The sequence below is a fragment of the Marmota monax genome, unplaced genomic scaffold, assembly GCF_021218885.2.
Source record: "Marmota monax isolate L192 unplaced genomic scaffold, Marmota_monax_Labrador192_F-V1.1 WCK01_AAM20220418_F8-fsc00005, whole genome shotgun sequence".
NCBI classification, from domain to species: domain Eukaryota; kingdom Metazoa; phylum Chordata; class Mammalia; order Rodentia; family Sciuridae; genus Marmota; species Marmota monax.
Genome location: NW_026692254.1, coordinates 9,439,182 through 9,583,360, shown reverse-complemented (window position 1 = coordinate 9,583,360; position 144,179 = coordinate 9,439,182). Strand labels below are relative to the sequence as shown.

The window sequence follows — 144,179 nt, the reverse complement described above, 5'->3', positions numbered from 1 at the left end:
GTAGAAACAAGACAGGTAGAAAACAACTATGCAGGCAGACTAATCTCAAACTCCCAAACTTCCAGAACTATGAGCATCAGGTGTCTGCTGATTAAGCTATCCAGCTATGGCATCTTGTTATAGCAGCTCAAGCTAACTAATAGCTTTCTTGAAGAACTTCACATTTCAGTGAAAAGAGGAAACATTATATTGTAAATATCTACTTGATGATATGGTTTATACAGCATTCAAATTCAACAGGGGTGTTGTAAAGACTTTAAGAAACAGATAATGAGAGTAAAGCCCTTAGCCTGAATCAGAGTTTTGTTGTTGTTTTTGCTGTTATTGTTGATTTGGTTCTGGTCGCTGGCCATTTTTGCAGTAAGTTTCCAACAAACATTACTAGTGGCAGTAGCTGTAGTTGGATGGTTCAATTGTCATATCAGCAGCAGCTCACCCTCCTCACCAACAGCACATTCCTCAGATATTCTGCCTTTAAGGCCTTTGTGGAAGGTCTTATCAATCGTAATAGTCTGCTTAGGAATGTCAATCTCCAGTGAATGTCTTTCTTAGGCTTAGTCAAATATTTGAAAGTTTCTGGATTTCACCAAGAATACAGAGTATGTATATTTGTATGTCATGATGAAATTTTTACTAATAATGACTTTTTAAAAGAAAAATAAATGTTAGAACTACTCTGCTATTTGTGTTGATGAAAATGACATTATGACATTCAAGATAGTCACAGATTCTCTGTCACTTCTATTGAAATGTGGGATCAAGTTCTCATATCCCTAAATATTAGCTAGTTTTAGCAACTTACTTGGCCATTTAAATGCTCGCATGTACCAAAAGAGATGTTCTGGAATTCTTTGGTTGGGTTGTGTGAAGTCTTGAAGCTTCCAATTGAGCCTCTGAGGATGCCTGTTCTTGGATGGCTGAGGAAGAAGCCTGAACCCTCTGTTGGAGAGACCAGGAGAAGAGACCTTGAGATGACCTGGAAGAACAGAGGGACTCAGCTAAGCTTGGCCTCTCAGACATGTGTACCAAGGAGGTGGGCATGTAAATAAACCCTTCGACCCTTCAGACCAGCCAGTTGACCAGCTGAATTCCATCAAGTCCCCCAGGCATTTCACATGCAGCAGAAGAATCTCTCCTCTGAGCTCTGCCTGATCCGCTGACTCACAAAATTGTGAGGTATAACAATATGGTTCTTATAAACTATATTTTGGGTATAGTTTGCTATATAGTGAGATATAACTGACTAGGGACACAAATAGTTTCATTTAAATTAAATTAAAACCATGAAATCATGTCTTAGCCCAGACTTTCGGCCATTTGTCTGGGAACTATGGCACATAAAGATGTTTCCACAATTCATAAAAGTTCTATTTTAAACTCCATGCATGAGAGCATTGGGATTTATACCTATTCAATATTCTATATTACCAGGCCTTGTTGTTCAAGACTACTTTGTTTTGAGAGCAATGATCTGATGGGAGGCTTATTAAATATGGTATCCAGGAGTGACCTTTTACTTAAAATCAGATGCTGGGCTTATATTAGGACAACATGGAGATATTTCTCTCACATTAGCCCTACAGGAATAAAAGTTATGATACTCTTGATTTTGATTATTTTATTTTATTTTATCTTGAAGGAGCATGAAGCAAGGAAAATTGTTATGATTTAGTTTTACTTTCATCTTTCCCTTGGAGCCAGGAACTTACTCATTTGAGCTGTTATAATGCCTGTTGCCTTTTGGGTTTTACCATAACATTTTACCCAGGAAGATGGGCAAAATTTTGTAATTGCAATGCCTCAAACTATTTTATAGTGTCCTCAAATTATATTTTCCAGTGGAGGAAGGTTTTCTTTTAAAATTTATGTGATCTTTATGGAAAAGAATCTATAAATTAAGGATTTGTTTCTCCTTACTGTCCTTCAAATAGAAAATTTTTAACTTAGAGTCAATTTTATTTGGCTCCCAAAAGATCTGTGCTAGGTCAGAGTGGGTTCTTAATTTAGCTAAATACCCTATTTCCCATTTTTCATCCAGGGCCTTCACAGGTTGGGGGAGAAATATGAGGCCCTATCTCTGTTTTGTAGGGAAACCCAGCACTTTTTCTAAAGGTAAATAACAAATCATTTTCTCAGCCAAATGAAATAAAGTGTTTAAATTTTATGAAGTGTTTAAAGTCAGCAAAATTTATGACTCTTAAGTACTCTAAGAGACTCTTGAAAGAATTTATCCCCTAGTTATTTTGAAAACCACAGTCCATTAAAATATTTGTGTCATTGGTTTCAAATTGGACAGACATGAAGGACTAAGAGACACTCACAGTTAGTTTTAGCAAATGAAATGAACATTTGTAAATAGTGGAAGGAGACAGATGCTTGAGTTATAATCCTTTTATAAACAAATCTCTCTCCTTCCAGAACTCCCCAAACCTGTATATACTTTACATGAAAAAGAAAGAAAATCTTGTTAGATTTACCAGTGAGTCAGATTTTTTTAAGAATATTTGAAACATCAAAATTTTCAAATAGTAGAGTGTGCTCATTATAAACTAACCTAAAAATCAATTGTACAACACTTCTACTTCTGGGATATAGAGCAGATGTATTTAGCTATATTTCTTTAAATAGGCACAATTAAAACCATGAAATCATGTGTAAAAGAAATACAATTTTTTTGAAAAGTAAAGAGTAGACACACTGGCTAGAGACTTCAGGACCCAAAAAATAACCAGAGAGTGAGGAGTTGACTTGGTTTTCTTTTTGCCTTATATTCCAGACTTGGAACTGAAGTTAGCAACCTGGAAATGCCAATTAGTGCAGAAAATAAAATAATAGCAAAAATAAAGCCTTCTTCCTGTCCATTGATGGATGGGTGGATAGATAAACACAATGCGACATATAAATACAGTAGAAAATTATTATTGAACAACACAAATGAATATTGAGGACTTATGCTAAGTAAAATTAAAAAGTCACAAAAAGACAAATAATATGTAATTCCATTTATACAAAGTAGTTAGAATAGCCAAATTCATACAGAGAGAAAGTAGAATGGTTTTTGTCAAGGACCGGATGGCTAGAACAATGGAATTCTTGTTTAAGTGAGAATAAAGTTTGAGTTTCTCAAGGTATTTGGAAGTTCTGGACACTGGTTGCACATCAATATATTTGACATTACCAAACTATTCACTTAAAATGGTTAAGATGGTACATTTTATGTGTATTTTACCACAATTAAAATTTAAAAAAAGAACTTGCTCTTTGTAGACAAAAGAGAAGGCAAGAAGTAATTTTTAAATGTTTTTATTAGTGTATTATAATTACACATGAATAGTGGGGTTCATTTTGACATAATTTGACCTATTTCAGCACCCAGTTCTTCCTCTTTCTCTCTCCTTCTCTTTTCCCTTGTTTCTCTTCTTCTATTCTATTGGTCTTCCTTCTAATTATTTTGGGTATATTATGGTTTGGATGTGAGGTGTCCCCCAAAAGCTCATGTGTTAGACAATGCAAGAAGGTTTAGAGGTGAGACAATGGGTTATGAAAGTCTTAATCAGTGAATTAATCCCCTGGTGGGATTAGCTGAGTGGTGGCTGAAGGCAGGTAGGGTGTGGCTGGAGGAGGTGGGCATTTGGGGACATGCCTTTGGGCAATTTATCTGGTGAGTGGAGTGAGTCAGTTTCTCTCTCTCTCTCTGTCTCTCTCTCTCTCTCTCTCTCTCTGCTGCTGCTGATCATCATGTACACTGCTTCCTTCCACCACAGTCCTCCACCATGATGTTCTGCCTCACCTCAAGCCCTAAGGAATGGAGCCTGCTGTCGTGGATTGAGACCCCTAAAATTGTGAGCCCCTAAATAAACTTTTCCTCTTTGAAGTTGTTCTTGTGAGGTCTTTTAGTTACAGCAGTAAAAAAGCCAACTAAAACATGGTGCTTTATAGATATACATGAACATGGAAACTTACTGTGGTGTGTACTAAACATAGAACTTACTATGGTATATTCATATATTTATATCATCTAATTTGGTAAATTTCATTTCACAGTTCCTCCCTCTTCTCACTCCCCATCCCTTCCTCTATTCCACTAATCTCTCTCTATTTATGTGAGATTCACTCCCTCTTATCCCCATTATTTTGCTCTAGTTTCTACATATGAGAGAAAGCATCTAACTCTTGATTTTCTAAGTCTGGTTTATTTTACTTAGCATGATGTTCTCTAATTCCATCCATTTAACGGCAAATGCCATAACTTCTTTATGGCTGAGTAAAACTCCATTGTGTACATACACCACATTTTTGTTTTCTGTTCATCTGTTGACAGACATCCAGGCATTTTCCATCACTTGGCTACTGTGAATTGCACTGCTATAAACATTGATGTTTGCTGATTTTAGTATTTTTGGATAAACACTGTGAGAAATAGAAAGTTCAATGGTCCATTTTCAGAATATAGTATTTATCCTTAATTGGGATGTAAGATCAATTATTGCCATTTGATTACAGCTCTTCCCTTTGCCCACCCCAATTTTAAAATTAGCTAATTGCCTAGATTGTAACCTGGAGCTCCTCCTATCAGGGCAAGGGGGAGCACTGCATCAGGGATAAAAGCAGGCGGACTGCCTGCCAGATGCACTTGATAGCCAATTTGGTAGCTTTCCATTCTGGCAGAAGAAAAGTTTGCTGTCCCACCCAATTCTGAGCACGTGTTTAATTTCTCGTGGCACCTTGGTATTTCTAATAATTTTGGTACCCGATGTGAGGCTCCACATGTCATCTAGGGGGTCATGTGTACCTTCTTCTTAGAGGAGATCCATCCTGCTGCCTTTTTGTGGTGGCCTCAGAGTTGGGGAGGAACTGCAATCCCTGAAGCCAAATATAAACCAAAAATGAAAAATGGATTGGCAAGGGCTGGGGGTTGTGGCTCAGCACTAGACCACTTGCCTAACACGTGCAAGGCCCTGGGTTCGATCCTCAGCACCACATATAAATAAATAAATAAAATAAAGGTATTATCTCAACTACAACTAAAAAATATTTTTTTTTTAAAAAGTGGATTGTCAATTCAGAAAAGTGCCCAGCAAACACTTCAGTGATCAGGTAACTCTAAGAATAGAATATGGTAAGAAAATCTATTCTTGAGCTCAAGAGAGAAGTACTTCCTTTGTACTTTCCTTTTGTGGTCAGGACATTTGCAGAGGTTGTGTGATAGTAACTGAGATTCTATTGAGAAACATAAGATCACACCTAGGAAATTAGGATGGCAGGGCCTGGGTGTATGAGAAATCTCCATTAAGTGGAGGCAGGGGTCAAGTACACAGGTGGAAACTTAATTACAGGAACCTATGAAAATGGCGAATAAAAACTCTGGGCCTAGGGACAGAGAAGAACAATAGAAAGATCCTGTATGTACCTGTCTCCTTTTCCTTTGGAGAGTCTTAAGCAGGGAAAATAAATAGCAGTTATGGTGGGAGTAAATATGTTACCACAGAGGGTGAGTGGCCACAGGCACCTTTGATTTTGATGTCCACCAGGGCATCCAGGCCCCACACTTAATGTTTCTAGCAGTACAGACCTGCCCTATGTTTAAGTGATAATGTAAAAATCCGTGATAGGTCCTATTTTAATTTCTAAAGGGTCAAATCTAAAAGAGAATATAATAAACATCTGTTGCTGTTGTCTCCTACCTATGGATAATCTAATACCTGCTAAAAAACTACAGTATCTTTGTTTCCTGTCTGTTTTCTATATATGTGTGCCCATCTGTATATTTGATTGTTGTTTATCTCTACGTACTTGTGTCCATATATTATGAACACGATATCAAAATTGGCTCATAGACAAATGAGTACTCATAAATTTAATAAATGGATCCAAATGTCTTGGTTCATATGACTTAAATAAAACTTTAACAGAAAGTATCAATCTTAATTGGTAAGAGTAAAGACTCTTTTGAAACTACTAACCCACACATTTTGTCTAGGCTACCAGCCAATCAGAGTGTTGGTTTCTATAAAATGTTTAAAGTGCAATGTCTATTGCTTCTAAGGATTTTTCTTTGGCAGGAATAGTTGACTTAAAGTATTAACTAGACTTGTTTGATACCTTGGTTTTCATGGGTAGCCTAATTTAGAAATAGGCAAACTAATTTTAACATAAATGGGATTAATCTTCATAAATGCATTAGAGGAGACATCTGATTAATTTGCAAAGTTAATATATTAAAACATCAACTAAGTATAAATTCAAGTACTCTTGGCTTCTTGAATTCCATAAGGTAGCATATATTTGGGTCTATTAAATGTGTTTTTATAAATTGGTAAATGAAAAAAAAAGTTGAAGATTGCTTGCTTCTGGATCTTAAAAGCAAGGTTACTAGGAGTTAAAATTATAACAGTTATAATTTTACATGTACACAAAAAGTTTCAGCTGTGTTTTGATTAAACTTCTGCAAAAAATGTTTTTCATCTTATTAAAAAGGAGTAAGATTTGTTTAAAGGTTGACATTATAAAACATTGAAGCATTTTGCTGCTTTTTCCACAAAAAGAAGTGTTTCTAAATGAGAAATTATTTTGTATTGTAAAATACACAATTGTAAAATGCCTACTTAGGTTGCAAAAAATTATGGAAGGTAAATCTTATTAAAGATTTTTTTTAGTTGTAGAGGTGCATAATACCTTTATTTTATTTATTTATTATGTAATGTTGAGGATGGAACTCAGTGTCTCATACTTTCCAGGCAAGCACTCTACCACTGAGCTAACCCCAGTTCCCTAAAGGTTAACTTTTAATATGCTAATTCTCTATATTTAGAAACAAACATTAATCTGCTCTCACCAAGATAATATCTTATGTCTGTTACGTTTTATTACTTAGGGAAACTAAGTCTTAAGAGGGTTTAGGTTTTGTAGGTGTTATAGTCTTTTAAATGATTTCTTTACAACTGGCTAAATAAACAACTGTCATATACACATCAGAACTGCCTTATCTAAGTTTTAATGTAAAATTTAAACTTAGTTAATAAGGATATCTGTGTAATTGTGACCCTAATCATTACTGGCTTCTAAGTATATTAGATGTATTCATGTTCTTCTAGTATACTTGTCTTTTAAAGTGTAAAGCTTAGGAGAGCATTTTACCAAGTTCTCCAAATTAAAATTGACTGTAGCAATAATTTTCTTCAGATTTATATAGAAATAACTAATTTGGTTGGTATTTATGTCATTTAATATTTTGTAACTGCATAAAGTTACCCTGTTACATATATATAAATACATAAAATATATATACATGTGTGTGTGTATATATATATATATGAATATATCTTTGTATTACTCTGTATACAGGGGTTGGAATTTAAAAGTAGTTTTGGAAGGTAATAAGGATAGTCTAATTTGGTTAAATTAGGTGACATCTTAGTTTTTGTTTGAGTCATGTTTCAGATGTAATGTTGTATTATATCATTTGTGAAGAGTCCTGCCTTACCTGAGATAAGGCTCTGCCTCTCACCCTACTCCATGACATAATGGCTCCAAAATCAGTTAGACTTAAAGTTTTGTTCAAAAGATAGATTTTTGTTGTAAAGATTATTGTGATCTCAAAATAAACAGGGGATATAATGCCTAACTAAGTAAAGTTTTAGGATTATAAAAATCATGTTTCTTGGTTTATAGCTATTATACAAACTGAATAATTTTGCTCTTATAAATTTTTATTTTTATTTCCCTTATAAAAAATATAATTGTTGCCTGTTACTGTTTTGCTAAACCACTCCTTCTCGTAGAACAACTTGAGTTGATTTGAGACAATAAGACATCACCTATAGGAAAGGAGGATATAAAGTTAACTTCTAGTACTGAAAATGAGTCCCACAATAAGACAGGTGAAAATGACCTGCTAGATGTTTAGAACCAAAGCTCTGAGACCAAAGTCAAGAAGTAAAAGGACTAAGGAAAAAATAGCCAGTATTTTGGCTCTTGCACTCTTGGGTTTGCTAACCCTCAGGGAAAAATGGAACTTCTTTAAGGGCACTTTGACTCCAGTGAGTCATCTGACTTCCCAATCAGAGGGTCAAGAGGACCCTAGAGAACAGGAAGCAAACCAGGGCATATTTGAGAGGAAAACATTTCTGATTCCAAGGGAAGCCACATGTGGTCAGGAAGATGCTGACCTATCCTAATAGATGGCACAACTGCTAGAGGAAAAGCTACTGGAGCCAAGAGGCTTCTCACAATTTTCCAAGAATGATTTTTGACAGATCTCAACTTATAAGTAGATAAGAACAGTCAATTTTGATCAACTTGGTCTTAAACACCTGGCAGAAGAGTAGAACCAAAACCCAGTCATACATGAACAATTAACAAATAACATACTGGTTCTTCTACTTGAGATGTACATTCGTGTCAGTTCTCCTAAAAGTAGTAAACTGAGAGATTATAAAGAAAGGGTTTTTTTGTTTTGTTTTGTTTTATTGGTTTTTTTTTTCTTTAATAGGACTGCCTGATACTGCCTGATATCACAAAATCTCTGCCAAAGTCACAAGTTTGTTCTGAGTGAATTTGAGACCAATCTGTGTTCCTTTTATTGGCTGGTATATTATTTATGAACTTATTCTCAGACTCCCCTTTTGGGGTTTGCAATTCATCACTTCCACACTGGCAACTTGATTTTAACCAAGAACTGGGAATTTCCAATACAAGCTTCAGCTGAGCTTAACAGCTGGGTGCTCCTGATCACTGGGATGACGATCTGAAATGCTAAAAAGGGGAGAACTCATTGTCATGGGAGATTTCCACCTCAAAAAGTTAATATATCTAGGACAGATAGTAATACTAAAGGGTCCAAAGGACACAGAAACAAAAATTAAAATGAGATGAAAAGGTGTTAAAAAAATGGGGAAGACTTGTGGGAAACAGAAATTCTATGGTCTAATTTTAGAATATAGTAGTTAACCTTAATTGGAATGTAAGGTTTAATTGCAACCATTTTAATTTTAGCCCTTCCCTTTGCCCACCCCAATTTTAAAATTAGCCAATTGCCTAGACTGTAACTCTACCCTATCAGGGTAAGGGGAAGTGCTGCCTTAGGGATAAATGCAGGAAGGGCTGCCCACCCATATGCATTTGCTAGCTAGATTCAGTAGCGTGCCCTCTGGCAGAAGTAAAGTTTGCCTTGCCCACATGCCTTCTGAGCACGTGATTGATTTCTTGCAGCACCTTGGTGTATCTAACAATACCAAGGAGTAAGTTAGCTGGGTCATATGGTAATTCTACTCCTAGTCTTTTGAGGAATCTCCATACTGTTAGGAAAGGAGTAATCTTACAACATAACACTCTACTCCAGCCAAACATCACATACAAACCTTTAGCTGCCAGTGTCACCCATACCAAAGAAGACTGGGTGTAGTGTTTAGACTTCACTCTTTTCAGGTTTAATGACCCCTACCTCCCACCACATATACTAGGACAGTGTCAGAAAAGTTTATGTAAGGAGCAATCCTTGCTAGGTGGTAACCAAGCCCACCCTCTATATTGTTGGTGTGGAACCTAGATTTTTGAACATATAGGCACACCATTTATTATAGGAATGGTATCATGGAAAGCCAGCTAAACCAATATTTATATAGGATGTAGAATCTCATAATAAAGAAACAAAATATCCAGGTTTCAAAATAATATCTTAGGATGAAGTAGGGTGATCTTAACCTAAATGAAAACACAACCAATTGGTCCTGGGACACCAGGATGATAGTGATACTGGTGATGAGAATCAATCAGGGCTGAGTCCCATTTCCCCAGATGTTGAAGATCGAACACCAGAGAAATGCCAAGGCATGCATAGAAAGCAAGTTTTATTTAAAGGATAATCAGATAATGCAGAGAAGGAGCCTCAGAGTTTGGTGTCTAAGGAAGTAAGTGTGTCCTGCCCCTTTTATACATTTTTAGAATTACTTTGTCCTCATGCTCTCTCCTCTCTCCCATCATGCCTCTCCCTTCTCCCCATCCTGTCTAGGTGACTAGTGACCAAAAGGTGGGCCAAAGGTGGAATAATCCTGAGTGGTAAAGGAACAGAGGGGCCCGAGGAGGCATTATTAACAGCCCCTGCAACTCCCTGCACTTGAGGAAGAATTCCCTGGAGGCAGGTATCTGTGGCAACAGGTAGAGGAGGGGGAAGGGCTCTGGAGGTATTAGCATTTTATTTCCTCATGTATTAGCCCCCATCTTTCTGATACATGTATGATATATGAGGTCAGAGATAATCAGGTGCTGGTGAAGAGGTGGAGTGGGGGCAGGGTTTAAGGTTAGGAGGCATGTGAGTTGAAAAGACTTGGGGATCAGCTGAATGTGAAGAAGGTGAAAAGTGAAATGTCTAAGGTCACTCTGAGGTCTCTTTCTGAACTCTTTGAGCTGATTTCATCCCCATTTCTGAGGAGAAGCAGCCTAGTACTGATGAAGAACAGTGGAAAAAGGTTAGGCTCCTGGGTGTTCAGTGTGTGCAGCTGAAAAGCTAAGACACAGCAAAGAGGTGAGAACAGATGATACAGATATGTACATTTCCTGCCCAGGAGCCATGGGTGCTGCCCTGGGCTGTCTGACATCATCTCAAAGAAGATACAGTAAAGAGTGGAAATAGGGGTGAAGTAAAAACCATCTGGTGTTTCGTGACTGCTCATTGGTAGGCTGACTGCCTGGAATGGAGTCTCTATTACTCCCCTCGTGGGGTGGACTCTATCATTCCCATTTTATAGACCAGAACAATGAGGCAAAAAGCTCCAGTGTCTTGCCTGAGGAAGAAGTGAAGTCAGAATTCTGACTCTGGAGCCCACGTTGTGTCCATCTGGCTGCCCCATGACAGGATGGCAGAAGAGAAAAGCAGGAGAGCCAAGTCAGGGAGACGAGGGAAAGCAAGAGGAGTATCGGCAAAGCCTCAGGGAAGCAGGTGGAGGAGAAGGCATCAGGGGAGGAGCCAGAGCAATCACAGTGCAGATTAACAAGCCGGTGAGTGAGGCAAGGCAATTCCATTTAGGAACCGAGAGGGCAGAGGGACTCAGAGGACTTCTTGGCCATAGATTCAGGGAATAAACTTTGTATCCCTGCTTCCTTCAAAGCCCCCTTGAACCCTGAAGGCTTGCTTCCCTCTAGTATTGTGTGCTCTGGGCTTGGACAGGGCCCCATTTATTTCCCTTTCAATCTGAAATGTAAGGTGTAGCCTCCCACCAGGGACTGGAGACTGCTACTCTCTGTCTAGGATGGAAAAAGTTGGAGCACTTCAGGTGGTTTCTGTAGTCACACACCTGACTCAGGGTCCTTGTCCCCAGACTCTGCCTCCAGGAAAGTTTCTCCTAAAGACCTTGGGGGAAAGGATGGCGTTTATGAGGCACAGTCCTGGAAGGCCCAGGCAGGATAGAGCATTCCAGGACAGGTGTGATGGGAATAGTGATGAGGCAGTGGGGGACAAAAAGATTTGTGACAATCCCAAAGACAAACACTTTACATTTCTGCTTATGTCAACACTGAAAGGCTTATGACTTCTATAGACAAAAGCTTTCATACTGAAGTAGTATTCTGTCTTTTTTTTTTCATTTGTAATATGTTGGCAGAAAGGACTGGCAGTGGAAAATCCTATTTGTTCAACCAATAGGTTGGTTAATAAATTTGTGCATGCCTGCCAATGCTGGAATGTATTGTCTACAGTGGTCCTGACAGGCATACAGACACCTGCCTCCTGGGTCTTCCACTCTAATCTCTTCATCGTACTTTGAGGCACTGGGTTAAGCCCTGGTTGGAGGTAATACTCTAATACCCTGCTGACTCCAAAAGTCTCTGAGCTATGGGACCAGATTCCTAGACTACACACAACCAACCAGGTGTTAAAATAATATTTAATGATATTTGCTCAACTATAGTAGGGAAGACATTATTTAGGATCATCATTGATAAATATTGGGACCAATGCAATGGGGGTCCTGCAACAAAGGAAAGAATGAGGCTTAATTCTGAACACGGCATGGACTATCAGTGGAAACTGATAGCCAAGGAGCTGGGTCAATGGATGGAAATTACTAGGAGGAAACATCAGGATAAGGAAGATGGCTAAATGGATCTAATATGAGATTTCCTGCAAGCAGGCCAGACATCACTTAGGACATGGTGAAGGATGAAGAACCTGATTAGATATTGAGGATGATCAGGCATCAAGAGTGTATGTGGCAGGGAACCATGATGCCTCCCTCTAATCCCAGTGGTTCATGAAGCTGAGCCAGGAGGATCATGAGCCCAAAGCCAGCCTCAGCAATTAGCAAGGCCCTATCTTAAGAAATGCACAGATAGGCCTAGGAGAAGTTTTTGGAACCTGTCTAAACTTTTGTCAAGCAGACAAACCCTATCATAGATGATTCTCCAGAACAAAGCCCTAAATCACTTTGATGCTGCACCTCTAGATTGTATCACACTCCAATGTGTCCAATGTGTGTGTATTTGCTGTTTAATTAATTATGGCCTGAAAGTACTGAACCTGCTTACTTACTTACTCACATACCTTATAAAGTATGCAACAACACACTATAATATTTAACAGGTTGAGATAAAAACATAAATAGATGTTGTATTATTTTGGAGTACCTTAATGGGTCTACAATAGTATATATTACAGGAGACTATTCTAAGCACCCAGGCCAGCTGGCTAGACCTCCAGGCCCTGCCTCATCCAGGGGAGAATCAGGATGGCAGTGACAGGTCATAGCACAGGCCTAGTGGAGATCTTATCTCTAGCCCCTGAATTTATTTGCTTTTCTTCTTTGCTTTTCCCTCCTGCCCTTTGCCCTCTTCTTCTCTTCTTTTTCTTCCTCCTTCTCCTTCTTCTGTCATTTCTTTTGTTTGTTTTCTGTTTTGGCAAGCTCTGAAATAAAACAATACAGGCCAGAATTATATCCTGGAGAAATGTCAATATAAAAAAATGTTCTTTCAATCTTGCTTTTTGCAGGCAAAATCAGCTCCCTCATATTGAACTATGTCTCTCCTTTTCCACTCTGTAACTTTTCGACTCTGCTCAGTGTCCAGTTTCTCATCAATGATGCTTCTTGTAGGAGATTCATCAACTATCACCTGGATTTGCTTTGAACCTAGATTGTGAGGAGAGAAAAATGACCAAGTTTATAAGTCACACATTGCTTCTTTGCTTTCCTAAGAAAGCTATGGTGTGCTACAGCCTCCCGTGCTGTCCACCCCTCATGCCTGTGCCTTTGACCAACTGGAGATGAAGTTGACAAAGTTATAAGTATCATTTCTTGCCTGCACAGCAGCTGCTCATCCATTTTCTAGACCCCAGGGTCCCAGAGTAAAACAAGCTTTGTGCAAAAGTGCATTCTCTGACTTTACCAACAGTGGGTATACCTTTATACACATTTCTATCACAGTTGTTTTCCTGAAATTCAAGGAAAGTATCAGAAATCAAAACACTCATATAATTGCAGAGTCTGCAGTTTTCTGCTTGGGGCAGAGTGAACCCTGAGCACTCAAACCCAAACTGGGCAAGTCTTGATGAGTAACCATGCAGAGCTGGTTCTAGAGATATCCAGCCTTGAGTTGGTCTCTAAGGACAGCTTTGTGAAAAATCCTTTCAATATGTGAGAAAAGCTATTTCACGTACACATACGACATTGAAAATAACTTCTATCTTGACTCTGTCTTGCATTTATTTGTGAAATACTGAAAAACATGCAACAGTAAAATGATCATAATTTCAGCCTACCCCCAGCGGGAAGCAGACTTATGAAGCTGTGCCAATGATCAGGAGCACCTTGGCTTGGCTTTTCCTGAAGACTCCAATACCCTGGAGAGAAGATTGAAATCCTAAACCTCACTGGAGAAGAAAACTGCCCTAATAACATTCCAACAGCAGGGGGCACCAGAGTCATGGTCGTGATGTTAAGGAGTCCTGTGAGAATGGGCTTTGGTGTGGTCCCAAAACTCTGGGGGTGTTTAATGATAGGACTGACTACCCTATCTCCTGCAGTTGAAAGCCTACTTTGCTGGGTTGGAACAGGTGACCTTATAGTGTCCTTTCCAAGTTGTAGTGTCTGTACAGTCACCTAAGCACAGGTGGTGTTAAAACACACTGGTAATTCAGGAAACCCACTGCCTTGCAGTTGGGAACCCATTCCTTGCCAACATCACTGCAGTGTTTGTTTTAGAGTCGAGTAGGAATGCACAGAATCTCTCTCATATGGCTCAGACCTTTCCATTTGTTAGGGTCAGACATTCTAATATGACTTGCTATATCCAGCTATTTATTTCCCTTCTGTAGGATTCAATTGCCTTGTAATAACATTGAAATAAAGTCGTGGAACTTCAATTTTTCATTTTGAGCAACAGAAACCCTTTCTTAGCACAATGTTCCCCACCAGAATGCCCAGTATTTAAAAGCCGATACAGATGGGGTGGCGTTGCTTGCAGATAAACTTGGCTCCCACCTTCTGCCTATATTCTGTGCTTCCTGATCTTTGTCTCTTCCCTGAATGCAGCTCTTTGGAGGAAGGTTTGAACACCACTGAACTGAATTATTTCAAATGCCTTTCCACTGTCTTCTGGCCAACAAAGCCATCCCTAATGTGGTCTCTCCATCCAAGCAGTGCTGGGAAATTGCACAGGAGAAAAGCAGCACTGATATCCACCCAGATACATGTATAGACATCTGTATCTCCCAGACTACCTATAGGCTGTTTATTTTCTGACAAGGGATCTCAGATGACCACAGCAGCCACAGCTCAGTAGCTTTTGCATGCTATGTTTGATTCTTTCCATCCTATCACCATTCCTCTCACGTATATCCTTACTCTAGGACTTGGAGCACAATCTGAGTGTTGGGAGCCTTGCTACATTACCCTCCCTGGTTAATGGTCCTGTGATGGCATTTCCCAGCAACATTGTCAAGGTTTTTGCTGACATGTATGATAGACTTCAATGAAGCAAAAACACTGATTCTGAAGAACCCGGTGTGAAAATAAAAATGTTTTACTTAAGGATTAGCTTAACAGGTTTAAATATTAATTAGTAGACTGCATTAACATGAAATATTGATGGGCAGGCCTTCAATATTATAGTGCAGCACGATCAGAACTCTACATGTTAGTCCTGTATTGAAATAAGCATTCCCCTTCCCAAACATCCAGGGACACATGGAGTAGAGCCACATGCCCACAGGCTTTCCGCAGGGCAGCAGTTGGGTAGTAAGTTCTCAATATGAAACACATGTTTTGGAAACAGTTCTCAGACTGAGATGCTGACCATATGATTCTAGAGAAAATTCACTGACTCAGTGGTTCATCTCCAAGTCCTTTATTTACAGAGTATCAGACATCCCCCCCCAATTGTTTTTGTTTAAACCAGTTTATTTAGATAGCTATTACCAGTCTTATGTGTGGATGGAGAACAGAACCACAAACATGCCAGGCAAGAAAGAAACCTTGACACTGTATAATCCAATGCTTTCATTTTACAAGTGTAAACTGGACACCAGAGAAAGTGACTTGCTGTGCTGACATAGTCAGAGGAAGTACGACTACATTGACTAGGATTCCAGGGGCCCTACTCTGGGTTCCAGGATGGCTGTTCCAACCAAAATGTTATGAGGTTCACATCTAAACAATATGCCAGGCTGGAGTCTAAACCTATATTACAAGTACCCAGAACCCCAGAATTGCCTGCCCAATAGCCATATCCACTATTGTGTATACCCTGAATTGGAGGTATGTTCAGGCTATGGTGGCTTTTGGAAGATGTGGATGTTTAGACTGTTGTACGCATGTGGAGCCAGGGTGGGCAAGGACCAGAGGTTAAAGGCACACCATCCCTTCTGTCTTAGAACTCCATAGAGTCTGAGAATTTTAAATTAAATCTCTTTTTATAAAGGCATATTTAACCAGATAAGAGGATAGGATCCATTTTATTTAGCAATGTGTTGGGTTTGCTTATAATTTTGAATATTTGGACATAAGGCACATGGGCTTCCATTTGTACTCTTGCATTTTGGTGTGTGTGTGTGTGTGTGTATGTGTTTTCTGTGTTGGAAATGGAACCCAGGGCTTGGAGCTTGCTAGGTAAGTGTTCTGTCAATAAATTATATGGGTATAGTTCCCATTTCATACACTTGGTCATGCGTTAGGAGATGACCTGATCAGAACCTAACTGCTTGGATTGAAGCCCAGTACTGACAGCTGGTTGCATGGAGCCATCCATGTGATGAGTTATGAAAGGAAGTCTTGCTAAAGATTGAAAACAGAACTTGACTTGTAAGTATTGAACCTGAGATTGAATCCTTGCTCCACCATTATCAACTTATATGACTGTGGGCAAGCTGTTTACCTAAATGGTAGTCTATTTTTGGATAAACAGAAAGGACAGGTTTCCCCCCAGCATAGATGGAAGTCTTCAGGCAATCATTCACTGAGACAAGGCTCTCACAGGAAACCTGCTCCATAGTAAGAGAAACAGGATAAAGAAGGGGAAGAAAGAACGAAGACATGATGTCTACTGGAGACTAAGTTTAGTCTGGCCCTCTGGGGAGCTCTAGAACTCCAACTATACCAGTGAGCTTGTTCTACCTTACAGACACAGAGATGGGCCTCATAGACTATCAGCCTGACCTAAAGAGTATTTGCTTTTGTAATGGTGCACCAGGTAAAATAACCATAGGGGAAATAACTGGGGGCTTGATCAATACCACTCTATATCCACTCCCTATCCACATTGGAAAAATACAATCTACTTTTCAAAGAGCAACTCTATGAATAAAATTTGGGACATCTGGCAGAAATTTCTGAAATTTATAAAGTGCAAAATAACCCTAGATAAAGCTGGAAGAATGGCATGAGACAGGCCCTATGTTGCTAAATGAAAGTTGCTACTAATACAAAAGAGAATGCAGAATGTCCATACAGAATCCTGTGTCTTAGTCCATTTAGTGTTACCATAACAGAATAACCCAGACTGGGTAATTTATAGAGACATTGATTTCCTCACATTTCTAGAGGGTAGAAGTTCAGAAGTATGGGCAGTGGTACCCTAAGATTATCTCATATGGAGTTCTGAATATTTGGCCCCATCTGGGAAGGACCTTTCTACTGCAATGGGGCATTACACAGCCAGCAAGCGTGCCAGCTTGACTCTCCCTCTCTCTTCTTATGAATCTACTAATGCCATTGCAAGGATCCCACCATAATGAATCCATCTAATCTTAATTACTTCCCAAAGGCCCCACCTCCAAATACCATACTCTATGAATTTGGAGATCAAATTTTCAAGGAGTGAACTTTGGGGGGCCACATTAAAACCATAGCACACTGTTTACTTTGATCTTATTTGTGTTTCATTAGTGTTCTGCAGGTCTTTCTCTAGTTGCATCTCACCCTGCTTTACTTTCAACATCTCACTATAAAAAAAGAGCAGAATATATTTCTCAGCTCTGGGTTTTGTGTTCAACCACATGTCTCATTGCATCCAATGGAATGTGCATGGAGTGACAGTTACACCTGTTAGCCACATGACTCGCTTCTGCCAATGGAAGGTGAGTGAAATTTCTTATTTTATGATCATGTTCATTTTTTCACTAACTTTTATGACTCTTCCATGGGGGAACCCAAGAAGAATGAGACATTTGAGGTGGAGTCATGACACATGACTTAGAGTGCAATGAAAAGAACTCTAGGTATCCTAACTGCTATAACCTGAAGCAAAGTACTCAGCCAAGACCAGCCTAGACCAGTCAAACCCCAGCTGCCCCACGAACACATGAGCAATAACCAGTAATCACTGTTATAGGCTGCTAAATCTTAAAGTTGTTTATTGCATTGTTTAATTATGGCAACAGCAAACTAATACAGTCAGCTGTAGGGCCACTTCAGAATTGACAGTTGAATGTATTCTTTTGCACATGACTTGCCAAATATCATTTGGGATGAGATGGTGTGTTCACAAAACATGTTGGCAACTGAAACTTCTTTCCAGTACTATAATTGGAAGTATTCTCTGACTTAACCCGAACTTTGCAAGAAAATCAAATGATCTGTTGAGTATTCTTAAATTATTTGGAGAGCTTAGCTGGCTAGATTTTTAACTAGCTACATTTTTCCCTCCCTCCATTCCTTCCCTTCTCTATCATCCTTCCTCCCTTTGCCCCACCACCTTCCTTCCATCCTTTCTTCCTCCCTCTCCCTCACTCTTTCCTCCTTCCTTCTTTTCTTTTTCTTAATTTCTTTCTTCCTTTCTTTCTTTCTTTTCTCCTTCTTTTCTTCCTTTCCCTCTCCTCTCTTTTTTCCCACAGTAGTTTTGATGCCAGTAGAGCCCTAAGATTCTCTCATATGGAGTCCTGAATATTTGTCCTCAAATATTCACGATCATTCATCACTGTTTTGAAAGGCTATTAGAAAATAGTCCTAATTTTTAACTCTGGCTTACAGCCAGTCACTTTAAGTACGCACCATAAGTTTTAATCTGTTTAGTAACTAAAATCCATTTGAAATCCTGCCCTTGGTACACTATCCCTAATGATTCCATTAGGAACCAAGATTGTTTCCACTGACAGAAACAGATGATACAAACTTGGTGGGAAATGCATCAGAAACATTTAGAATTGGTGAATATATTCAAGAGTTCAAGTTATGTTAAAAAAAAGATAAATTTCAAAGAGGTTTGGTCCCCCTTCTGAGGCCAGAATTTAGTATAGAGCTTGATACTCTGGCTCTAACTCTCATTATCTTTTCTAAGAAGGGAGAACTCAGGCTTATGTGCAGTTACATCCATGTCCTTGTGCCCATGTGGTTTGTTGCTAATCAACTATTATGCTCTTTTCTGTGAGGCTATTCCAATATTCCATTTTCATCCTTTCACATTCCCAAAATTTGAAGAAACATAGTCTATGTCAGAGGCAATAGTCTCCTTGCCAAATAGCATCTTTATGCATAAGAATATTGCATCCTTGGGCTAAGAAAAGTGTAAGATTCTAAAGAAAGGAAACATACAGGCCAAGGCTTTAAGTCTTATAGAAATAATAGATGTTAAATGCACAGCATTTCTGTAGCTAATCTTAGTATTTTTTCAATGCATCCTTTAGAAATGGTATGGATGGCTATGAATACACCTTTAAGGTATACCTGATATCCTAAAGACTTGCTCTGGGACATGATGATATGCCTTTCCCCTCCCTAATTTTAATTGCTCAGCATGAAGACTTGGATGTGTGGGCACTTTGAAAATCCTGCACCAACACCCACCTCCTAACCTTGATCTCCTTCATACATAGTAAATACCCAAATCAGGAAGGCCACAAGGGTCTTGAGTATACCTCTCTGGTTTCTCAATATCAGAGAGCTGTGGGAGCTGGAAATAGAAAGCTCAAGACCAGCTTTTGTGACATTTGACCCATTTTCTTGCCATTTCAGTTCTCTCTAAATTCACTGCCCATAACAAGTCACATTTCATAATAAGAAAACTCTTAACTAGGACAATTAGGACATGTCTGCAAAGAGACCCAGGCCTACAACAGAAGTGTGTCTATGGGATGATCTAATGATCCAAGGTGAGCACTGGTCATTCAATAGAATGCTTCTCAGGGTCCTTAAAGTTCTCAGCACTAGGGAGACTACATATAGTCAGAGAGGCCAATGATTAAAAAATACAACAAACAACTCATAACAAACACCTTGTCTTAATCCCATTTTGTGTTTCTATAACAAAATAAGTGGAGACTGCATAATTTGTAAAAAAAAAAAAAAAAACAGAAACTTATTTTCTCATAGTTCTAGAGGCTGGAAAGTCCAAGGTCAAGGATCTGGCATCCAATGAGGCCCTTCTTGCATGGTCCTTCCATGGCAGAAGGTGAAGAGGCAAGAGAAGAAGAACACTATGCCCTCACACGGCAGAACAGAAGAGAATGAAGCCTTTTTATAACAGCATTAACCATTTGTGAGGCTGGAGCTCTTTGGACCTAAACATCTCCCAAGGCCCCCCTTCCCGATACCACTACACTAAGGATCAAGTTTCCAGCAGATGAGTTTTGGGGGGAAATCCACATCATAGCACATTTAGAACATTAGCAATGCCAGATCCAACCCATCCCCAAATGCCAGGAAGACCAAAACATTCTTAGATAAAAATGAATGCAGGCTGTCTCTAGGAATTCATGAATGAGCAATGCAAAAGAGGCAGTCTTAACATGTCTAGTAAGTACAACCGCTGCCAGTTGCACTGTGTCCCTGTCCCAGCTTACCTCTTTCTACATAAGAGTGGCGCTATTTTCAGTATCTGCAAACTTTCCACCTTCACTGGAACTTCTCCTGAGGACATAAAACTGTTCCAACCTCTACCTCAAGACACACATGCAATAACATGGACAGTGCATGCAGAGATGGAAACATCCACAAAGTCTCCAATCACCAACCACCACCCCACCTCTATCAGGACTTGATGTCTAGTTAGCCCTGCCTTGACAGGTGCCATCTGCTATCTTGAAGACTCCAAGGATCTACCCCACTTCCCAATATTTTGAAAGCCCTTTAAGTAAGAGTAACAATGTGGCACTCCTCTCTGCAGACTTTGGATAATTGGTCATCCTCATTGCTTGCCTGAATGATACCTTCAACTTAATACTCCTGCTACAGTTTTAAGTGAAACCATCAAAAATCAATGGAATACATAACTCTCATTCTGGATGCATGGATGGATGGATGGATGGACAGACAGATGGATGAAGAGAGAGAGAGAAGAGGAAGAGAAGTTTGTTGCTTATACTTTGGACACATGAGGCTCATGAATATCATTTGTGCAATTGCTGCATATTAACAATGGGAAAAGGAAGAAGACCTTTGGGATCCAGGTGGGTCCTATGCAACATTGAGCCTCACCTTCTACCCATTTCCTAGGCTTGCATTGCTTTTAAATGCTTAATGGCATGAACACGGGCATTCTGCTTTGCTTCCTTCCAAGACATGTTGTGCTCAGAACAACTGCATGAGACCTATCTCAATGTCCTTTTATTTTCCCTTTATCAGGTCAAACCATTCTTATTTTTATATTTGCACAAAACAGAGTGGGAACCCAATGACTGCATTTTGTGTTACTATTGCCCCAACATTATGAATTTGGACTACAAAGAACTGGTGACATTAACAGCAAGGATTAAAGTGTGTTGTGTTTTTCGGAAGATTTGAAGTTTTCTCAGAAGAATTTTGGTTATTATTTTTACAATTTAGCCTTAAGTGTCCTTTACACGAAAAATATGTTTGGGGAATAAGGGTTTTGGGTTATTATTTTTGAAGGGGCTCTTGAAGAGCTGCACACTGTGCACCCATCCAAGGGTGAAGCGAGAATACTCATTTCAGAATTTTTTTTTTACAAAAGACTATTGCAGAAATTAAGGTCAAAGCTCTTGGCTGAAATCTCTGAAAACATTATAGAGAATGGTCACCAGTGACTCATAGAGAAATAACGTGTAATGGCACGAAGTGTGATTTTTGGAGATCAGGTCTCTACTCAGGTTTCAATTCATAGACAGTTTCACTTATCACCTCTGTGAGCATCCAGCACTGGAGTGGGAATTGTGGGGTCTAACAGCCAGCACCATGCACCTTGCCCATGAGAGCTTGAGTCTTCTGAGGAAGATCACTTGGTCCTGAGCCATGGGAACAATCTCATATTTGGCAAAATGAAATTACAGCCAAGTAATGACAAATCCCAAAGTGCTCTCTGAGAAGTAGGGAATGGGAGCTTGTCCATGGCCCAGATGTATACTCAGAAGATGCATAAGACAGCTGGGAGGAAACCCATGAGCCATGGAAAAACTGTACCTGTTACTGGAAAGCAGATTACAGCATTAAAGTCCCTGAGAACTGCAGGGCTCCCCTTAGCAAGAGAACTCAACACATTTAGAGAGCCCCCACAAAGGCTTTTTGAGGCTGTTGCAGAAAAGAGCATGTGGGAGCAGGCAGGAGAGAGGGGGATAAGGCGTGCCAAGAGGTAATTTGCTGTGAAAAATAAAATCATGTTAATTTGAAAATTATCTCTAAGCAGCTTGAGAAAGAGAGGGCTTTAGGAGGAAGTGGAAGAGGGCTTAGGAGAAAGGAGAGGGCCTAGCATGGGAGAAGGACACCTCTGTTCCTTGAAGGCAATTCTGAGAGATTCCCCACACCTTAGAGGTTTTGTGAAATTTAAATAATTTTGGTGGTAGTGTACCTATTATAGCATTTTCCTATTCTGGTTTATTGTCACCTGCTGCTGTTACCCCAAAATGTTTGTCTCATATTTCTGTTTGTTTGTTTGTTTGTTTTTTGCTTTTAAAAATAAAAGAAGGGGGAGGAGGAGTTGCAGAATGTTACAAGGAGGGAAAAGGATGAAAGAGGTGGAGTGCAGAACTGCCAGCAGGTTTGGGGTCCACATGTTGGTTAGGCAGGTGAGCACAGTTGACATAGGGGCCAGTAGGAAATTGGCCTCCTGTCACAGGCAAATACACTTCAGTGAGGAGAACCAGGCAAGGGAAGATGAGTCCTTGCCATTACTGAATAGGGAACATCCTGCCATTCTGCCAAGAGAATTTTTTTTTATGTAAGGATTGAATCCAGGGCCTTGTAAATGGTAGGCAAGCACTCTACCACTGAGCTACACCCAGCCTCTGCCAAGAGATTCTTGAATTAGATGTGTTCATAACAAAAAGGTAAATGCCCAAATAGAGGTAAAGACAAAAGGCTGTGGAGTTTTGGAGAAAGGGTTTATCAGCAGCATGAATGGGAATATTCTTGGGATATATGTCATCCAACCAAAGCACCTGTATTGATGGGATGGGGTGAGGAACTGTAGGTCCATCCATCTTTCTCTGTGACTAAGTCCACTGTGGCTTTTCATCTAAGAAATGGGTTTAGTAACGTCCACTCTACTTGTTCTGGCTTCTGTGAGAATCTAGTTCATTCAAAGGCATGGCATTGTTGTAAAACCTATGGTATATTAGTATTCAAAGAGGGTCATTATTTCATGTTCATAAGGCAAACTAAAATTATAGTGCTTATTTTTTTCTCATTTGAAAGAATCCTGAATAACCACAATGCGGTTATTTCTTTTTCCTTTCAGACTCTGTCTTTTTAAATTTTTATTGGTGCATTGTAATTATACATAATGATGAGTTTTAACTGTACATTATATATACATCTACACACTCTTATCTTTTTCCTATGCTTTAACTATCTTGAAAGAAATGCCAACATTAATGCAATCATTTGTCTCAAATATACTGGCCATGGTTGGACTCCCTAGAAGCAGAATCTTAGACAAGAAGCTAGAGTTTCCTTTGGGAAGTGCCCCCAGAACACATATGAACAGAGTCTGGAAGTGAACTGGGGGGAGGGAATGAAAGAGGAAAAGTGGCCTAGAGAATGTATGCTCACAGGATATCATTTGGTGGCTGGGCTCTATCTCATTGGGATCCCAGGAGGTGGTATGGAATGTGCACCTGAGTTAACCTAACCTCCCCCACAACAATTACTGCATGAGGGCTGTTTCTAGGGTGGTTAATTCCTCTGGAACCTCTACACTGTTCTAGACCCCACCCAAGAGAAAGACCTCAGACAGAGAGCCACATGAGTTGCCATCTCCTGTCCAATGGAAAGGAGGAGGGATCTTCATAGACCCCACCTCACCTGCCACATGCAGCCCTTTGCTGTGGGACTGAAGGAAGAGAGGCAGAGAGATAAAAGGGCAAAGGAGATGGATGGCAGATGTAGACAGATGACTCCATCAGGCCCTCTCAGCACTGTCTGCTCTGAGAATGGGCTCCAGATCCTACTTAAGGTCTATGGAATTTCCAGAGCTCTCTGGAGCTCCATCTGAGGCTATGTCTTCCAGAGCAGTCACATCACAGATACAGGAAAGGTTCTGGGAAAGAGATACTCCAGCTCCCAACAGGCACTCCAGCACATCACCAAAACATTTAAGGGCTTTTAACATTTATTTTCCTTCAACAGTTTTTGACAGAGGAATAAAAGTAAAAAGAGAAAAATGTGTATATATGTGTGTGTGTGTGTGTGTGTGTGTGTGTTGCAGATGCATGCCTATGTGTGCTTCTAAAGAGGTCTGGCAAGTGGGAGTTGGGAACACTCCCTCTCTCGGCCGCATTGCACAGTATAGCCACATTACACCTTCATGGTCTGCTGCAGCTGGTGGGTTTCTTGACCTCTCACTTGTGGTTTTCTAAATGAGTTATAACAATGAAAAAAATTAGTAAGAAGTAATTACCATTTTCTGGGCATCAGAGTGGATCACAGGCACATTTACATGTCAGGCTAGTCTATTCAAGAAGCTCAAGGACAGCTAGAAGTTCAAGGACACCAGAGGGCAAAATTGCTATGGACTATTCACTGAATTCGGGGTCACAGTCTGCTGTCTGTATGTCCTTGAGAACTTCCTGAGAATCACAGAGGTTCTGGATGCCACTTGGATGCCCTTCAGGACAGAACTCAATGGTGGGGATGTTGGCTACACAGAGTATCATGGAGGCCTTTGGGAACTGACCCCAGACTAGGAGAGCTGTCTTGCTCAGAAGCATGCCCTTCTCTGAGGGTGCCCTGCATCCAGTGCCTCCTTGATGAAGACTTATAAGGCAGGTCCTTTTCTTCCATGGACACCAAGTTAGCTCTGAGCTCCCCACAGGATCAGCCAAGGCCTCTGTTCCAACTGTACCACAGCATTTCCTTCTGCAAAATTCTGCTTCCTTACTCCTTGATTCCAGAATTGTTCTTGAGGACAGACCCTATCAAACCTCCTGCTCCCATCTGTACCTCAGGAACATGACCTAAAAACCTCTGGAGCAAAGCTCAGGTTTCTTGCACAGATATTAGGCCAAGGTCCACCCTAGGACCCTGCCCCAGGACCTGGGCTGCTCCTCATGACAGCTCCATGGGACACCTTCTCTAACCACACTCCACTCAACCTTACCCCTTCCCATCAGGATCTGTTGTATGTCCAGGAAGCCCAAATTAATTCCTCTGAATGGGTCCCTTTTCAGCTCTGCCAGTACTCAGAACAGGAAATTCAGTTTATACATGAGTTAAATTGACACCTGGCGCCATCCTCAGAATCATCCTATGACTGTAGCTGGGCAGCTGTGTAAATATGTACCACTCTTTGACCAATCACTGTATAGAGGAAGATGGAAACAAGGCTTCTGAAACTCAGAGCAGAGGACACATGAGGTCTGGTTGCCAAGCACTGAGGAAGAAGACATGGCAAGGAGACAAGTTCTTGCTTCTCAGGGAAATCTGCATGATACTCAGCACCCACAGCAGAAACCATCTGTGGAAGGCCACTTGGCCTGGCAGAAATATGTCCTGGCAGGCCCCTTTCTGAGGCAAAGTTCTGAGAGACTCTGCTGCCCCTGGATGCACATGTCAGATGAGCACAAGCTACAGAATCCAAAGGGGGATCCAGTTTTGGTTTGTGAGCCCTATGTGAAGCTTCTTAGCCATGTGACCTCAGGCAAGGTCTTTCAGCTTTCCTGCACTCTTTGATCCTGGAATGATAACAGTGACTTCAGAGCTGGGCTCACAGTTGTGAGTCAAGACAGTTCAATTTCCTGGTCTAATACCTGATAGGTAATGAACACCCAATCTATTTTGGTTAGTATTAACTTATAACCTGTTTTCCACTTAATGCTAAACTTTAAACATCCTCCCAGTGTGTGGCTTAACTTCTGATATACCATTTTGGACCAGAGTTAGAGCTTATGGGTAATATTAAGGTTTTGATTTCACCTTTCTTACCATTATGACTTTATCATCACAGGACAGAGGAACAATCACAGCTTCTGCCAGCTAATGATTGTCCCTATACCCAGCAGTACCCGTGTGAGATGAGCTCAAATCAGCTGTCCACTTGTCACTTGACCTCTATAAGCCCACCTTCGCAGGGGAGCAGGACATTTCAAGACCTCCACATACAAAAGCCTTTGAAATTTCCAGAGCTTCCCCTTTCCAGATACATGTGGGAACTGACTGCAGGAACATGTGTCATCTGTGCTTAGGATGGCACTGCGAGTCCTTGCTCACCTTTCCTTCTCTTTAGTGCTGGGCCCTGGGCCAGTGAATTGATCCATGGAACAACTGGCAAATAACATACCCTCCCATCCCCTGAATCTCCACTTGTGGCCTTTGTAAGTCAAATCCCTGATAGTTTTGCTGGCCTTTCCACTCTTTATGGTAAATTATTTTCTCCATGCCTCTGACAGTCATTTCCTTCTTGCTTCTGAACCTTGGCTACACCACATTTCTGTTCATCTGGCCCATGGCAGCATCTTTCCCTGTGGATACCAGTCTCTGAGGATAATCACCACCACTACAAGTTAGTGTCTGCTCTCCAGCTTTGCTATTACTCATTGGAAATCATTTTATGTGGGCCTTCCTGGGCTGTCTTAGGCTTTCTTCACTTCTTGACAGTATAGCTTCTACATTTCTACTTCATATCTGTGCTCATCCTGGCACCTGAGATTCAAGGAACTGTCTGAGCATATTGCTAGAACTGACTTCAGGGCCCTGACTGTCAGTGCTGACCCATGTGTGAGGACATGTCGATAAATCCCCATTTTCCACTGCAAAATAAGGAAGGCTGTTTTCATCTGACAGAGCCGCAGGGACTGCATCTGTCAGTGTGAAAGATTCAGGCACTTCTCAAGCCTTAGATTTCAAGAATCACTTGCACAAAAGTCCTTTGTGCAAATTTGCACATTTCAAGTTTCTGTCCTTCCCTATGAGGGTTCCTAACACAGAAGGAACATGGGATTTATACCCTGAAATACAAGGGATAAAACCTCAGGTCCTCAAACATGCCTGGAGTTGACATTTGGGATATCTAAGCATATTGTTTTCCAAGTTTACCAACCCAGTTTCAAGAAGCTAAAGGACTACACAAATTTTATCATTACTCTATCCCAAAATGGCTTACCTGTCCCAGACAATAAGCCCATTACTCACCCTCCATTTGCACCTTATGTCAATCAACCACAGGGGATAGCTTTCCTAATTGATGCCACTTTGTGCCAAAGTTATCACAACCCTATAACCATGAACAGGATCCTTAGGCACATCTGCGTGAAAACATATCCAGCCTCAGAAAGTAATCCTGACACTGTTTTCAAGGTCCACTTCTGGTACTAATTGCCTTAGTTGTGCTTCTCAGAAAGCAAAGGCTTATATGTGACCAGTTATTTTATCCGAGATGGGTGTTTACAGTGCAGAATCAAGTGGCAGAAGTCTTGGGTTTGGAATGTCATGACTCAGTATGCAATTGGCAACTATTTATATGAGTGTGTCACTCAAGTTATTCACAGCATGATTCCTCCAGAAGAAGAAAGACAAAAATGATTTCACATTATTTTTGCTCCCCATTGATCCAGGGTTATTTCACAATGTGTTAATGTCCCCGTGGCAGATTGTATTTTCTAAAAGTGACCTCAACAAAATTTCTGGGCTCTTCCAGAACCTTATCTCACCCCTATCAAGAGGTGGAGTCTATGCTTCCACTTCAAAATTAGATGGATGGGTTCAATTCCCAGCACTAACACAAAACAAAGCAAAGCAAAACAAAACAAAAAATAGCTGGGATTTTATGGCTGCTTTGACCAATAAAATGCAGCAGAACTGATGCCAGGTGACTATTGAAGCTAGGTTATAAAAGGTGACATAGACTTCCCTCCCACCTCTCTCTTTCCACCATTGGAACCCAGTCTCCTTGTTAGAAGGAAGCCAAAACATGGAGAGGCCATGTGTAGATCTTCTGAAAGACATCCCAGCAGACATTGCAACCAACAGCCAACATCAGTTACTAGGCATGTGATGGAGGACCCCAGTTTTTAAGCTGCACCAGCTAAGGTGATATGAACAGAAATGAGCTGTGTTCACCCAGCCCTGCCCAAACTTCAAACAGAGGTCTTTGAGCAGCTGTGTTTGCTTCTTCTGCAAAGGACCAACAATGAGATTCTAAAGATATGATACATGCGAGTGGCCTAGAACATTTGGAAATTTTCTTAACATCCTAGATCTGGTAAATATCTATTTCCTCCTAGTCTTTTCCCAGTCATCACTAACAAGTAAAACAGTTGAGTTCTCACTTTCAATAAGCATCAAAGCAACATGGTTCTCATGATAGCTCTGAAGAGGATTTTTACATCAGGATGGCTGGATTCACTAGAGCTTAAAGCTGGGTTCAAGAAATAAGACCCAGCTTCGCGCCTCGCCCCGGGCAGCGGTCCCACACTTGCTGGAGGCTGGTAGCAGAACATGGCGGCGGGTGCGGAGAGATCAAGTCTCTGACCTCTTCAGCTGCGCGGGCATTGGGAGTGGTAAACTGTCTAAATGCTGTTTGCTCAGGATCACTAGGCAATGCTGAGCTGACGTGGATCTGGGGCGAACAGTCTGGGCCCCTCAGAACACACACTGAGCCCGGATTGGCTGCATTCAAGCTCCGGTTGGCCTGCTTCTCGTGACTCAGCACTAACGATCCCGCTGAAATAACTGGTCAGCCCTTCTGAACTTACAGAGGTAAAAGCCAACCGAGCCTTCATAGGCAGTGGCCACAGGATTGAAACGGGGCTTGGGAGAGACAGTCAGGACCCACCCGTTGCATTGGTCACCCGGCAAAGGGAACGAACGGTCACCATTTGCATGGGATACCACCAAGGCAGAGAACTGATGTCACAGGCGGAGGAGATAACTTCATTGAAACCAGCGCAACAGGTGTGTAATCCCCTAGCCATCTCTCTCCACACAGCGGGGAAAACTTAAGGGACCCTCCCAGCTCTCCCGTGAGTGCGATAGCCAGACCGAGGGAATCAGGAGTGGCGAGGGACTCACGGCTACCGCTCCCACCAGTGCTGACAACTGAGGTCTCTTGCACCAGCTACCGGGGGCGTGGCTACCGGAGGGCAAGCAAATTCGCTGGGGGTTCTCAGCCCCAAGCTCTACAAATGTAGGGTCTGAGGGAGGCAAACAGGGAGAGTGTGCCCAGGCATTCATGAAAACAGGGCTCCCAGGAGCAGCAGACCTGGCGTGTAGCCAGTATTGTGGTGAGTGTCGCAGGTGAGCGGGGCCTGGCTTGAGGAAACACAAGAGAAGGCCCTAGGCACTCAGGATTGGAGACCCGCAGAGGCTGGGAGGAAGAGCTGCTGCACAGTGATTGGTTCCAACCTATTGAGAGGAGAAGCTTGGCCCAGTGGGCACAGCTCCACCTACTGGAAGAGAAGTTAATCAAACTCTATGACTGCATTTATTATTATTATTATTTTTCTTTCATTTTCATTTTTTTTGTTGTTGTTGTTCTTTAACTTTTTTTAATGTTTTTAATTTTTTATTTTATTATTATTATTTTTTTTAATTTTAATTTTCATTTTTTATTATCATTATTATTTTTTTTAATTTTTTTCTTTCTTTATTTTCTATTTTTTTTCTTTTGTCTTTTCATTTCTTTTCAATTTTCTTATTCCCCCTTCCTTGAATTCTACCTGCCTACTCTCATTCTCTTTAGTGACTTCTTCCCTTCCCTTCTAATATCTTTCCTCCCAAGCATCAAATAAATCTATAAGAGTAAACAGTAACTCAGCAGTCAAACAGAACAAGAAGTAACATGAGCAGCATAAAAAAGCAAGGAAGAAAAGGAGTACAAACAATGAAGGACAGCCTAAATATTCAGGAGGACCTAGAGTCATCAGAAAAATGGTCATATAAACAACTCAAGGAATACCTTAGACAGATGGAATGGAACCTTAAAGAGGATACGAGACAGCAAATCCAAACAGCGAAAGAACACATTGAAAATGAATTACATAAACAGATAAAAGAAGAAGTTAAGCATCTTTATCAGGAGATAGAGATGGTAAAAAAAAAAATCAAACAATAATTCTAGAAATGAAGGAAATGATGAACCAAATTAAAAACTCAATTGAGAGTATCACTAACAGAGTGGAGCAAGTAGAAGCCAGAACGTCAGATAATGAAGACAAAATATATCATCTTGAAAAGAGTCTAGCCAACTCAGAAAGGCTGGTAAAAAAATCACGAGAAAAACATCCAAGACATATGGGATAACATAAAAAAACCAAACTTACGAGTCATTGGGATAGAGGAAGGTACAGAGATTCAAACCAAGGGAATGAGTAACCTGCTGAATGAAATAATTACAGAAAACTTTCCAGAAATAAAAAAGGAAACGGATATACAAATTGTAGATGCATACAGGACACCGAGCACACAAAATCACAGTAGACCAACGCCAAGACACATTGTTATGAAGATATCCAATATACAGAACAAAGAGAAAATATTAAAAGCTACAAGAGAAAGGAGGCACATTATACTCAGGGGTAAACCAATAAGGTTAACAATGGATTTTTCATCACAGACTCTGAAAGCGAGAAGATCCTGGAACAACGTATTTCAAACACTGAAAGACAATGGATGCCAACCAAGAATGCTGTATCCAGCAAAATTAAGCTTCAGGTACGACAACGAAATAAAAATCTTTCATGATAAACAAAAGCTAAAAGAATTTGCAGCCAGAAAACCAGCATTGCAAAGCATCTTGAGCAAAACACTACACGAGGAAGAAATTAAAAACAATAACCAAAACCATCAGTGGGAAGTGCCTCTACAAAAACAGAGGGCGGGGGGAAAGCTAACCATGGAGAAACAAACTAAATTAAATAAAAAATAAAAAAAAAAGAAGATAAATAATCAAACATGGCTGGAAGTACAAACCATATATCAACAGTAACTCTAAACGTTAATGGCTTAAACTCTCCAAGAAAGGGACATAGGCTGGTAACATGGATTAAAAAAACAAATCCAACAATATGCTGCCTCCAGGAGACACATCTGATTGGAAAAGACATACACAGGCTGAAGGTGAAAGGTTGGGAAAAAATATACCACGCACACGGTCCTCGTAAGCAAGCAGGGGTGGCCATCCTCATATCGAATAAAATCGACTTCAATACTAAGTTAATCAAAAGGGATAAGGAAGGACATTATATACTGTTAAAAGGAACCATTCACCAACAAGACATAACAATTATCAATATTTATGAACCAAATAATGGTGCTGCGACGTTCATAAAACAAATTCTCCTCAAGTTCAAGAATCAAATAGACCACAACACAATAATTATGGGTGACTTCAACACACCTCTCTCACCATTGGACAGATCCTCCAAACAAAAGTTCAATAAAGAAATTATAGAACTCAATATCACAATCAATAACCTAGATTTAACGGACATATGTAGAATATATCAACCATCATCAAGTGGATATACTTTTTTCTCAGTAGCACATGGATCCTTCTCAAAAATAGACCATATATTATGCCATAGGGCAACCCTCAGTAAATATAAAGGGGTGGAGATAATACCATGCATTTTATCTGATCATAATGGAATGAAACTGGAAATCAATGATAAAAGAAGGAAGGAAAAAATCCTATATCACATGGAAAATGAACAATATGTTACTGAATGATCAATGGGTTACAGAAGACATAAAGGAGGAAATCAAAAAATTCTTAGAGATAAATGAAAATACAGACACAACATATCGGAATCTATGGGACACAATGAAAGCAGTTTTAAGAAGGAAATTGATCGCCTGGAGGTTATTCCTCAAAAAAAGGAAAAACCAACAAATAAATGAGCTCACACTTCATCTCAAAGCCCTAGAAAAGGAAGAGCAAAACAACAGCAAAAGAAGTAGAAGGCAAGAAATAATTAAAATCAGAGTGGAAATCAACGAAATTGAAACAAAAGAAACTACTGAAAAAATTAACAAAACTAAAAGTTGGTTCTTCGAAAAAATAAATAAGATCGACAGACCCTTAGCCATGCTAATGAAGAGAAGAAGAGAGAGAACTCAAATTACTAACATACGGGATGAAAAAGGCAATATCACAACAGATGCTACAGAAATACAGAAGACAATTAGAAATTATTTTGAAAACCTATATTCCAATAAAATAGAAGATAGTGAAGACATCGATAAATTTCTTAAGTCATATGATTTGCCCAGACTGAGTCAGGAGGATACTTACAACTTAAACAGACCAATATCAATGGATGAAATAGAAGAAGCAATCAAAAGACTACCAACCAAGAAAAGTCCAGGACCGGATGGGTATACAGTGGAGTTTTACAAAACCTTTAAAGAAGAATTAATACCAATACTTTTCAAGTTATTTCAGGAAATAGAAAAAGAGGGAGCTCTGCCGAATTCTTTCTATGAGGCCAACATCACCCTGATTCGGAAACCAGACAAAGACACATCAAAGAAAGAAAACTACAGACCAATATCTCTGATGAACCTAGATGCAAAAATCCTCAATAAAATTCTGGCGAATCGGATACAAAGGCACATCAAAAAAATTGTGCTCCATGATCAAGTAGGATTCATCCCTGGGATGCAAGGATGGTTCAATATATGGAAATCAATAAATGTTATTCACCACATCAATAGACTTAAAGATAAGAACCATATGATCATCTCGATAGATGCAGAAAAAGAATTCGACAAAGTACAGCATCCCTTTATTTTTCAAAACATTAGAAAAACTAGGGATAACAGGAACTTACCTCAACATTGTAAAAGCAATCTATGCTAAGCCTCAGGCTAGCATCATTCTGAATGGAGAAAAACTGAAGGCATTCCCCCTAAAATCTGGAACAAGACAGGGATGCCCTCTATCACCACTTCTATTCAATATAGTTCTCGAAACACTGGCCAGAGCAATTAGACAGACGAAAGAAATTAAAGGCATCAAAATAGGAAAAGAAGAACTTAAATTATCACTATTTGTGGACAACATGATTCTATACCTAGAAGACCCAAAAGAGTCTACAAAAAAACTACTAGAACTAATAAATGAATTCAGCAAAGTGGCAGGATATAAAATCAAGATGCATAAATCAAAGGCATTTCTGTATATCAGCGACAAAACTTCTGAAACGGAAATGAGGAAAAACACTCCATTCACAATATCCTCAAAAAAAAAATAAAATACTTGGGAATCAACCTAACAAAAGAGGTGAAAGATTTATACAATGAAAACTACAGAACCCTAAAGAGAGAAATAGAAGAAGATCTTAGAAGATGGAAAAATATACCCTGTTCATGGATAGGCAGAACTAACATCACCAAAATGGCGATATTACCAAAAGTTCTTTATAGGTTTAATGCAATGCCAATCAAAATCCCAACGGCATTTCTTGTAGAAATAGAGAAAGCAATCATGAAATTCATATGGAAAAATAAAAGACCCAGAATAGCAAAAACAATGCTAAGCAAGAAGTGTGAATCAGGCGGTATAGCGATACCAGACTTCAAACTATACTACAGAGCAATAGTAACAAAAACAGCATGGTACTGGTACCAAAACAGGCGGGTGGACCAATGGTACAGAATAGAGGACACAGAGACTAATCCACAAAGCTACAACTATCTTATATTTGATAAAGGGGCTAAAAGCATGCAATGGAGGAAGGATAGCATCTTCAACAAATGGTGTTGGGAAAACTGGAAATCCATATGCAACAAAATGAAACTGAATCCCTCCTCTCGTCATGCACAAAAGTTAACTCAAAGTGGATCAAGGAGCTAGATATCAAATCAGAGACTCTGTGTCTGATAGAAGAAAAAGTTGGTTCCGATCTACATATTGTGGGGTTGGGCTCCAAATTCCTTAATAGGACACCTATAGCACAAGAGTTAATAACAAGAATAAACAAATGGGACTTACTTAAACTGAAAAGTTTTTTCTCAGCAAGAGAAACAATAAGAGAGGTAAATAGGGAACCTACATCATGGGAACAAATTTTTACTCCTCACACTTCAGATAGAGCCCTAATATCCAGAGTATACAAAGAACTCAAAAAATTAGACAATAAGATAACAAATAACCCAATCAACAAATGGGCCAAGGACCTGAACAGACACTTCTCAGAGCAGGACATACAATCAATCAACAAGTACATGAAAAAATGCTCACCATCTCTAGCAGTCAGAGAAATGCAAATCAAAACCACCCTAAGATACCATCTCACTCCAGTTAGATTGGCAGCCATTATGAAGTCAAACAACAACAAGTGCTGGCGAGGATGTGGGGAAAAGGGTACACTTGTACATTGCTGGTGGGACTGCAAATTGGTGCAGCCAATTTGGAAAGCAGTATGGAGATTTCTTGGAAAGCTGGGAATGGAGCCACCATTTGACCCAGCTATTCCCCTTCTCGGTCTATTCCCTAAAGACCTAAAAAGAGCATGCTACAGGGACACTGCTACATCGATGTTCATAGCAGCACAATTCACAATAGCAAGACTGTGGAACCAACCTAGATGCCCTTCAATAGACGAATGGATAAAAAAAATGTGGCATTTATACACAATGGAGTATTACTCTGCATTAAAAAATGACAAAATCATAGAATTTGCAGGGAAATGGATGGCATTAGAGCAGATTATGCTAAGTGAAGCTAGCCAATCCCTAAAAAGAGTAACTAAGAACAGAGTAGGGTTGAAGAGGAGGAGAAGAAGATTAACATTAAACAGGGATGAGAGGTGGGAGGGAAAGGGAGAGAGAAGGGAAATTGCATGGAAATGGAAGGAGACCCTCAGGGTTATACAAAAGTACATACAAGAGGAAGTGAGGGGAAAGGGAAAAATAATACAAGGGGGGCAAATGAATGTCAGTAGAGGGGGCAGAGAGAGAAGAGGGGAGGGGAGGGGAGGGTAGGGGGGATAGTAGAGGATAGGAAAGGCAGCAGAACACAACAGACACTAGTATGGCAATATGTAAATCAATGGATGTGTAACTGATGTGATTCTGCAATCTGTATATGGGGTAAAAATGGGAGCTCATAACCCACTTGAATCAAAGGGTGAAATATGATATATCAAGAACTATGTAATGTTTTGAATAACCAACAATAAAAAATTAAAAAAAAAAGAACAACAAGTGCTGGCAAGGATGTGGGGAAAAGGGTACTCTTGCACATTGCTGGTGGGACTGCAAACTGGTGCAGCCAATTTGGAAAGCAGTATGGAGATTCCTGGGAAAGCTGGGAATGGAATCACCATTTGACCCAGCTATTGCCCTTCTCGGACTATTCCCTGAAGACCTTAAAAGAGCGTACTACAGGGATACTGCCACATCGATGTTCATAGCAGCACAATTCACAATTGCTAGACTGTGGAACCAACCCAGATGCCCTTCAATAGATGAATGGATAAAAAAAATGTGGCATTTATACACCATGGAGCACTAAAAAATGACAAAATCATGGAATTTGCAGGGAAATGGATGGCACTAAAGCAGATTATGCTTAGTGAAGCTAGCCAATCCCTAATAAACAAATACCAAATGTCTTCTTTGATATAATGAGAGCAACTAAGAACAGAGCAGGGAGGAAGAGCAGGAAGAAAAGATTAACATTAAACAGAGACATGAGGTGGGAGGGAAAGGGAGAGAAAAGGGAAATTGCATGGTAATGGAGGGAGACCCTCATTGTTATACAAAATTACATATAAGAGGTTGTGAGGGGAATGGGAAAATAAACAAGGAGAGAAATGAATTACAGGAGATGGGGTAGAGAGAGAAGATGGGAGGGGAGGGGAGGGGGGATAGTAGAGGATAGGAAAGGTAGCAGAATACAACAGTTACTAATAGGGCATTATGTAAAAATGTGGATGTGTAACTGATGTGATTCTGCAATCTGTATTTGGGGTAAAATTGGGAGTTCATAACCAACTGGAATCTAATGTATGAAATATGATATGTCAAGAGCTTTGTAATGTTTTGAACAACCAATTAAAAAAAAAGAAATAAGACCCATTCAAACAGTTTTTCAGAAAAAGAACTGTGTCTAGCCAGGATTATGCTTGTATGGCAGATGAATTTACCCTCAGGAGAAAAGCACCCCTTGCAGCAGTCTAGATTTGACTTTCAAGGATGGCTGCAATTTGATAAGAAAGACAGATTTTTCCATAAGAGCTGGATTTAACTTAGATTGTTCAGTATTAGGCTCCAGAAAAATATATGTAAGTTCTCAAGAACAGTCAAACAACAGCAGGATTTAGAAAAGTCTGAGAACATTCAGGGAATCTGCACTGTTGTAGACCAGTAACAGAGCAATGCTTGATAGGGGCTTCTTCCCCATAGCGACCATGGAGCCCTGTCAGGGTAACTTTAGGTACAATCTACAAGTCAGATCCAGAGAAGGGCCAGCAGAAGGGAAGGGCCATTTTTTGGCACACACTCAACCTCACTGGATAGATGGGAAGAGGACACTGCAGGAAGATGTGGGTTTCACTTTAGTGTTTTGACTTTTGTGCTTGTTCTTGATGAATATGAAGCAAAGAATCTTTTCCTAGTCTTTATTTAATTGCTATTGGGTTGCCCCTGCTGTTCCAAGTGTGAGGTGACAGCAGTCATATCATATGTCTCTATTTTCCCTTGTTCAGCAGGAAGTGACTGCTTCAAAATTCCATTCAGTATGAGGAGTGACTTTACCCAGACATTAGTATTGTTTTTACGGTGACAATTTTCTACATATTTGATCTCTAACATTTGGATGTTACTATTTTCCAAATAGATATCAAACAATGTAAGGAAGACAATTTTTAGAAGGCAAAACAAATAAAGTCTAAAAAAAATAGGAATGTCATTCCTTTGAGAAAAGAGGACAAATATATTTTCACTGAGCAACATAAATAAAAACATGACATATTCTCACTCAGTGTGACTCCACTTAAGAAATCATAAAACCAATGCACGCTGTTTGAAGAATCATTTATCTTTCTGGCTTTTTTTCTTCCCCAACATCTTGTTCTGTGATTGCATTTGGTTATTCAACATCTTGGGATTTCTCTTCTTCAGTAGCTCCAGGACTTTCTTCTCTTACCTAGACTATACTGCATGGTTGATCACTTAAATTAATATTCAAAAGTACCTTTTTCTCCATGGTATCATTTTTCCTTCCATCCTAAGAAAATACATGCTCTGAGCTATGGTTAATAATTTTGGAAGAAATCTCACAACTGTGCATATTAGAAAACAAAATTCACCTTGTTATGGTTTGGATGTGAGGTGTTTCCCAAAAGCTCACATGTGAGACAATGCAAGAAGGTTCAGAGGAGAAATGATTGGGTTGTGAGAGTCTTAACCCAATTAATGAGTTAATCCCCTGATAGGGATTAACTGAATGGTAATTGAAGTAGTAGGGTGTGGCTGAAGGAGGTAGGAGGGGGTGTGGCTTTGGGGAATATCCTTGTATCTGGCAAATGGAGTCTCTGCTTCCTGATGATGTGAGCTGCTTCCCTCTGCCATACTCTTCCACCATGATATTCAGCCTCACCTGGAGCCCCGAAGAATGGTGCTGGACTTCTATGCACTGAGACCTCTGAAACTGTGATCTCTTAAATAAACCTTTCCTCTTCTACAGTTGTGCTGGTTAGGTCCTTAAGTCACAGCAGTGAAAAGCTGACTAAAACATACCCCAACTCCAGGTGGATCCCTAAAGCTATCTCTATTTACTCCTTTTTCTTTCCTTATTCAGACATCTGATTTATTTCAAAATATTCATTTCTTCCTTCAGCCTGCTATTAACCAGATTTTATGATTTAGAGTGTCCCTCTGAAATCTCCTGTGTTCAACAAATGCAGCAACGCACAGAAGTTACAAGATTGTGAGTTGTAACCCCATCTGTGAATAATCCCTTTGTTAGATTAACAACTTGAATGGACTGCTGCGTGGTAACTGTAAGCAGGTAGGTGTGGCGAGAAGAAGTAGGTAACCAGGGATAAGGCCTTGGAGACTATATCTGTCCTCAGCCCCTCTCCCACCCCTCTCTCTCCCCACTCCCCGCCTCCCCTTCCTGAGCACCATGAGCTAAGCATCTTTCCTCCACCATGCCCTTTCATCATGATATTCTGCCTCCCATCAGGTCCAGAGCAATGGAGTTGAGCAATCATGGACTGAGACTTCTGTTAGTCCAAAGTAAACTTTTCCTACTCGAAATTGTTCTTATCAGGTATTTTGGTCACAGAGACAAAAAGCTGACTGATATACCAAGCTTGATTGATTCCCAGAGGTCAACTGTGACTCTGAAGTCTCTCTCAAGTTTTTAAACCCTTTGCCTAAAGTCTTACAATTTTCCCATCCCTGTCTCCTTCCCTCTGGTCTTGGAGGATTGGAGTGTCCCCTCTGTGTTATCATAAAATACTTGAGACTATGACTTTACAAAGAGGTTTATTTGGTCCAGGTTTTGAGGTTCAAAGGCATGGTACATCATTGGTTTGGATCTAGTGAGGTCCTTCTGGCCACATCAAAACATGGCAGATGGCATCAGGGTAGGAATGCATGTAGAAGAGATCATATAATGAGGTAGGAAGTAAAATACAGAGGAGCCAGGCTTGCTGTTTTCATAGAAACTTGCTTTTTAATTGAGAACTAACTTGCTTCATGAATTAGCCATTAATCCTTTCTAAGAATGGTACCCCCATGACCTAATTACCTTTCAGTAGGTCCTACCTCTTAAAGATCCAACCATCTCAACATTAGTCACTAAACTGGGGATGAAAGTTTCCAACCTTTGGGGGACACACATATAAATCCAAACCCTAGCATCCTCTTTTTATGATTATCAGTCTACTTCACAGTCCTGAGTGGAAATTTGTTATGTGCCAATGTGATTCCAACACATTGAAGGTCAAAGGTCACCTGGAAGGGTTCAAACATTACCTGAGTGACCTGTCACCTGGCAGATGAATTCTAGAGAGGCTGCAAGAATCCAGGGGACAGCGAGACTCTAATGTCTTTTCTGATTGTAAGACTCCATGGTGGACCAAAGTTCTAGTCATTGGGCAAGGCAAGGTACAGCAATCTGTGTCATATAAGAGATTATCACCTGTGCAAACATTGATTCTATTCCTGAGGTTCTTTCTTCTTTCATGCTCCCACTCCCCTCACCTTTAGAAAGCATTTCCCACTCCTGATGTGACTTTTCTATGGAAATTAATTCAATGTGAGTCATTGCCAGTGGTATGAGCATTCTCATCTGCCATGTTGGGTTGCTTGTGGAACACACAATCATCACCTGTTATGCCTTTCAAGGGAAAACAAATCTTAACACACATCAGCTGAAAACAAAGATTGAGCAAAAACAAGAAACATGAACAACAATGACATCAGGAGAGAAGTAATGTAATTAGTGATTGATTTTAAGAAACCTTTGTTTTAGAAAAGTTCATGTCCTGACTTGGATGCTTAGAGGGTGAATACATTTAGAGAAAAAAATATTTCAGAAACAGTTAAAAAATTTTAAAAGTCAGCTTCCTTAAAATCTTAATCTAAGCCCTCACCATTGCAAGGAAACACCATCCTGAAAATTCTGGACAGGTGCCAGGAAATTGGGTTATAAATAACAGAGACTGGCTCATTTTGAAATTAAAAAGATGGCCCCAGAAAAGCAGAAAATGTGGAGGACAGTTGGAAGGTAGAAAGAAAAATACCCTAAAAATACATTTGAATAGAACTAAGAGCTGGATAATTGAGCAAGGCTTTGGTACAGAACAGGCCCTGTCAGACTAACCAGGAGGATGCAGCTCACTGTGGGTGGCACTGTAATAATAAGATAATGAAGCCCTTCAGTTGAATTGCAGAGATATAACATGCTGCTCAGGAGTGGCAAATGAATGCTGAATGGGGAAACCAGGCAGAGAACTTATTTTTCTTCATGATCAATAAATGTAATAAACTCACATTGAAGATGATAATACGGCCTTCAGTTTGTGCTGTTCATTTATCTTGAGAATACAGCTGATAGGGTATGGTGTGGGAAGATGATTAGAGTGATAGTCAGGAAACTTCCTGGCAGCACACTGACTGAGTTGTATGGACAGATTCCTCTCCAACCTGGGCCTCAGTTTACTCACCTGCATAAGAGAAATTGTACTGCAGTCAGGGAAACTGAACAAACGCAATCTGTGGGCTGTAGATAAGGATTCCAAGAATACTGTGTCTGTAGGCAATATTGTATGTGCATGCCATTTTTAGGAGTATTGGTTTGTAGCTTTCCTCATACTCCACAGGGACATAAGGCTCAAATAAGATTAAGTTGCACTAAATCAGATTATATTTATGCAACATTCTAGCTCATTGACACCAAATTTAATGAAAGACCATGGAAATAGAGATGTTTAATGTCCTCATATTCATCAGAACCTACAATAATTGATCATTTAAATGTAAAATATCTGTAGGGTCAATAGTCATACATACACAATTCTAATGTATCCAGATTATGTTTTACATTGGTAAATGTCTTAGTTTGCTTTCTGTTACTATAACAGAATACCTGAAACTGGGAAATCTGTTTTAGAGGTCCAAGAACATGGTTCCAGCATCTGCTTGGCTTCTGGCAATGTACTCCTAGTGGGATAAGAGCACAGGTCTGGAATGTGTGTGAATGGTGAGCAAGTGTACTGGGAGAAGCACAATACCAGAGGTAATCTTGCTTATAGCTATGATGGTAACTAATCCAGTCCCAAGATCTCCAACTCACCTATGCAGTCTTGAGAAAGAAGAAAGCAAGTCACCTTATTTAGAAGACACCTGACTTTTTCCTAACACCATAGTGGGCTGGATGGTATTTATAACTGATTTAGGGAGGAAAAGGGGTGGGGCCAGAGGACAACAGTCACAGTGCTGTGCCATGGGGGGCAATGCTGGTCCAATAATTGATCATTTAAATGTAAAATATCTGTAGGGTCAATAGTCATACATACACAATTCTAATGTACCCAGATTATGTTTTACATTGGTAAATGTCTTAGTTTGCTGGGAGAGCCTAGAATGATTAGACCTTGAGACATTGCTCAGGAGAGTGGAGGTGACACTGTAGAATGACAGGTGTGGCTATCTCAGCCATGCACCTTTGTCTCATAAATTGCTAATCTCAGATTGAGTCCTTGGCTCTTTGAGTCTGTTTTATTCTCCTGCATCTCCCTTTCTTTCACAAAAATGTCTTCTTTCTTGACTATTTCCAGAAATACTTTCTAAGGAGGCTATCACTTCCACTGCCCTGGTGAGGGAGGAGCCCAGCAAACAGCAGCTGGTTGCAAATCTGTGCCTCTGGGGCCTGATGCAAAGATTAATTAATGTGAGAATCAAACAACAGTGTTGTGTATTCATTTATATCAAAGCAACTTTGCTGGGGGGGAAAGATCTTGTTCTTCTTGCAAGAGAAAAGAAGTCCTTTTCCCTTGAAGGAACCCAGCATGTGTCTGTCCTGGGAAAGGGGGATCAGGCTGCCAGAGGGGCCTGATGGCTGTGTGCAGAGACCTCCTGCAGGAGGACTTGGGGCCAGCCAGACCCTAGGAAACAGCTCTGCCCTCATGGATTCTTAAGTGAGGTAGGAAAGAGCTCTGGGGCTGGGGGACACAGAAAGCATTAGTCTCAAATGAAGAGTGGGTAATGAGCCAAATGGGAGGGAGGTTTGTGGCATCCTAAGGTGTGCTGTTCTGATACTTAGATGCAGGATGTAAAAGATGGAATATTTGTTTACTTGAAATATCCTGCTTCCTTTGTCAGGTAGAAACTGTTATTAATCCATTGAAAAGCTGAGGAAATTGAGGAAGAGAAAAAAATGAAGCTACTTATTTGAGGTCCCAGCCCTAGCAGACTTGCTGGAGAGCAATGACATGCACAAATACCAGATGTGCCAGCCCACACTCCTTACTGACTTCAGCATCTCCTGGTGTGCCCTTTTCCAGGGGGGCTGGGCAATTACTGGGGTTTCTCCAAAGTTCATGAAAGTTATGAAAAGTTTCTAACTGTACTGAGATAGCAGTAAACTGCAGGCTGGGATATTGATTGATATTGGCTCTGCTTGGCCAAGGACTTTGTTTGGATAAGAATTTGCACTCCTTATTATGGTTTGGATCAGAAAAAATCCCCCAAAGGCCAAGTACTACAGGAGGATTGCCAGCCTGTGGTGCTATTGAGAAGTGGTGCAAACTCTATGGGTGGGGTCTGGATAGAGGAAGGTCACTGGGTGTGTGCCCTTGAAGGGTATCTTTTGTTCTTGGCCCTTTGCTTTAATTCTCTTTCTTATCATAATATGAGTAGTTCTCTTCTACTACGGTATACCCTGCCATGATATTCTGTCTCTTGTAAGGCCCAAAGTGATGGAGCCATGTGATATAACCATGGACTAAAACCTTTGAAGCCATAAGCCAAAATAAACCTTTCCTCTTTCATGTTGTTTATCTGAGGTATTTATTATAGTGACAAAAAGCTGTCTAACACACTCCCTAGTCTCCTACTACAACACATATGAAAGTGTAAATGAATAAGCATGATGCCATCTACTTTTCTATCCAGCTATTATAGGTGACATTTATTGAAACATATCTAATTCCAGGCACTGCTGGAATTCCTGCTATGTAGGACATTATTCAGCCCTCAGAACACGTTAGATGTGACGTGTATCCCCAGATGAAGGGGTTGTGGATGATTTGCTCAAGGTCATGGTCAGCCAGTGGTAGGGATGATGCCAGAGATGGGAACTTCTGGCTCAGTAACAACAGAAATGAAAGCAAGTCAAGGAATATGAACAGAGACAAAGCTTTAATTGGGGACTTTACCTTAATGACAGGGGAGATAGCACTGATAGATCAGGATGCTTCCTGTACAAAGAAAGGGGCAAGCTTTTACTCATGTGTAGAAGTTGCACAGGTGACTAGAGTTTGGAATTTGTGTGTAGGTGTGTGTGTGTGTGTGTGTGTGTGTGTGTGTATGTGGTCCAACATCCTATCCTGGAGGAATAGCTGGTCATTTTTCCCTCAGCAACTGTTGTATTTCTGCTATTGGTGCAGCCAGTCTGTGTGAACAACCTGGCCTCATAAAATGGTAGAGCTGTTGTAGCTGCTAAGAGAGCACTCGGGTGGGGTGGAAGAAAAAACACACCCCAGCTTTAATAAGTTAACAGTTAAAGGTCCCAGGGTTTGCCTTTTGTCTTTAGTGGTAATCCCCAAGGGTCACATTTTCACATTCAGTTTATTTTGGAGGTGTTATAGAAAAGCCATCCTGTTCTTTTTATGATGCATCTGTTTTAAAATTTTGGGGGGAGTGAGATACCATACATCTATTGGGTAATAGTGTTACCCTACCCTGGTCTTATACTGATGCGGTAGACTAGCTGAAATTTTACCCCACCCTAATCTTGCTTATCTTTGAGGACAGGCTGCCTGAAGGCCAGAAGTTTTCCTTTGGGTGGATTAGGAAAACCAGTTTGGTCTAAGATATCTGCTATAGTGAACCCAGACACCCTCTAACTTTATTATAATAAAATACATGAATACCCCTCCCCCTTATTAAACCATTCCTCCCCCTTATTTCTTTTGCCTTATACCTATAAACTCCAGGCCTCCCAGAGAACGGAAATTGACTGAAAGTTTGTCTCCCACTTCTCTAGTTCTTGACCAAGAATAAAAGTCTCCCTTACTGCTTCATCAGCGCAGGGTCTTGGTTCCACGGGTCTGGGATGGAAAAAGGACCCAGCCTTTGGAGTCAAAAATTGGTAACAACAGGCCATTGAGTTAAGGCCTTGGGAATGCATTTGAACTTCATCTGTGTAGTGGTCTCTGACTTTCTCAGGGACAGGTTTCCCCACAGGATGGTGTCAGACTGCAGGTCAGTGGTATCCTGAGTCTTATCTGAGTCTTGGCCAAACACAGGATGGTGTCAGACCCCAGGTTAGGGGTATCCTGAGTCTGTTATCTGAGTTTTAGCCAAAGGCCTGGACTTGAGAGAATCCCAACAGATTAGGCCTGGTCACTCACCCCACAGGAAAAATCTGGTAGAAAAAGTAATGGTGAAGTAGAAAAGGAGTCTTTATGCAGTGTGACTGCAGCAAAAAGACAGATCAAAAGCCCTCTTCAGAGTTTAACCATAGCTTTGGGGTTTTATAGAGAAAGAATCAAGGCCAGAATTGAGAAAGTTTGCATGGTTAGCAACCTTGTTCACGTCTCCTCTTGGCTGATTGTTATCCTGAAGCTAATCATGCAGAGTCTGATCAGCACCAAGGAAATAACCAGCTTTGATTTCTTTCTCAGGATGTTTGTCTATCAGACCTGTGATTCTGGAATTTAAGACAAACTAAGGGAAAGAATAATTCAGAAAGGAACAGATTAGAGAGAGACAACGTGGAATTAGATCAGTATCAGTGATTGGGCCCTGCTTTAACCACACCATCTGGCTTCTCTGATCAAGGATTGGTGGGTCTTAGCTGCACATGTCTTTGTTGTTCTCGAGGATTAAAAACAATAAGTGCAAATTCAGGAATTGTGAAATAAGGAAAATATAGGAGAAAGGGATTGAATTTAGAAGAATGCCAGCTCCCCTGTATGTATCGCAGAGGATACTTCCTTAAGGAAACCAGCAGAAGAAGGGGTGTCCCTGCTGAGCATTTCCTCCAAGGAGTAGGAGGGAGAGAGGAGCTGGCATAAGTAAAAATATTTCCCTTGAGACTTAGAACCTGAGTAACCTTTAAAAATATGAGAATTTCATAACTAAAATGAGGAAGGAAAAAATAGGAATTCAGATTGATCTTTGTGGAAACTTTTTCTGTCCTAGGGAAGGCAGGGACAGGGCAACTATTTCTTCTGCCAGTACCTCTGTCCCCTTGCGGGAGGCCCCTTCAGACATTAATGGACAGGGAGATAGGCCTTGAGCAGAGCCTAAGGTCATGCAGAGTTTACATGGAACTGGGTCAGCTAATCTTCCTCCTCACCAAGGGAGGACATGACAGCAAAGAGAAACATGGTGGCTTCCTGGTGAGTGAGGAAGAGACATTTCCTTCCAGGCTGCTACATGTCCTGGGGGCTGCTGACAGCACCCAGGCAGAATGCTTGCTCTTTCCCCTGGGACACAGCCCTCACAGGCCAGCCACCATCCACTCCTACAGGCTCCCTGAGCTATGCACTTCATGACCCTTCAGAGTCCCTGCAATTCACAGACTGATTCCAGGTGTTTGTCCTCCTAACAAAACAAGTACAAGTGAGCTCCAACCCTGTGGAAGCACAAAGAGGAAATGGGGGATTATGTGCTCCCAAATAATCCCTTCAAAAGGGAGGTTGTTTTGAACACAGATGGCTGCAATGCAATGGTGTATGCAGCTGGGAGCAAAGAGGTTAAGGAGCAAACACAGGACAGTGGAATGCTTCAGATAAGTGTGCGGGGTTCGGGAGGGGGAGTGCTGTGTGTGAACTCCATCATTAACATAGGCCAAACCTGTGTGTGTCTTTCCACAATGTCAGAATGTATTGAGTAACAGTAAATTCACACATTACATTACTTGCAGTGGTGGCAATACTCACAGGTCACCTGATCGGCTTGCCTGATAGTTCTTTATTCTCCATTAATAGTAATGTTTACTTCATAAATATGTACACACTTGTGCCCGCTTTTTCTTTTCTTCATTCTTTTATCGGAGCATTACAGTAACCCATGATAGTTGGGTTCATTTTGACATAATCATACTTTGCTAGGAATACAATTGTCTCCATTTCAGTTCCTGGTGCCTTCCCTTTCCCTCCCCTCCTACTTCCCCCTATTCCTCTTCCTCTACTCTACTGGTCTCCCTTTTATTTTTTATCTTTTATTTTTAATTGGTGTGCTTTCTATATATACATAAAGATGGAATTAACTGTAGTATATTTTATACTTGCACATAAGATAATTTTGTAAGATATATTCTTCATTTCCTCCATTTTCCTGTCCCTCCTCCCTCCCCTCAATCTCCTTCTTTTACTTCACTGATCTTCCCTATATCCTTATGATATCTGATCTCCTCACTTTTCCCACCTTGCTTTGCTCTCGCTTCTGCATATGAAAGGAAAACATTGAACCCTTGAGTTTCTGAGTCTGATATATTTCACCCAGCATAATGTTCTACATTTCCATCTACTGATTGGCAAATGCCATAATTTAATTCTTCCTTATGGCTGAGTAAAACTATTGTGTGTGTGTGTGTGTGTGTGTGTGTGTGTGTGTGTGTGTATATATATATATATATATATATATATATAAAATAATTTTCTTAATCTATTTTTCTATTGATGGGAACTTAGGCTGGTTCCTTAACTTGGATATTATAAGATGTGCTGTTATAAGCTCTGATGTTTCAGAAAACATATATACATATATGTACAACATATACATAAGGTATAGAGACTTTCCACCTCCGCACTTAAACTCAAAATGGAATAGCTTATGGCAAACTATTGCTCTACTGTCATTCGATGAGAACCTACCCTAATGACTTCATCTGGACTTAATTACACTTACACATGCTCTATTCCAGAATAAGGTTGCATTCAGAGGTACCAGATGTAAAATTTCAACATATCTTTGTGGAAACATGATTTAATCCATAACTCTAGCAGTGGGTGACTTCTGGGGCACAGTAGAATCTATACTTTTCCTATATTTCTCTCCATCATGAGGCTCCAAGCTCTTAGGTGGTGACTGCTGACCACCACATCCCCACTCCTCTGGACTTAATTCTTTCACCTTCAAAATAACCTTGATTTTGAACCCAACTTAACCAGGCTTTAAGTTTTGGCCTTTGGAGAAGGGGAAAGAGGATGACAAACCACAGGAACTGGGCAGAAGCAGCCTTCAGGGTCCTCCAAGGGCCCCTGTGAGTGGGCCATCTCCATGTCTAGCACCAGGGAGTTGTATGGGAGCCGGGATATGTCCTCCTGGAAGTGAGCATACTTGGCTTGTGCAGGGAGCTGGTTGACTAATGGTCTCTCAGTGATATCCGGCACAGTGTCCCTAGAGTAACCCTGCAAAACTGGTTGGGTCTGTAACGTAGATCTGTGCCCAACCCCATTCTTCCCTCCCAACATGGACATTCTCTTTGCATATATAGCTCAAGACACTTGGAAGCCCTCACTGTGGGCAATTAGACAAGACACTTGAGGGCCAGCTTCATACATGGTCCTAAATGATGATGGTGTGGCTGGAACCCACTCCTCCTTGAAATAGCCAACTGACTGAGCCTCCCATCACCCCACAACATCTGAGGCAGCTTTTGCAGGATGAAGGCATATTTTCTAAGTGGGGAGAAATGGGGATACCCCCAAGCCAAAGGAATGCTGTGTGGATAGCAGGCCAGATGAATAGTGAAGGAGGACCATGACCAAGGCAGGGGTAGCTTGCTGTTCTATCATAGAACCACTGCCATCATAGGACATGCACAGGACCTGAGGTATTGTCAAGGGCAGACCAGACAGGGAATCTAGGTTTTCTGAAAGCCATCATGTTGGACAGGCAGGATGGGAGGGAGCGATAGAAAATGGGCTGAGATGCAAATAGAAGGTTCTGACCAATCCAGAAAAAAAAAAAAAAGCATGGAAATGAGACCTGGGGTAAGATGGAAACAGTGACAAGGGCTGACTTTGGGAAGAATGTTTGCCATCAGATGCAAATGTTGGATTCCCTGAATGCAGGGCTGAGGGGAGGCTGGTGTTCCTAATTGACAGGAAGATGGTGATGAAGCCACAGCAGAGGCAGGGACACAGGCTGTGGGGAATGGTTTGGTGCTTGGGGACTGGAACTCCATTTTTCCCACTCTCTGTACTGGTGGGTTGATCTTCAAGCAGGCACATGGGAACCTTCATGGGTTCTACTTATGCATGTGTTGTCCAAGAGCAACACACTGGCCAAGAGCAACTGGTCTCCAACTGTGGCAGGTCGGCAGCATGAACATCACTAGAAAGAGTGACAGAGATGCAAATTCTTGTGCCCCACTCCTGACTTACTGAGTGTGCTGACAGCACTCCAGGTCCCAGTGTGAGAACTACCGTGCAAGGAAAGGCTGTCTCAGGCAGCCTTGCTGGATACTGGAGCAGAGTGAAGGTCCTGGATCTCTCTCCTCCCATTGTCCCCTGGACTAGTTCACAGCCTTTTCTGCCCAGGCACCAGTATTGTTTACTCTTCCGGAGAAACAACCCTTTTCAGTGGGCACTGTTTCCTCTAGTATACACCTGCCAAATCTTGAGGACATTCCTGATTATAAATTAAAGGAAATGAAATTCAACCTGAGGCATAAGAGCCCCAACTTTATCTGGCCCTGGTAAGGTATTGAGATCACAGGAAGCCCTGTTCAGAAGCCTCAGGCAGCAACCCATTGGCTTCTGGGGGTAGAAACTGAACCAGAGGAATGAATACGTTTGCCTTTTCAACATTGCAACCCTAAGGGATGGTGGTGTATCATCTGGGTGGAAACCCTGAGATGGTGCTGGCTGGGACATGCACAGAGGGCCTGAAGTCTTTTCACCCTGGTAGTCCATAGCCCATGGAGCCACATAAAGAAAATGATGGCTCAGGGAGAGATGTGATCCAAAGCCACCAAAAAGGCCATTTTACTCACATAAAAATAAGCCACAGTGTCAGGCTATTCCAGGTCCCCATTCTTGGCATATAAACAGGAGGAATTCAGAATGGCCCTGAATATGCAAAGTGCATAATTTTCTTCTCACTAATATTAGGATAATGACTGCTAAGCTTTTGAGTTGATATTTGAACTTAATAAATTGTAACTTGTAAAGAGTTCCAACCAATACACTGAAAAATGACAGCCCAGAAATCTTCCACTTTAAAGAGATTTTTAAAAAGTTGTATGCCTAGCAGCTTTTAACCTCATTCAAGCTTTTAAACTCATATAATTTCTTAAGCATTTAGAATGTGAGGATCACAGAGCACCAGACTCATACCCCTGCTTTATAAAATTAAAGATATAATATATTTGATCTTTGGAAAATAGAAGAAGAAAGTCATTCAAGGATTTTTTTTTAACTGGGGATTTAATCTAGGGGCTCTTTGCTACTCAGCCACATTCCCAATTTTTCTTCTTCTTCTTCTTCTTCTGCTTCTTTTAGGTACCAGGGATTGAACCTAGGAGTACTGGACCACTGAGCTACATCCCCAGATCATTTTTATTTTTAATTTTAATTTTGAGACAGGGTCTCACTAAGTTGTTTAGAGCTTGCAAAATTGCTGAGGCTGGCTTTGAACTTGGGATTCTCCTGCCTCGGCACCCCAACCTGCTGGGATTATAGGCATGAACTACCACACCCGATGCTTTCCAGTTCTTTTTATTTTTTATTTTCAGAGGGAGTCTCACAAAGTTGATTAGGACCTCACTAAGTTACTGAGGCTGGCCTCGAACTTGCCATCCTCCTGCCTCATCCTCCTGAGTCACTGGGATTGCAGGCATGCTCCACTCCACCCAGCATTCAAAGAATATTTAAAAAGAAAAAAAAAAAAACAGAAACCCTGGCACAAACTGTCCTAATATGGAGCTGACAAAACAGGAGGATGGACAAGGAGATATTGGGACCCATATCCCCCATCCAGCTGTTGTAGGCTGCTGGGGTTGGAGATCTGGCTCTTCTAAGATCTGTGCCAATCACTGTGGGTCCTGAGCCATGTCCTCACTTCTCAGCCTGTTTTTACTTCTGTAACTTGGAGATAGGCCCCACCAAAGGGATGTGAAAATAACATAAAATACAAACAGGGGAAAGCAGGAAAGTAGGTCAGCATGATAATTCTATTCATCATAGTAACTAATATCTCCCCAACACTTTATACTTTTCATGAATTTTTCACACCTTCCCTCCTTTGATCAGGACACAAGTAAGGATAACATGTGCGGGTACGCCCACGGCGGCTCAGCACATTCCCTCCCTCCTTTGTCAGTGCACATGTTCTGGGAGCAGATGGCTAGGGCCTGGTTAGCTCTGCTGCCACCTGTGGAACCAATATGATGCTGGGTTTTTAAGAATGGGACCCATAACACAAAGATAGCATCCTAGAAAGAATCAAACCAAAAACTTACAGGTGCCCCTTCATTGATATGCTAGAACTGCACAGCACAAAACTGGTAGCCACTACACAAGTTTTTCAAATTTAAATGTGAAATAGCCGAAATTAAATTGAAGTCAAGCCCTGGATCCAGGCATGGTAGTATATGTCTGTATTCTCAGAGACTCAGGAGGCTGAGGCAGAAGGATCACAAGTTCAAGGCCAGCCCCAGCAACTTAGTGAGGCCCTGTCTCAGTTGTACTGGCTGTATTTCAAGGGCTTTATAGCCACATGGGACCGACCCATGGCTAGTTTTCTGGACAGGGCCAGACCCTGCATGTTGCCCTTCAATGATCAGGGATCTTCTGGGCTGGTTCTAAGGTCTACAGAGAAAAGCACACCTGGGAGTGCCCGATTCTTTATAACTCTTCGCTATTTCACCTTGAGGTTTAGAAAACAGCAAGAAACCATTCTTGGCACATGTCCCCAATGATAGTAAGCAAATTACTGGCAGTGCCTATGAATCCCTCAATGTCTTCAGAACAAGGTGCTACGGCCTCCTTTATAGTTTTGAAAAGTGATGCCTTCATAGACTACTTAACTGGACTGTGTACCAGCTCTGCCCCCTCTCTGAGCCCTGTGAAATATATAATTAAGACTCTCATCACTGACTATTTGTTCTGTCCCCAATAATTATCCAGGAAACTGGGCTAATGCACTCTGGCCAAAAGGGTGCACATTAGTTCCTTAGGACAGAGACAGAGGGCTGCTGGTCTTCCACAGAACAGCTCACAGACAGCCAGGTACACAGGGAGAGTCATGCTGTCCACCTTCTACATAATCCAGCTTAGTTTGCTCCCTGGCTGGCTGTTTAATTCTGGGTAAGATACTTTATATTTTTATAGTTTAATTTCCCCAGTGATACCAGGCATCTGTTTGTTCCCAATTTCCCGAAATAAAGGACCCAAAATGTTTAAATCAGTTCTTTCAGGTTCTGAGCAAAGATGTTTATGTTACATAGACTGCCCAAGTCATGATTCTCTGAAAGAAGAGGAAGTGAAAACCAGATAAAAGGCAGGGAGTACCAAAGAGAAACACTGTTCCACCTGCTGCAGGCTGTACGAGGGCTTCATCCAATGTCGCAGTGTGATCTGCAGCTCTCGGCCAGACCTGTAGTGCCCAGGCAGAAATTGGCTCTGTCCAGTGCTACTAGGTGAGGCTCTGAGTTTCGTGGACCCCCTGGAGGCCACTGGGGACAGCTGTAGGGTCAGAGTTCCTTATTTATCTTTGAGCATGCTCTTTCATTCTCTAACCAGAGTTTTCTTATATGTGCAGTGAGGACAAAAATCCTTTAGGACAGAATGAAGAGATAGATGCAGGGCTTGACCCACAAAACTGCCCAAGCAGAGCTGATTTCTTTTGCCAGTGAGGGGCAGAGACCCGCAAAGCATGTGACTAGTCTTTCAACTTTACACAGACTCCTTCTCTGATTCAGTTGGCCCCAGCTCTCATAAGCGTACAGACTCCACCCACAGTGCCCCTCAATGTATCTGCTTTGATCTAGTACTTGACTCCAGCTGAATCGTGTCTGTTTCATGGCCTCTGCTGGAGGATTCTGCCCACCCATGCTCCTCAGGCTCACCTCTCCCTTCTCTAGGGGTCTGTGTTGTTGCCTCTGACTCAACAGGGACTTATCAATACAGCCTTGGATGAGACTAGACAGAGAGAAAGGCATAAGAGATAGAGGTTATAAATCAATTAAACAAACTGAGATAAAATGTACTCTGTCCTCATGCATCTTCAAATGCCCTCAAATACATCTTCAAGTGTCCTAGAATTCTTATAACCCTGGAAATGATCATACTAGAATGTGGCATTCAGTGGTGAGCATAGATGTCTTTTCTTCTCACCACCAGCTCCACCTGTACTGTGGGCTACGGCGCCGACATGGAAGTGGTCACCCTGGTCCAGTTTTGTCGTACCCAGTGGCTACCCTCCTTTTGGGAGGTACACATGACATAATAGCAGGTTGGAGGTGTGTTCTACCATCAGGAGGGATATTCTGGGGGAGGATCCTGAAGAAGCCCTGGGGGAACTTGGAAAGTTTGAACAGCTCTCTCCAGGATATCACACACTTCCTCAAACTCCTGTCCACAGAGACAATTCGCACCCTGAATTTCTTTTTGGTGAGGATCCACAATTAATTTTGTAGTTTTATTACTACTTCTTGATTCTCTGCTCTAGACATCACCTTTTGGCTTCCCACCAAAGCAGACAGGATGGGGCTCCTTCTCTCACCCACTTTCACCCCCCCACATGCATAATTTCCATCTCTCATACCCCCATATGGTTAGACTAAAAGTTGGGATAGATGAGTATTCAATGTTTATACAAATGTGATTATATAAAGATCATTCACCGGGGAGCCATGCGATATGCACAATTATCTTGCAATTTATTTTTCCAGTGAATTTTGAAAAATCTGTTTTCCATGAAGTTAAAAATTGTGCTGGCTTTTTGTGTGCTCAGTTTCCTATGAAATCCCCAATAATTCATATCCTGACTCTCCTCCCGTTGTTCAAAACAGGACTCAGCAAACAATGGCCTGTAGGTAAAACCTGTTCCCTTTCAGTAAACAGTTTTACTAGAAGATTGACAGTTTGTGGATTGTCTCCAGATGCTTTTTTTTTCCCAGAAGGACAGATGTGAGTGGGTTCAAATGGAAACCACATAGCCTGTGAAAACTACCTGAATCCTTAAGAAAATATAAAATTGCCACCCCTGGAATAAATTCTGAAAAGTAACAAGTATTCCATCAATTACGTTTTCTTTTGCTTTTTAATTTTATTAATACATATTGATTATACATTTTAATGGAATTCAATGAGATATTCTATGCATGCATATAATGTGGTCTAATCAAATTCAGGGACTTTCTAACTTGCCCTCTCAGGACTGCTCATCTTCTGGGATTGGAGCAGAGCCCTCCTCTTTGGATCACTCTATAATTCTGGGGATCCCCTTCACCTCTCTCTCAAGTTGTACCCTTTTCAGTGGATCTCTTATCTCCAAATTTCTTGGTTTAGCCCTTTGTTTTGTAGGAGCCTGTCCTTTAGCAGCCTTCTACAAAAGATTATATGACAGATAATTTTTGAGATTTGCTATTACAAAGTATTTATTCTTGTATTTATCACCTCTTTGGCAAAAAATAAAATTATTGGTAGGAAATAATTTTTCTTCAGAATTTTCAATCCTCCAATATTTTTGCTGGTATATCCAAAGCCACTTCTTTGCAGTGCATTTTTTTTCCTTCCTTGCTCTCTTGGAAATAATTTTGGTTCTGATTTCAGAACTCCAATATTTATAACCTCTTTCACATCCTTTTTCCTGTTTTCCCTACCCTTTGGATGGTTTCCCCAATTTTTATTTTAGCTATTCCATTAATGCTGCAGTTGTGCTACAAGATTTTTTATTTTGCATGAGCTTCTCTGTGCTGTCTGATCTTTGTATGGATGTTTCCTCTAGGACATGTTTTAAAAATTCTCCTCCTAGATACTGTATTGGGCATTTCCTGAATTTCGCCTCATATCCTCTCATCCCACTCTTGCTCAGCCATTGTTGCATCAATCAACTCTGCAAAAAAAAAAAAAAAAATGCACTCCCCCCTTTAGGGCCCCCTTTCCTGGAGCCCTAAAAGTCCTGTTCTTTGCATGAGGGCAAGTGCCACCTGTAGAATTCACCTGGCATTCAAAGATGTGCTTCTTGACAGTGCCAGGAAGTGGTATCCCAGGGGTACCCTTAATGATTTGGAGTACAGCAGCTCTGAGGAGTTCTCCCCTGTTCCATCCTTCCTGTGAACAATTCTGAGTGATATTTCTCAGAAATTCCCAGAGAAAGCTGAGCAAGAATGAGCCCCAGTTGTTCACCGTGGTAACTGGCTCAAATTTTTTTTTCTTTCTTTCTTTGCTTGTGTGGTTTTCTCCTTCATTTTACTCTTATTCCCTAAGCATCACTTTCCCCGAATAAATTATCCTTTGTCAGACTATTAGCTCAGTGTCTGAGCTTTCCTGCCTGGAACTCCAGCTAAGTCGACAGTTGTCCTGTGGTGCCTGGTGATCCCAAGGTATCTGTACAATGCTGAGTGATGCATTAAACAAAAGTGGTTGGAGGGATAGCTCCCAACACATGTGAGGCCCTGGGCTCCATCTCAGCACTGGGGGAAAAAAAAAGAGAGCGAGAGAGAGAGACTGAGAAAGACTGAGAAAATAAGATGACAGGGATATAGTTAGAAGTGATGTTGTGGCCAGGCCTTGGCCTCACCTCCCTGGAGGACATAAAGGTAAGCCCAAGTTCATTTCTCCACTGGTTGAGCAAGTTACTGTCACAGGGAAATATACCCTCAGCAGCTTGCTGGAAAAGAGCTGCACCAATGGTGGCACTGAATTTGAATCATTTTTAATACTGACTTTGAACCCTATTAAAATCCATTTGCACAGGATGAGTAAAGAGCAGAATTAAGTGGAGAATGATGAATCAGTTTGAAACAAAACTTTGTTCTTCCATGTTTTGAAAATGACATCTAGGTTCTAACACGTCTGTGGAAATGACAATCAGTGATTTTTCAATAGAGGGGAAAAAAAGTTCTCAAATGACAAAGGAAAGTGGAGCAGACTGATTTCTCTATTGCATTATGCCAACTTTAAATAGAGATTCAAGAGAAAAATGTCCCCAAAATGAGGCCAATATTTCAAATTGCTTCATTAATGTCATCTTGCAAAGCTACCTCTCTTCTGTAGGTAACAATTTGAACTGTAGAAAAGTAGTCTCCCTTATTCTTCCTTTTTTTTTTTTTAATTTGGGTGGTTTATCCTCCTTTAATGATCAATTTAAGTTTCATGTGATTATCTATCATATAACTCTAAACAAAAAGTTCATTTCTCCTCTCTTCACATAAAAAGTTGGAGGTAGGTGATTTTTGCTGTTGGTTCAGTATTTTAGTAAAGTCAAAGCTAAAAGTTCTTGAATTCCCTTGAGTCCACCTTCACATTTGCAAAATGGCTCCTGTAGCTCCAACTCTTACAACCATATTCAGGGTGAAATAAAGAAGCAAGGAAAAGGAAATGTCAGCTGGATCTGCTCCATTTTATTGAGAAGGCAACACTTTGGGAGAAGTCCCACAGCAGAATTCCTTTACTTTTTATTAGCCAGAACCAGGTCATATGACCCACACCTCCTTACAAGAGAAACTGGAAAAGTCAGAAACAAGATGACCTGTTGCTTGAGGTTACATCAATAAGTCACAATAAAAGTGTGGTTCTGATAGCAAGAAGGATGACAGACAGATGTTAGATTGATGATTTTAGTGCCTAGAAACAGGATCTGAGATGGTGTTCTTAAGAAGTAATTTATTGAAGGAAGGCTTTCAGGAGAAAACCAGTAAGGAGTGAAAGGATCAGGGTAGGGCAGACCTTGAGAAGAGGGAGAGGGGCCTTGCTGGGGTCTCCGTTCTGACTGTTCCCACTAAGTTTCCAGGCATATGATGGAAACTGTCTGGGACACTCTAGGCCTGTCCAGCTGCCAGCCAAACCCTGAAATCACAGTCAATAAATACCACATGGAACAGAGGAATTGCCTAACTGAGCCCTGCCAGATACCAGCAAGATCATGGTATGCAATAAAGTATTTCTTGTGTTAAGCCATTTTAGTTGGGGGTGGCTGTTACTCCATATAGAAAACTAGAGTCCTTGAGAACTCTGGAGCTCAACTGGCCTTGGAGAGATGTTCTACCTGCTGCAGCACACTAGGCCCTTCTGCACCAGGGTGAGTTTTTGTAATAGGAAGATTGTGGGGGTGGGCATCGAGCTTCTCCAGGTGAGGCATCATCCCTCAGCCAAGGGTGACACCAGGGAAGGTAAAGCTGAGGACTTACTAGTAGCCAAGTAATAGCCACCTGGGCAAGAGGCACCCATAAATACTCCACAGTGGACAAGTTAGTGTCAGCTGGGGGCAAGGGGACATGGACGCACAGACACATACACAAATACAAGCATGCATCCATATGAACACACATAAATGCACATAGAGACATGCACACACACATTTGTACACACAAATATTCTATTTAGTGAACACATCAGTGTATATCAAATATCACTAGAAATACTTCATTACATTTTGTTTTGGTTCTAAAAATCAAGCAACCTATTCTCTGTCCTTGTTGGTTTTATCCTTCCCTCTCTCTGTCTCTCTTTCTTCCTCTTCCTATCACTCCTTTGAGTCCAGTATTGGACTCTGCAAAAGTGTGGATCTCATCACAGAGCCTGGACTCAGAAAGGAGAACTTCCCCTGCAACTCTGACATGTGGTCAAAATGTGTCATTAACCATATGAAAGCAATCCAAATACTAAAATGTGGGAAATAGCTAGATGGACTTCACACACAAAGACTCAACCACTTATACACTCATTTTTTTTAAATCCATAGGTTATTGCTGAACATTTCAGTAACTAAAGATCCCACAGAAGCCTAGGATCATATCCAGTCTCAGACACAGAGGAGACCATGTCAAGGTGGAATTTACTTAATGAGACTGACTCAGAGAGATTGAAGCAACATACTTTCTGTCCTTGCTGGATCTCCACTGCTCTCATGTCTTGTGACCTGACTTCTTTCATCCTTACAGTTTTGTGCAGACTTAACACAAGGTACATTTTTATCCATTACAGTGCCTGAGATGGGAGAGGGACCTGAGTGGTTCCCCTGCTCCTTCTTGTTAATATTATCATTTGCTGTGATTCTAGTTCATAGGGGGAAGAAAAAAAGATGATTGAAGATCCTTCCTGAAATTTTGTTTCCATTTCCATGATTGGCAATAAGTCATTTCTTTATGAAACCAAGAGATCAGCATTGTTTCTGCATTTTATACAAGACGAATGATGCTGCACAAAAGGAGATCGAAACAGGGGGTGAAAGATAGGGAAGATCAATAAATATGTAAAATTTATTATATAGAAAATGGCATCCACGTATAGATTTAATTTCTTGGGATATTTAAATATTAGTTTGCAAGCATGGCTTGTGGCTGCTCTTTGCTTATCCTCAGAGAAAACTTTGAATTGAAATGAAAGAGATTTGATTGACAAGAAGAAAATGACGAGTGCTGAGTCATGGCTTGGGCAATGCAAACACCAAATCTTCCTCCATGTCACACCTCTGCCACTAGCAGGAACCCTTTGATGGGTCAGAATGTCCCTCCCACAGAGGCAGGGCACTGCTGAGGAGTATTGTCTGGGGTTCTTCTCTCAGATGCTCATTGTGAAAATCCCTCCTTTCTTCTCAGGCAACTCCCAGCAGAGCAAAGGCCAGCGAGCGAGGAGTAGCTCTGTACAACTGATCTTTCTCCTCATGCCTACATCTGTTCTGCCGTGTTCTTACCTCACAGCACCTCTGTAGGAAGTCTTGCATCAATCACCATGGTAACACAGACTTGGTCAGCGCTTTGTACCAACTAAACCAGCTAGGAGGGCATTCAACACCTGGGTAGCAGAACACATGCAGCTTCAGCGCCAAAGACAAAAAACAAAAACAAAAAAAACCCAACTAGCCCAAGTCCCGGGGTTTCACATTTCCTGACCACACATGACACCAACAGTCCCTCAAACATCAAAAGTTGATGGTGGCCATCCTTATATAGACAGATCTGATTTGAACTGGGTTCCACGCACATCTTAGCAGGTGATTAGTAATTTAGATAACAACAAAAAAAATGAGACTTGATATACCAATGGGGGCTGAGAAAGAAGCCTACCTGGTCACTTTATTTATTTATTTATTTTGTGATACTGGAGATAAAACCCAGGGCCTTGCACATGCTAGGCAAGTGCTCTACCACTGAGCTACACCACTAACTAGCTGTGTATCTCATTGATCTCTCCCCAAGTTTTCAGACTTTCTATACACCCTTTCAGCTCTCCTCCTCTCACCTCCCATCCCTCCTAGGTGAGCTGTCAAACCTTCAAATGATCAGCACCTGTTTCAATTACCCTCAATCCAGCCACAGTTACAGCAGGTCTTTTTTGCTCATTTAAATGGGTGGTTAGGTTGTCACTATACTGTGTCTTCTACACAGTAAGTCAACTTTTATAAACAGGATGGTTGGTCCTGATTTCTAACTCAAATGAATGTCAGGATGTTGTCTCAGTGGAAAATTAAATCAAGATCCCCTCCTTTCTGTCCCCTCTGTTACACCTACCACATCCCATTTAGAGAACCTGTGAATGAGCATAGCAGCCGCAGAATCCTAGAATCCCTCTTGTCATATCCAGTTTCATCATCCCCTCCGCACATCCTGCAAATTAGCAATTGCAATTGTCACACAGGCTGGGGTGCCAGCAGAGTAACCTCATCAGAAAACGGATCTTGCCCATCCTCCAGCAGTGATGAGAGGGAGACATGACCTAGTCATCTCAAGACACAGTCTTTCATTAATGACTGTGTCACTGCCCTGGTACTTTAAAAAAATGTGCTTATTTATTCCAAGTAATCCATTCCCTCTTAAGTGATGAACTTTTTGATATTATCTTTACTCTGGAAAATTCTAAAAAGAAGAAAATTCAACCCACATGCCTTAAAAAGGGAGAAGAAAGCCAAATTCTAAGGTCAGACTCCATGGCTTACCTGAAGACAAAAGTTAGAACAGCTGGGTGTGGTGTCAGGTACATGTCATCCCAGCAACACAGGAGACTGAGGCAGGAGGACTACAAGTCTGAGGATAGCCTCAGTAATATAGTGAAGTCCTAACAAAGCAACTTAGCAAGACTCTGTCTCAAAATAAAAAGGCCTAGAGATGTGGCTTAGTGAGTAAGTGCCCCTAAGTTCAATGCTCAGAGACAAAAAAAAAAAAAAGTTAGAACAGGAACTTCAGAATTTAAAAGAGATACCTCTACCTTTTTAGATCAAACAGATTGTAGATCAACTTCAGGTTAAGAAGTTAACAGGAAGGAGAGTTAGCCTCTATTTGGCACCTTGCAGCAGCATGCTCAGCTTACCTCATGCATTTCCTATTGATGTGTTCTTTCTTTATGTATGTCTCCACAGCCCTTGCAATTTATGCTACCATATCTGCCATCTCTTCCTTCCCTCCTGTCCTAAAGAAAGTGAGGCAACAGCAAAAGGAACTATCATTTATGAAGTTCCTGTTCTGCATGCTGGAGACTGAGCTGACCTCTTCCATTTCTGAATAATGGAGGCTGGCTTGTATCATAAGGCCCCCGACATCTTCTTCGGTGCTGGGAATCAAACCCAGGGCCTCATAGACATGCTAGGTAAGCCCTGAACCACTAAGCAATACACTCAACCCCATAAGAGGTCTCTTCAAGACAATTATAGTTTATGCAAAACATATGTGTATGATATATTGAATAATTAAGTAAAATCTACAACAGGTTGATTTGGGCTTATGTTAAAATTTAGTTTTCTTTATAACCATGATCTACTTCATAAGATGAACAAATAGTGAATCAAGAGTGGATGGGGATGTGAAGATATTTTTTTTCAAAAAAAATAAATAAATAACATCATGCCCAGGAAGGACAATACCTTATGCATTCTCATAGCCCTATGCAAAGGACAGAAATTAGGAGATGAGATATAATATTTCAGAGCTTCACCTATTTTCCCAGGAGCTGCTCTTACTCCACCCATGTTCAAAATGTTCTCTCCTGAAGACTGTTATGCAGTCAGTCTTAGCAAGATTCCCTTCTAGCCCTGCCAGGCCTAGCTCTGACAGAGCCATTGGTGAGCTGCCTGCTCTCTGGCCACGGTCTCTTACATCAGCTTCCTGAAATCCTGCTCTTCTTCAAAACAGATGGTTTCACTTATGCAGGTGATTTTCACTTTCCTTGAATCATCCCAAGATCACACTGTTTTATAAGATTTCTAGTTGTAGTGACTGAAAGACCTGACGAGCACAACCTTTTCTAAAGAAATAAACAAATGAAACCAACTAACCCTCGCCACGTGGCTCATGACTAACCAGCTTTCAGCCATCATGATTAATACTGATCACTTACATGGCACTTACGGTGTGCAGTGTGGTCCTCTGAGGATTTACACCTATTCACTCAGTGAATTTTTTGAACAGCTCTTCTGGGAAGGTGCTATTATGACCACCTATTTTACATAAGAGGAAACTGAGGCAAAGAAAGGCTCCATAAATTTCCCATGCTCACACAGCCAGTGGGTCACAATATCAGAATAGGAAAATAGCCATTCTGGCTGCAGTGAGCCCCAACTATCCCACATTCCACATCACCATCTGCCCACACAAGGACCCGTCAGATGCTGGCACCTGCTCACCTCCCTTTTCCAGACTCGACTGCCACAAAATAGTCTCTGCTCTGTTACCTCACACTCCTTCAGTTCCCAGAACAAACCAGGCCCTTTTGCAAGGTCTTTCTTTTGCGCAAGATGTTTCCTTTGCCAACATGTGGCTTTCTCCTTTCTAGGCCTGACAAGCACCCACTCCTTCTCCAACTTAATGATTCAGTTCTGGCCTCACCTCCTAGGGAGGTCCTCTTCAGTCATCTCATAATTGTTGATGTTAGTCCTCTTGTGTCAGGACCGGAGCTCTTCAACCTTTAATGGACACATAAATCATGCAGGGAGCTTGTTAAGATGCAAGATCTGACCCCTGCTGTTTTTCAGGGCCTGAACTTCTTGATTCTTAATAAGATCCCAGGTGTGGCTGGAGTGACTGGCCCAGGGATCATACGTAGAGCAACCAGACCACAGCATCTGCTTTACCCCTCCTCCTGCCACAGTGCCTGGCCCTCGGCAGGGTCATGCTTTACCTGTATGTCTGTCCTAGTCCATCCTTGGAGGGCCTCAATGGCAGATGTCTCTCATGGCCCATGGGAAAAGTAAAATAGATTCCTTCATTATCTTTTTTCAATAAATTCTAAAGGACATCTCAATGCCAAAATTTAAACATCAAAGTGAAATGTAAGTAAGGGAGTGAGCATAAAACAATTTGCATTTAAGTTCATTTTTCAAAATGAGAATCCAAAATGTGAACAGGAACTGTTAAACACAATCAAATATCATAGCTCAGGAAACAAACAGGAGGCTTTCAGATAAATGAAGTCCAAACTCCACACATCTGTCCATAATCATCTTAGCCAACAGCCCATGAAATAAAAATCCTCTGGTTTATAATTTCTCCTGTTTGTTTAACTTAAAGGCCACAAAATGTGCTAATGCTGAGCAGCCAGAACTGATTAAAAAAAAAAAAAAACATGAATTGTAACCACTCAAGCTCAATAACTCAATTTAGCGAAATGTACTTCACCTGGCAGAAAAATGTTCCCACCAGTTTTCCCTTGAGGTTCTGCAATGCACACATTGGGATAAAGACTGGGGCTAGGGTTGGGGAAAAACAGGGAGAGGAATGTGCTGCTGGAAGGAGAAAGCAGGTGAGAGCCGAAGTGTCTTAATTCAGTGATCTGATTCAGTCTCCTGCTGGAAAGCTTAGTAAGTGGCAAGGCTAGAAGTTCAAAGGTTCAAGAACATAGTGTCCTCTGAAACTATGCATGTAGGAAGCCCCAGAGTGATAGCGCCGGGGGAACAGAAAGAGCCCAAGATATCAGAAATAACTTCCTTGAGCATGATAGTTATCAAAAACCTGCTCTGAAATTTTCGTTGAACCAGAGATGTGTATTCACAGAAATCCTTTTTATTATTTTAGTCAGGGATGAGCTTTTTGTCACAGGAACCCTGAGGTTTTTATCTCTGATACAGTGAACAGTTCAGATCGCTCTGTGATTCAGTGTTTTAAGTCCAGGGACTCATAGAATGTCAGAAATAGAAAGGATACAGAAGCCACGTTTTCTTCAAATGAGAAAACAAATCCTCAGAAGGATTAAGTACTGTCTCCAAGGCCACAGTTCTATGTAGTTAAAGGCAGAATAAAAAAGGGAACTGAGTTTCTAAACTAATCCCTCTTCTCTCCATCCTGTCGTGAGGAACTGAAGGCAGAGTTAATTCAGGAGGGGAAGAGGTCAGCTTGAAAGGGATTAGAGGTATCTACTCACCTGCTGCCAAGAGCCATCCCTGTCCTCACTTCCTTCTATCCCAGCTCTCTCTCTGACAATCACAGAATTTTGATGCTGGTGGTTACCTAACTCATTCCTGTAATTTTTTTTAGGTGAAATCAGTACAATTCCCACATACTTATTAAGTTAAAAAAATAGGAAATGTATGTGTGTGTGTGTGTGTATGAATTAATGAATGAATTAATCCATTCATCAAATGGATTAATCCAACTAGGTCCCACAGTCAGTTTAATGGGGTTCTCATCGGCCCAGCATGGACAATGCAAATAGAATCTGCTCCTGAGGTATCCCTCATGTAAACCTGATGGCCTTGCTACACAGTGGAAATACTATATTAGGAAAATTGAAATTAGTTTGGCTGGCTTGATGGAGAAATCACATTTATCGGAGAAAACTAAATTCACTTCCAAACTTTTATCAGAATGCTATTTTGCTTCCTGAGAAAGAAAATAAAGCAAATATAGGTATTTTAGTCAGCTTTTTTGCTGCTGTGACTAAAAGACCTGACAAGAACAATTTTAGGAGGAAAATTTATTCAGGGGCCTACGGTTTCAGAGGACTCAATCCATAGCTGGCTCCATTCCTCATGGCTTAAGGTGAGGCAGCACATCATAACATAAGAGGGATGGAAGAAAGTGGCTAAAGAACAATCAGAAAATGGAGAGACTATGCTCAATACACCCCAAAGCCATGCCCCCAAGGACTTACCTAATTTAGCTATAGTCTACCAGCCTTCAGTTACCACTCAGTTAATCCTTATCAGGGGATTAATTCACTGATCAGGTTAAGGCTCTCATAACCCAATCAGTTCACCTCTGAATGTTCTTGCATTGTCTCACACATGAGATTTTGGGGGACTCCTACTATCTAAACCATAACAATAGGCGTGTAAGTCAGCTTTTCACTTCTGGGTCTTAAATATATGACAAGCACAACTTAAAAGAGTAAATGCTTATTTTGGCTCACAGGTTCAGAGGTTCAGTTCATGGTCAGCTGACTCCATTGCTGTGGGCCTGAGAGAGTCAGAACCTCAAGGCAGAAGAGCATGGTAGCTCATTAGTTCATGGGACTAGGCCAAGTTATAGCCACCAAGGACATGCCCCATCTTCTAATAGTTTTTCATTATCTCAGAGTACATTATTAATTTACCTTCACATTATCAATTCATCAAATGGATTAATCCACTGATGAGGTTAGAGCCCTCATAATTCAATCTTTTCACCTCTGATCACTGCTTCGTTGCCTGACACGTGAGCTTTAGGGGGCATATTTCAGATTCCAACCATACCAATATGTAATGGCTGTCTAAAAGAAGCCTAATAAGACTGTGTGTTTGAGTATGTGTGTGTGTGCACAAGTGCATGCTTATGTAGGTGGGGGGGCAGGAGTGTGTGGGAATGGGAGTCTCTGTGTTAGTCAACTCTCTACCAATGAGAAAAATCGCTGAGATAATCAACTTTAAAGGAGGAAGGGAAAATTTTGACTCATGGTTTCACAGGTTTTGTCTGTGGTCATTTGACTCCATTGTCTAGGGCCTATGACAAGGCAAAAAACATGGCAGGGAGCACTAGTGGAGAAAAGATGGTCAGCTCATGGTGGCCAGGAAGCATAGAGAGAAGGAAGGAGAGGGAGAAAGGAGGAAAAGAAGAAGAAGGAGGGGGGAGGGGAGGAGGAGGAGGAAGAGGAAGAGGAGGAGCAGGAGAAGAGGAGGAGCAGGAGAAGGAGGGGGGAGCAGAAGGAGGAGGAGGAGGAGAAAGAGGGGGAGAAGGAGGAGGGGGAGGAGGAGGAGAAACAAGGGGAGAAGGAGGAAGAGGAGGAGGAGGAGGAGGAGGGGAGGGGGAGGGGGAAGAGAAGGAGGAGGGGAGAAGGAGGAGAAACAGGGGGAAAAGGAGGAGGGGGAGGAGGAAGAGGGGGAGGGGGAGGAGGAGGAGGGGAAGGAGGAGGAGGGGGAGGAGGAGGAGGGAAAGGAGGAGGAGGGGAAGGAGGAGGAGGGGGAGGAGGAGGAGGGAAAGGAGGAGGAGGGAAAGGAGGAGGAGGGGAAGGAGGAGGAGGGGAAGGAGGAGGAGGAGGTGGAGGAGGAAGAGAACAAGGGGGAGGAGGAGGCAGCCTGGGACACAATATCCCCTTCAAGGTACACCCTCAGTGACCTGTCATCCTACCTCTAGGCCCCAACTCCTGAAGGTCCCACCACCTTCTAATAATTCCACAGGCTGGAGACCATATGTTTTACCACGTGGACTAATACTTCAAATCCAAACCATAGCATTATATAAAGTTGTTGTTATGGTTTAAATGGTAAGTGTTCCCCAGAAATTCATTGCAAGACAATGCAAGAAAGATTAAAGGTGAAATTATTGGGTTATGAGAGTTTTAACCTAATTAGTGTGTTAATCGATTGAAAAGGATTAATATAGATGGTAACTGTAGGCAGGTAAGGGGTGGCTGGAGGAGATGAATCATTGGGAGCAGGCCTTTGGGGTATGTATGTATGCGTGTCCCTGGTGAGGAGAGTCTCTGTCTACTTCCTAATTATCTTGTCCTGGACTGCTTTCCTCCTCAACTTCTGTCTTGATGTGCTGCCTTGTCAAATCTTTTGATCATAGCACTATAAAAGCTGACTAAAACTGTTGTCTTTTTCCTTTCCCAAAACCCTACCTGAAGCTATCCTGGGCTATATCAGCTTCCTGAGTTTATTAAACACAGACAACTGTGACAGCTTAGTTTCCTCCTTTCATCTAAATCTTCCCCTTCCTCCAACATCACACAAATCAATAGTGTTCTTTGCAGAACTATAAACATCCCCTGGATTGCTCCAGGAAAAGAAGGTTAAATGTCTCTAAGAATAAAATTTCTTCACTTAGCTTGAACTTAGTATAAGTGAAATATTTGAGAGGTGGTCCTATCATTAGCAATGATAGAAAGCTTCTATTATGTGCAGTGCTTGATTTTGAAGTCTTCTCTATTCTTTGCAGTAACCCAATACATGAGACAAAATCATCCTATTTATTCACCTGAGGATACAAAGACTTAGGCTGGCAAGAGATCAAGTTGATTCCTAAATCTGAATTTGGAAAGTACTGGCATAGTGGGAGTACCTGGGCAGTCCTGAGATCAAATCCTGACTCTCCTGTGTTAAGCCTCTGCTTGGCAAAATGCTCTCAAGAAAGTAGCAAAAGCTTCTCTGAGCTCCAGAACTCATGCCCAGGACTAGCTCTGAGGCTTTCCATGTTGAACACATTGAAGTCAGCTGTAGAGTTGCAAACCCGGACATTCCATGGCTCACTGGCAGTTGGGTTTGAGATAACTGCACAGGTGAACTGGTCAGACAGGGAAGGCTAAGAAAGATCCACATTGGTAGCCCAGGTGGCTCTTCAAATTGAGTGGGCATGAAAGTCACCTATAGGGCTCATGAAGTTCAGAGTCTCTGATGGAACAGGACTGAAACTGTGCATTTCTAACAAGGTCACAGGTGCTGCTGCTGGTCTAGGAATTATTGTTGTATTGTGGTGCTGAAAATGAAATAGGCAAGTAAAGGTTGAATGTACCTTCTCTGAAAAGCTTAGGACTAGAAGTGTTTTGGATTTTTTAGGATTTGAGAACATTTGCATATGCAGAATGAAATGTCTTAGGGTTTGGGACCTAAGCATGACATTTATTTGTTTTATATATAAACCTCTCATACACACAGCCTGACTGTAATTTTACAGGATATTGTTTTAATAATTTTGCACAAGAAAAAAGGTTTAATGGTGTGGAATTTTCCATTTGCGGAGTTGTATTGGCACTTAAAAGTTTCTGATTTGGGAGCATTTCATATTACAAATGCTCAACACTAAATTACTGGTCCAGGGTATGGGAGACAAGTGCTCCATGAATGGTGCCAGTAACTCCTTCAAAGGCCTGCATAGATCGTGAGATGTGCAGGCCCTCTCCCTGCAAAAACTCAGTCAGTGTTGTTCACTCCAGTATGGACACTACCCAGCCCTGAGCACTGTGTCTTTTCTCCACACTGAAGGGAGAATTTCAAGCCATTGATTCATTCAGATGATCTCATACATTTTTCGGGTCATAGAATGTTTGTGCTTAAAAGAACAGGTATTGTGGTAGTTTGTGAGCTACTTTATTTTATGAGTAAGTCAGTAGAGTCTCAAAGAAATAAAGTCATTTGAAGAAAACTAGACAGCTGGTTAGCTATGACCGAACTGGGGCTAGGAACCAGCCCTCCTGGTTTCCAGTTTTCTGCCTCAGTGACTAAGATACTGTACCTGAGACCATCCTGGTGGGACCCTCCCTGACCTGGATGTGTAGAAGCAGGCAGAGGTTTCTACCCTGCTACTGCTATCCAGGGCCACATGAATGTGCCTTACTCTTAAAGAGGATAGGGATATGGACACCAAATGTAATTCACTGTCAGTGTCCACCAATCTGGGATAAGTTGAGGTGTTAGGGAAGACTACTCTCTTGTTGGCTCAGCTTCTTGCTGCCTCCCTTCTGAGCAGACTCTTCACTTCCTACCTGTGCTCATTTCCTTCATTCCTTGTGCCAGGCAAGGTGGAGCCCAGTCATATGTTGGTGACTAGGCCAATCTGCTTACATCTCCAGAGCCTCCCTGTGATGATCTCTCTTCTTTGTTCACACGTTAAATTAGGCTGACCTGAAATGTCTTGTCTGAGCCTGTCTGGCCAATTTTCTGGTGATTACTTCTGCAGCCTTATCCACTGTCCACGTGGATGTGGGACCTGTTAGTTTTATTAGAAAGCAAAAGAAAGCCATGGAAACAAATGTTTGAAGAGAGATTTCAGGCATGAACAGAACACCCCTGGAAGGTGACTGGGCCTAGGAAAGAAGCAATTAAGCGCAGGCAGGTGAAGGAAATAGATTCCATGATGTCCTGAAAGCAAATGGGAAGGGAAATAGCCACACTCCCAGGACAGGTGTGCAGGTTTGCTGCTTTGTTCTGGAGTCATGGCTCGACTTGTCTGGGATGTTCTCTTGGGCACAGTTTCCCCGGTGATGACAGAGATCAGCACCTTGTCCCTAGAACCAGGGAAGCCTTGACGGTACATGCTCAGGGAGGCACTTTCATTCTTCATCACAGCACGTTCCCCTCTCTGAGCCTCGGTTTCCCCATTTGTCCAGTGAAGCAGGTGACCAGCTCAAGGAGTGGCCATGAGCCTGACTTCAGTTTTAAAGGGTGAGACATGGATCTGTGAGGTACAGAAGCTTTGGACTGCTTTGTTCTGGGCAGGAAGAACCAGTCCACCTCTCACTGCATCTGGCTAAAAGGTAAACCCCACAAGCTGGGCCCCGCCCCCCCCACCATGAGCAAAGGATGAACATCTCAGGCTGGGGAGGAGAGACTTGTGGAGAGTGAAGAGGGGAAATAGGTCAGATGTACTCTGAATTCAGGCCACCACAGTGCCTCTAGCTCTCCTCTGGAGTTAGGATCAGGAGACCTATTTGTTCCACCAACTAAGACCTGAGCACCTTTATTTCATCCTCATGACACCCCAGTGGGCAGTTGGGTCACTGCCATTTTGGGGAACAAGGGCTCTAAAGCAGGGAAAGTTTAGTATGTGTTCAGCGTGCCCAGCAGAAGGACAACTCATCATTTTTATTCACAGAAGAATAGTGTAAGCAAGGAGACAATGAGGATTTCTTATCCTCTCAGTTCTGAAGGAATGTTCTGGCTGTGGCCAGGGGTAGAGGAGGCCAGACTCCCCCTCAGCTGGGTAAAAGCCATCTTCCCCATGGATGCAACACCCTTTGGACTGAGGAATCAAAGGAATGATCTGGGGGTATCTGCCACATGAGCTTGTGTGTCACTGGGAGATGTGGCTGGAGATCTTTCCTAGGCAGACACTGTGGGGGTGTGCTGCCAGCCTCACCAGGGGACAAGAAGCTGAGGGATGGGGCTGTTTCCTTTCAGCACACCCATGCATGGTCACTGCGGTTTGAAGTTGACTCATTGCTGAAGGGCAACCGGAAGAAACCAGATCTTTCAGGCCTCTTACCCTTCTACACACATGTTAAAATCAGCTTGCCAAGTCCTGTGCAAAGCTCCAGTGAAGTTTTTACTGGAATAATATTAAAGTGAGTGATCAATCTGATGACATTTGACAGTTCTGGAATGTTGAGGATTTCTGCTCAGAAAAATGGCATGTTTCTCTGCTTCAGATTTTTATAAAAGCTCAGAAAAATGTTATACATTGTTATTTTAAGATCTTAACATTTAACAAGTTTACTCCTTGGTTACTTATATTTGTGAATCATGCTAAATAACAAATCTTAATTAGATTTTTGCACAGTCATTTGAGTACAGAACACCATCGACTTGACTATGCAGTCCTGGTATTAAACAAGATTCATAGATTTCATTATTATTGTTTTTTGTCATTTTTCTGTAGAGTTTTGGGATTTTCTATACAAATAATTATAGAACTTTCAAATAAATGGTAGTTTGTTTTTTTTTCCATTTTGACAGTTCATAGGAAATCTGAGCTTCAGTCATGACAATTCTTTGGGGGTAGTTCTCATCATTTCCCTGCCCAAGGGTGGACAACTATGACTTCTTCCAGGGCCATCCCCCACCTCACACTTCCTCTTCCCTCACTTCTGCCTTTCCTGCTCTCCACCTACTCTCTGAAAGCAGTGCTCTGATTGGTTCACCCTGTCACCATGCAGTGATTGGACAGAACCTATGTAGCAAGCCATCTCATTTGTTGATGGTCTTGCTTTCTCCTAGACAAGGCTAAATTCTGACCCTACCTATGGTGCTTAGGATGACTAGCTCCTAGGTAACAAAAATTGAATCTGGTACGCAGTTCTTTAGCCTGTCACAGACGTCCAATTACCCTGACCATGACAATGAGTCATTCCTCCAGTCAGCAGGGCCAGTCATGATCCAGTTTGAAGTCTTACAATGCAGATGTCTGGGATGATTGAATACAAACCCCTGTCTTCATATCCCTGTCTTCTACAAGAAGCTAACTCCTTGGACTGTGGGGCATATTTTGTGTACAGAGGGAATCCTCACCCTCTCTGCAAAGAATGCCTCACCTATATGGGGAAAAGTGCCAGTGGCTCAAATTACTAGTCTTATGTCAGAGGAGAAAGTAGTGAGGTGCTTCAAATTTGTGGAATAATAACCAGCAAGCAAGACTGTAAGATGTTTAGGCTTCTCTTCTGATCACACCAGTGTTTCAGTGTGGGAGGGGAAATAAAAGAACCAGAACCCGAGAAATCCATTTAGTAGAAATATAGAAGCATCTCTCCACCTCAGCCCCTCATTCTCTTTTCTGAACCTGCTTAAGAATAGACAGAGGTCCTGGTGAGCACAGGGCTAAGGTCTCCACCTTCAGACAGTAGGGGCCCACTTCTCCTTCTATTGATTGGTGCTTTCACAAGTAATGCCTGCTGGGCCAACTCAATTTCTGCACCTGGAAATTGACATCCACAGTGCCACTTGCCATCAGAATCAAATAAGAAAAAAAGGGACACCATCTCCTTTGAAAAATTTCCCACTGTGATAGAAGCCTGACCTTTTCGTCTTGAAAAATATTATGGACCATCTCACAAGAAACCGTATGAGAGGCAGAGGCTGAATCATTATTCCAGAGATTTGAATTTCCCTGCTGTGTTCAGTTTAGGATGGGTCAACCTTAGAAAAGATTTAATAAGGTGTAATTTCTTGGTTGAACTGACATCATCACAAGAGGCACCACTGGTCTCCGGTTATGGTGAAGAACATGAAATTTTCTCAGAGAGGTTATTTTTCTTCCTGGGGGAATCTGTATTTTGCAATGTCATTTTATCGCAGTCCAAAGCATCCATTTCAGATGTGAAACATTTCTTTCCTACATGTTATCAGAAAATACTTTTAAAAAGAACTTTTATTTTTTTGTAATTTGGATTTAGGAGAATATCTTCTTTACTGAATTATTTACTGAATATTTTCTGAAATCATTGCTTGTCATATAGATAAAGGTGAGTATCATGTTCTGTTCTGCTAACATTGTTGAAAAATTATTTCAACACAAAACAACTGTATCTGTGACTGATCTCTAAAAATTACAGTGTAAGTGATATTATTTCTATCAACTTTGGGGAAAAGCATCCCTTTCTTCAGGTTTAAAAAATAGGACAAAATGCTACTGGCATTTCCTCATTGGGAACAGGATCTTCTGGGGACTGAGCAGAATCAGAGTTGTCAATAATCAATATTTCAATTCAGGATAAGACTAGGTTTTATTTAATCGTGGAGGAATCATTTGATCACTGCTGGCATCTAACAGAGAAGACCTAATCCCATTAGCAGAGTGCTTTCTGCCTGAGAAGAACAGGAAGCAGACATGAAGTAGAAACAGAGGGAACCTCAATGTCTAATTAAGGAAAGTGGAGACTAAAGGCCCCAGAGCAGCACCTCTTGCTCTCCCTAATTGAACAGAGCATTGCAGTGCAGTGATGCCAAACTCATGCCTTTGAAATTTTGTTTAATATTATAACTATCAAATGCACTTTGGGGAGCTTTAAAAAATAAACTTTATTGAGGCAAGATCTACATATAATAAAATACATTCCTTTTAATAAAGAATACGGTTTGATGGGTTTTGACAAATATATACTCTATGTAATAATCCTCCTAATCAAAGTTTCTAGCATCTCTATCACCTCCAAAAATTCTTTTGTACTTTTGATAATCAATACACTCATCCCCATCCCTGGGCAAATACTGATCTGCTTCCTGTCATAATAGTTTAGATTTGGATATCCTTGAATTTTATATAAATAGACTCATACAGTATCTGTATGTAATTTTGCATCTGATATGATGAACAGAATTCACATCGTGTATATCCACAATCATTCATTTTTTATAGTTGGATACTTAATTTTTCTCCAAGTTGTTGTGTTTCATGAATGAAGTTGTTATGAACATTTTTGTACAACTCTCTGTGTGAGTATATGCTTTTATTGTCTTGGGTAAAAATACCTGGAAGTAGAGGGGCTTTTGCAGTGAGCATTATGTTTAACTTTATAAGATACCAACAATTGTCTTCCAAAATATCTGAATTCAAATTCTAGCCAACATTTAGAATTACTAGTCTTCCAAAAAATTTTTTCAGCTCTGTGTGTGTGTGTATTTTATGTGGTAGTATCTCAACTGTGATTGTAATCTCCGTGTTTCCCTAATGATTAATGATCATCTTTTCATGATCTTTATTGGAAACTCCATGTATTTTTTTTGGTATTGGCAAAAATCAGATGTCTAATAGATAAAGCATTACTAGTACCCAAAGAATTAAGATCTACCTAGTACAAGAATCAGATAGACCAATGATACCTGCATGAATATTTTAGTCAGACTATAATATAAATTTTTAATATTTTGGAGGAAGGACCTAGCTCAGTTGGCAGAGAGCTTGCCTCACATTCATAAGGATCTGGGTTTAAGTCCCAGCGCCACAAAAAAATTAATCTTTTATGCGGGTTATTAGTATACTACATGGCATAAGCCCTGAATTAATCAACGCCTCTATATCAATTCTTCTTATTGGCTAATTCTTGAAATTAATTGATGAAATCACCTTGTGGATATAAGTTAATGATCAACTGGGGATTTTACTGTATTATCATGCTGCATAATGACCTACCAATGATGTCATCCATGCTATGGCAATTAGTAATCAGTTTGGGACTATAAGAGATACTACACATTACAAAAATTCCAACATTGAATATCACTGAGAAGAACTGCCCACCTCAAAGAGAGAGAAATAATAGATAATTGTGAGTTTCAGCCATGAAGATTTTAGAGCTTGATTATCTTTTACTACACAAAGGGTTTTAGAAAGTTTTCATTCTCTCTAACCATGGCTTTTTGATCCACTTAGAAAGACATCTAGGCTGGGCGTCAAGTCCCTTGCCCCTGGGGGCATTTCCATAGGAGTGTTCTGGATGTTTTATGAGAGTTTCTCATCTGTAACAAAATCTATCAAACCTCTAGTTTCTTAATATTCTGAGAGAGGTGATGGTGAACCTGAGTGTATCCAACATGGACATTTCAGAATATTTGACTGAAAGCAGAAGAGAAATTCGACTTTTGTTTATTTCTCTGTTATCATCAATTGGCATCATACATCTCAAAAATTCTGCCCTCAGAGATGCGCTCTCAGGAAGGTGTCCATCAATCTTTACCTACCTCCTTTCTTTTTCTATATCATACTCTCATTCCTATACTGTTTCAGGTTTTCCAGAAAAATTCGAAAATTAGAGAAAACATCGTTCCACTGAACTTTGACTTCTGAAATGATTTTAAAATGTTACTTTGAAAGGGTTTATTTATTCATTCATTTAACAGGTGCATTTTTGGGGGCATTTATAATTCAGACTAGTGGTAGACCTCTAGAAACAGTTCTGAGTAGGATCTGCCCCCTGTCCTCTCAGTCCTTTTGGGGAAACAGACCATTCAAACAGTCGATGGATAGTTGTGACAGAAGGATATTTTCATGATAAAATGTACAATGGAAAGGCACAGGGAAGGCAGAGAATGCAGCAGGCTAAGAGATCAGGGAAAGTTTCTTAAAGAATATATGAAAAAATTTAGTCATCTCAACCTGAAAGAAGGATTGCCATTTAGAAGGATTATCACAAACAAGAACTGGGAGAAAGGAGCAAGATAGGAATCATTAGGTTAGAGATAAATTAGGTTAGTGTTGGATAAAAAAAGTAGTTTTATCCAAAACTATTCTGAAGACAGAGACACTGCCAAGTGACATAATCTAATGTGCATGAGGAGGCTCCTGTCAAATTGAAATATGCAGCGGCAATGGCTAGTGACAAGGCTCTTGCTGAAGTCCAGGTGGCCCTTCATGAAGGCCTGGACTCATATGTGACTGTGGGATGGGGGAAAGAGATTATATTTAAGACATTCTATGGAATAAGACTGCAGAGAATTTGGTGATTAGAAAGAAGGGTCAAGGACTTCACCGTTTTCTGGCCCTGGCTTGGCTGCAGTGAAAAATGCCTTAGGGTGAAATGTCAATCTCAATGGGATCCCGAGATCTGCCCTGCAGAGAGCTATGTTTTCCCCTAAGGACAGTAGCACTAATGACTGTCTTCCTTTGCCGGCATGTCCAAAGACAAAATTATAACAAATTCAATCAAAGAGCTTAATTAGCTTACTTGTAATTCTATAATCATGCAACACTGAATTTAGTAAAGTAGAATGAGTGTCCTAATGGGCTGAAAGAATGGGTTAGTTTTATACACAGAGAAGCTGAAGGAAACAGAAAAGAAGAACAAAAACACGTTGGTGATTTTAAAGTTATCTCTTTGCAAGGAGGGGGATGAACAAGCAGAACAAGAGAGAAATAACTAATGGGGAATCACAGGAGATATTTCTATTTTTATTGTACAAAGGGTTAAAGCACAGGGAACTTCTTTATCATGCTAGTTGAAACTGATCTGTTTAGGAAACTCTCATATTCTCCTAATTACTCCAAAGGTCTGGTAATAACCCAGTTTTGGTGAACTTGGATGTGAATGACTCCATTTTGACTTTTAGTGTGATCTGTTGGGGCCCAGGGAAGGAATGCAGTGTAAAACAGTGGCTTTCTGTGATGTTTACTTAACTGGTATAACCTGGTGTGTGTTTTCTGCACACACCAGCACTTGTGCACAGAGGAAGCACCTGAATTAAGAGGATTTGCTGAGGCTCAGTGAGAATTGGCTCTAACTTGATAAGGACCAGGAATCAAAACTGAAAGAGAGGGATGAACCCTTGGGGTTTTATTCTCATTCTTTGTTCTTTACCTTTAGCATTGCCTCCATCTTCTCTTACCATCACCAGCAATGATGACAGAAGACTGAGTAGTTATTGAACTTGTGGATTTAAGGACAAACCAGTAAACAGTTAGGTGAGTTTACTTGTTTCTTTTAGCTGTTATTAGTTTTAAATTTCAAAACATATTCCAATAGCCAAACACACTTACAGCATAAAGCCCCTTGTTACTGAGGTTCCAGCAAGACAAGTTCATTGGTTATCCAAGGAAACTTTTTCCCTAACCTGTTTTCCTTTTCAGTTTTTGTTGTTGTTGTTGTTGTTGTTGTTATAATTGATCTTTTGATAATGCAAGGATGTGAGGATGCCATGTTTCCAGGCCCTCTCTATGGCCCCTGAGGAGTTAGTTACAATGAGACGTGACCAGTTGAGCTACTTTTATTTTATCGCTCTCTGTTTAACCATGTCCTACCTTGTCAGCCTTCTGAAAACCAACCCACTACCAACCCCATTGGTAGACCCAAGCAGAATTTAAACCAATAGACCTTAAAGCCTTCTCCTTTTACCTAGGGTCCCACACCTAGTCATATTTTACTTAAAATCAAGTCACACTTCTAAACCTCAGTCAAAGGTTCAGAGGACTACCAAACCCCAAGTCTCTTACCCCAAAGAAAGACATGCAAAATATGAGTCCTGGTTATCCTTGGAGCTCCCATTACCCAATGTGGTTGAAGTCACAGAAGGCTGATCTTGCTCATATTTGTCATATTCACTGCCAACCAACATTCTCAGGTGGCATTTCTGACCTTTTTGCCCCTTTGACTAGAATCTTATAGTAAAATCAAGTGCATTTGGATGGGAATCTGACACTCACTCTCTTCCTTATTCAGAGTAATTTATATCACTGTACATATATGTACTATACACTGGTGGACTCCATAATAGCATTCCTTGGAGTTGTGCAGTGTGTAACAAGCACAATCATCCACTGTAGCCCTGTTAACATTTGCCTATCCACCTTCCAAACAAATTCTGACCTGAGCCCCCTCCAATTACACACAATGAACTTTCTCCTTTGTCCGATGCTTGAATATTTGATTCTGGCTTAGGCTCTTGTAGTTTGCTCTGATAGCCTGGTTAGGTCCTTGACACCCATAACATCTGGAAATCAAGCAGAGATCCTTCCCTCAGTCACTGTTCCTTGACACTCAGTTGCCTTCATTACTTACCCTCCAATGCTACTACAGACCCCAAGCCTGGCACATGTGATGCAAGCTCTGAAATTCACAGACTCAATAATTCCACATGTGCCACTGAGCAGCTCCTCCATGCCAGCCTCCAGTTACCTGGGGTGGGAAGGATATTAATAAGACATCACTCACATGGTCCTGATTAATTTCTTCCACATTTTCTGATCTGTTCAAGTTTTAGCTCATGTCAGTGGGTTAGCAACTACACAGAACCTTGCTTAAATGCTGCCTTAATGAACAATCAATGATTTGAAAAGTTAGTGTGCTATACTAGGGGAAATAACGAGTAACAAAAGATGTGGACAATTGATACTTGAAAACTTTGGATGAATCTATATATTGAATAAAAAAAGATAGTCTGAAAATAATACATGACGCATGATTCCCTTTATGTGAGATTCATGAACTAACATCATTATAGAGCTGGGGCTCAGATTAGAGGTTGCCAAAGGTTAGGATGTGGATAAAGTGGGGAGGGGCAAGTTTGACTATAAAGGGGTAGTAGTGGGAAACTGTGTGGGAATGAAAGAGTTTGGTGTTTGATTTTGGGTGGTGCTCACACATGTGATTAATTTGCACAGAGCTGTGCACCTGCATATATATGCACACATGAGCACATGTAAAACTGGAGAAATCTGAGTAAGTTCTCTGGATTGAGCCAATGTCAACTTACTGGAGGTCTCTCCTCATCTCTGTTTCTTCACAGGAATGGTAATAATGGTAGGAAATTCATGGGGTTTTTTGATACTTTGGATTAAATAATACATTAAATAAAGAGATTAAACGATATAATGGACATGAGATAGTACCAGGAATGGCATATCATATGCATAGTAGGTCCGTTGTTCCCTCTCTCCAAACCTTCCTGTCATCCATCCATCCATCCATCCATCCTGTGGTAGGTAGGGTGATGCTTACCAGAGTCCTAATATGATTTGACCAGGGCATTAGGGAACTCAGAACAACACTCACTAACTGTATGTGCAACTTTCTTATTCTTTCTTTTTTTTTCTTGAATTTCTACCTCCTTTTCTGAATTTCCCAGAGCTGTAGTTACTTTCTGTAACATAATGCATGGTACTTAGTAATAGACAGACAACCATTTAATCATATTCCACATACTTTCTGGTTAATCAGCCTGCTATTTCTAAGTCCAGTTATTCTTATCTGCATCCCTCCAGTCACTATTCAAAATCACACACTTTCATGTGAATCTGCCTTGGAATCCTCTCCATAGGGGGTAGGATCCCCTACAAAATTTTACTGATACATCTAAAGGTGATATCCTCAACAAATTTATAGAACAAAGAACCTCCCTAAAATATTTTAATCATGCAAATACCCTTGTCCTTTTATTCATCACATTACATCCTATTGAATACTTTCACCTGTAGATAGAGCCATGGGCTATACAACATTTCAATGATGGACCCCACATACAATTATGATTCCATAAGATCACATCACCTTGGTGTCATTGTACCCATCTTAGTTTGCAGAAGTCAACCATTCACCCAGTAACAGAGTCACCTAACAAAGCATTTCTCAGAAAGCATCGTTGACATTAAGTGATGCATGACATTAGTTTGACCAGTTCTTAGTGAATGCTTCCAAGACTCCAGGCACATATCTAGTCATTTAATAGGTATCAGATGCTACTGTAGAGGCATGCTCATGCCAAAAATGGGTAACCAAGGCACAGTGGGTTTGAATGCCTCACTGCATGTTATCCAGTCACCCACTGGTTGATAGACACAGGCCCAACCCATTCACACTCTGACTTTTTGCATGGCTCTCACACATTTTCATCTTTCTGCCTTAGTTTAAGTTTCTTATATGAAATATTGTGAAATACCTTTCACTTTCCTCACTGTCTCCATGCAAATACTTTTTCTCTAAAAATGCTGATTTCTTCTAGTTTTATTTAGGCCATCACTTCATAGCTTCACTATTCTTTGATCTCAGGTTTCTATACCCACACAACCATATCCAACGAGTTTTCATTCACCCAGCTGCTGACTTCACTGTCCCCATTTTACAAGTGCCTTTGCCATCAGTGTCAATAGTCATTGTTGTGCAATATTGAATTACTCCTCGTTGAAGGTAGGATCATCCCCACTCTTATTAGCATAGGAAACAAGGTCAGTCACCATTCTTTTTCATCTACACTGTCAGTTTCATTTTGCATTTACTCTAGGACCTCAACCTTCACTTCAGCCATCCTTAAATATTTATCTTTTCCTTAGCACCCCATGTTTTTCTAAGGATCTAACTTAGATAACTAGATGGATGAGTGGGTAAATAAATGGGTGGACCAATGAATGGGAGGATAGATGGATGAATAGAAGGAGTAGATGGATAGATGGGCTGATTGACTGGTGAATGGATGGATGGATGGAGAAATAGATGACTTGCTGGCTAATAAGTAGATGGATGATGTATGGCTGGTATAGGATGGGCTGCTTATTTAGAGGTTAAAATCAACAACTTAACTTCAGAAAATGGGGGGAGGAACAGAATTGATGAAGTTGTAAAACTAACAGTAATTGAGAATTTACTCTATTCCAGTCACTGCAAGCATAGGTTCATTGAATTCTTGTGAAATACTAGAATGTAGGAATTATTATCCCATTGTATGAATAAAGAACTGAAACAGAATACAGCAGCTTGTCCAAGTCATGTCAGAATTGGAATTCAAACCCAAAGCATGGAAATCTATACTGCTGAAATTCTACTACTTGGAATGAGTTCAGTTTGCAGCACAGTGACTAATAAATGCTTCAGTAACCTCTGAAGTGATATCTAGGAAACAGATAAATATTCAAGTTTAGTTCTCAGGAGGCAAGAGCTTGGAAATAAGGATTTGAATGTATGCATGCAGGAATAGCAGAATTCATGCGACCTCTGATATTTGACATGTAAATTATAAACCATGTATGTCGGACATTTTTCTAAAAAACTGGAATCAGGTGGAGAAACTGTTAAGCGTACTCAGCACAAAGGCAGAGATTAAGGGGAAGAAATGTGATAACAGAAGCATTTAAGACATGGTCTGGAGAAGGCCTACAACTTGTGTTAGCAGAAACTGGAGGTAGCAAAAGACTTCTATTTTTGGATTTCATGAAGAGAGGAAAGAAGCATGATTCTAGGATGGAAAGGAAAAATATGGGAGTCTTCTAGGGGAGACTTTGGGGAACACAGATCAAGTTCCATGTATTCCCTGTCAAGGAATCTAAACTCTTGCCTTAGAATGTCAAAGAGTCCTAAATGACTTTACATCTGGAGTTGTTGGGATTAAATTTGCATTTTTCAAAGTGCACCCTGCTGAGGATTGGACTGAAGGGACCAACTGGGAGCCTTCAGTGTCCAGGGCTGCAAGTGACCACTAGAACTCCAGTCCTGCTGTGTTCTGTGGGTCTTCTCTTCTCCATCTGTGCCTGAAAATGTGTTTTGTGCTGCAAGAATGAAATTATTTATTAATTTTGGACTCAGTAAACTCCATCCATAGTACTCTTTTGAAAGAAAAGAACCACCTTCCTCTAGAAGTTTTAGCAGGAGAATCACCTCCCCCAACCATGGCACAAGGTGAACCCTCGCTCCACTGAAGAATGTTCATCTAAAGCACTTGAAGCAACCACCTACCTCTGAACTCTGGCTCACGTGGTATATCATATGTGGCCTCCAGGTGTGAATGTCCAACAGGTAGAAACAGGATGGGAACAGCCTCTGTGGCTGGCTGGCCATCTGTCAACTAGCACACACTGACTCCCTCAGTCTGCTGCTCCTGCTTCCATTCCAAACTGCCCTGCCAGCCAGCCAAGTGCCAGCTGTGAGCAAGCTCCGGACATCTTCATTACAAACCTGGCAGAATCCATTTTATTTTAATTAATTTGTGCTCCCTGAGGTACTTGATGGCTTAAATACAGTTTGATGATAATTGTGAGTGTCCAGAATCCTTCCTGTACTGTACAAATGCTCTAAATCCTAACCCCCACTTCTCACCAGGTGCCGCATTTTCAATCTGAATCATGAAATGCTTGTAAATATAAGAGAACATTTAAAAGACTGATCTTAGTAAACAAAAAAATAGAAATGGTGATGTAGAAAGTAAATCCAGGATGGCCATAACCTTCTCAAGGTCATGTGGGATGGGCATACCCTGCTGAAGGTCATGTACCAGGCTGTTTCTCTGTGGCACCTGCTGGGAAATCTTCTGGACAGTTGTCTTCTTCACCAAACAAGAATACAGAGCTGGTGTCACATGGAAGTTCACCCAACATGCTCAGATATTTTATTTTGATTATTCATTAGGTTTTCATGTCTGCACTTGCTGTATGAAAGAACACCGACAGTGGAGTGGCAAGCAAACCTATCACCACTTATAAATTAAAGAAAAATGTGAACAGCCAGGAGTTGTCAAGGCCTACCTTGAAGGCACAAATATTTTCAGCAGAACCAGTGGGAAAGGAGGGCATTTCAGTCTGATAAAGTTACTGCTTGATGGGATCTCTGGGCTTAAAGGAAACCCAGGGATCATTTTTCAATCCTTTTCTACAATTCCCTTTTTAATATCCTTACTGAGTGTTTAAATGATTGATATGCTCACCAAGTTACAAAATTTTGAGACAACTTGCAGCAAAGTGTTCAATAATGTCAAAAAAAGAAAAGTAATGATATTTAAAACACCAAGAAACCTCAAGATTTCACAAGTGCCAGAGTTTGCAGAGGAGGCAGAATAGGAGATTGTGCCCATCTCAGGTTTTCTGGCAGTCATAGCAGAATTGGAGACAAAATTTCTTTTTCACAGAAAGGGGGATCCCCTTTCCCCAGGGAGCAGTTTTCCTCTCACTGAGTCCTGAAGAGATGTTTTGTTCCCTTGGCCTCACAGAGAGTGCAGTGGGAATCTCAATAGCATCTTTCCTAGGCAGCATCTCCACATCAAATGCTATTAGACCAACATCTGGGTTAAATAAAAGCAAGGGCAGAATATGGAAGCATAGCCTAGTGAAGGAAATTCAAAAAGGACAGAAGGGATGTCTGGCTTAGGATAACTGAAGAGATAGATGAACTACTGTTTTTTAATGGGTCCCTCTCAAATGTCTTTTCTGTTACTTCTACTTGTGGATCATCAATCAATAATTACAAGTTAATCTCCCTGGGGAAAAAAATGGAATTTTCACTGAGAATCAGGGCCTGATTCAGATGATTTAGGAAACAGAAGACAAGGTGGGGAAGCTCTTGCACAGGAGAGGTTCATCTGGAGAATAGCCTGTGTCACCTTCCCAGGAAGGTGGGGTGTGGCAGAAAAAAATATGTTTCTCAAAAAGTTGATTCTTGCCTGCTCCAACTGCTGAAAAGAACCATCAGTTAAGATTTCATAAAGCAAGAATGACGATTATGGCCTAGAAAATTTAAGTAGATATTTTCATGTGGCTAGACACCACAGAAAAAAAGGGGGGGGGGTATTGTAATAATTTGGATCTGTAATGTCCCCCTAAGGGGACATTAAAGTATGTTAAAGGATTAGATCCCTGGATAGTGTTGCTATTTAGAGGTGAAAGAAATTTTAGACAGTGGTTCTAGTTGGAAAGGTGGGTTGGTGGGGATATGCCTTTGAAGGATACATTTTGTCTCTGTACACTTCTCTCTCTCTCTTTCTCCTTTCTCTCTTTTCTTCTTGGCTGCCATGAGAAGCTTTGCTCCACCACACTCTTCCACTATGATGTACTGCCTTACTGCAGGCCCAGAAACTAAGGAGTCAATCAACCATGCATTGAAAACCCTGAAATCATGAACCAAAACAAATCTTTCTTCCTTTTAAGTTGTTTTTCTCAGGAATTTTGTTATAGTAATGGTCAACTGACTACCACAAATGTCATATTGCTTCCTGTTAGAATGACTTTATAGCTGAGCATGTGCATCTCCAGGTAACCAACCAAACCTCCATTTTGAAGCTAGCAGAGATGGACCTATTGGATTTTAGAGGAGGGTTGTAAAAATGCTGTGCCTGCTTCTGAGTCACTGTTTTTGGCAATCTTGGTGGCACTTTGTAGATTGCACACTCCCCTGCCTAATGACAATAAGAACATATTTCCAATAAGCAAACATGAATTGTCCAGTTCTCTGTGAGAGGTGGCAGCCAGATAATGTTCTGGAAAGTTTAAACTCCAAACTACATTTTTGGAGGGATGGGGCAGGGGGACACTGAGGATTGAACCCAGGGGTGCTTAACCACTGAGCCACATCATGAATCATTTTTGTTTTTATTTTAAATTTTGAGACAGACTCTAAGTTGCTTAGGGTCTTGATAAGTTGTTGAGGCTGGCCTGGAACTTGCGGTCCTTCTGTTTCAGTCTCCCAAGTTGCTATGATTACAGGGGTGTGCCACTGTGCATTTTTCTTAATAAAATTGTTTAGACTCTTTTCAAATAGTATATCAAGTTGTTCATCATCCATTGTGTCCAACAGATGAATGGAGTCGTCAAATGAATGTGCATTTGCCATGCCTTTTAGAATTTCAAAGATGCGTGAGTTCTATGAACCATGTATTCAGTCATCAGTCATCATCAGGACAAAGAAAATTCCCCAAAAGATGATACTTGTCTATCTACACCCATCTCTAAAGAAAAATGCTAGATGCACTTGCCTGGACAACTATGTTACGAATGGTTCTTTATTTGCATGTCCTGAAAGAAAGGAGGACAATTACGGAAGCTCCTCTAGTCACATATCAATTGGATTGATTGATAGGTTTCTCTTGGAGGGTTTTTAGGCAGGAAGATAAAGTTCCAGTTACTAAACTACTTTCCCACAGTTGCAATCTTTTTTTATTATTTCTCCCTGTTTCTAGCAAAATTTACTTTCAACAGTGATCACCAAGGCCCTTGTCTGGACCCACAGGACAGTCACTTGTGCATTGTGGTTGGGATGCAGTCAATAAGGTACTCTGACCAGATTTCCTCCCCACTGAAGCCAGGATTCACCGCACAAATGTGTCATTAAACAAGGCAATGCTGTTCCTTGCCCAACTCCTGTTTCTAAAGTAAACACTTAGGAGTGTGATTTATTGAACAAATACTAACATAAGGTATTGTTCATACTAAGTGCTGTCTTAATCACTTTATAAATATTCAGTTATTTCCTCTTTCCAATAATCCTCTAAGACCCAGCAAAATCAAATAACTCACCCCAAATCCCACAGCTGGAGAGCCAAGCAACTTGGCTCCTGAGTCTGCACCCTTCACTCCTGGGTTCTATGTCACCAGTACTATGATAGTAATGATCTGTGGGCTGATTTTTCTATCCCAGTGGGACAACCATGAAAGGGAGCAAAGGAGGGGGAGAGGACCCAAGAATGCCAAAGCAACTTTTTCTACTTCAAAAGTTTACCGTGAGGAATGAATTATGTGACACACGTGGGTCACTGTTAAAGAAGGAATGGGAAATGGGGGTTCAAAATTTGGCTTTAGTTTTTGTGCAAATGTTGGGCATCACTTTATTTTCTGTGAAGTTATGTTTGATTTTCTTCTAAGCTGCTTCTCCATTTCTAAACCTATGAATCTAATAGTTAACATCATCTTTGTTTCCTAAGCATTCTTTTCAACTTATCTCTATTACCTGCTCTTTGTGCTGCCCTATAAAAATGAATTGCAGGGACATTATAGGAATGTTAATCTCTCTTTGATAATTCAGAAAGCACTTCAGAGTTTCACAGTTCTTGGGTTATCATTTAAAACATCAATTATCCTTGCTTGGTTGCTAAGGAGAAGACTTCATTAATGGAAACCTCTGTTTAATAGATGCCACATGGCAGAGAGTTTTCTATAATTGAAAGGGCCACAATTCAGAATCACTTTTGAATCACTGTGTGCTTTATGTATATGTATCTGGTCCCTTGCAATCAGGGCATGGGAAGGTCAGGTGGGATTACCAGATAGGTAGACACTGGTTCTTGTGGCCACAGTTGCTCCTCAGAAATGCTGCTTGTCCCAGGTGCAGAAGATAAGGAATGTCCCAAGGAATCTCCCCCTTTCTTGTCACTGAGGATCAGAAACCCATGGTCCAGGAGCAGTTATACAGTAGTGTGGCTCTTCACATTGTGAGCCCTGTTGTTTGGTGTGTGCAAGTAAGAGGGGTTTTTTTGTTGTGTTTTTTTTGTGTGTGTGTGTGCAAATGTGCACACTTGATGGTAAAGGGAAAGCAAAGACAGAACTGACAGGTTGATAGAGAAATATTCTCTCTCTCTCTCTCTCTCTCTCTCTCTCTCTCTCTCTCTCTCCCTGTGTGTGTGTGTGTGTGCTCATTTGTAAATCAAGTAGACATATTCCTTAGCTAACACAAAGTCTTTGCCATAATGAGTGCTTTGGGTTATGGCTACAAATATCAGGCATTCTGGACATGTCCAGTGTAGCCAAGGCAAGAAGAAAAGAACAAGAGTTGTTGAGCACTTTGGAGCACAGGTACTACCAGGACTTGTGTGCCATGAGATTATGACCCTCAAGCCAGTGCAGAAGAGACTAGTCACATAAAACTCAGAGCTCCAGACCCCATGAGATAAAATCGTGTGGGAAAGAGGGACATTTTCCCAGGACAGAGTACCTATCAGACAGGGCATGTAGGAGACTTGCCATTCTCTATCCTGTTTGCATGAATGTCTTAAGTTACCAAGAACTGGAATATTCCCTGACCTCAAAGCTCTGTGGAAAAAAATGCCAACTATGTACCAAAACCCCTTTTTATTAAAGCAAAGAGACATCAGGAAGTAGCAATTTCCTGGAAGAGATGAAAACTTGGACAGCCCATCACCACCTGTCCCAATACAACTCCATCAAACCTCATTTTGAAGGGCACTCATTTACCAAGAAGGATCAGAGTGCTTTATCTTCTTCAAACCTGAAGAAAGTCCCTGCTGATGTTCATTGTTTTGAGTCTGTGATTTATTAATCAAGTCGTCTTCCTTGTTATGCAGGCATTCCATAGACACTGATAAAATGTTCTCCAGAGCAAGGAATTACAGTGAGAAGTCATCAATATTTCATCAGGTGTCTCTTCTCACTGCTGAGATAAGTCACTTGTCCCACAGGTACCTCTATGCCCATCTATTACCTGCCTTCCAATCAGTTATAATAATGCATCAACTGCATACCCAGAGCACTAGGAATATGAGGACATTACCAAAAAATGTTGGTTCAAGGGTAGGTGTTTTATGAAGCATGCATTATGCCATGCTAGATCTGTGCTCATGGATAGAGTCCACAGTGGACAAATATTCACCTCGTTCTCCAGAGGTGAATAGTTCAACGAGAGAAAAACATAAGAAAAACAAATCACAATTTTATTCCCCACAGCTCAGAGAAGAGACTAGGGAAACAGACACACTTTAAGTTCACAATAAATCAGAAAAAAATTAAAACAGTAAGCTGACCCAGACATAAGTAGCATTTGTAGTTGGTGGAGTTTGAGTTAGCTTTGAAAGTGAAGGATTTGACTGTGATAGATACCATAAGATGTCTCTCAGTGAAGGCTACTGAGCACTAGAGGGAGTCAGTCCCTGCAGGGATGGCCTACCCAGCTCACAGATCAACTCCAAGGACTCAATGATGTGCAGATGTAAAGACTTGACTGCATTAATCCCAACACAGAACCACTCTGAAGGGCCATTCTAGCTATATCAAGCTCCACTTCTCTTCTCTGCCCAGTCCATATGCATTCTCATTCTGCCACAGGAGTTAGTCCTATGGATGCTTCTTTTTTCTTTTCTTCTTATTTTTTTTTTTTTTTTTTTGCAGGGGTTTACCAGGGATTGAACTCAGGGGCACTCAACCACTGAACCACACCCCCAGCCTTATTTTGTATTTTATTTAGAGCCAGGGTCTCACGGAGTTGCTTAGTGCCTCAACTTGCTAAGGCTGGCTTTGAACTCACAATGCTCCTTCCTTAGCCTCCCGAGCTGCTGGGATTACAGGCATGGGCCACCACGCATGGCTCTACAGATGCTTCTTAATAAATAATCTACAGCAAAGTCAGAGCCAATGATGTTGACATCCCTAGGACAGAGATGAGGGCAAGTAGAACATCCACGCTTGAAGTGGCACCATCGACTTGTTTGAGGGTTTAAAAACCTGCAAAGCCAAGAAGACTGACCAATCCCTCCTTTGACAATGAGCAAGAGTGTTACTGATTAAAACCAGGGCCGGGAAAACCTCAAAGTGGATGAGGATTATTTTCTCTCCTCCTTTCTTCCATTCCACGGTCCTCCAAGTCAATTTCATTGTTAGCATTACCTGGGGACTTTCAACAAGTAGATTTCAGAGATGTCTGTGACCTCTTTTGACCCACAGATATTTTCCCCCCTGTGAACATAACCCACTCATTGTTTGTGAAATGTTATTTTGGGATTTATTGTGTCTCTTCCAAGAGCGACCTTCAATACCAGGCTCCATTATGTGTCATTTCTCTTGATTTGGACCCTGCATTGCTCTCTCACTGGGGCATTGTGAAAGCCAACTCAATTCTCCGAAGTATCAGTCATCATGGCCAAATTGCTTCCATCTAAAAATTTCATAAGGCGATTTCAACTTTATTGTTCAGACCATTCATAAAAACAGTTATAGCTGCACAGAAAATATCTTGAGAGTCAATCTAATTTGATATAATATCTCAAGAGGTATAATCTCCACTTGAGACTGATTGCCCAACAGTTTCCAGTCCCATTCTTACTTGCTAATTTCAAACTTCTCTCGGAATTTTAATGACTTGTCATTTGGTTGATTTAACCACATCTTCCATCAGTCTTAAAAGATTTCTCTGGACAGATGTAGCTTTAATTTTTTTTATTATAGAACCAAAGAAAATTAATCTTCATTTAAATTTTTATAATATTCCTTTAGATAATTTAGCATTTCCTTTGACTCCCTAAACTCAAATTAAAAGTGTTGGAAAAGTCCTCCATTTGTAAAAATATATGGTACACCTGTTCTGGTTTTTAAGTCTCTTTGCCTTCTCTGACAAAGACTACTTTGACCAAACTTTCAACAAATCTTCAACCTTGGCCTGCGGAGCTCAGTTTTAACAAGAATCCTCTAGGTCAATTTATCAAGAGTTTGATAAATAATCTACAGCAAAGTCAGAGCCAATTTCCTGTCCCTTGAAAACTGGTTAAGTTCCTCATCTCCCACTCTTCATATGTAAGTCCTTGACTTGATTTTAGCAAGAATTGTGTGACACTAGCTTAGCAAGAATCCCACAATCCTTGATAGCTAATTAAGCTTTTCTCTTTTTTTCCATGAATTTGCTTTTTAATAAAAACTTTGTTAACCATCTGTATACAATGAAATAAAAATTCAATACTTCATTCTAAATTCACAATTTGTTTTTAATCGTAGCCAAATGAGCTTTTGATGAAACATCAAATTTTATACATGGAAAGGGCCTCAATTTCCTTCTGAATGTCATCCTGAAAGATAATTTTCTAGCTTATAGCTGAATACTCTGAGGTACAGTGAGTCATTCTGTGGACAATCCATTGCATGTTTGGTTTTTCTAGCACAGTCACAGACCTACCCCAGGAGCCTTGAGGAAGCATTGGCCCTTTCCTCTGGGACACTACAGAGTTATGGATCTTTTACATGGTACCTTCCCAGAATTTGAGGAATACAGGTATGTTTCTATCAAGTTCTCTCTTTTTTTAGAAAAGTGAAAAGTTCCCAATTTATACACTCACTTATTTTGAAAGTACTTCTTTTTATTGTAAATATCTTTTTAGTTGTAGATGGACACAGTACCTTTATTTTATTTACTTATATGTGGTGCTGAGGATCAAACCCAGTGCCTCACACATGCTAGGAGAACGATCTACTACTGAGCCACAACCACAGCCCTTGTAAGTTCTTCTTACTAATTTTTCAGTTACTGATTCCCTCACGGAGAGGTTCACTCTCTTTCTACCTGCCTGTCAACCCCTGTTGGGATACCCATGGACACAGCTGGAAGGTGTGATTTCTCTAGTCTAGATTGTGGTCCTTCCCCCACAGAGAGACAATGTCAGCAGAGGGAATCTGTGAAGCATGGTTCATAGGCATTCAGGCCTGAGCCATGTGCAGGTTGTGGGGAGTATTTCCCAGGTCCTTTGAAACAAGAGGTGGTACAGCAACTACACACCAGCAAAATTTCACATAGAATTTTTGTGAAAACATACATTCATGGGCCCCTACCCATACATACTCTAGGGGTAGGGCAGCAATCTGTTCTAAGAAACTCCTAGTGAATCCAATGCAGGCAATTTTGAGAAGCTCTGGAAATGGGTTCATGTGGCATGGTCACAAGTGATTATAACCTATGGAGGAGTAAGTACCATTTCCTTGTCACTTGACCCCAAATTATCTCCATAAAGGTCCTGAGTGACTTGGTCTTGACACAGAGTTTCTACTATATTTTGTGATGAGGTCAAGAAGCCAAATTATCTATGGAAAGGTGAGGTATGGGGGCTGCGGATATAGCTAAGTTGGTAGAGTGCTTGCCTCACATGCACAAGGCTCTGGGTTCAATCCCCACCACTGCCAAAAAAAAAAAAAAAAAGCGCACTACCTTCTTAAGGAAACATTATTTCAATGTAATATATCTTTAGCAAAAGACCAGATGATCAATTGGTTCCTACTATTGTAAGTCAATGCACACTCAGACTCTGGGTTAGCCAGTTTTCCATCACTGTGGCAAAATACCTGAGAAAATCAACTTAAAAAGAGGAAAGATTTATTTGGCTTATGGTTTCAGAGATTTCAGTCCACAGTCACTTGGCCATGTTACCTTAGTGCTTGTTATGAGGCCGTACATCATGGTGGGAAGTTCTTGGTAAGGAATACTGTTCACCATGGTGGCCAGAAAGCAAAGAGAGGGAGAGAAAGAAGTCAGAATCCAAATATTCTCTTCAGGGCCATACCCTCAATGACCTAACCTCTTCTACTAGGTCACACTTCACAAACATTCTCCCACCACCCGAGAGCACCGCTTTTTTTTTCCATGAATTTGCTTTTTAATAAAAACTTTGTTAACCATCTTTTTACTATTTCATTCTGAATGTCATCCTGAAAGATAATTTGCCGGTGGTGATCAAGTCTTCAACATATGGCCTTTGGGGGACATTTCAGATCCAAACCATAGCAGGCCACCCCAAGGTTATTGTCAGTCACTGAGCTGCTACAGAGCAAATGAGCCCCCCTAGATAAGGAGGATCTGATTTGCCACTGGGTATTCTGCATGACCACAAGCCACTTCTTATTCCACAAACTCATACGCTTCTATACAATTTTTTCCTTGCCATGGCACTTCAGGTAAAAATAGAAGTAGAGCCTGATCTCAAGGACTCATTAGCATTTTAAGAGCTCTTGATAAAGAATGAAAGTAAAAAGAAAGAAACCTCAAAAGGATCTTCATACAAAGAGGAGCAGGGCTGCCCCTGTGTACTCTTCTCCTTAGGATTCACTTGTGAGGGGGACTTTGTGCAATTCATGACAATTGTTCCAATAGGCAAGTTTCAAATGGCAGATATTCACAATGACCAGATTTTAATGCTAAAAATATTCTTCTTCTTTACCCTTTTGACAATCCAATTAAAACACTCTCTTTGATTCTCAATATTAAAATAATATTAACCATGGCCTAAAGAAGATGAGGTTATAAATAAAATCCCATGACTGGCTGCTTGGAAGGTCTGCACAGATCTTGACACAACTGAACCCGTGTTTCTTGATTTCATCTTCATTTAAATGGTGCCACTGAGCTCTCAACACCCATGTCCAAAACCCATGAAACTTAGTAACTGGTGTCGCCTGGGTGGTGTTCACTGAGAAAATGAATATGAACTCCCCCTTTAGAGATCAGTGAGAAAGATCACATGTAAATGTAAAGTATTTCTTTTCATATAAATGTAAAGTGTTTCTTTTCATGCAAAACAGCTTTAACTTGTACATTTCCATTAGCAATGTTTCCCTTCCTTTCACTACTATGCATAAGATGGGCCACAAAGAAGTTAGCAAACAGAAATGTTTCTTTGAATTTTATTCTTTAGGATGCCTGAAACAGTACAGTTTTTGAGAAATTCGGGCATTTTTGCAAACAAAGAAATTTGCTGTATAATATATAAAACCTATATAAGAAATGAAAAATTATTTGGAAAACTGAAGAAGTATCTTCTAAGGGGAAAATAGAGTAAAGCGATTGTTACTGAAAGCTCAGTCCTTTTTTCCCAATGCCAATTCAATAACAAAGACAAGATTTGGGGAAAAGGAAGTTTGATTGCTTTGCCAGCCAAGAAGAAACACAGGGGATTCCTGTCGCAGAATCTGTGGTTCTAACCATCAGGGGAAACAGAGGGCCTTTAAAGAGGTGATTCAAAGGTTACATTCCAGCTGTGCCCTGTCAGGGGTCATGATTCACTTGTAGCCTTGAGAGATAAAACTATTTTTTAGGTCTTCTGATACCACCCCTGAAGTCTGAATTATTTCGTTTCTGTGGTCTGTGTGCTTAAGGATAGATAACCCGGCCTAGGATGGGAAGAAGGCTAATCTTTCTTCTCCTAAGACTAGGGAAGAGGGGAAGGGAAAGAGAAAGAAAAAATATGTAACAGCTTTAAAATAAGCTGCAGTGGCAGAGCAGCAATGGTCATGTGCAAAGCATGAAATAAAACTCTGTTACAGGATGTCTATATTATATATACATAATATCTCATCTCATTGTACAGAAGTATATGTTTTTTTCAAATTATCTCTCAAGAAGTAAAAAATATCACAGAGTAATGACTGAGAGATCTATTCTTCTTTCTCTAGTACCCAGACCTCCATAGCATATTCTGTCAGAAACTCCTCAAAGATCTCTCACCACGTGTACTTAGGAGAGACAAGAGCAGGACCACAAAACTGCCCTGTATCTCCCTCCACTGATTCCTGAGGAACAGAAAGCCGTTACTCCTTAAACCCATTGTTTTAAATACAAGATGAGTTTTTTAAAAACTACAAAGTTTTCTCCCATGCTTTTTTAGATGTGGCTTTCATAACGTATCAGAGCAAGTAACTCAGGTATAATGACCCTCATTACACTGACACCAAAATCAAGCAAGAGTTATGTCAGCAAGTTAGTGTCACAGGAGAGTGGGGAGCTGAAGCTCTAAAGCTTGGTTCTTGTGTCCTGATGAAAGAAATTTTAAAGTCAGACACACACACCAAAAAAAAGTCAAGCAAGAGAATTTATTTATTTTATTTTATTTTTTAAATTTTTTTCTAATTAGTTGTACATGACAGTAGAATGCATTTTAACACATTGTACACAAATGGAGCACAACTTCTCACTTCTCTGGCTGAACATGGTACAGAGTCACACAGGTAGTATAGTCATACATGTACATAGGGTAATAATGTCTGCCTCATTCCATCATCCTTCCCACCCCCAAAACCCTCCACTACCCTCACTCCCCTCTGCCCAATCCAAAGTTCCTTCATTTGTTCCTACCACTCCTTATCAGAGAAAACATTTGACCTTTGGTTTTTGAGGTTTGGCTTATTTTGCTTAGTGTGATATTCTCCAACTCCATGCATTTACCTGCAAATGCCATAATTTCATTCTTCTTTAAGGCTGAATAATATCCCATTATGTATATATACCATATTTTCTTTATTCATTCATCTGTTGAAGGGCATCTAGGTTGGTTCCATAGTTTAGCTATTGTGAATTGAGTTTCTATAAACATTGATGTTGCTGTGTCACTGTAGCATGCTGATTTTAAGTCTTTGGGGTATAAGCTGGGAAGTGGGATAGCTGAGTCAAATAGTGGTCCATTCCAAATTTTATAAGGCATCTCGATACTGCTTTCCATAGTGGTCGCACCAATTTGCAGTCCCACCAGCAATGTATGAGCGTATCTTTTTCTTAAACACTTATTGTTCCTTGTATTCTTAATAATTGCCATACTTACTAGAGTAAGATGAAATCTTAGAGTAGTTTTTATTTTCATTTCTCTAATTGCTAGAGATGATGAACGTTTTTTAATATGTTTGTTGATCAATTGTATTTCTTCTTCTATGAAATGTCTGTTCAGTTCCTTGGCCCATTTATTGATTGGGTTATTTGTTTTTTGGTGTTAAGTTTGAGGTTTTTATATAAACTAAAGATTAATGCTTTATCAGAGGTGCATGTGGTAAAGATTTTCTCCCATTCTATGGACTCTCTCTTAACCTTATTGATTGTTTCCTTTGCCGAGAGGCAGCTTTTTAGTGTGAATTAATCCCATTTATTGATTCTTAATTTTATTTCTTGCCTTTTAGGAGTCTTGTTAAGGAAGTCAGGTCCTAAGCGGACATGATGAAGATTTGGGCTTCTTTTTTGTCTATTAAATGAAGGATCTCTGTTCTAGTGCCTAAGTCTTTGATCCACTTTTAGTTGAGTTTTGTGCAGGATGAGAGAGGGTTAACTTCATTTTGCTACATTTGGATTTCCAGTTTTCTCAGCACCATTTGTTGAATAAGCTACCTGTTCTCCAGTGTGTGTTTTGGGTGCCTTTGTCTCATATGAGATAATCATATTGTTTGTTTCTGTGTCTTCTATTCTGTACCATTGGTATACATGTCTATTACCATGCTGTTTTTGTTACTATTGCTCTGTATTATAGTTTAAGTTCTGATATTGTGATGCCTCCTGCTTCATTCTTTTTGCTAAGGATTGCTTTGGCTATTCTGGGTTTTTAATTTTTCAAATGAATTTCATGATTGCTTTTTCTAGTTCTATGAAGAATATCTTTGGGATTGTAGTAGAAATTGCATTAAACCTATAAAGCACTTTTGGTAGTATGGCCATTTTGACAATATTAATTCTACCTATCCAAGAGCATAGGAGATCTTTCCATCTTCTAAGGTCTTCTTCAATTTCTTAATTTAGTGTCCTGTAGTTTTCATTGTACAGGTGTTTCACCTCTTTTGTTAGATTGATTCACAATACAGTTTTGTTAGATTGATTCACAATAGTTTTTATTCTCTCTCTCTCTCTCTCTCTCTCTCTCTCTCTCTCTATATATATATATATATATATATATATATATATATATATATATATATATAAATGGGGTGATTTTCTTAATTTCTCTTTTAGAGGACTAATCACTGATGTGTAAAAATGCATTTGATTTATGGGTATTAATTTTGTATTCTGCTACTTTGCTGAATTCATTTATTAGTTCTAGAAGTCTTCTGGTGGAATTTTTTGGATGTTCAAAATATAGAATCAGCAAACAGTGGTAGTTTGAGTTCTTCTTTTCCTATTTGTATCACTTTAAGAGAATTAGTTAATAAGTGAAAGTAAAATGACAGTAAATAAAACTCAAGCAGAGAGAACTTTGGAGTGGGTTGTCATGGAGCAGAGCAAGACAAAAGAAACAATGCTGCCTCCAAATTTATTGCTGTTTGATGTTTTTCGGGAGAACTAGGTTCCACCTTCTGCAGTCTTCACCAATTCAGATGTTTATCTCCTCCTTCATATTGGGTGAGGAGTTTTTGACCTTCATTTGTCCTCTCCAGAACTATGACCAACCCATCAGGGACTTCATCAAAGTTAATCTTACTTTACTTCAGGTGCTGAAATTAATGACGAGACAAAATTCCTATTAGTGCAACTGCACTATAAATGACATTTCCTTTCTGAAAAAAGTTGAAAAACTATGACCATAAATCCTAACTTTACAATGACCTCAATAGACCCTGCCAGGAATTACCATCATTGATTTTTCCTTTTTGCTGTGTTTGTTAATTGGCTCCCTTTATTTCCTTCTGTTTATTCTCAGGGTTAGTATACCCGTTGTTGTTCTATAAATTGCTTTATTGTTCATTAAAGACAATTTCAAAGAAACCAATGACCCTGCTATGTTATTGGTTCACATTTCAATATGCATTACTATTACCTACCATAAAGATCTCCAAGTTTATTCCACAAAATTAATGTGAACATTGTCCAACATTGTTAAAATCAACTTTTTAGAACTCTATAAATCGACCAAAGGCTCATAGCAATCCAGGGAATGTGTATTCAAGGAAAAATAGGTGAATGTTGGTAATAACAGTGCCTTTTATGGTTTTTAACTTGGCCTAGTCACATCTCTCTCTCCCTAGCTCTGTGGTACCCTTTAAACCCATCCTAGTAGGTGTGAAAAAATGCAGGCCCTGAAAAGGCATTTGTGACTCCCCAAAGGCTCACCCTAGAGAATTTCCATTATCTGATCAGCCTGGAAATTCTCTGGAAACGTCCATTTACAACATCTGTCTTTATTGGACCTAAGGCAGCATTCACTCATTGTGAACAACATTCCTATCCCCCACCTCATGTATTTTTCTAAAACATTTGGTAGCAATTGTTTAATATCTAAATTGCCTAAGGTGATGATACAGCTGAAGCAAAAGAAGCTGATCACAAAACTTAAAAGGGAAAAATGGGAAATAAAGTCAAAGGACTTTAGAAGAACTCAAAATATTCCTGGCAATGGGGAAGGTCATGTGCATATGCAGAACTGAGAGCACACTCAGGAAAAACCCAAGAGACTCCAGGATCTCATCTCTGGCTGACCTCAAAGGTACACACAACCAGGAGGTGAAGGCCAAGGCAGAGTTGCAAACTACCTACCAGAGTGAGGAAGACAGATCTCAAGGCACACATAGAACCACCTAGCAAACTCTGGGAGACTTATTGATTTAAATCTAAAGAAACATTTAAAGAAACTTCTGTCTAACTATGTAATGTTTTGAACAGCCAACAATAAAAAATTTAAAAAAAAATTAATGATACTGTGACATTAATAAAAAAGTATATGTATGCCAGTGTGTATCTTTTACTTTTTAAGCTTTATCAAAATATATTTAAAAAAAAAAGAAAGAAACTTCTGTCTAACCAGTAGCTGACCACTAAGCTCGCTGAGCAGAAATTTCAGAGGCCACCTATTGACAAACAATATACTTTATAGGATTAGTTCTAAAAAGTCACTAAAGAAAAAAACATTTTTGAAATATAAAAAAATTAAGGATGTGCTTTGCAGAATTGCTGAACTATATATAAAATGTCCAATTTTCAACCAAAAGGAAAAAAAGACATGCAAAGAATATGAAAATGTGGTCAATAAGCAAAGGGAATAGAAAGCAATAGAAACTTTCTGAAAAAGCTCAGACCTCGGATTGCTTTAATAAAAGGTTTTAAATAACCTGCTTTAAATATGTTTAAAGAACTTAAGGAAAGCCTCATATGAAGAATAAAGGAGAGTATGAGAACTGTGTCATACTAGATAAAGTACATCAATAAATAAAAACTATGATTATGAATGTGATTATGATTATAATCATCATCATCATCATCATTTATATTTTGAGACTGGGAATTGAATCCAGGTGTGCTTAACCACTGAACAATATCCCCAGTCCTTTTTTTAAAAACTACAAAAGATCTCTTAAATTTATTTCTCTTATCTTACTGTAATTATATATATTTTGACAAATATCTCTTCATCCCTTCTCCTACATCCAGTCCTTTTTAATATTTTTTTAAAATTTTATTTTGAGACAGGGTCTTACTAAGTTGCTTAGAACCTCACTAAGTTGCTGAGGCTAACTTTGAACTCGCAATCCTCCTGCCTCAGCCTCCCAAATATTGTAATTACAAGAGTGGTCCATATCACCAGCAAAAATTGTTATTTTTAAAAAAAATTAGAAATTCTGAAATTGAAAGGCAAAGTAGCTTAATTGAAAAATTTACTGAAAGGTGTCAAAAGTAAATTTAAAATGGAAGAACAAATAACTAGTGAACTTGAAAACAGGTCAGTTGAAATTATACATGCCAAGTGATTGAAAGGAAAATACACAGAGACTTACAGACCTGAGGGACACCATCAAGCGTACCAGCATACACATGTTGAGAGTCACAGAAGAGGAGAAAAAAAGAGGGGGACAGAAAGATTATTCAAAGTGACCAAAACTTTAAGAAATGTCATGAAAAATGTGAATCTGCCTGTCTACGCTTAGCGAGTCCATATCGAAACATAATCAAGTTGCCCAAAGCCAAAGACAAGGGACTGTGAAAGTAAAAAATAAAACTGACCATGATATATTGGAAGTCCTCAGTAAGATTAATACTGAGCTCACAACTGAAATCATGGAGGCCAGAGGGCAGCGAACTGACATTTTCAATCAAGCAAAAAATAAAAAGGTCAACCAAGAATTCCTTACATAGGAAAGCTATCCTTCAAAAATTAATAGTAAAGTAAGACAAACCTAGTTTTATTTTTTAAACTGAGAGAGTTGTAAATAGTGTATCTATATTATACCAAAAAGGAGCTTGGTGTGGTGATACTCGCCTGGAATCCCAGCTACTCAGAGCCTGAGGTGGGATGATCACAAATTTGAGGTCAGCTCGGGCGACTTAGCCAGATCCTGAATCAAAATACAATGAAATGATATAAAAAAGGGGTGGGGATGTAGCTGAGTGCTTACCTAGTATGTGGGAGTGCTGGGTTCAATGCCCAGTTCCCCCAACCACACTCACTCACACACAAAAGGGATCCTTAGAAAGAAATTAAATGACACTGGAAAGTAACTCAAATCCACAGGAAGAAATAAGGAACACTGGAAAAGGTAGAAACAGGTAAATATAAAAGATAGTATAATAAAGCTATTTTTCTTGTATTTTATTTAAAATACAGCTACATAAAATAATTACAAAACTGTTTTAACAGGCTTATAAAGTATAAAGATATAATTTCTATGATAATAATAGCACAAAGTTATGGAGAGAGAATGGAGCTATATAGAACCAAATTTTTAATATGTTATTAAAATTAAATTGGCATTAATCCAAGCTATATTGTTATGAAATTGGATGCTAATTGTAATCCCCAAGGCAACCATTAAGAAAATAATTCAAATTATAATAAAAGGAAGTGACAAGAAATTTTAAATGGTAAACTTCAGAAAATCAAGTGCAAAAATAGGCAATAAAAGGTCAATAGAGGAACAGAAAAGACATAAGATGTATGGAAAACAAGCAGCAAAATGAGAGAAATGTTAACTCACCATATTATAAATTGCATTAAGTATAATTAGTTATTCTAATGAGAGGCTAGAGTTGGAAAAATGAATGGGAAAAATAAAAAACATGATTCAAGAACACGCTACAAGAGATGCACTTTAAATCCAAATACAACAGCTCAAATGGGAATCATTTGAAAATGAAAGAATGGGAAAAGATTTGCTATGCAAACAGTGGCTAAGAACAGGTAAGCCTAATCTAATAACTTATGAAATATCCTTTCAGACAAACACTGTTATTAGAGACAAAGAAGGACATTTCATAAAGAAAAAGTGTCAACCAAAAGGAAGACATAGCAACTGTGAAAATAACAGCCCCAAACAACACATACCCAAAACAGATAGCAATTGTTGTAATTGAAGGGAGGAATAGACAATTTAAAATTAACAGCTGAAGACTCCAATGAGCCACATTTAATAATGGAGAGAAGAAGAAAGTTGCATGATTCACTTCTCAATTTCAAAACTTACTGCAAAGCTGTAATAATCAACACAGTGTGGTGGTGGCATGAGAATGGACGTATAGATCAATAAGGTGAAAATTAAAATGAGTTTTAATTTAAATTATTATTTATTTAATTTTAAAGAATGATTATTTAATTTTTGATTAGAGTGTCAAAATCATTTGATGGGGTATGACATGTCTTTTCAACAAATAACTTTGTGATAATTGGAGGTCCTCATTGAGGATACCCTATCTCACACCATACTAAAGCAATAAAAATAGATGAAAGAACTAAATGTAAACTATAAAGCCCTTAAAAGGAAATAGAAGAAAACATTGATGTAAATTTTCATGAGCTTAGATTTAGGCAATATTTTTTGAAATATGACACCAAAAGCACAAACAACAAAATATGGAAAATTAGAAGTGTTGGAGTAGATATGGGAAAATTGAACCCCCCCCCCCCCGTATTACTTGTAAAACATGTTAAATGGTACAGATCCTTTAAAAAACAGGTCATCAATTCATCAAAAAGTTAAACATTAAGTTGTCATGTGATCCAGCAATTTTATGCCTACGTGTGTACCCAAAAGAACTGAGTCATTTACCCCTAGACAAACAGGTACACAAATTTTCACTCATTAGTCATAATGACCCCAAACTGGAAAGAACACAAATACCTATCAACTGGTGAATGGACAAACAAAATGTAGTATATGCAACAAAGAAGTATTGTTCAACCATAAAGAAGCATGAATTATGGATACCTGCTACAACATGCATGAATACTGAAAACAATATGTTAAGTGAAATAAGGCAGACACAAAGGGCCACATAAAATACGTTTCCTTTATGAAATATGTAGAATAGGCAAATATAGAGAAATAGAAAGTATATTAGTGATTGCTAAGAGTTGCTTTGAGACAGGGATGGGGAGTGGCCCCTTTGGAAGGGTTGCATTCATGATGAAAATTATTAGAAATTTGATAATGGTGATGGGTCATGACTCTTTGAATATATTTACAATTAACTGTATGCTTTAAAAGGATGACTTTTAGAACATTTGCATTAAAGCTCAACTTTATTTAAAAAAACATTTATCAAAATCCCAAAGTACACTGTTATATTGCGTGCATTTACAAAAATGTAACAACAAATCCCACTATTACAATGCACCAATAAGAAGCCGGGGTCGGGGAGATCTCGTTTACTCTCACAACAGCAATCCTATGACAGAGGTATATATTTTCCTCCAATTTACACAACAGAATTTGAGGATTACAGAATTTAAGTTTTCCAAGGTCATCAAGTACCATTTCTCTGTTGCCAATAGAAGAAATTTTGAAATAAAGTAATTCCAGATAGTCTATTTTCTAAGATCCCAAAGACAATGCATTTTGTTTGGATTTATTGCTCTTTGCTTTGATGTTTTTATTTATTTGATTATTTCCAAATATTGGTGTCTATAATTTCAATTTTATAGATCAGGAAACTAAGTTTGGGGAATTTAAAGTAAAATACCCAAATACAAGCAGTACTAGAATGGCAGTACTAGAATTTGAACTCAATGAATCTGTTAAAAGGAAGAAAAAGATATTTTTAACCATTTCAGCCCTTGGGAGTTAGAATTAGGCAAAGCCCTATTTTCTTCCTTTTTTAATACATTTATTTATTTGTTTATTTATTTATTTATATGTGATGCTGAAGATTTAACCCAGTGCCTCACACATGCCAGGCAAGTGCTCTACCACTGAGCTACAACCCCAGCTCAGCCCTATTTTCTTGTACCACTGGATTTTTTTTAATATTAAAAAAGCAATAATAGTCACACTACTATTAGGCAACTTCGTTTAAAATGTCCACTATTTATGTGACATTTCATAAAAAGTGAAACTATAAGGTGCAGATATCAAATTGGTGGTTGCCATCTTGGGGCAGGACTGAGAAGAGGAATAGACTACACAGGAACACAAGGTAACCTTTGACTTTTTAAAAAATAATTTATTGCAATGTTAGGGATTGAAATACCACTGAGCAACATCTTCAGCACTTTTTATTTTTCATTTTAAGGAATGGTCTCGCTAAGCTGCCTTAAACTTGTGATTCCCCTGCCTTAGCCTCCCAAATTACTGGAATTATAGGCATATGCCACTGTGCCTGACTGACAAAGTCAACTTTTGAGGTGACAGAAATGCATCTTCATCATGGTGGTTACAGGTGATGTGCATTTGTCAAAACTCAGAACTGCTCAAGAAAATATATGAAATGTTACTAAAAGTAAATTTTACCTCAACAACATTGAATATCAATTGGATTGATGACATCCTAGGCTTCTGTGTGGATTATAGATAGGGCAGTAAGGTGACCCAGGTCACAATAAGATAAGTAAATCCCAAGAACAAGAACCCTCCACCATGCCTATATCCTCCAAGAAAACCATTACCATATTCTGGAGCTGTGGTGTGAAAATCTTCTCTCTTTAATCTTATTTCTCCAGCAAGTATATAAAATTCTTTTAGAAACTATTTCCCTTAGTGGTTTTTCACTGAGAGAGAGAAAGAGAGACCGAGAGAGATCTAAAGACAGATATATTAATAGCCACATTTTTTAGCAAAAAGTGTCACATTAGCCCATTAGTGTCCCATGAGATTAGAAAGTCAAAACAATTAATGCACACACAGAAAACTTCGTTGTTGTTTAGTCTGGGTTTCCTACCCAGCATATCCAGAACACTGGGAAGAGGGAGTCTTAGTAATCAGATGTTATAAGAATACAGGTAGGAATGACATACTAGCTGGTAGTCCCAGACCTGCTGTTTGCGGTTCCCAGAAGGATCTGTCTGCAGACTTCATAAGAAATGAGTCAGCCCAGGCTGAATTCTTCTCTTCAGTAAAGCAGGAAGTCACTCTGTAAACCCATACACACACACACACACACACACACACAAAGTGACTCAACAAAATGTGAGTAGTTGAAGAAAGGCAGATAATTGAAATAGGCAGTTGTCACTAAGTCACATCTCGAAACCTGATTGTTAAATTAGTATTCTAGCAAATAGCATCACACTTATTATGTGCCTAGCACCATTCTATCAAGTCTTAATCTACTGAAAATAAAACCTACAGAGTAGGCATTGTCTCCATATGAAAAACAATGAAACTGAAGCACAGGTGAATAAAGACTTCTCAAAATCACAAAGCCTGTAAGTGGCAATGCCAAGATTTGAATCTAGCCAAAAGTTCCCTGCTCATTACTAATATATGCTGCATTTTTATGGTTACATTACAGTGTTCAGATGCAGATGAGGCTTGGGATATGGCTAAGTTGTAGAGCACTTACCTGGTTTGTGTGAGACCCTGGATCCAATCCCCAGGGCCAAAAAGAAGAAAGGAGGAGGAGGAGGGGGATGAGGAGGAAGAGATTATTTCACATTTATCTACATGTGCGTACACAGGTGTCGGTAGTATATATCAAAACCTACAGATAAAAAGAGAGATAGGATAAATGGATGACTAGAAGGGTGGGTAATGGTTGAGTAAAAAGATGAATGGATGGAAGAGATGCACATCTGTTAGGCTTGTGCTTCTGTGATCAAAACAGCCAACAAAAATAACTTAAGGAAGAAAAGTTTATTTTGGCTCACGTTTCAAAGGTTCAGTCCATGGTCGGCCAACTCTGTGGCTCTGGGCCCAAGGTGGGATAGAACTTCATGGTGAAAGGACATGGCAGAGGAAAGCAGCTGCTTAGGACATGACAACCATTTAGCAGAGAATTCTGCTCACCAGAAGGAGCACCCCCCTGCCACACCTGAGCATTAGATTTCTAACCTGCAGATCTTCAGCAGAAAGAGTGTATGTTGTTTTAAGCCATTAAAGTTTGTAGTAATTGACTTATTGTGGCAGTAGAAAGCTAACACAGATATATAGTCAAAATGTGCATATGAACTGTGGATAACATAAATATATTAATATTAAATTTTCTGATTTTTATTGATAGGAAAAAATCATATATATGAGAAAGTTCTTATTTTTAGAAGTTACAATCTGAAGTCAATAAGGATAAATAGGCCCAAAGTCTCTAACTCACTTTCAATGGTTCAGGTTAAAAAACACATAAAATAGTGTGTGTGTGTGTATAATATATATACCTTTATGAGATCTAAATACATATTCACATCTCCTACATAGATACGCACAAATATGTAAATACATATTTATTTTATCTCTTACATAAAATAAAGATTTATATATTGTGCAAAGTACATATTTACATATTGTATTTACATATTTATTGAGAGAGAATAGTAAAGCCAACAAAACAAATTGCAAGCATTTCATGAATCTGGGTAAAGCATATAATGGAGATTTCTTTTATTATTCTTGCAATTTTCCTGAAAGTTTGAATTGTATCAAAATAGAATGTGACCCACAAAAACAATTTTAAAATCTTGGGAAACTGAAGAAAAGGCTCCAGGACTTATTAGTCCCTAAATGGCAACACTGAGCCCCAATTCAAAAGCCTGGCCTTCAATGTCATATACAGAAGCAAACAGTAAGAACCAGTGGAAATAATGGCATTTGTTGACACATTTCAACTGAAGGAAGGGAGAAGGTCATCATGTCTGCATAGGCAATTATGTGGGCATTCTTCAGTGTTTCTCCCCAATGTGTATTGTTATAGTTAAAGCTTCATCCCGGGGTCTCATAAACTGACTTCCAGACCACTCATGTATAATCGAATCAAGCCTTTTTTGAAGCACACTGGTGGCGGCTGACCAGAACATAAAGCTGTTCCCCTGATCAGCACCGAACAATTGCAAGGGCACTCCTTATAAGCCTGAAAACCACAAAAAGGGATGTTCAGGGGTCTAGCCAATGCAAGCAAGCCAGGTTACAGAAGCGGGACAGTGCAGTCAAGCAGAGGGAAGCCTAACCAATCACAGTTAGCCCAGTCACCCCAGTTACAGAAACAGAGCCCCATTACCCTAGTTACAGAAACAATGCCCCATTAGGTAGTTCCGTGTTCTTAAAGGTTTCTATAGCAAAAAAAGTAGACTCTTCTACTTGGCATGGTTGTTTTACAGGATGAAGTCATAAAACAAAATGGAGTCACATTTGCTTCTACTATCACATTCCCCACTGGTTTTAGTAGGTTTGATGTCAATCTTGCACATCATTAGGCCTCAGTTTTTGTTCCATCCTTCTGTGTCTAAGGGACTATACTGGGATCACAAGACCATAAGTCTGACCTCACCTACATTCTTGTGTATATGGTTTAGGAGGGTTTTTAAGAGGTAGGGTCCTATAGTAATACCAATCAGGAGAAGGGACTAGGGGCCCAACTACGGCTGAACTGATGGTAGTCAACCAAGGGGAGAATAGGTTTTTGGAACCAATTGTCTGAAGTTTAAATTTATATCTATTTGATATATTTCCCGTGATAAGAGCTGCAGTTTCTAAAGCAGTAGATCCAGCTATTCCCAAACCAGCCAGGAGGGGAACTAAAATGGGGGCAGTCAGTCTATGTTGATAAATCAGTGGGGCCTGGCCTTTTAATAAGTCCAGGTATTCTTTTCCCTTTACTCCATCAAAATAGTAGGTTACATAGTTCAGAGTTATTGACAGTTTGGAGATTTAGTCAAGGAGTTTGAAGTGGGACTCGGGAAGCACAATTTTTGGTGAATGGGGAGTTGTCCCACTTATAAGTTGGGTTGTGGAAGCAAGTGTCTCTTTCTGGGAGATCACCCAGGGTGATCTTGGGAGCAGTTTCCCAGGTACATCTTCCTAAGCTAGACATATTGGCGAACATCTATGTTGACTGTAATTTTTTCTCTGATATTAGGGACCTCCAATTGCCGTAAGGGAAAAGGGCGATGACTGTTCTTGCTACTTCCAGCTGAAAGGGGGGGCGATGTGCAGTGGGCAAGCAGTTTGGAGTCCCTTTTTAGAAACTGAGTGGGTCAAGGAGTCCATGGTAAAAATCTGGCTCAGGAAGAACAGGATGTAAAGTCACCTGGGGTGAGCACTTCTATGAGAGAAACAAAAAGACATGAGTGCTGAAGTAAGGTTAATACAAAATAGCAGTTGTAGCATCTGGAACCTGTCTGTGAATATCATGAAAATGACAGAAATTAATAATTGTTTACCAGGAGGCAGAAGACCTGAGAAAATGTCCCCATAACAAGGCCTAACAAAGCCTAATAAGGCACTTTTTTTAGGGAACATAAATCTTTAACATTGTCAGAATTATCAGGAATGTAGACACAACATTTAGTTAAATTAGTTAATGTCATCTGATTTTTGTAAAAATACCTTTTTGGCATGACCACTGTGTTAAGTAAAGATCCTTTTGTTACTTAAGGCTAGATAATTATATTAATAAACATTGATTACATCTACCTGTGTAGGAAGTTAGGAAGATCTGTAGGCCTTAAACTGACTAAAAACTTCTGGCAGTTTTTTATTGTTAGTTATCAGGCATTTTTGCCTAAGAATTTTTCTGTTGTTGCCTCTAGTATTTCTTATTATGGGGGATGCTAACACTAGTGTACATTTTAAGTTACATTAAAATATCTGTTGTTTCTTTTTAAATGTCCAGGAATGGCTGTGCTTTGGTTTTAACTGTTTTTGCTAGGTGTTTAAGACCAAGCTGGTCAAACTGACCTTGTTCCTATCTATTGGTAAGAGTCAGCTGAGTTTCCTTGGAGGACATTTTTGGGGAACGTGTGAGTGAGTAGCATTTTAGCTCTGTTAGCATCATCTGCATTAGGATGAGTCAAGGTCTTGCTGACCATATGGCTTCCCTTGGAAGCATCAGGCATGTCTCCTTTTTAAATGACCCTCCTCTTTTGCAGCGTGTACACTCATTGGCTTTCTGTTCTCCAGGGGTCTCATTAATCTCCCTTATCGGGAGGTTATATGGCCCAGAGTTGCAAAGCTTTTCCCCCTGTCCTGGGTTCAGGCTGACTTAGAGGGCAAGAGCTAAATATTGGTTTCTTTGGCCCCTTTATTTTAACCTTAATATTTAAGTTTGGCCTTAAACATCCAGCAAGTCAGTTTTACCAGTTTTAAAGTAAGAATGCTTCTAGAACATCCTTATCAATGTGACTTATTTATCTGGTTCTAATTTTTGTTTCCAATTTCAGAATTCACAAATTCTCATTTAGATAGAAAAACACTATTTTAGTTTCCAGGCATGATCACTACCTCTACAATTTCAAATCATAACCTTTTCAGGTGTACTGTGTTTTTCATATTCCTATAACTCTTTTCCCCATTACCAAATAACATATTCTACACTTAAGAGCAATTATTCTAAATGCTTTTTACCCATAGGAAGGACAAAGCAATGGCAGAAGGAAAATGAAATATTGTTAGAATTTAAGTAAAAAAAAAAAACAGGCTCCCTTAAGCTATAAAGGTTTTCTGGGTTTTCTGCACATTCTCTGACTATCTCCCAAACTACTCAGCTCACTCAGAAATTTTCAGTCCAAGATATAGAAATCTGTCATGCCCTTTTGTGTGGTGGATACTTGGACCCTACCTTCTTAGAAGCCATTTGTTCCTTAGGTCATAATGACCTGTTTGTACTCAGTGTCATTCATCATAGTGCCCTGACCAGGAACACAAATCCCAGAGCTGAACTTTGAATGTGCTGTTGTTAAATGATCCTTCTCCCCATTTCAATCCACATAAATCTTTCTGATATTCCAACTGCAATCCCATTCCCAACTCATGACTTCTTCAACCCTGGCCAGTCCTGGCTTCTTCCTCTGCTTTGGACACAGAATATTGTTCTATCCAATGAAATCCCTTAATAGATATGGCCCTGTATTGTGCTTAGTTATTCATGAACCTTGAACTTCTCTCTCATTTCATTTAATAGAGGTGTGTTAGTCAGCTTTCCATCACTGTAACAAATACCTGAGAGAATTAGTGCATAAAGAGGAAAGGTTTGGTTTGGCTCACAGTTTCAGAAGTGTCTGTCCATGGTTGCTTGACCCCATTGCCTTTGGTTTTGTTGTGAGGCAGCACATCATGGTGCAAGTGAGTGGCAGATGAAACTGCTCACGTAATGGCAGCAAGAAAGCAAAGAGAGAAACCAGAAGGAGTCAGGGTCCCACAATTCCCCTCAAGGGAATGCCCCAGTGACCTACCTTCCTCCCAGCAGGTTTCAGCTTCTAAAGGTTCCATTGTGTCCCAGTAGTGCCAGAGGACAGGGACCAGTCTTCATCAAATGGGCCTTTCAGGGACATTCAAGATCTTCCAAACTATAGCATATAGTAATGGTCAGGCTACTCTTCCCAGAGGATTTGATCCTGAGAGGAAGGACTCAGTTATGCATGCCCTGATTTTGAATATCGGGTGAGCACAGAGACTCTTCTCTGTTGACTAGAAGTAACTGTATTATCCAGTCAGGCTGCAGGGAGCCCAGTGTCTTTCAACAGGAACCCAGAGTGGGCTTCTAGTCCTTTTTTCTCTGTGAGCCCCGATTGGTATCAATCTTTAATGTAAAGTAAATCAAGTTCTCTCAGCAGCTCCTTTACAGGGTTAAGAAAACTCTTATTGTGGACATAATCATTATTTCATATCCATAGTAGGAAAAAGAAAACCTTTTTCTTTTTTTGCATATAAGAAAGTAGAAAACCTTTATTGGATTGTATACTTGTATCCTTTACCATGACATTAAAAAAAAATGTTTCTTATATGATATTTTAATTTCTGAAATTATGTCATTTTTATGGCAAATGAAACAAAGCCATGTTGTATTTTTTAAAAAATGTCTCCTCTCAGGTGTATTATGCTCTCATGAAGATATCCCACTCTGAGCCTCTTCCCTGATTCAAACACACATACAGAAAACTGAGCACACATCTCTGAGGCACTTTTTTTATTTTCATAAAATATACACAACTTATAATTTACCATTTCAACCACTTTTAAGTGTGGAGTTTAGCAGCATTCAGTATATTCACACTGCTGTACAATCTATCACCACCATCAATCTAGAGAATTGTTTCATTTTCCCAAATGAATCTCTACACTCTAAACTGTAACTCCCCACTTCTGCCTTCTCCCAGTCCTTGACAACCACTATTCTACTTTATGTCTCTATGAATTTGCCTACTGTAGTACCTCATATAAGTAGAATCATATAATATCTATATTTTTGTGTGACCTTATTTTATTTACATAGTTTCCTCAAGGTTCTTCCATGTTGTGGCTTATATTGGAATTCATTCTTTATTAAAGCTGAATGATATATCACTTATGTAAATACCTCATTTTGTTTACCTGTTCATCCATTGAAAGACACTTAAATCAATCCCACATCTTGGCTATTGTGAATAAAGCAACAATGAACATGAAGCGCAAATATCCATCCCTGCTTTCAATTCTTTTGGGTAAATACTCCAATGTGGAATTACTGAATCATGTAGTAATTCTGTTTTGGTTTTGGAGTAACCACTTACTGTTTTCTGTAGCAGGCACCTTTTTATTTCCTACAGCTAGTACTCAAGGGTTCCAATTTTTCCACATCATTACCAACACTTGTAATCTTCTGATTTTTTAAATGATAGCTGCCCTACTGAGTATCAAGTGATATCTTATGGTTTTGATTTACACTTCCTTAATCATTGGTGATGTTGCATATCTTGATGTGTGCTTGTTAGTCATCTGTACATCTTATTTGGAGAAATGTTCATCTAAGTTCTTTGTCTATATTTCATTGGGTTTTTTGTTGCTGTTGTTGAGTTGTGGTGGTTCTTTCTGTAGTCTAGATATTAATTCCATATCAAATAGTGCTTTACAAATGTCTCTGCCCCTTCTTTTAGATTGCCTTTTTAGTTTCTTGAGAGTATGCTTTAATATACAAAAATTTTTAGTTTTGAAGAAGTCCAATTTAGCTATTTTTTCTTTTGTTATCTTCACTCTTGGTATCATATTACAGAAATAATTGTCAAATCCAATGTTATAAGTCTTTTCCCTTATTTTTTCTTCTAAGATTTTTATAATTTTGGACCTTAGGTTTAGGTGTTTGATCCATTTTAAGTTAATTTTTGTATATAATGTAAAGCGAAGGTTCAATTTCGTTTTTTTGTTTTGTTTTGTTTTTTTGCATATGGGTATTTAGTTTTCCTAGCATGATTTGTTAAAAAGACTGTTTTTCTCTATTAAATGATCTTGGCACCTTTGTTGAAAGTCATCTGACTAAATATGAAAGTTTATTTCTGGGGCCTCCAATTTACTGGTGTTTGGTCTGTCTTTATGACAGTGCCACATTGCTTTGATTACTGTAACTTTATAGTAAATTTTCAAATCATGGTGAGAACTTTAACTTCATTCATCTTTTTCAATATTTTTTTTGAAATATTCGTTCTCTATTTGCTTCTCCATTTCCTTTTTACTAAACAGATCACATTTATACACTATCACTTAATTGCTTTCTCCTTTTAACAGTGTGTCATGGACACCCTCATTAGTGAGTGGTGTACAAAAGTAAAATATCCCATCCCAAATATATTTCTCTGGCATATTTCTGGTTGGTTATTTAGAAAAAACAGACCTCTGTAGACGTGGAAACAGAGCTGAAAAGTTTTCCTTTTATAAAAGAGGTTTAACACTATTTGTGTTAGTGAATAGCAAAATGGGGAAAATGAATTTTCTATCTGACCTTTCCTTTCTGCCTGGGAAAGATCTTCTTTGCAGGAAGAAGAGATTGGAGTTCTGACATCTGACAGCACAAGACCATGGTGGATGTTACCAGGGAGATGTCATCTGCATCAGGAGGCAACACTTGCTTGCTGTTCACATCCTTCCCCAGCCTTCCACATACTCCCTCTCTCCAAATGCCCAAGCCCTGGACACTTGTTCATCTCCATGCAAGGTTCAGCCATCTTGCCTTTCTTGAGCTCCCGGGCTCACATACAAAATAAGAATCTTATTTTTTTTTTCTATTATGCATCATTAGCTTATTTTATGGATTAAATCATCAAAATTTCAGACAGCAGAGCAAATTTAAAACTTCCCTACAGTGACTATGGAGATGATTATTTCTATACAAACTTAATTATGCTGAAATGAATCATGTCATAAATCTTTTTTTGGTTTATTTTTATTTCCCTTTTTAGTTACCTCCTTCTTTTCTCCTCTCCTTTTGCTTGGAACTGCTCCCCAATCCCACATTGGCTCTTAGGATCACCTGGGATCCTGGGATCACCAGGCACATGCGCATGTCATGGAAGCTGCAGCTCCAAACCTCGGTTCTTGTGTCCCAACAAAAGAAAATTTAGAGTCAGACATGAAAAGCCAAGCAAGATAATTTTGTTATGACCAAAAACAAAATGAGAGTCAAGCAAAGAACACTCAAGAGAGAGTGGATCATCTCTGAGCAGAGAACAACAAAGGAAAATTAATGCTGCTTACAAATTTATGACTATTTGACGTTTACCAGGAGAGTTGGGGTCCACCTTCTGCAGTCTCCACCAAGCCAATGTTTAACTCATGAAGGAGTTACAACAGACAGGGGTGTTTTTACCTTAGTTGGTCCTTTCCAGAATTGCCTTGGTGACTACCCCATCCAGAGGGGCTTCAACTATAAGTCAATTCTATGCTAATGAGGGTACTGGGGTCAATGACCAGTAAACTTCATCTTATTTGCTTTCTTTTGCTAGTAAAGAAGTTTCTCTTCCAATATACTTTGAGAACCCAATTGTCACACATCCTAACTTAACAATGATCCCAGTTGACCCTGTCAGGAATTAGCCCCATCCGTCTTTCCTTCTTGACAAATTTCTTGATCAGTTCTCTTTGTTTCCAGCTGTTTATTCTGAGGATTAATACACCTGTTGTTTTTCTATAAATTACTTAATTAGTTTGAGTAAGTCCCATTTGTTGATTCTAGTTATTAACTTTTGTGCTATGGGTGTCCTATTGAGGAATTTGGAGCCCGACCCCACAGTATGTAGATCGTAGCCAACTTTTTCTTCTATCAGACGGCGTGTCTCTGATTTGATATCAAGCTCCTTGATCCATTTTGAATTCACTTTTGTGCATGGCGAGAGAAAGGGATTCAGTTTCATTTTGTTGCATATGGATTTCCAGTTTTCCCAGCACCATTTGTTGAAGATGCTATCCTTCCTCCATTGCATGCTTTTAGCCCCTTTATCAAATATAAGGTAGTTGTAGTTTTGTGGATTGGTTTCTGTGTCCTCTATTCTGTACCATTGGTCCACCCGCCTGTTTTGGTACCAGTACCATGCTGTTTTTGTTACTATTGCTCTGTAGTATAGTTTGAAGTCTGGTATCGGTATACCGCCTGATTCACACTTCCTGCTTAGCATTGTTTTTGCTATTCTGGGTCTTTTGTTGTTCCATATGAATTTCATGATTGCTTTCTCTATTTCTACAAGAAATGCCGTTGGGATTTTGATTGGCATTGCATTAAACCTATAGAGAACTTTTGGTAATATCGCCATTTTGATGATGTTAGTTCTGCCTATCCATGAACAGGGTATATTTTTCCATCTTCTAAGATCTTCTTCTATTTCTCTCTTTAGGGTTCTGTAGTTTTCATTGTATATGTCTTTCACCTCTTTTGTTAGATTGATTCCCAAGTATTTTATTTTTTTTGAAGATATTGTGAATGGAGTGGTTGTCCTCATTTCCATTTCAGAGGATTTGTTGCTGATATACAGGAATGCCTTTGATTTATGTGTGTTGATTTTATATCCTGCCACTTTGCTGAATTCATTTATTAGCTCTAATAGTTTCTTTGTAGACCCTTTTGGGTCTGCTAGGTATAGAATCATATCATCTGCAAATAGTGATAATTTAAGTTCTTCTTTTCCTATTTTGATGCCTTTAATTTCTTTCGTCTGTCTAATTGCTCTGGCCAGTGTTTCGAGAACTATGTTGAACAGAAGTGGTGAGAGAGGGCATCCCTGTCTTGTTCCAAAAATGTGGCATTTATACACAATGGAGTATTACTCTGCATTAAAAAATGACAAAATCATAGAATTTACAGGGAAATGGATGGCATTAGAACAGATTATGCTAAGTGAAGCTAGCCAATCCCTAAAAAACAAATGCCAAATGTCTTCTTTGATATAAGGAGAGTAACTAAGAACAGAGTAGGGTCGAAGAGCATGAGAAGAAGATTAACATTAAACAGGGATGAGAGGTGGGAGGGAAAGGGAGAGAGAAGGGAAAATGCATGGAAATTGAAGGAGACCCTCAGAGTTATACAAAAGTACATACAAGAGGAAGTGAGGGGAAGGGGAAAAATAATATAAGGGGGACAAACGAATGTCAGTAGAGGGAGCAGAGAGAGAAGAGGGGAGGGGAGGGGAGGGGAGGGGGGATAGTAGAGGATAGGAAAGGCAGCAGAATACAACAGACACTAGTATGGCAATATGTAAATCAATGGATGTGTAACTGATGTGATTCTGCAATCTGTATATGGGGTAAAAATGGGAGCTCATAACCCACTTGAATCAAATTGTGAAATATGATATATCAAGAACTATGTAATGTTTTGAACAGCCAACAATAAAAAATTAAAAAAAAAATTACTTAATTATTCACTAATCTTAAAAGCAATTAAAAAAAACCTGTGACCCTGCTATGTTATTGGTTTGCATTCCACTATCCATTACTAAATGGTTTTATTCATAAAATCGTACAAACTGCACATACAGAGCTGTCTATATGTTGGGCCTTCGCCCTCTTTTGTCTAATCACAGTTCAACCACACTTCTTTGCATTTTTGTCTCTATCAATAAAAAGCCTTCATGAGTGTTTGTTTTATTTTAATGACTCTATAATTTTCTAGTGTGGATAAATACGATTTATTATCAACATTGTCACAATATTGATATTATTTCCCCATTTCCAAGTATTGGCACCAAACACAAGCCTATAATAACACATCCTTAAATGTAAAACATTTCTATAATCTGGATAGTATTATTTCTGTAATATGAATTCCCAAAAGTGGAATTTCTGAGAAATTTATTTTCTATACAAAAACAAAAACAACAACAAAAACTTAACCTTGTTTCTACCAGCTGCAGATGAAGGTTCTCTTCTCCTATATTCTTCCAGTAATATATCTTACCATAACTTGAATAGCCAATACAGTTGATAGAAGTTTTGTTATGAAACTCTAGAAGCATAATAAGAGATTCCATGGAATTTTGAGCCATCTTAGTATTTCCTCACTAAGAGAAAGAAGCAATATTTTAATACTTCTTGTATTATCCCATAACACTCGGCAAAAGATGATGCGTCTGACTGAACTTTTCCAAGAATGAACAAAGTTCACAGATGTATGATTTGGTTTTAGTATCTAGTGATATTCCTGGGGAAATTATATATCATGGTGCAGTTCTGGCCTCAAAAAGAGGTCACTTGGAGCTTTAAAAATAACAGTGAATTCTGAAATACAGGCATATCAAAGGAGACCCCTTTGGAGGCAGGAAGGGCTAAATTAGAAGCCACACCTCCAGTGTATTATCCACAGGAAATACAATCCCCGTTATTCAGGTCAACTCATGTATCCAGTGAGTTATTAATTTAGTAAGCAACTTTTGAGCTTCACTGGAAGGGAAATTGACCACATTTGAAATTGGACAATAAGAGTTTTGGTGATCAGCCCTATCCCCCTAATGACAGATGTCACAGATCAACCATGGCATACTTACTCTCTGACCTTGGGCAGCCTGAATGTAAACCCCTCTTTCACTACTCCCACCTCACACCCCAGACCCTGTCTCATGAGGGAGCCACTTTCTTCCCAAATTATCAACACAGGATTACTACTATTATTATCCCAGCCAGAAAGTCAAAGTCAGGTTTGTTACCTGTGGCAGCTTGGGAGGCCACAGGCCATGAGAACCTTGGTACATCCCAGTGGGAGGTGCTGGGGAGCTGAAGTGGGGTTCAGGCTGGGGTTGCATAGTCTTAGGAGGGGTCAAAAGAAGCATAGGTTTTTTTCTGAATGTTGCCTAAAATGGAACAACTCTGATTGTTAGAAGTAAGCATGTCCGGTAGACCATAATTTGGGTATGTTTAGAGACACTGAGACACTCTCTGATGGGCATGGCTCTAATAAAAACCAGAAAAGATTGCTCCTATTGAAGTTGTTCCTGGGAGGCTTTCTTTGCCTGTTTTTATAAACTCAGAACAGTTGGCCAGAGCTTTACTGAGTTTATGATCACCTCACATTGAGATTGAAACAAACTTTTTCTGCTTATAGTGCAGTTTATTTTTTAAAAATGTAAATTATGCAAAGTTCCAGGGAGCAATTGACATATTTCTGTTCTACAATTATCTTAAATGTTCTCATATACATGGTGCCAATAATTAATATTCTGTCATACTTATCTACCTCAAACATGTACTTTCACCCAGATGAATTCAGTGCATAATTTACATATCCCCACATCCGCAGGCTCTTTTGCTTCTTATGCTGGTCTTTCCAAACCTTATTCTGTCTCCCCTTGTATTTGCTAAACCATTGTGTGTTGCTAGAGTCATTGCTTTACACAAGGAGTGAGTTTCGGACATAGCAATTCAACTACTGGCCACCATTGCCCTTGTTAATCATCCTGCAGAGAAAATGACAAGTCTAACATGGGATCATGGCAGGTTTTGATTCCTTTCTTGGCATTGTAGAAATGGTGCCAACTATGAATTAGGTCTCAGTCATGTGGATGCCCTGGCATGATGCTTCCAGAAAAATCTTTAGCCAAGCATAGCCTTTGTGGTTATATTAAGAACTGTGTCCAAGTTTATCCGATAAAATAAATAAATAAATAAAAGTGACATGAATGAGATACATGTGTCTCTTCCAGTATGTAGGCATATCCATATGAGATATGTATGTAACACACATATATATCTTATATATACACACATATAAATCACACAGGAAGATTTCTCTGTGTGTGCATTTCTTAAATAATTGATGTTCCTATTAAATGTGGTGGCTGCATGTTTTCCTCCTGCTGAAAATGGACAAATAAATCTTTTCTCAAGTCTTAAGAAGTTTTATTGTCATAAAGAGTGCTATTAATCAGGCATTCATTTTTCTAACAAATGTTGTCACAGATGATGAACTCAGATAAATTGTACTAAAGTTAAAATCAATGATTTTGAAATATGACCTTCAAAGTTTACTTTATAATCAATAACAACAAAGAAAATGCAATATCTTTAGTTACTTTTGAATATATTTTGTAACCAGCTCATCCTGACATTTCACCAGACCGTACCCAGTTTAAAACAAGACTTTCAGAAGTACTTTTAAAAGATTGATTTGGGGGAGCCATATATAAGAAGCTAGAACACTTTCTAATTTGAGTTATCTCCAGATCAGAACCTTTCAGACATGCTCCATGCCTCTGTTTCAAATCTTCATTTACTCATATAATGAAGAAGATGCCAGATTTTAAAATGGCAATAATTCTCATCTTATATAATGGAGCTTTCCAAGTCTGCCTGGGTGTGGGAAGCTGAGCATCATTCTGAACTTTGATCAGGTTCTTCATTTCCCATGATGGATTTCATCTTAAAGGTGACAGTGCTCTGCCTGTGTGGGGACAAGTGCATGGAGAACTGCATACATACATTAAGGGTGTCTGAGTGGCAAACCACTCCCCTTGTGCTAGGCTTGTGAGCGGCAAACCGCTTACCCCATAGGCACAGCCCTGGGCATGAGGCCACATGTTGCAGTCCCTGCGCTTGCTCCATGGCCCACTCCTCTATTGCTCACTGCAAGGACAGTTGGTAAGAAATTGTATTGGTGGCTGCCTGTAATCCGCTTAGCTACGGCCTGAGTATATATACATGGTAACTACACAATAAAATCAGACCTGCTTCCTGCTTGGTCTCTGGAGGTCTTGATTAGTGACTCCACAGCTACACTCTCCTCTCTCCTATTCTGTGGACCTCCTCACTGGACAAGAGAGAGCCTACACATGCCTGCAGCCCTGTAAAGAGGTCAGTGCTTAGCATATGGTATCTTGCAGGGCTGCCATGCACAGAGTACTGGTGAAATTAGGTGCGGATGAATTATCTTTGTGGCAAAGGTGAGATCACCCTCACATTAGAAGTTGTCCTGGTGGCCTGTGTGAGTGCAGCCAGCAGGATCTGAGGGAGTGTTTGGGACGTCCTAAGGTGATAAAGCTGAGGGGAGAGGGCTGACAAAGGGGTGTTGAGGGAGGTGGAGGGTCCATGATTGTCACAGGTTATGCATAGATCCTGTGAAGTCACTGAATCAGCCAAGGCAGGGATGGAGGATGTTATTCCCATTCAAGTGCAAAGAAAAAGTGGCATGTATGTGTGCATACTTTTTTTTTTTGGTACCAGGAATTGAATTTAGGAGTACTTAACAACTGAATCTCACTGTTACTCAACAAAGTTTCTGAGCAACATCCTCGGCCCTTTTTATATATTATTTACTGAAGCTGGCTTTGAACTTGCAATCCTTCTGCCTTAGCCTCCAGAGCAGCTGGGATTACAGGTGTGCACTACTGTTCCCAACACAAATGGCTTATTTTGACAAGGAGTAATTGCTGCAGTATCTATCAGCCCACTGTTGGGGTTGTTGCCACTTGGTTAGAGTGATGCACTCCATGACAGAGCTGGACTCAAATAGACTTTCTAAGTATCCAGCTTACCTGCTACCTCAAACCCTTGTGAAGTAGACTATAGCTAAAGAGGGGCTGAGTTCTGGGCTTTAGTACATAGCATATGTTCATGCTAGAGTGCTTGGGAGAAGAGAGATAATGCCTTCCATTCCCACCTACATCCCCTGTTGTTTTCACACCTAATTCCTGGCCTCTCTGTTTTGCATGACTCATAACTGGTTGCTGAATGAGTCATGGCCCTATGAAGGCAGACTTCCCCTAGAGAACCCTGAAAGCCAGAACTTGTTAGGACCTTAGAACCTAGCTTCACAGTTGTCTGCAGCAGCTGAGGCTCTGGGGTCCACCTGGAGTGAGGGGGTTGCCAGAGCAGAGCCTAGGGGAATGGCAGAAAGTGCATTCTTGTTCTCAGGCCTTTTGTTCTCTAAACATGCTGTGACACAGATGATCACTCTCAGCATTTGCTAGAATCAACGATTCCAGAGTGTTATTTTTTTAAACCAGCTCCCCCAAATAGGGTCCAAACAGAAAGTAAACCCACTGGGAGCACAGCCTCACTTCACACCCATCAGATACCTTCATTGTGAAGGGGACACCTCCCAGGGAGCAGTTCTGTGTGAGTTGTGGCCACAGGACCAGGGGAGTACAGGCTGATGTCACCAGAAACAGGAGCAAGTCCCAACCTGCCTGTGCACCTGGACCTGCACTTATACTCCCACCTTGTTCAGGTGCAGAATGTAAGGAGCCCAGGTAAGCAGCATCCCCACTGGAAGTCCCACACACTAGACATTAGGGAAACACAGAGACCTGAACCAAATGACAAGTGGTGGCCATGTTCAACAATGTTCTATTTATATTTGTAAATATAAATATAATATATTGTAAATCTCTTAGAAGGAAGGAAGATATTTAGGCGTTTTCAAAAAGAGGCCCAGTTGAGCCACGTGCAGTGCCACATTCCTATAATCCCAACAATTCAGAAGGCTGAGGCAGGAGGATCCCAAGTTCAAGACCAGCCTCATCAACTTAGTGAGACCCTAAAATTAAAAACAAAAAATACTGGGAATGTAGCTCAGTAGCAGAGAGCTGCTGGATTCAATTCCCACTACCAAAAAAAAATAAAATTAAAATTAAAAAAAAACAGTTGAGTATAAAGAATTTTGAGAAACTTGAGTTTCCAGTGTTGAAAGATCCTCAGACTTCTCATATTTTCTCCTTCCATGATTTGCTCAAATCACACCCTTATGATCAAGATTCAATTCTTGAATACATTTTTTAAATGAGTACATTATAACTATACATGATAGTGAGATTCATTGTAACATATTCACACATTTACATTCACATTCACATAACATAATTTGGTCAATTTCATTCCCCAGTACACCCCCTTTTGCTCCCTTATACCTTGTCTATTAGCCTCCTTTCCATTTTCATAAGATCCCCCTTTTCTCCCTTTTTTTCTCTTTAGCTTCCCCCAAATAAAAGAAAATAAATGACCCTTGACTTTCTGAGTCTGTTCTAAGTCTGGTTCATTTCACTTAGTGTGATATTCTCTAGTTCCATCCATTTTCCTGCAAATGACATAATTTTATTCTTTTTTTATAGCTAGATAAAACTTCATGTGTAGGATAGACCACATTTTCTTTCTCCATCTGATAATTGATACCTCAGTTGGATCCATACCTTGGCTGTTGTGATTTGTGCTGCTATAAACATGGTTATGTATGTATTGCTTTAGTATGATTACTTTACAATTCTAAAAATGTGACAATGTACCGAGTGATTATCCTTTAGCTCTTATCTACTGGCAGTTTTATCTGGTTATGATTTCTTCTTTTACTAAAATATTTATAAAATATTACTAACTTTGTGTTCACCTGTTTGAATAACTCCCATCAGTTAGCACTATTGAAATGACTCATGATTCACACGACCTTCTAAATAATTAGAACATTTTAAACTCAGAACAAATTTGATGCAGACCCACATTCGCAAATGGCAAAGCAAGACCCAAACACACGTAGTCATCAGCTGTCCTGAACTGCATCTCTTCCTTCTTCTAGATGAGGTTTACTGGAACATGATTACAGTGTGATCGGTTCCAAGGAAATTAGATGTCAGCAAGCCAGATACCATATGAAGCCAAAATCATGTTTACAGATTACAAGTGTCTGACAAATTAGGATTATCTTCCCTGAGCTTTGCAAGGAACGCCAACATCAGAGTAACATCAGAGCCAAGTAGGTGCCCATTAGTAGAGGACGAGGGATGTTCCCTGGGGAAGGGCGAGCAAAAGTTCAGAGCAACTTCTGCTTCTGCTTCTGCTGAGAATGATCTCATCTGTCTCCCATTATTAGAACCACAGTCTCATTACTGTACCTACGGGAACGTGTTCCAAGGGAGAGGAAGATGAATAAACTTAATGCATGAAAGTCTGTACGAGGCAAAAATATATAGCCTGGGTGCTTACAGAGCAGATGAATAACCTCACAAGTCCTGCTTCAACCCACAGAGGAGGGAGCAGGAGAAAGAGAGATGGAGACAGACAGATGGAGAGAGAGAGAGAGAGAGAGAGAGAGAGAGAGAAGAAAGGGAAAGGGATGAGAGGGAGGGAGGAACAGTAAGGACAGAAGGGAGGAATGGAGAGAGAAATGTGTAAGAGCCGAAAGTCAGCCAGACATGCCTGTAGTTTCAGCTACTTGGGAGGCTAAGGTAGGAGGATCACTTGAGCCCAGAAATTTGAGGCGAGGCTGGGAAACATAGTGAGACCCCATATTTCAAAAATAAAAATAATTATTAAAAATGAATGATAAATAAGCGAAGAACGCTGAAGCTCTGTCTTCTGAGCACCCTTTCCCACTTGGTTCCTGTGAAGTTCATCCAGAGCTCACCTCCAGACCCCACACTGTTTATCCTCAGGGAATGGCGCCAAGGCTCTCCCATTAGAGACCTGTGGCCAACCCTGGGGATCCTCACACAAGCACAGCGAAGCAGGTACACCTTCCTTCCTCCTGAGACAGTTCAGTCACTAGAGTGGCCTGGTCAGGACCTGGGGTCTGCATTGAGGAAAGGCATCCAACATGCACAACAAAACAGAATATTCCTAATACCTAGAATGCTGCTTCAGAAACCTAACTTGACCTCACAGGGCACAGTTTAGCCATGCCCCAAAAGACTGTATAAAAACAGGGCACTGTGGATGCATTTTCACTGTTAATATTTATTGTTGGATGTCACTAGGCACAGAGTCAAGGAATGGGAAGGAAAGAATCAGAAAAATTGAGATGCTGGACACAGTGTCAAGGTACAAAGGACAAGCCCTGGGAGCCTCTAGTCCTGGTCTGAACACCTGCCTGTGTTTCTTGTTAGCAGGGTGAGTTTGGAAAGCCTTCACCTTCTTATCTTTTAGTTATACATGGCAGTAGAATTCATTTTTACATAATTATAAAAATAGGGAATGTATCGTTTTCTACTTCCCCCATAACTCTACTTCCCCTCCCCTCCCCTTCTCCCTATTCCCTTCCCTCTACTGATCTTTCTGCCATCTAACCATAGCTATTTTTTAAAATTAATTTCCTGTGGGTGTACAAGATGGCGAGATTCATTGTGATATATTTATATATGTACATAGGAAAGTTATGCCAGATTCAATCCACTTTCCTTTTCCAATGCCTCCTCCCTTCCATTCCCTTTTGTCTACTCCACCAAACCTCTATTCTTTTATTTTTATCCCTTGATTATTGTGCATTAGCTTCCACATATCAGAGCAAACATTCAAACTTTGGTTTGGGGGGACTGGCTTATTTCCTTTAGCAAGAAAGTCTCCAGATCCATCCACTTATCAGCAAGTGTCATAAAGTCATTCTTTATGGCTGAGTAATACTCCATTGTGTGTGTACAACACATTTTCTTTATCCATTCATGTGTTGAAGGGCACCTAGGTTGGCTCCATAGCTTAGCTATTGTGAATTGAGCTGCCATAAATACTGAAGTGTCTGTGCCACTGTAGTGTGCTGATTTTAATTCCTTTTGATGTATACTAAGGAGTGGGATAACTGAGTCAAATGGTGGTTCCAGTCCTAGTTTTTTAGAACTATCCATGCTTTCCAGAGTGGCTGCACCAATTTTCAGTTCCACCAGCAATGTATAACTGTACCCTTTTCCCCACATCCTCACCAACATTTGTTGTTACTTGTATTCTTGATACTTGCCATTCTTCCTGGAGTGAGGTGAAATCTCACTATAGTTTTGATTTGCATTTCCCTAATTGCTAGGCGGGCTGAACATTTTTTTCATGCATATTTTGACCATTTGTATTTTTTCTTTTGTTTGGTTCCTTTGCCCATTTGTTGATTGGGCTATTTGTTGTTGTTGTTGTTGTTGTTGTTGTTAATTTTTTTAGTTATCTGTATATCCTGGGTCTTAATGCTCTATCTGAGGAGCATGTGGTAAATATTTTCTCCCATTCTGCAGGCACTTTCTTCATGCTTTTGTTTCCTTTGCTTTTTAGTTCATTTTTTTTTAATTTGATGCCATCCATTTATTGATTTTTCTTATTTTACTTCTTGTACTTTAGGAGTCTTGTTGAGGAATTTGGTTCCTAAGTCGACAAGATAGAGAGTTGGTCCTACATTTTCTTCTAGCAGGAGCATGCTTTCTGGTCTAATACTTTGGCTCTTGATCCAGTTTAAGTTGAGTTTTGTGCAGGGTGAGAGATAGGGTTAAATTTCATTCTACTACATGTGGATTTCCAGTTTTCCCAGCACCATTAGTTAAAGAGGCTATCTTTCTCTCCAATGTATTTTTTGGCAACTTTGTCATATGAGGTAACTGTATTTATATGGGTTTGTCTCCTTGACTTTTATTCTGTTCCATTTGTCTTCTTGCTTGTTTTGGTGCCAATGCCAATGCCATGTAGCATAATTTAAGTTCTGTTATTGTGATGCCCCCCTTTTCTCACTAAGGATTGCTTTGGCTACTCTGGGCCTCTTATTTTTCCAAATAAATTTCCTAGACTGCTTTTTGTATTTCGATGAAGACTATCCTTGGAATTCTGATGTACACTGCATTGAATCCGGATAGTGCTTTTTTTAGTAGGGCCATTTTTACAATATTAATTCGGTCTATCCAAGAACATGGGAGGTCTTATCTTCTAAGCTCTTCCTCAATTTCTTTCTTTAGTGTTCTTTAGTTTTCATTGTAGAAATCCTTCACCTCTTTTGTTGGATTGATTGCTAAGTATTTTTTTAGAAAATATTATAAATAGGATGATTTTCCTGATTTCAGGTGATTCATTGTTGGAATATAGAGATGCAATTGATTTATGAATGTTAATTTTGTATTCTACTAATTTTCTGAACTCATTTATGAACACTATAAGTCTTCTGGCAGAGTTTTTTGGGTCTTCTAAATATAGGATTATGCCATCAGCAAACAGAGATAGTTTGAGCTCTTCTTTTCCTGTCTTCATTTAATTTCTTTCTTTTACCTAATTGCTCAAGGACTGTGTTGTATAGGAGTGGTAAAAGAGGGCATCCCTATCTTGTTCCTGTTTTTAGGGGAAATTCTTTCAGTTTTTTCTCTATTCAGAGTAATGTTGGCCTTGGGTTTGTCATATATAGCTTTTTCAATGTTGAGGTATGTTTCTTCTAGCCCCAATTTTTCTTGTGTTTTGAATGTGAATGGATGCTTTATTTTTTCAAATGCTATTTCTGCATATGTTGAGATAACCATGTGATTCTTGTCTTTGTGTCTATTAATGTGGTTAATTTTATTGATTTTTATATGTTGAACCAACCTTGCATCCCTGGGATGAAACCCACTTGATAATGGAGCACTATCTTTTTAATATATTTTTTGCATGTGATTTGCCAGTATTTTTTAAAATAATATTTGTATCTATGTTCACTAAGGATATTGGTCTGAAGCTTTCTTTTCTTTCTATACCTTTATCTGGTTTTGGTATCAGGATGATACTAACTTCATAGAACGAGTTTGCAAGGAGATCTGGCACTGCTGCCTAGCTCACTTCCATCCTCTTCCAACCTTTCATGTTCTAAGTTAAAAGCCATACACAAGCAATAATGCTATTTTGAAGAAAAGTAAGTTAATGCCTATATCTGCTCGTCCCAGCATCTGGCACAAGTTATATTTTATCAAATATCGACCTGTGGACTCACAGAGGCAGATGCTTTTTGGAGTGTTTGTGAAAAGAGAGGGGACAATTTCAAAGGCCAACCTGTGTAAAAGCTTATCAATATGGGAAATATTTTCCCCTTCTCAAAGGGTAAGTCAATTATCTCTCCTGACAAATTTCACTGAGCACCTGCGATGCGTGCTGCACTGACCTAGACCCAAGGCGAGTGTCGAAGGGCAAGAGAGACCTTTTGGTTCTGATTTCCAGATATTTATAATACGGTTGATACAGCAATGTCTACAAATAACTGGGTGGAAGTGCTGAGTGAGCTGTGAACAGTGACACATTAAATATTATTTATTAAAGTTTGAGGGAATAAGATTCCAGAGGGTTTTGCAGGATGGAGTTACAAAAGATGGGAGGGGATGGCACTGAGAGCTCAGAGTATATCTTTGTTCAAAACTTCTCTTGCTCAAAAACCTAGAATATACAAAGCTTTGTGTGTTTTGTTGTGTGTCCATCCATGACAACATTAAGAAGTCAGTGCAGACCTTATGACACTGTGAATTACACTGGAGAGAAGAAGTGAGGTAGTTACCAAGTGGTTAGATGTGGAGATGTGGGGAGATCGTTTCCAAGGAAAAGGGTTGGCTTTTCTTTTTTCCCCCTTTATTTTCCTTTCCTTCTCCCCTCCCCCACCTCTTCTTTATTTTCCTCTCTTTCTTTTCTTTACACCAAGGGTCCTGTTATGTTGCCCAGGCTAGACTCAAACTCCTGGGCTTTTAGGATCCTCCTGACTCATTCTGTAGATGGGACTCCAGGTATGTGTCACTTGCTTAGCTTCTTAGGGTCAACTTATCTGATCTCAGTGTCTGCACAAAAGGACACATGCAATTGGAGGCTGGACTGGAGGCAAGAGACAAGGTAACTAAAGAATCTACTTTTAATTTGGGCTTAAGTTTACAGAATTAAGCTCTTCTCAGAGGCTCATTGAGACAGTAAGAGAAACCTTGGTGAATATAGCACTTGCCCTCAAAATAATTCCTGAATTGCTGAAGGACACCAGAAAGTCACATGTCTTAGCTATTCTAGAACAGTTCCTTGATAAAATGCATATCTGGCCTCTCCTGCCTCACTGGAATCATTGGTGAGGTATTGGGTCATTTCATTCCTCAATTTGCTTGGTGTTCATGGGACTTCAGAGAGAGAAGCTATAGTGCCCTAATGTTTTAATTGCTTGGAAATGTCTCAAAATGAAACCTAAAATCCTCAAACTAAATTAAAAACAGAGGGCAAATAAAACAATGATTTCAGTGGGAAAACAAGAACTGCAAAATATTGGGTGAGCGTTCTATGTAATTCTGTATTTGTTTATCTGAAGAGTGATGTGCACCCATGGCCAGCGCTGAAGAGAGCCTATGGACTTGTGAGCTCATGTGGCTCTTCTTTCTCCTGCCTTCCCTGCTGGAAAGTGAATGCATTTTAGGGGTGAGGATTCAGTCATAGGATTGAGTGAGTCTCAGGAGCTACTGACCCAAAGAATAATATACAAAACACACAGAGCTGGGCTCTACCTCACAACAGGGCAATTCTGAAAGGGTTAATGGCAGAAATACCACACCTGATGCTGAGATCCAGATGGAGCCTAGTCTGTCACAGGTATCTAAGACATTCCTGAACATTCACGATAGTGCTTCTTTGAGTCTAGTGTTCAGACTGAAGGAAATGGTCTGAATAATTGAGGTGTTGTGATAAATGATAACTTTGGAGGACGATCAAGCTCTGAATCCCTGCTTAAAATAAACACTCAACAAAATTTACAATTATAAATAGTGTATAGTCAACCCTTGGTCTCCATAAGAAGGGTTTAAGGACCCCCACAGGCATCAAAATCTGGGGGATATGCAAGTCCTTTATGTAAAATGGCAAAGTATTTTTATATAACAAGGGAATGTCCTCCTATATCAGTCATCTCTATTTATTTACAGTATCTAATACAAGGTATATACCATGTAAATAATTGTTATATTGTATTGTTTAGAGAATAATGACAAGAAAAAAATCTACACATGTTCAGAACTGAATTAAACTTGTATTAGCTCAATTTCATCACTCCATCATGTAGACATATTTCAGAGCAACATGCTGTACATGATAAGCACATACAATTTTATTTGTCAATCTTTAATATTTTATCAGTGTATTATAGCTATACAGAATAGTGGGGTTCATTTTGACATAATCATACATTCATAGAATATAATTTGGTCCATTTCAGTGCCCAATGCTTCTTCTTTTCCCCTCCTCCTCCCTCTCCCTGTTCCTCTTCTTCTACTCTAATGGTCTTCCTTCTATTATTTATTGTTTTTAAGATTGTCACTCTATAGATATACATAAAGGGAAATTAATGATGGTATATTCATATATGTACATAGCAAATTTTGGTCAATTTCATTCTGCAGTTTCTCCCTTTTTAAAAAAAATGTTTTTGATCTGAGGTTGGTTGAATCTGTAGATACCCATGGATCTGAGGGCCAACTGTATTTAACAGGGTGGTTGCTGTGGTTCCACTGTTCTTATAATAAAATTATATGACAATGAAAATATTTTCAAATATTTGTTTTCACAGTGCTTTTTCCTTGAAACATATTCCTTGAAAATTACTTCTTTCTAATTTCTGACTTGCAAAATACTTTGCTAGATTTGCTTTTTCCTCTCTTGACAAAAATGCAAGAAGATTCAACTATTTTCCCATTTCTCTCAGCTGTTGCATCACATTCTTTTTTAGATCCAAAATGTCCAAAACAATCTAACTCAAAACTGAGATTTCTCATGCATTCAAAGCTCTCTCCTCTCTTCAATTTCAGATGGAGCTGGGAGGAAAGTAGACAGCCACAGGAAGCAGGGTGCACAACAGATCTCCCTGCAAACCCTGGTCCCCACAGCAGTGGGGAATGGGACAGGAACTTCCACAACTTGCAAAGATGCAACAGGAGAGTGAAAATCTGTCCTTCTGAAGGCTCCCCCAGCACAGATGGGCTTTTGTTTTTTAAAAGAATAGCCCTGCAAAATTAAGGAACAATTAGTTCTCAGCAATGGTTTCCCTAGATTTAGCATATGGGATCCATCCCCTCAAGTTGAACATAGTGCTTTTTCAACTATGAGAAAGAGGATATTTTTCAAGGAAACTCACAGTAAGGAAAAAGCATTGTGAAAACAAATATTTGAAAATATTTTTATTGTCATATAATTTTATTATAAGAACAATGGAAATGTGTCATTTAAATGTTGCTCACATCTGTACACTTTTCAAGTTCCTTTATTATAACAGGAAAGATGGAAATGTATAGAAAAATAAACACTGCATAATTGGTGGGTCATATTGAAAAATTAATATTAGGATTAATATTCATAATGATATTTCATAAACAATGTCTCATATTTTTGAGTTTTGTTCTTTTGTTTAGAATGCCTTGGAAAGTAAATATCAGAATACAATGTAAACAATGTAACACATATTTTCAAATTTCCACATTACAGAATGTTAAAAAACAGTTTTCAAATTTTGGGGCATATTTGATCCTATTATTCTCACTAGAATATTATCATTGCTAAAGGGCTTGCTCTATTGGCAGGTTAAATGTTTAAAATGTGTCATATCATATGCATCACCTACTCCTGCATATTTTAAATACAGATAAGCTATTAATAAAGTTGTACTTGTACATCCATGACATACAAGTACTTATATAAAAACCCATTTAAATTCACAACTTCTATTCATAGGGTTAAATGATCATAAGATTTTGAAAATACTAAAAATCTCAAACTGAAAACCAGAAGTGCAAAGACTTGCACAACTGCTAGATGATCCTGACTCTGAAATAAGACCTGTGCACCTGCCCACCATGGGAAGGGGTCTCTAGCCTGTGAACTGCCCCAATGACCTCAGGACACAGCAGAGACATAAGGTTCTGCCCCACAACCTCCCCCAGATGCTTCCTTCAATCTATTCTTTGCTTTCTAGAAAAGAGACTGAACACTGGATTTGAGACTCACCTTAGAGAGTTTAAAATACTTTAAGTGAAGCAGAAAATAGGACTCTGACTTTTTGGTATAAATGTGAATTCAAGGCTGGCTGTTAGTTTTCTGTTTCCCTCCTGAGTGAGGTCAGGTTTCCTCAGGAGCAGTTGCTGAGATGATATTTTCCTGCATGCAATTGATTAGAGAAAAGTCCTGTGAAAATGCAGGAATAGGTGCTAAGAAAGTAGGATAGACAGACAGGAGCACAACATTAGGCAATGTTAAGCAGAGATTCAGGCTCACATTGATGGTTCAGGGAACTCGGGAGCATAAATCGGATCTCAGAGTCTATCCCTCTGGAAGGGCTTTTCTGATTTTGCACCACCAGGATGGCTACTGGCCATCCCAGGGAAGTGAACTCTAAGGTACTTCTGGGTCTCTGAGCTCTTGGGCTGCACAGCTGGATGACATTTCTCTAGATAGTTGAAGTGCATCTGTTAGAGGCAAAGCCAAGGCACAGGCACACAGCAGCTATCAGAGAGGACCCAGGAGATTTGGTGGGAAATCATCACATTTAATCACCTTGCTTGACCAGAGAAATGCTATTTCCTGTATCAACACAACTTTCGGATTATCCATAATTAGTTCACCACTCTCATTTTTCAGAAGTTCACTCAACCACATTGTCATATGGAGAAAGTTAAGGCCAGGTGTCATTTTCTCAGATTTTGTTTTACCAAAAATGAAATGGAAGTATGAAAAATTATATACAGCATCAGCATGAGACGAAATGGTCTAAATGTTATGAATTCATTTTAATACCCAAGATGTATTTAAATAAACACTTTGGAATGTATGCAATACCCTAATCTGCCCCTTTAACTGAGATTTATGAGTATAATGAGTTTTCCCAATAACTCAAGACCATAACTACAAATTTTAAGTACTGTTCAGTGTTGATATACAGAAATACATTCAGAGGCTATTAAGATACTAAAGATACTTGATCTTGAGCTCCTAGTCCCTTTATGACTGGACTATGTTCATCCTTCAAGGGCTTGCTAACATTTCTTGGCTTCTCCTCATCCTATATTGTCAATTTGTGCTGTTGTTGGTGTGTTCCTTAGCTTGCAGCTTCAAGCTTATGTTTTAAGAACTATGATAAATTACCATCCTCTATCTGTCGTTCAACTAGAAGTTGACCAACCTAAGGAGGGGTTGATTCTATCACAAAGTACATCAGCACCAATACATGAAGCTCAAGCCATCTTCTTACCTCCACTCAGACTTCACTTCTTTGTCCTGGTTTGTTTCAATTTGAAGTTTTAGACATGCAAATTAAAGATGTTGTATACTGAGAGCTACAAATCTTCCCCATATAACTAGATCACATCATTTAGACACTAAATTGGAGTGAAAACGGAAGGATATTTATTATAGAATGGGATAAAAGAAAAAGAAACATGAAAGGCCAAGAATCCACTGTTCAAAATATTAGACACACAGTTCATCTGTCCAACATCAGAGCTGACAATGACATGTAAAAGGGATTTGGGGTCTTCAGGTAACAATGTATTTTGGGGTATCTAAGCTAAAATTCTGCCACCCAAGAACAAAAGAGTGTACACAGTCAGAAAGAATCCGCTTGACTTTAAAATCCAGCTTTTCTTTGGGAGTGGAACATTATGGCAGGGTGGAGGGTGGGTATTGAATCCAGGGGCACTTAACTACTGAGCCACATCCTCAGCCTTTATTTATATTTGATTTTGAAACAGGGTCTCACTAAGTTGCTGAGGCTGGCTTTGAACTTCAGATCCTCCAATCTCAGCCTCCGAAGACACTAAGATTATAGGCATGGGCCACCAGGACTGGATAAAATTCAGCTCTTTATGTAAGTTGATAAAAAAAAGACTTGTTTGAGCCAGAGCATCTCTCTCTGCATTTAGGACATTTATTTGTTGAAACTATGCACCCAGCACGAAGCTAAGTCCTTAACCAGAATTGTTACTTTAGGCGATGTACAATTTCACACTGCTGTATGCAGCGACATGCAATAAACGATGACTAGAGACAGTGTCACACAAAGACCCAGGACCCTAGCCTCCAGAAGGCAGGACTCACCACAGAAGTTTGTTCTTGTTTTTCCTGTGATGAAGGAGATGAAACAAAACAAAAAGAAACAAAATGATATTTACTTCTGGATTTACTACAAAATTTCCACTCTGAGTAGCTTTCACAGCTCTATTTAAACATGCTTTTTAAAATATATATATTTTCCTGACTTTGTATCTATAAAATCAGTTTCCTCCCCATTGTACTATTCTAAAATGAGACATGATCCTTTCAAATCAGTGATTCTCATAGCTCAATAGACCTATGCAGCCTTTTAATATAAAGACATTAGCTATTAAACCACTGACATGAAGTTAACAGATAATATATTCTCTTTTATCTGTGATTTTTTAAAAAAAATATTATGCATTAAGTCCAATATAAGAAACAAATAACAATACAGGCATTTCTCAATTTATTGTGTTTTGCTTATTTTATTTTGTAGGTATTGCATTTTGTAAAATTCTAAGAAATCTTGCAACCCTGCATCGAGCAAACGTTTGGCACTTTTTTCTTCTCCAGAAGAAATGAGGTTTTTTAAATTAATTTTAAACCTTGTAAATGTAAAATTCTGTTATTTGTCAGCTTCTAATTTTACAGCCATTTCTGGTTCTTCGGACTTATTTATTGTTTTTTTATATCCATTATTTCCATTGAGAGGCTTATTAATATATACAGTTACACACAATTAGGGATTTTGAAATACAGTCCATTCATAATAAGTTCTTAAATCCTATTTACATTTTGATAATTCTTGCAAGATTTCAAAGCTTTCTCATTATTAACATAGTTTATGCTGGGTATGGTGGCACATACATGTAATCTCAGTAACTTGAGGATCTAAGCAGATAGATTTTGCAAGTGTGAGGCCAGCATCAGCAACTTAGTGAGAATCCTAAGCAATATAGTGAGACCCTGTATCAAATTAAAAACTGAAAAAGGTCTGGGGATGGTGCTCACTGGTTTAAGCCCCATGTGTTCAATCACCTGTAACAAAAAATTTAAAAATGTGTATAAAAGTATAAAATATAGCTCTCGTGGTGATTTACTATCATTGATGTTTGATGTAATGGTTTGGAAGAACAATCTAATCACCCATATAAGACTGTGAACTTAATCTATAAAGGTTGCCTGTTTTCTGACTGCTCCAAGATCAGCTACTCCCCCATCTCTCTTCCCCTTCTTAGGCCTTGTTATTGCCTGACACTTAATAATATTGAACTGAGGCTTACTAATAGCCTTATAATAGCCTCTATGTGATCAAGTGATGGGAAGATTAATTTGATCCCTACCTTCAAATCAAAAGCAAGAAATTATTAACCTTTGTAAGAAAGGCATGTGGAAAGCCACGATCAGCCAGAAGCTGGGACTCCTGTCAAAGAGTTAGACAAGTAGTGAATACAAAAGAAAAATCCTTCAAGGAAATTAAGAGTTCTGTCCAATGAACACACGAATGATAAGAAAGCAAAACACTGTAATTGCTGCTATGGAGAAAGTTCTAGTGTCTGGATGAAAGATCAAACCAGCCACCACATTCCCTTCAACAAAGTCTAATCCAGACCAAGACCCTAACTCTCTACAATGCTATAAAAGCCAAGAGAGGTGAGGAAGCCACAGAAGAAAATCACAAAGCTAGCAGAGGTGGGTTCATGAGGCTTAAGGAAAGGACCTCTCTAGAACATCAAAACAAGATAAAGCAGCAAGTGCCCATGGAGAAGGCACAGCAAGGTACTAAGAAGGTCTAGCAAGGACCATTGATGATGGTGGCTACAGTAAAAAGCAGATTTTCAGTACAGACTAAACAGCTTTATATTGGAAGGAAAAGTCATCTATGACAGAGTAAGGCATCTTTTCATGGCTGTAACAATATAGCTGAAAAAAATCTAAACAAGGAAAGGTTTATTTTGGTTCATGGTTTCAGAGGTTTTAGTCCATGGTTGGCCAGCTCCTTTGGTTTTAGTCATATAACAAGGCAGAAAAAATAAGGGTGGAGGAAAACTTTCACTTCATGACAGCCAGGAAAGAGAAAGAAAGACAGGTAATGGTGACAAGATACAGTCCTCAAGTGACCCCAAGGACACATTCACTTCAGCTGGTCCCACCTGTACAGTTTCCATCAACATCCAATGGTCCCTTCCCCTGTGAATCCATCATTGGGTTAATCTATTGATGAGATCACAGAGCTCAAGATCCCATGAGTTCCCAGAGCCCTCCCTGTAGACACTGCTGCACTGAGGACCAAGCCTTCAAACAGGAGCCTTTGGGGGACATTCTAGAACCAAATATTAACAAGGACTTCCATAGCTAGGCAGGAGAAATGAAGGCCTGATTCAAAGCCTCACAGAACAGGCTGACACGCTTGTTAGGGATTATTCAAAATCAAAAGTCTTACAGAAGGGGTGAATTCGTTGACTAGAAATCCCATGGGGACCTGGATGGGTGGGAGAAAGTCTATAAGAAACTGAATTGCTCTACCCCAGAAAGGGAGCATTCATTGAGCTGAAGGATCCAGAAGGAAAGGACATCATGCACATCCTTGGGTAATCACAAGGGAAACAAGCATCAGTGAGACATGTAAGACCCGAGTGACTCAGTGGGCAGAAGGACAAGCAACAGCAGCCTTTGGGAGTGAAGCCAAGGACATGTCAAGGACAGATGTGCCCAGAGTGGTTTGAAGATGCTGGGGTCACTGCCTCAAAGAAACCTGCTGAGCTAAAGGCCATTAACCCAGCTGTGCCCTGATTGAAGGACTCTTTCATTTACTTTTGCTTTTTCATCTGTTATTTGCTAGATATGGAGGAGGGAGTTACATTGTATGTTTTAGTAGATAACCTGGCACCAAAAGTATGTCCAGAGGAAGGTGAAGTCATGAGTTTACCTCACCTGCTACAATGTGCAGATGTTTTAGGAACGATTGGACTTTGACAGGGAACCTAATTGGGTTATACATCGGCAGTTTTTTGGAGAAACAGTTGTGAACTGTTATAAAATCCAGTGCCCAGGCCTCTCTCAGACCAATAAGACTGATTCCTCCAGTGAGAACAGGTGGTTGAAGTGAGAGCCACACTCTCAGGAGACTGTGCCATGCAGCCAACTGGAAACCATCATCACAGATAATCCTTATCTAGTTTCAAGGGAGCAGGAGAGCTCCTGTCCTCAGAATGACCCCTGAGAATTGCTGACTTGGCCTTGTGATCCTGTAACTTGATTCTGAAGTGACCCACTTGGAATCCCAAGACCAAGAGTAAAGGAACAGATATGAGTGACCATAAGAGAAATTGCTCCTTAGTTAAGCTGCCATTTTGCTCACAGCTTCTCCATTTTAAATGTGATTGACCAATGAATTAAGTAGGGTATAGTGAGAAGGAATGGGTGGCCACATGTTTGTCTACACTTGCCTCATCTGTCCAGCATTGCCAGGTAGGGTGGACTTTTCTGTCTCTGCATCTAAGATTGAAGCCCTGGCTTCATCCAAGGCCACTTGTGCCAACTGTTATAAGCCAGCTCCTGCATGTGAAGCACCCAAGCCTCTTAGAGCCTGTGAATGACAGCCCCCAGAGCAGCTGCAAGAGAATCAGGGAACATGGATGGGAACAGGGAACATCGTCATTGATGGCTGACTACTTCAACAAGAGGGAGATGGTCACAACAATAACAACAAAAAAATCAGATATCCAGGAATAAATTTAGGAAAATACGAAAGGTACAAATACTAAACGTCTTTTTTACTCCACTGAAGGACATGATTAAACACTGAAGGACATGATTAAAGTATGCCTAAGTGAAAAGCTAGAATATTAAATGTTGTCCAGATTTTTCCTAAATTGGAATATAAATATTGAACTGTACTCCTGGTTCAAAAAACAACAGTTCTACTTTCAGAACTAAAAAAATACTTTCTTCTGGAAGAACAAATACATTCAGAAAACAAAATCTAGGAGAGAAAAACACAATTAAGAACATGTCCTTATCTACATGGTGTGGTTGGAAAAAGAAAGAGAAGGCAAGGAAAGAAACAAGGAAGGAAAGGAACAGACACAAATGGGACTGAGATATATAAATGGAACAATGATGCCATGTGAATCTGCTATGGGATCAAAATGATTGTTGACGGCTTTTTAGGAAAACAGACAAAACATTACATGGTTAAAGAATCATTTGGATGGGCTGTGGTTGTGGCTTAGTGGTAGTGTGCTTACCTCACATGTGCGAGGCCCTGGGCACCATAAAAATAAGTAAAATTAAGTTATTGTGTCCTTCTACAACTAAAATATATGTGTGTGTGTGTATAGATATATTTAAAAGACTCATTTGGAAAAAATGAACTTAGACGATATGACAGCATATTGAACATTTTGACTGGATTAATATGCATTCACTGTCTTCGTGTAATAAACTATAACACATCACCACATTGTTTTCGATGAGTGTGTACAAACAATAAGAAAGGTACTATCACTTCTCCCACTCTACAGATGAGACAAGGGAGACTCAGCAAGTGTAAGGTACTGACCTAAGTCAGATCTGGTTAGAATTCACTCCCAGGAGTTCTGGCGCCAAGGATCCTGGGCAACACCACTTTAAACACATACACCCAGAGGCATGTCCCAGACCCTACTGCTGTGTAACAATGCACCTTAACACTTAGTGGAGTGCTAACCAAATGTCCAGGAACTCAGAAAGGCCAGCTGGGCATTTCCTGCTTGGAGTGTCCACATGGTTGCAGGCATATGTCAGCTGGTGCTGCAGTCATCTGGGAACTGAAGGAGGACTGGACATCCATAGTGACCCACTCACCTGTCAGCAGGTGATGCACGTCTTGGCAAGGAGCTTAGCTTGAGTTGTCACCGGAGCACCTCCTGTACATGCATGTATTTGTATGCATTTATTTTTCTGGACCTTTTTAGAGTCAACACTTCAGTGCATCTTCCTCGCAAACATGGACATTCTCTTACCTTATCTATGATTCAGTTTTGAAAATCTGGAGTTAACACTGTCATATTCAGTTAGCTAATTCACAGACTTAAATTTGGTGATGTCCAGTGATGGATGTCCTCGTATGCTGCAGTCAATGTCCTAGTCAGCTGTGGTGTGCAGTCATGTGCCCACTAGGATGACCACATATACACTGTAGTTCCTTAAGAAGGTATCACCTAGTGACATTGTAGGCATAGTAGTTTGTTATGTAGAATATGACATTTGCACAGCGAAATCCTGTAAGGACACATTTCTCAGAGAATGTCCGTGCAGTTAAGCTACACATAAGTGTATAGACTGCTCATTCTGGGTGTCTCAGATTTTTCCTCAGGATGGACCCCATCCAGAGTCCTCTGAATAGGTACCACTCAACATGTCCCGAGTAGCCTTCATTCCCTGTGTATGGCATACACTGTGAGCATTCCCTGGGAGTAGACTCCAGGGACCAGTGTCCCCCACACTGAGACAGTGCATCATGGTGAGTAGTTGGGGGCAACTGAGTGCCCCCTGGGGTTGAGAAGACCTCAGCTGGACACAGCCAGGTGACCATGGACTGAAACTTCTGGAACCATGAGCCAAGATAAAATTTTCTTCTCAGTAGTTCATATCAGGTATTTTGGTCACAGTGATGAAAAGCTGACTAACACACTAGGTAAAGGTATTAACTCAGTGACATAAAGTAACAGCATACATGTGAAAGTGACCTGGAGTGTTGCCAATTAATCCTGCTCTTTTCATTGTAGGTTGTCACTGGGATGAACTACTACTTGGATTTGGAGATGGGTCGAATCACCTGCACTAAGACTCAGTCTGACCTATCTAAATGTGCCTTTGATGATTCACAAGATGAGCAGGTATGTCATTGATGTGGGCCCAGGGCTGATCATGAAGACTTCCATGTGAGCTTGTTTGTATGCTCATGTGTGAGAGTGTCAAGAGATGCATGTGTGTTCATGCATGGGTGCATGTGTTGACTGTGTGTGTAGATGAGTGGGGGAAGCGTGGTGTTTCATGAATAGGTATATGTGAATGTGGGGTGTGTGTGAGTTAATGTACATGTTGACCTGTGCACATGTGGGGTGCTGCAGGAGGGGCCATGTGGGTACACATGATCAACTTGAATTACACAGTGGGTTTTCCCTTCTAATTAGGGTCCCAGGAGGACACTCTTTTGTGTTTGGGTGTTCTGCCTGCTGGCCTGAAGGACATAGCTACAGGATTATTGCTGGAGAGGGAGAAAAATCTCTGTCAATGCCAACTTTGGCCACCTGCCCAGAGCCATGCTGGACAGATTAGGGGCCTGAAAGCAGATGAAACCCTCTGGTGCTGTCCCTGCTTTCTCCGTGCCAGCCTCTCTATGGCCCTGGGGTGAGCTGCCCTCACCTGGTGTACCTTCCCCCGACTCTGCCTATTTCAGTGTTGTTTCCTATGCTGCCACTTCTTCCCTCTGTGCCCCTGTTGGTGCTGGCCTAGGTGCTGGAGGTGGAGGGAGTTGGGACAGTGAGCAGCCTTCCCTGCCCTGCACCCCTGTGTCTCCCACAGCCTGACCCAATCTGCTTCTTAGTCGACTGGAGTTGAGCTGGGGGCAGGTGGATGTGGAATCCTATGAACTGGGGAGAGATTCACATGCCTTCTGGTGGACTTCGAGCAATGGGAGGGTAATGAGTAGATACTGCTGAGTTTGGTTGAATGTCAGATTTGGACTTGGCAAGGGTGGTTGGAGGCTGAGAGTCCCACCTCCGTCATTCTGTACCCCATGTCTGACATCTCAGATTGGACATTTTCCCTGTTAATTGAAACTCACACGGTTTGTCCTTTCTCTTCCCTTTTGCAGAGGACCTTCTGCTCCTTCCAGGTCTACAGTGTGCCCTGGCTGGGCCAAATCTCCGTGACAGAATACAGTTGTCACAATGAGTAAGGGTATGCGCCAGGCAGAGCTGCATTGGTCACCCCTTCCTCATCCCACTCTCCTTTAATGCCCCAAATCCCTGATATCCCCCAGCCCTTATTGTGTCAGCATCAGCAGAACAGTAGAAGTGGCTTCTGTGGACAAGTGTTGAAACCGAATGGCTCTTCCCGTGTTCATTCCTTCTCATTATTTTTCAAACACATTGGTACCTGGCCCATAAGGACCTCTCCTGCCTTGCCAATAAAAAGTGACATGTATTCCTCCTGAGTAGTTGCTGTCTTGGGGGTGCATGCAGGAAGGGTCTGCCGCAGATGGGGAGCTGAGGCCTACGTGTGTGCACTGGGGCCAGTGCTGCCACTTTTTGGGATATCTGGTCTCAGAGGACTGAAGAGAGGTGATGGGGTGGGATTGCAGGTATCCAGCTGCAGCTACTGCTGGGGAATGGAGAAGAGAGAGTAGGGACCTAGACTATCCTTCTGGAAGTCTGGCTGCTGCCTTTGAAAGAAGTTAGATGGTGAGGAGAGTCTGGGCAGTGCCCAGGGTTGGGGGTGGCCTTCTCCATTTATGTACAACTGTGGGCGGCTGGCACTGTCCTGTCCCTGAAAGATTCCAAGAGACTGAACAAACAGTAATTTCTGTCTCCTATCCATGCAAGGTTTAGGCACCTACATGAAACAAAGGCTGAAAATACATTAGTGTGCAGGTAACTGACTGGGGATGTACCAGTCAGAATCCAGAACAGAGCAATGTAATGCAGAGTGGGGGCCTCTGGGATTGGTGCTCAGTAGGGTTCACAGATGGACACTCCCTGCATTATCTTTGCACTTGATTGTAAAACATTCCTTGTGCTCAGCTTTCTTAAGGGATTAAGCATTGAAAACACAAAGAAGTTGACATGCAGTGGACTTGCTTCTGTTTCCAAGAGGAAGTTTTCATTAATATCACCTTGATGTCACTACTGGTGCAAAGAACAGGGATATGTTATCACCAAAAATGGAGATCCTGATGAAATAAAAGATACATGCTTCACTCCTTTCTGCACTGGGGAAAAGGTGAAGCCCTTACAATCCGAGTCACTGGTATAGGGCTCTCAAATTCCTTCTAGGAACTGCATTAGAAACCTTTCTTGCCGTTACTGCTATAATCACCGAAGGTAAAATGATAAACAGAGACCCACAAAGACAGTGAGGCTTGAACTCCAGGAGTTTTGGAGTAGAAAGGGGAGCCCAGCCAGCAAGGTAAAGCGCCCCCTTCCATGGTGCTTCATTTTCTATCTAGCCATTCAGGCACATCCTTCTTACCCCTGATTGGATTTGACTGTGACCAGTGGTCCTGGGGAGGAAGCCCACCTGTTGTATGCACTACATGCTTGGTTTTACATTATTCATTTATTTTCAATGTATACTCTAAGTATATATTTTATATAAGATAATCCCCAGAAATAGGTTCAGTACAGTGTCTTGCTTAGAGTATAACTCAATAAGTTTTAGACAGTTTTCATTAGTGTGGTAATATGTTATGGAGATTTTAAAACATGGCCCTGAGCCTCTTTGCCACTGCTGGCATGGAGGAGTGGGTTCTGTGTCCCTGCCTCTTACCTCTGCCAAGGCTTGTGATTACATCAATAAAAATTGTTCAGGAAGGGAGATGGGTGACCTTGAGGCTTGGGTCAGGAATATTCTCTCCTGAGTTCTCTTGGATCCTCGCCCTTGGGGAAGTGAGGCTCCTTGTGAGGTGCTGAATCTCAAGATTTCCATGCTGAGATACCTTAGGAGGTGCACTGTCTCAGTGTGGGGGACACTGGTCCCTGGAGTCTACTCCCAGGGAATGCTCACAGTGTATGCCATACACAGGGAATGAAGGCTACTCGGGACATGTTGAGTGGTACCTATTCAGAGGACTCTGGATGGGGTCCATCCTGAGGAAAAATCTGAGACACCCAGAATGAGCAGTCTATACACTTATGTGTAGCTTAACTGCACGGACATTCTCTGAGAAATGTGTCCTTACAGGATTTCGCTGTGCAAATGTCATATTCTACATAACAAACTACTATGCCTACAATGTCACTAGGTGATACCTTCTTAAGGAACTACAGTGTATATGTGGTCATCCTAGTGGGCACATGACTGCACACCACAGCTGACTAGGACATTGACTGCAGCATACGAGGACATCCATCACTGGACATCACCAAATTTAAGTCTGTGAATTAGCTAACTGAATATGACAGTGTTAACTCCAGATTTTCAAAACTGAATCATAGATAAGGTAAGAGAATGTCCATGTTTGCGAGGAAGATGCACTGAAGTGTTGACTCTAAAAAGGTCCAGAAAAATAAATGCATACAAATACATGCATGTACACATGTGTCCTGGAAGAACGAGGACCAAGGAGGAAACTTGGCCTACTATGAGGCTCTAGAGATGCAATAATGCCAAAATAAAAGGGGAAAACACTCTAAAGATCTTGTTGAAGGCATCCAAGGGGCATATGTTTTGGCCATCTCCTGTAGTCATTCAGTTAACAGTTCACACTAATTCCAGGCCCTCTCCAGGCTGGTGGTAGGGATCTATAACCAGGGCAGACCCTGACCCTCATCCTGACCTGTAGCCCTGGTACTCCTTGCCTGATGGTAGCTGGAAACAGAAATAAAACCCCTGGAACCCACCTAGAGCTCCAGGCAAGGTGGGTTTCCAGGTCCTGTCTGAGGACAATCCCCAGGACAGAACCCCAAAGGGCTGCAGGGCGACAGAAAATTACCTAGGACAGGGCTTGGGTGAGCAGCAGTTTGTGTAACTAACCTGGCAGATGAGAACAGCCCCAGGCCATAGCTGCTGCGCACCCCAGAGCTTCTGGCTCTGGATTCCCAAATGGGAAGCAGTAGCTAAAAGGGAGAGGGTGGGCCTGGGGAAGCATGACACGCCCTGTGAGGGGCAAGTCCTTCTGACCCAGGCCCAGGGATCAGCACACACCTGCTGGCGGGCACGCACCACCCTCCGCACACGGCTGTAATACAGGTTGTTGTTCTCCTGGTTGTAAACGCCCACGGAGTAGTCTATTGCCTGTCGAACGCCCTCCTCATGGATGTCAGCATCCTCCAGGCCACCCAGTGTTTCCTGAGAGCTACTACTCAGCTTGGAACTCTCACTGGCTGCACAGAAAGCCACCAAGGCTGACAGCAGGAGCAGTGGGAGGTGCAGAGTTGTCACCATGGTTGATTCTGACCTGGAGCTGTACCTGCAACCAAGCAGAGGGGAAGTGATCCATCCTGCAGCCAAGGTGATTTTATCCCTCTCTGGCTGCCAGGCCCTCCCCAACCCTGCCTCCTCCTTTCCTGGCTACCTCTACTGCCCACATCTTGGATCCTATTTGTCCAACCTCTACACTTCCGTCCTTCCTCCAGTGAACTTTCTCCTGCTCCCCAACACGGATGTTACACCCTATGTAATACCCTGATCTGTCTCGTTAACTAAAGGTTCCGGATTATAATAAGTTTTCCTAACAAATCAAAACCACAAACTTTAACCATTGTTCAATATTAATAGGCAGCAATCTATTCAGAGGCCATAAAGAGACTAAAAGATCCTTGATCTTAAGCTCCTAATCCCTTCATGACTGGACATGTTCATCCTTCAAAGGCTTGCTAACATTTCCTGGCATCTCCGCCTCCTGTATTGTCAACGTGTGCTGTTGTTGGTGTGTTCTTAGCTTGCAGCTTCAAGCTTATGTGTTAAGAATTATGATAAATTACCATCCTCTATCTGTCGTTCAACTAGAAGTTGACCAACCTAAGGAGAGGCTGATTCTATGCACAAAGTACATCAGCACCAGTGCATGGAGCTCAAACCATCTTCTTACTTGTACTCAGACTTCACTTCTTTGTTCTGGTTTATATTTCAATTGAAAGTTTAAGCATGCAAATGAGAAGATGTTTAATACAGAGAGCCACAGATGAATTTAAAAATCCAGCTCTTCCCCATATTACAAAAGATCCCATCATTCAGACACTAAATTGGAATGAAAGAGGAGGATATTTATTATAGGAAGTGATGAATGAAAAAGAAACATGAAAGGACAAGAATCCACTTTTTAAAATACTAGACACAGACATCATCTGTCCAACATCACAACTGACAATGACATGTAAAAGGGATTTGGGTCTTCAGGTAACAATGTATTTTTTGGTGTCTAAACTAAAATTCTGCCACCCAAGAACAAAAGAGTGTACACAGTCAGAAAGAATCTGCTCGACTTTAAAATTCAGCTTTTCTTTGGGAGTGGAGCATTATGGCGAGGTGAGGGGTGGGTATTGAATACAGGTGGGTATGAACTACATCCCCATCCTTTTTTCATATTTGATTTTGAAAGAGGGTCTCACTAAGTTGCTGAGGCTGGCTTTGAACTGCAGATCCTCTAGCCTCAGCTTCCCAAGACACTAGGATTACAGCCGTGGGCCACCAGGACTGGATAAAATTCAGCTCTTTAGGTAAGTTGATAAAAAAAAAAAGACCTGTTTGAGCCAGAACATCTTTCTCAGCATTTAGTACATTTATTTGTTGAAACTAGGCACCCAGCACCGAACTAAGTCCTTAACTAGAATTGTTACACTAAGCGATGTACAATTTTACACTGCTATATGCAGTGACATCCAATAAAGTATGACTAAAGACAGTGTCATACAAAGCCCCAGGACCCTAGCTTCCAGAAGGCAGGACTCACCACAGAAGTTTGTTCTTATTTTCCTGTGATGAAGGAGATGAAACAAAACACAGCAAACAAACAAAAAACTACAGTTACTTCTGGATTTACTACAAAATCTCTTGAGTAGCTTTCATAGAGCTGATTGTACACACTTTTTCAATATATATTTTTCTGACTTGATATCTATGCAATCAGTTTCCTCCTTATTCTACTATTCAAACTTGAGACAGGATCCTTTCAAGTCAGTGATTCTCACAGCTCATTAGACCTGGGCAGTCCTTTAATATAAAGACAGTATCCGTTGTACTCTCCTGACATGAAGTTAACACATAACATATTCTCCTTCATCTATGCTTTTTGAAAAATATTATGCACTAAGTCTAATATAAGAGATATATTACAGGACAGGCATTATGTTTTGTCTATTGTACTTTTGTAGGTATTGCACTTTGTAAAAATTAAAGACTTCTTAAAACCATGCGTTGAATAATAAATTAGCATCAGTTTTTCAAAAGCATGTGCTCCCTTCATTTCTCTCTGTCACATTTTGATAATTCTTGCAAGATTCTGAAACTTTCCCATTATTAATATAGCACATGCTGGATGTGGTGGCACACACCTGTAACAATAGCAGCTCTGAGGACTGATGCAAGAGGGTTGCAAATTTGAGGCCAGCCACAGCAATGTAGTGAGAACCCTAAACAATATAGTGAGACCCTGTATCAAAATAAAAACTGAAAAAGGTTTGTGGATGGTGCTCACTGGTTTAAGCCCCCATGGATCAATCACCAGTACCAATTTTTTTTAAATGTATAAAAGTTTAAAATATAGCTCCCATGGTGATTTGTTATCAGTGATGTTTTATGTTACTATTGTAATGGCTTGGAAGCACAGTGAAGTCACCCATATGAGATTGTGAACTTAATCAATAAAGGTTGCCTGTATTCTACTGCTCCAAGATCAACCACTCCCCCATCTCTTATCCCCTTCTTAGGCCTTGTTATTGCCTGACACTTAACAATATTGAACTGAGGCCTATTAATAGCCTTATAATAGCCTCTATGTGTTCAAGTGATGGAAAGATTAATTTGGTCCCTACCTTTAAATCAAAAGCAAGAAATTATTGACCTTTGTAAGAAAGGCATGTGGAAGGCCAAGATCAGCCAGAAGCTGGGACTCCTGTCAGAGTTAGACAGGTAGTGAATGCAAAAGAAAAATTATTCAAGGAAATTAAAAGTTCTGCCCAATGAACACATGAATGTTAAGAAAGCAAAACATTGTAATTGCTGCTATGGAGAAAGTTTTAGTGTCTGGATGAAAGATCAAACCAGCCACCACATTCCCTTCAACAAAGTCTAATCCAGACCAAGACCTTAACTCTCTACAATGCTATGAAAGTCAAGAGAGGTGAGGAAGCCGCAGAAGAAAAAATGTGAAGCTAGCAGAGGTGGATTCATGAGGCTTAAGGAAAGGACCTCTCTAGAACATCCAAGTACAAGATGAAGCAGCAAGTGCCCATGGAGAAGGCACAGCAAGGTACTAAGAAGGTTTGGCGAGGACCATTGATGATGGCAGCTACAGTAAAGAACAGATTTCCAGTACAGACTAAACAGCCTTATGTTGGAAGGAAAAGTCATCTATGACAGAGTAAGGCATCTTTTCATGGCTGTAATAATATAGCTGAAAAAAATCTAAACAAGGAAAGGTTTATTTTGGTTCATGGTTTCAGAGGTTTTAGTCCATGGTTGGCCAGCTCCTTTGGTTTTAGTCATATAACAAGGTAAAAAAATAAGGGTGGAGAAAAACTGTCACCTTATAACATCCAGGAAAGAGAAAGAAAGATAGCAGTGTCAAGATACAGTCCTCAAGTGACCCCAAGGACACATTCACTTCAGCTGGTCCCACCTGTACAGTTTCCATCAACACCCAATGGTCCATTCCCCTGAGAATCCATCAATGGGTTAATCTATTGATGAGATCACAGAGCTCAAGATCCCATGAGTTCCCAGAGCCCTCCCTCTAGACATTGCTGCACTGGGGACCAAGCCTTCATACAGGAGCCTTTGGGCGACATTCTAGAACCAAAACATTAACAAGGACTTCCATAGCTAGGCAGGAGAAATGATTGGCTGATTCGAAGCCTCACAGAACAGGCTGACATGCTTGTTAGGAATTATTCAAAATCAAAAATCCTACAGAAGGGGTGAATTCATTTACTAGAAATCCCATGGGGACCTGGATGGGTGGGAGAAAGTCTAGAAGAAACTGAATTGCTCTACCCCAGAAAGGGAGCATTCATTGAGCTGAAGGATCCAGAAGGAAAGGACGTCATGCACATCCTTGGGTAATCGCAAGGGAAACAAGCATCAGTGAGACATGTAAGTGCAGTGACTCAGGGGCAGGAGGACAAGCAACAGCAGCCTTTGGGAGTGAAGCCAAGGGCATCTCAAGGACAGATGTGCCCAGAGCTGTTTGAATATGTCAGGGTCACTGCCTCAAAGAAACTTGCTGAGCTAAAGACCATTAACCCAACTGTGCTCTGATTGAAGGACTCTTTCATTTACTTTTGCTTTTTCATCTGTGATTTGCTAGATATGGAGGAGGGAGTTACATTGTATGTTTGGGTAGATAACTTTGCACCAAATGTATGTCCACAAGAAGGTGAGGCCGTGAGTATACCTCACCTGCTACAATGTGCAGACATGTTAGGAGAGATTGGACTTTGATAGGGAAACTAATTGGGTTATACATCAGCAGTTCTTTGAAGAAGCAGTTGTGAACTATTTTAAAATTCAATGTCCAGGCCTCTCCCTGACCAATGAAATGGATTCCTCTAGTGTTAACAGGTGATTGCAGTGAAAGCCACACTCCCCAGGTGACTGCGCCATGCAGCCAACTGGAGATAATCCTTACCTGGTTTCAAAGAAGCAGGAGAGCTTCTGTCCTCCGGATGACCCCTGAGTATTGCTGGCTTGGCCTTGTGATCCTGTGACATGATTCTGAAGTGACGCACTTGGAATCCCAAGATCAAGAGTGAAGGAGCAGATATAAGCGACCAAAAGAAAATTCCTCCTTAGTTAAGCTACCATTTTGTTCATTGCTTCTCCATTTTAAATGTGTTTGACCAATAAACTCAGTAGGGTATAGTGAGAAAGAACGGGTGGCCACATGTTTGTCTACTGATACTTCATCTGTCCCGCATTGCCAGGCTGGGTGGACTTTTCTGTCTCTGCATTTTATTGAAGCCCTGGCTTTCATCCAAGGCCACTTGTGCCAATAGTGATGAGCCAGCTCCTGCATATGAAGCACCCAAGCCTGGGAGCCTGTGAATGACAGCCCCCAAAGCAGCTGCAAGAGAATCAGGGAACATGGATGGGAACAGGGAACATCATCAGTGATGACTGGTTACTGATACAAGAGAGAGATTGTCACATCAAAAAATCAAATATCCAGGGATAAATTTATGGAAAACATGAAAGATACAGAAAAGTCTGTTTTACTCCACTGAAGGACATAGTTAAAATATGCCTAAGTGAAAAACTAGAATATTAAATGTTGTCCAAATTATTCCCAAACGGAATTATAAACATTAAAATGTATTCCTAGTTCAAAACTCAACAGTTGTACTTTTTTAAATTGATTTTATTTTTTTAAATTTACAACAGCGGAATGTATTACAATTCTTATTTTACATATAGAGCACAATTTTTCATATCTTTGTATATAAAGTATGTTCATGCCAATTTATGTCTTTATACATGTACTTTTTACATTACAATTCTTATTACATATTTATATATCACAATTTTTCATATCTCTGTATATTAAGTAGGTTGACACCCAATTCGTGTCTTCACACATGTACTTTGGATAATGATCTCCCCATCACATTCCACCATTCTTGCTAACCCCCTACCCCCTCCCTTTCCCTCCCACCCCTCTTCCCTATCTAGAATTCATTTATTTCTCCCATGATCCCCCTCCCTACCCCACTATGAGTCAGCCTCCTTATATCAGAGAAAATCTTTGGCATTTGTTTTGGGGGATTGGCTAACTTCACTTAGCATTATCTTCTCCAATGTCATCATTTACATGTAAATGCCTTGATTTTATTCTCTTTTATTGCTGAGTAAAATTCCATTGTGTATATATATGCCACATTTATTTTTATCCATTCATCCACTGAAGGGCATCTAGGTTGGCCCCACAGTTTAGCTATTGTGAATTGTGCTGCTATAAACATTGATATGGCTGTGTTCCCGTAGTATGCTGTTTTTAAGTCCTTTGGAGGGGGATAGTTGGGTCATATGGTGGTTCCATTCCCAAATTTCCAAGGAATTTCCATACTGCTTTCCATATTGGCTGCACCAATCTGCAATCCCACCAGCAATGTATGTGTACACCTTTTTCCCCACATCCTCTTCAACACTTGTCTTCATAATAGCTGCCATTCTGACTGGAGTGAAATGATATCTTAGAGTAGTTTTGATCTGCCTTTCTCTGATTGCTAGAGATGCTGAGCATTTTTTCATGTATTTGTTGATTGTATATCCTCTTCTGAGAAGTTTCTGTTCAGGTCCTTGGCCCATTTATTGATTGGATTATTTGTTTTCTTGGTGCTTAGCTGTTTGAGTTTTTTATATACCCTAGAGATTAGTACTCCGATTGTGTGAGGGTTAAAAATTTGCTCCCAGGATGTAGGCTGTCTGATTACCTTCCAGATTGTTTCTTTTGCTGAGAAGAAACTATGTATTTTGATCAACAGTTGTACTTTTTGAACCAGAAAAAAAAATTTTCATCTGGAAAAACAAATATATTCAGAAAACAGAATTTAGGAGAAGAAAAGTGAATCAAGATAAAATCTTCCCATCTAAAATGGTGTGATTGGAAAAATGAAAGAATGAAAGAAAGGAAGCAATGAAGAAAGAGTATAAGAGGAAGGAAAAAAAGCAGACCCAGATACATGGCTAAGAGCATTTTTGTTTTGCTGGGGGCGGGTGTGTACCAGGGATTGAACCCAGGGGCATTTAAACACTGAGCCACATCCCCAATTATTTTTTTATAGACAGGGTTTCTCTGAATTGCTAAATACCTAGCTAAGTTGCTGAGGCTGGCTTTGAACTCTTTGATCCTCCTACTTTACCCTCTCAAGTTTTTGGGATTACAGGCATGTGCCACCGCACCTGGCAAGAGCATCTTTTGAAAAAAGAAATAGACTCCTATGACAGCATATAAAAGTGAACATATGAACATTTTGACTGGATTAATACGCATTCACTGTTTTCATGTAATAAACATCAACACATCACCACATGCCATACACTGAGGGTTTACAGAAAATAAGGAAGGTACTATCACTGCACTCTCTCTACAGATGAGATATGGAAGCTTCAGAGACTGTAAGGGGTTGGCCTGAGTCACAGATCTGATGAAATTTACTCCACCTTTCACTTCCCCCAAAGAGAGAATCAGGCCAAACCCAGATCTTTCATGCAAGTAGAAACTCATGACCACCTCATGACAGGGGTCCTACCATAGACCGTCTCTGTCCTGAATCTGCTGTTTTGCCTATGGTCAATGCTCTCCATGGAGATGTGGATTACAAAATTCACAATGCCTGCCTGGTATTGCCCAGATTCAGATTCATGACCTTCTGGGGATGCTTTTCTTTCTTCATCCAAGGACTTTTGTTAAATGAAGTTAGGGGTGAGAAGACTGCGTCTGAAGGGCTGTATAGGAAATGAAACAGCATGGAAGGAGGGACTCTGCCTTGCTGCCTGGGCTCCACCTGTCCACTCCACAACTCTAGGTATAAGCCCCCACTATCTGGTTGGATCTCTGTCATTTCACCTTCAGTGGTTATAGCAGTGGCTGAAAGAGAGCTTTCTGGTGCAGTTCTACCTCATGGAAGGCACTTGAAAGTCATATGCCAGTGGCTGGGACAGAGAAAGCTTCTCCCAGTGCATAAAGGGGTGAAGCACATATATTTTAGGTCTTCAGACTCCCTGTTTTTGGTACTGAAATATCCATCCATGTACTATACAAC

The 144,179-nt window shown here is 40.2% G+C and overlaps 1 protein-coding gene across 1 annotated transcript; it reads left to right on the top strand.

Annotated features, from left to right (window-relative positions):
• The first annotated feature begins 51,067 nt into the window (after positions 1-51,067).
• Positions 51,068-133,438, top strand: LOC124089289 (cystatin-C-like). Its single transcript, XM_046439275.1, has 4 exons — positions 51,068-51,144; positions 51,848-51,938; positions 132,264-132,374; positions 133,355-133,438. The coding sequence occupies exons 1-4, from the start codon at positions 51,068-51,070 to the stop codon at positions 133,436-133,438; spliced, it is 363 nt and encodes a 120-aa protein (XP_046295231.1).
• The last annotated feature ends 10,741 nt before the right edge of the window (positions 133,439-144,179 follow it).

Bases quoted from the DNA above. Each gene is read 5' to 3' on its own strand.
- LOC124089289 (XM_046439275.1), top strand. From the start codon at position 51,068: ATGTCGCAGTGTGATCTGCAGCTCTCGGCCAGACCTGTAGTGCCCAGG. The intron at 51,939-132,263 runs GTACACATGACA...TTTTCATTGTAG, and splicing joins GGCTACCCTCCTTTTGGGAG to GTTGTCACTGGGATGAACTA. The intron at 132,375-133,354 runs GTATGTCATTGA...TCCCTTTTGCAG, and splicing joins ATGATTCACAAGATGAGCAG to AGGACCTTCTGCTCCTTCCA.